Source organism: Podarcis gaigeae (assembly GCF_964106915.1).
Source record: "Podarcis gaigeae genome assembly, chromosome: 13".
Taxonomy (NCBI): domain Eukaryota; kingdom Metazoa; phylum Chordata; class Lepidosauria; order Squamata; family Lacertidae; genus Podarcis; species Podarcis gaigeae.
The window spans coordinates 25,097,137-25,217,154 of NC_139689.1; the positions used below are offsets into that span (position 1 = coordinate 25,097,137).

The window sequence follows — 120,018 nt, forward strand, 5'->3', positions numbered from 1 at the left end:
TCTGAAGCGCCCTCTCTGATTGCATGGAGCCGAGACATCTCCATGGTTTTCTCCAGAGCTGAGGGCAATGAAACAATTGCTGAGACGGCTAGAGCGCCGGTGGCAGAAAACTCATTCTGAATCTGACCGGACACAGGTTAGAGCTCAACGTTAAGCCTACCAAGCCTATTGTATCTGCAGAAAACAGCAGCAGGAGACTCTTTCAGGAGGTTCACAACCATCTTTGCCACCGGGGCCTGGTAAGGACCCCAAGATCTCCTGCAATGATTTTGCAATGATTTTTGCAAATAAAGTCACTTAGATTTGGAAAGAGGTACACCCCACCATGGGAACAGGGCCAGGGTGGAAGAGTCCTAGAGTTTTGTCTAGTCAAGTTGCATGGGATCAATTCCAATCTATTGCCTCCAAGAATGTGGGCTGCTCGCATGAGTGAAGCCGACCACCTGTCTCCTTGATCCTTGCCTATCCTGGCTCTTAAAAGCGAGCCAGGAAGGGCTGGGTGATAGGCTCCATGGGGTGGGGAATGCTTGCCTCTCCTCTGTGAGGCAGACTTCCCAGACCCACTGAAAGAGGCAGTCATTAAACCACTTCTTTAAAAAACATCTTTGGACCTGGCCAATATGGCCAACTATCGCCCAGTCTCATATCTTCCATTCTTGGGCAAGCCATGCCTGGAGGATGCAGACCATTTGGATCCCTTCCAATCAGGATTTGGGCCTCATCAGTGGACTGAAACTACCTTGGTCACACTGGTTGATAATCTCTGGCAGCCTAGGGACAAAGGCAAAGGCTGTTTCCTAATTCTGCATGTCTCTCTCAGCAGCCTTTGATACCATTAATCATAACATCCTTCTGGACCACCTGGGGGAGCTGGGGGCACCGTTATACAGTGGTTCTGCTCCTTCAGCACAATGCAAGAATAAGGCCTTGTATGATGAAAAATGCTTCAAAGGAGTGCATGTAAGAGTGACACTGTTTTGTCTCTAGGGCTTTGCTGCAGAGTTGCACAGAACCTTCAGGTAGTTAATCCCTAGGAACTATTCTTACACTTCTTATCCCTTTGCTCACACTCCTTAGCACTACTAGTTCTGCTTGTACCTAGCAAGGCACACAGCTTATGCTTGCACAACGACAGGTAGCTTCCTTCAAACGTCAAAGAAATAGGAATTTAATGTAAGTACATGAAGTAAATATGGACATTCTGTTTGCTGCCCTGAATGATGAATGGTAGATAAAAGGATGATTGAAGGAGTGGATGGATGGAAAAAGTGATAAATATCATGTTATATGGCAAGTTAAGATTCAGGGAGAATTTCCAGCATCCAGCTGGAAAATATTTGTAGGGAAAGACAGATTTAAAACTGTTATCAAACCTCTCTCTTTCTTTCTCTATGGTTTCCTTTGCCTCAGTATTTAATTTTACTTTTGCATTTCTGTACATGTCTATTTCAGATCCCCCGCAAACCTCCTTCACTTCTAATCAATCCAGATCCACTCTATACATCAATGTATTGTGTGAATCTAATCCCTTAGTGATCCCCTGTCATGCACTTTGATCTTCTTCTGACATAAGTGCATTTAGCTGACATTGTATTTTCACTCCTTTGTGAGTGCCTGTTCTCAGAAGGCATGTTATTTGTGGGGTTTGCAAACTGCAGCCAAGCAGACATCATGCTCCATGTGACATTTACCATGCAATTTCCTTTCATGCCTCAGCATGGCCTCATGGATAGTAATGGATAGCAATACATATTTCTGCTAAGCATGTTTTCCTTTCTTAGGCATCCTGAGCTATTTCTGTCCAGCTCTCCAAGGTGCGATATTTGCCAATTGACTATAGGCGAGAGTTCTGATACAGCAAGAACTAGTCATTTACGTCTATTGAAATCACAAGGTTTAAAACACAGTTAAACAGGACTGTTGATTACAGTGAAACTTGAGTGCAATTATTTTGTGAAATTTTGGTTCATCTAAGGCAGTGGTTCTCAACCTGTGGGTCCCCAGATGTTGTTGGACTACAACTCCCATCATCCCTAAGCTCTGGCCTTGCTAGCTAGGGGTGATGGGAGTTGTAGTTCAACAACATCTGGGGACCCACAGGTTGAGAAAGGCTGATTACCACAGGCTGAGAAAGGTATTACCCTGGTGGTTCCCTCACTGCGAGAAGCAAAGTTACAGGAAACCTAGGACCCTTGTACCTATGGGACCGCCTCTCCTGGTATGCCCTGCAGAGGACCTTAAGGTCCATAAATAACAACACTTTGGTAGTCCTGAGCCCCAAGGAGGTTAAATTGGCCTCAACCAGCGCTAGGGCCTTTTCAGCTCTGGCCCCAGCCTGGTGGAACGCCCTACCACAGGAGATCAGGGCCCTGCAGGATTTGACATATTTCCGCAGGGCCTGCAAGACGGAGCTGTTCCGCCTGGCCTTTGAGCTGAATTCAGTCTAACCCCCCCTCCTCATTTATTTATTTTTGATGTAACCCCTTATATGGGATTTTTATATAAATTTTCCCTCGCTCTTTTTGCTGGCCCATGTAGGCCCAGCATGGATAGTTTGGCCCCGGTGAATAGTTGATTTTTTTCTCCTCTTATGACAGTGATATATAAGCTACCACTGAAATGAGGCTGCATTTTAAGCTGCATTTAAAACTATATCCTAACTTATATTTTAATCAACTTTTTTTGTTTTTGTTTTTAAAATGTTTTTACTGTATTTTACTCAGTGTTAGCTGCCCTGAGCCCAGTCTTGGCCGGGGAGGGTGGGGTATAAATAAAATATTATTATTATTATTATTATTATTATTATTATTATTATTATTATTAACCAAGCAGAGGGCCTTCTCAGTAGTGGTGCCTGCCCTGTGGAACACCCTCCCATCAGATGTCAAAGAAATAAATATCTGACTTTTAGAAGACATCTGAAGGCAGCCCTGTTTAGGGAAGCTTTTAATGTTTAACAGACCATTGTATTTTAATATTTTGCTTGAAGCCACCCGGAGTGGCTGGGGAGACCCAGTCAGATGGGTGGGGTATAAATAAATTATTATTATTATTATTATTATTATTATTATTATTATTATTATTATTATTATTATTATTATTATTATTATATTACCCTAGTATGGTTTTTTCTCATGGTTAACTATTGCTACTTTTGCTTATTGTATAACTGTAGTTGGATCTGGCTATAGTCTCTTTCATCCCAAACTGCACCCGAGTGAAGCAGAAACAATGGGTATTATTCAATGTTTGTTAGGCTGACCATATGTCTGGGAATTCCTGGACATGTTCTCTTTTGGGGGTCCTACATGCCCCAAGGTAATTTTGCATTTTAAAGCAAATGTCCCAGATTTTTTTTTTGGGGGGGGGGGTTGTGTGTGCTTGGGCAGCTCTGGTTCAGGCAGGGACTCTGGTGCAGGCAATCCGGCTCTGGTTCTGGTTCTGGCATGGTGTCCAGATTTTTACCTCTGGAAATATGGCAAGCCTAAATTAGTCCTCCTCAGATTAGACCTGTTGAAATGCGTGGGGTGACTAAATTAGGTGAATTAATTTCAGTGAGTCTGCTTTGAGTAATCCTTAGCTGAATATTTCCCACGTGAATTTAAACAAATGCTGATATGCAGCCTTTCATAGATTTCCCTGATTCAATGACATATTAGATTGAATCAGTGTTTAATAGTATAAACATTAAATCAGAGGCAGATAGAAGGAAAGAGAGATAGACTGCAGGTGCATATGAACAATGATGGTGGGTCAGAGCAGTGATGGCTGCAGCTCAGCATAGTGTCTCTCTTCTGCCCCAAACAAGCTTGATGCAGATGAGAAATGCACACAGACACTATGAAAGGCATGGATATTCCCTCTTGTTTAACTCTGACAGTCAGATCTATACTGCTTCTGAATATAAAGCAAATCATTCCTAGCTTTCAGGAAATAACCCCACTTAGCAGGGAATAAGCCCTATTGTCTTAATTCTGAGTAGATGTGGTGAGGTTTTTCAAACTGCTCTACAGAAAGTGGAGATTTTAGGAAGAGGCGGTATGTGAAAATTGGGGGTCAAACTGTTTGTTATTTAGCTGTGCTGTTCAGTTTAGAGATTTTTATTTATTTTTTACACAAATGGTGAGCATGCTGCAACCTCTACCTTACAGTTGTCCCTAAAAATATCACTAAGTTAGAATATGTCTCTAGACCCTCCATGTGCCCATATTTTCCAGCGACAGTCCTGGATTTAGAGAAGCTGTCCCAGTTTCTGATTTGATCCTGAAATGTCCTGCTTTTCCTTAGGTAAAGGGAAAGGGACCCCTTACCATTAGGTCCAGTCGTGACTGACTCTGGGATTGCAGTGTTCATCTTGCTTTATTGGCCGAGGGAGCCGGCGTAAAGCTTCCGGGTCATGTGGCCAGCATGACTAAGCTGCTTCTGGAGAAGTCCTAGGCTCTGTGGTTTAACCCACAGCGCCACCCACGTCGAACCTGCTTTTCCTTAGGATGTCCCTATTTTCATTGGAGAAATGTTGTGGGGTATGGAATTATGTGACCGCCAAGTCATGGAGATAATGAACTATACAACTTTTAGAAGAGATCTGAAGGCAGTCCTGTAAAGGGAAGTCATTTTTATGTTTACTGGTTTATTATGTTTTTATATATGTGGGAAGCTGCCCAGAGTGGTTGGGGCACCGCAGTCAGAGGCGCGGAGTATACATAACAAAATAACACAATAATAATAATAATAATAATAATAATAATAATAATAATAATAATAATAATAATAGAAGTCACTATTTTAAATGGAAAATGTTGGAAGATATGTGTCTCTGAATACCAGTTGTGGAAGAACATGAGTGGTAGAATGTTATGGTGCTTTTGATTTCCAATAGGTATTGAGTTGGCCATTGCTAGATACTGGATGGAACCATATTCTTGCACAAGCAACATTTATAATGGTCTCTCTTATTCCCCCAATAGACTGAGAAGACATGTCTAATGTAACCATCGTAAGAGATTTCCTGCTTCTGGGATTTTCAGAGCAAAGGGAACTCCAGATCTTACGCCTTGCGGTCTTCACAGCAATGTACATGGCAATTCTCATTGGAAACTTCCTCATCATCATTCTGGTAGCTAGAACTACCCACCTTCAGACCCCAATGTATTTCTTCCTTGTCAACTTATCGGTTGTTGACCTTGGATCCACAACCGTCACCATTCCCAGATCAATAGCTAATGCCCTGATGAACACAACACATATTTCTTATTCTGAATGTGTTGCACAAATGCTATTGTTCCTCTTCTTCATGTCATCAGACATTTTCCTCCTCGCTGTCATGGCCTATGACCGGTATGTGGCCATCTGTCACCCACTGCACTATACCGCTGTGATGAAGTGGGGAAGGTGTGTTCAGCTGGCAGGTGGGGCATGGGCAGCAGGCTTCCTTAATGCTGCTCTGCACACAGGTACCATTTTTTCACTGCCCTTCTGCTCCAACATCATCACTCAGTTCTTCTGTGAAATCCCACACCTGATGAAGATATCCTGCTCTGATCCATACTTCAGTGAAATGTGGGCCCTTCTCTTTAGCTCAGCCTTAGGTCTTGGCTGCTTTGTGCTCATTGTCACATCCTACGTGCAGATCTTTACAGCAGTGCTGAGAATGTCCTCCAAGGCAAGCAGGCAGAAAGCCTTCTCTACTTGCATTCCTCACCTCACTGTTGTCTCTCTCTTACTTAGTACAGGTATCTTCTCCTATGTCATGCCAACCTCCAGCCCTTCATATAATCTGGATGAAGTGCTTGCTGTGATATACTCAGTGGTTCCTCCAATGATGAATCCGTTGATTTACAGCATGAGGAATAAAGATGTCAAAACTGCCCTGTGGAAGCTGTTTTACCAGACACTTCCAAACAATAAATCAGTTCCATAGTTTAAAAACTACTGCTGCCACCACCACATGTGATTTGAGGTGTATGTCATTTCTACACCTGCTTAAAATATCAAGGAAATGGGTGGTTAAGGCACTTTATTGTTCACACCCCTTAAACAGGGAACACTTTCTCAAGGGTTGCCTATTATGCTTGCTTACAAACTTGGTACCATGCACCCATGCTTTGTCCTGGCTTTTGGGACGGGGGAGGAGACATGTATCCAGAAAAAATACAACCACAGGTGCAGCAGCTTCCTCAGTCACATGCTTCGTATAGCCATGATGAATCCCTGACTGAACATATCTGTTTAAGGCACTTTGCTTCCCTGCTGCAATCACAATTGTATAAAATCTCCAGGCAAGAATTCTACAGGTTAGCCACTTTCCCAATCCCTTGCTACAGATGTAGATGATGAATTTCTGCCTTTAACATCCATAAAAGGCACCCTGATTCCGGCACATTCCACCTATTATAGTAAGTGTGGCAACCCTACGTGACAACATTTAAGTGCAATGGTAGTGACCATCCCCTGCTTGCACCCACATTTCACCTGCATGCTGTCCAAAGCATATTTTTCTAATGTACCGCCTCAGTGCCTCATTCATTCATACATACATATAGTGGTTCTTATTGGCATGCAGTCTCCTGTTTGACAGAATTGAAAAAGACTGTGCCATTGAAACAGATTTTTTTCAACTGGTGTTCAACCTTCAGGTTTATATTTCTATTTTCTAACATTGTTTACTTGGGCCTCATTTTATCTTTATTAGTGTGGTTTATGCTCTATATATTTACAATATAGTACCTTTATATAGTCAAAATGTAGTTTTTAAACCAGCTATATCCTCTTCTGACTTCTGGTGTGCTAGAAATCTAGCTGCATGACTTTCTTATATCAGACCTGCTCTTCACACAATTTGTGGCCTATGAAACTGCCCACCAGCCAGGGATGTGAGGAACCTCCATTTTATCCTGGGTCTTAGACAATGGTGGGGAATGACATGACACAACATATGGCTAGTTGGCTGGATTTGTCTTGGGGGTTTCAGGGCTGCCTTTGGCTGCATCTGTAACAGGATTGCACTTCTGTATAAGTGTGCATGCACATGAAAGCTCATACCAAGAACAAACTTAGTTGGTCTCTAAGGTGCTACTGGACAATTTTTATTTTTTTTAAAAATAGATATTTCTACTGTGTCAGACCAACACGGCTACCTACCTGAATCTAGAACCAAGGATTACAGTGTACCTGTGTGAGGTCAAGATGTGCCCCTATATCTTTAAAAAAAATCACAATGCTCTGCTGAAGGAAAGAACATTGACAGACATGTGCAGTGCCTAAAGCTGAACCAAAACGGAGTTAGTGTGAGTTTTTTATTGTCTTTTTAAAGAGGTTAATCTATCATTTACATAATAAACACAAGAAAGGGAAAAAAAGAGCCTTCCACTGAGCACAGTCCCAGTGCTTTTTAAATAACACTAATGTCTCAACAAATGAAACTGATCTGTAGAAAATGTAACTTGAAAAAGAGACATTGCACATACCTTTGCAAACCAAGAAATCTCTAATTAAAAATATATATGAATATTTCTCTTTCAAATACAAATACCTTTCAAAATGTTATCATGACTGGTGGACTATAGCCATGTTCTCTTGATGTTGAATTGGAAATAAAGCTGAAACATGTTTTACAAAACTTTTATGATTTTGTGTACTTTCCTGGGTTTTCAACGTTGTGAGTGATTCCCCCCCCATTAATATCAAGTCCCACACCCGTATAATGGTGTATAATTTTCATTGTCAAAGAACATCTCATTCACCCACACACCTACAAAAATCTCTTGGTACTTTTAACATTCAGAAATTTATTGTGGCATATATCTCTGTGGGGAGATACATACTGTAGGATGGGTGGAAACTGCTTTTAAGCGGTACTCTTCCATATGCTGGACATGTAGTGTATGCATGCTGCAATTCTATGGTTATCTGCAATTTGAGGGATCCTGCCTACAGCGGTGGTGTTTTGCAGGCCTATGATTGCTTCCCTAATGATGAAGGGATTTCCCCAAAGCCTAGCAGGGATGCTGAAGAGCTGACATTGCATCAGCCTCTGTAACAATGTTACTGTTGAATTAATTACTTAAGCATTGCAGTTCCCCCGCTCCAATTCCATATGTGTATGATAAGAAACAGAAGAGGAATCCTTGCCTGGGTCTCACTGTATGTGCAGCATGAGAAAGATAGCCTGAGAAAGGTAGACAGCAGCAATTCATGATGAGAAATAGGCTAATACTGAAAACTTAGAAGGCGGTCTACTGCTGTCGGAAAAGTGACCTATTTTGGCAGTGGCTCTGGGCTGTTAGTGCTGTGCTATTCGGGGAAAGAAGGAGGTACTCTTTAGCGACCAATAGAATATTCTTCCACATAAGTCTCCCCTCTTAGTGCTTTTTAAAAGAAGCTTTTCCTCTAACATGCACCTGTGAAGCAAAAGGAGCTGTGAATCCAACAGAGAAGAAACTGCGATGGATCTCTCATACTGGCGTGAAATGTGAGGAGACAGCATCAAGGAGCCACAGGTGAGAGCTGAGTGCATGGTGGGGACCAAAGGAGGATAAACTACCTCAGAAAGGGGCATGATGTGTCCCCCACCAGACACACTCTCCCTCTCCAAACAGCCCATACACACCACACAACTTCTACTACTTTTGTTTTAAACCCAGTACATAGTATGGAATTTCTACTATTTCTTTCCAAATGTGAGACAGTGGTACCTCGGCTTAAGAACTTAATTCATTTTGGAGGTCCGTTCTTAACATGAAACTGTTTTTAACCTGAGGTACCACTTTAGCTAATGGGGCCTCCCGCAGCAAAGGGTGCCCCCCGTTTTAAGCGGGGAGCAGTCATTATCATGTCCTATGTTCAGATATTTACTGCAGTGTTAAGAATGCTCATTGTCACATCCTACGTGCAGATCTTTACAGCAGTGCTGAGAATGCCCTCAATGGCAAACAGGCAGAAAGCCTTCTCCACTTGCATTCCCCACATCACTGTTATCTCCATATTAGTCAGTACTGCCATTTTTACCCATCTTATTCCAACCTCTGACTCAGAATATAATTTAGATCAAGTGCTTGTTTTGTTGTATACTGTGGTGCATCCACTACTGAACCCAATAATTTACAGTATGAGGAACAAAGATGTCAAAACTGGCTTGTGGAATTTGTTGGGTTTTATTCTTGCTAAAAAAAATAACAATGTGGCTCTGATTCTCCTATGAGTTTTCTTCTTCCAACTTGTCTTGTGATGCAGTTTAAGATTATTGTGTTGTAACATTTTTTTTTTGTTATGCAAAAATACATTGTGCTTCCTATGTATGTATATCTTTCCCTTCCATAGTCTAAAGAAGTGAATGGAATGAGAAACTTGTATAATAAGTAAATAACAAATACCGTAAATACTATATAGTATTTACTTTCCTTCTGTACTGAAGAAAATTGAATATGATGTTGAAAGTGTATGCTGGACTCTATATGAAAACAGTGAGCTTCTTTATCCATACACATTCTTCATTTCATTAGCTGTCCAGGTGCTTAAAGGAATGTGCAAGTGGACTGGGACACCCCCCCCCCCCGATTTACAAGAAAGCCTTAAAAGTGAGAAGTAACATATCTATAGGCTGCAACGTGTTTGTTTCCCTGATGAGCTTAGACTATTTTGTCACGTAATGTAGTAACCTTGCTTGCCCCCCCACCTAATATCCTTTTTATTGCACATTCCTGATCATTTCTGCTCATGTTGCTATTGAGAGGATCATGTGTGATTTCTCACTCAATACTGTTTGTAGCTGAAAATGCTTTGGAGTGATTATGCTGCTTCATTTCTTGTTAGTGCTTCTGCTGAAACCCCATAATTTTTCATATCACACATTTTGTGGTTTATTTTTGTTTTACTGTGACCCCTCTGGACAACAATAATGTGGCAGCATCGGAAAAGCATTGCAGAGCAAACTAAAGCTGAACAAATTACCACTTCTGCACTATTATTGTGTCAATATATTTGCAGAATACACACTTAATAAACCACCAGTCTTGGGAGAGGACCTTTGTAAAGTAACATTTGTTCTACAATTATGCCGTTGATCTGAAATTTGTATCCCAGAATAGAATGTACCACATTCAATGTTCCTGAACCCAATATTATATCCACATTCCTATGCTAGATAGCTCTGTCTGACATCTAGCTGTCACCAGTGAACTGTATACCCACTACACCATTTGTGGAAAGTGTGGTGGGACATAGCTCTCAGCTGACCTCCCAGCAACTGAGTTCCTGCTGTTTACCAGGAAGGAGAGGAGGAAAGGTGAGGAGATGATGAGGTTGACAAGAGCAGAAATACCTGAAATTATGAGATTCTCCTTCACTGGAATGTTAGGAGAGCACGACTCCTTCAACACACCACCTACAGCTTCACTGCACTACCCAGAACTCTTTAAGATACATTTAGGAATGGACTGAAGGAACTTTAAAGCCTTTGAGAATAGCCCAGTACAAGAAGCAAAGATGGCAAACATCCACAACAGGTAATATGTTTCCTTGGCACCTAGGTACACTGGTATAATGGAGACCCAGACACTGAAAAACATCAGTGTACTGAAGATGATGAAGTCAACTAGGAAAGCCATGGTGAAATTGATGATGGCTACAAAAATTGATTGGCAGAATAAATTACTAGAATTTGCCATAATGTCACATATGACTAACAGGCTGAGAGGCAATACAAATCAAAGCTTTATTCAAAAATGGGACATGTTCAAGAAATATTTAAAGAAATACGACAGCGGTGTGGCATCTATGGTAGCATTTGAATGGTTTCTGTGTTTATCAACAACAACAAAAAAGCAAATGGTTGTAAAAGGTGTAAGAAATAATAGGATTACATAAATAGAACAAAGTAATAATTATTTGTATAACTGAATAAGTAGAATTTGTAAATACATTGGGAGGTGACGAACAGTCTTATGTAGTCAAGCAAGAAGGTATGGTGATTTGTATTGTATAGGAATGAACTGACTTCTATTTGTAACTTCTGAAATACTACATATATGTTATGTTATCAACTAAATTTAATAAAGCAGAAAACACTGGGGGGAAAGGGGGGGGGGAGAGAAATTGATGATGGCCACAGTAGAAAATGGTGTTGGAGCCTTCATTGCACTCCTGAATAACTGCCATGAGTGTGTGCACATTGCAGCTATAAGGGTATGAGTTCCTTGCTGGATCCTGCCTACAATGTTTGATGTTTCATGGCTGTATATTTGCTTCCCTAATGTTGAAGGGAAATTCGCTTTTCAGTCTACAATTGACTGCCCTCTGAACTGCAAACAGGTATCCCAATTGTCTAACTTTCTTCTGCTGTATACTCAATGAGACCCAGAGAGACCTTCCTCTTCTGTTTCTAATCATTCTCATATGCAACAGGAAGGTAATGTTTAAGTCATTGACCCAAGAGAATGAATGCAATAGTGAAATGGTTGCAGAGGCTGATGCAGTGAGAACTCTTAAGAATCATTACCGGGAACAGAACATTTAATTGACACTGGCGTTGGACCATTAGTGCTGTGCTATTCAGGGAAAGTGGGAGTTGGACTTCCGGTGGAGCGCGATCTGGTCGCAAGCAGGGATTTTACCGTGAGGGAAATCCTGAGCTATTTCGGAGAAATAGGGTGCCACAGGGTGCAGTGGCCCCCTAAAATACCTCTGGTGGGTGTCCAGAAGGTCAGGTTCCTGGCGGTACCAGAAGCGAAGAGAACGGTGGAGCGGATCAGCGGGTCGAGGGAAGCCATTATCTATCTCCGAATAGCGAAGCTCCAAGGTTGCAGAGGAAGCGCTACGCTCTCAAATTAAAGAAATCCAGCTCTAGACTAATCACAAATTTGAAGTTCGAAACAACAAGGAGGTCCCGGAGAGAAAGGAGAAACTTTGTGGAGTTCAGCTGACAGCTGAAATCAGCTTAGATGCAGCACTGCTCGCAGAGCCGGAAAAAGGAAAGTGAGTTGCCCCAGCAGCTATTGTTTCTTCTCCCCTATTAATTCTTCTAAAAAGTAACTTTTTATGAAGATACATTATACTAAAAAAAATACTAAAGTAAAAGAGGAAACAGAAGAGTAACTTTTTGTTTAAAATTGAAGTCCTTGGTGTATCGGAGGGGGTAAATAGAAGAAGCAAGTACTTCTCCACTTTCACTTATAAAGAACAAAGGATAGTGAAATGGAAGAGAAAGCTTCGACGCCATTGAGAACGTTTAAGCATAGTAAAACAGACAGAGGACGTATTAAAGAACGAGAACATTTTGGCACAGTCTGACTGGTTGCTTTAAACTATTTTTATTTTTTGTCTTTTGGAATCTTTGACATACATGTAAGAGACTTCAATTAACTGAGATATCTTCATAACTTCTCCCCCCCCCCCGTAACAACACCACACTAACACGGTTTTAGGACCTCTAGTGGTTGGATTGAGATGCTACAACTTGTTTTTCTTTCCTTTGTGATTTGTTCTTTACTTCTTCATTGATGGATATTGAAAGATGGATATAAAATTGGACATAAATTTGACACTAAAGATGTTACGGATTTATAACTGCAGTGTCTTCTGCTACACGTGAAAGTGGAATTTGGATTATTTTCATGATTTCTATATTTTTTATTATATATACTCCTCGCGAATTTGGAGATAAAAAGCTGGAAATAAAAGTGGATATAAAATTGGATATTAATTTGATAACAAGGATTTAAAAATTTTGTCTTCTTTTTTTGGACGGATTTCATCAGAGAAATAAATCATAAAGAGGATTAGCCTGAGTGGAGGCAAGAAGACGACATTGTGTTGACCCTGCATTGATATTTGGTGACATATGCAATTTAATGACTGTTAATATTGAAAGGTTACAAATTAGAAAATTGAGTAATTGTAAAATTGATAAATTCTGAGGGATCGGTAAAAGGTTTCTTTTGTATTTCTTGGGTTAATTAGAGTAAAATGTCGAATCCACCAAAGAGAGGGACTGATGGGGGGACTCCAACAGAAAGGAAAGGGTCCAAACAAGAAACAGACTTTAAGGCAGATATTCTAAGAATGTTTGCTGAAATTAAACAGAGTGAAAAGAATTTAGAGTCAAAATTAGAGCAGGTGGACAACAAGATTGGAAAAATGGATAAAAAAATTGATGAAACTATTAATGAATTGAAAGGGCAAATAAAAAAGGTGTTTAGGAGAATGCAATCTGTAGAAGAGGGACTGAAGAAGACAAGATTGGAAATGAAAGACGTCAAACGGGAGGAGGAAAAGGTTAAAGTAGAGATGATGGAATTGAGTAAAGCGCAAGAAGAAATGAAGGGTGTAATAGCCATGAATGAACTGCGACAGAGAGAGGTGAATTTGAGGCTTAGAGCTGTGCCAGAGACACAAGGAGAAAATATTAAAGAGAATTGATAGCAGAATTAGCGCAATGGATGGAACTACTAACAGAAGAAATGGCAAAAACAGTGCAAAATGCATTTAGAATGCGAGTAAGAACAACTAAAGCAAAAAGATTTACAGGAGACTGCTTGATCACATTTAAAGATAGAGAAATGAGAAATATGATTCTACAAAAGAATAGAGAAAAGAGATTGAGTATAGACGGGAACTTCATAATCATCTTTAAAGATATACCAATCAGATTACTCAAACGAAGAGACCCTTATAAATCATTGGTACAAATGCTGAAGAAAAATAACATTGAATTTAGATGGGAGTTCCCGGAAGGAATCTCATTCATGTATAGAAGCAAGAGGCACAGATTGACAAGTCCAGAGGAAACTGGGAAATTTTTGAGAAAATACAAGGAATTAAGATCAGAAAGGGATGAAACCAAAGGAGCAGACAGAGGAGTACTAGGAGGATCAGGATCAGAGGAAGAAGAGGGAGAGAATGGAAAGAAAATAGATGAGGAAGAAGAGGAGGAAGAAGAAAAAACAGCTAAATTATAGAAATATAAATAAAATTTATTTAAAATCAGGACATCATGGCGTTAAAAATTTGGAATTGGAACATTAATGGGATGAATGAGAAAAAAAGAGGAACAAAATTGAACAATTTTTAAAAAAGAAAAATCTAGACATCATTTGTCTACAAGAGACACACGTGGCAAGAAGACACAAAAAAATACTGATTAACAAAAGATTAGGAAATGAATTTATATCTTCAGACAAGGAGAAAAAAAGAGGAGTGGTAATATATATAAAAAACAAAATTGAAGCTCAACAAATCTTTCAAGATGAAGAAGGAAGGATAATTGCGGTTCGAATCAAATGGCAAGGAGAAAATTTGATTATAGTCGGGATCTATGCACCAAATGGCAATAAGACTGAGTTCTACAAAACGTTGTAAGAAAAACTATTTGAATATATGGATCAGAAAAGTATAATAATGGGTGATATGAATGGTGTGGTTTCATTGGAAATGGATAGACTCAGAGAGGGAACAAGTAAAGAAGGGAAACTACCCAAATCTTTTTTCTCAATGATAAAAAACTGTAATTTGATAGATATTTGATGACTTAGACACCCATTGGACAAACAGTTCACTTATCATTCCGAACCGAACCAGTCAATGTCAAGGATTGATCAGATTTGGATCTCGAGTGAATTGACTCCAAGAAGCCAACAAATAGAAATCCAACCGAAAGTGATTTCCGATCATAGTCCAATAAAATTTGAATTAAAAGGTTCTGAGGAAAGAATTTTCAGATGGAGAATGAAAGATTATCTCTTAGACGACCAGAAAATTGTTGAAAAAGCACAAAAGAGGCTAACAGAATACTTTGTTGACAACTGTAACAAGGGTATAAAGATAAAAGTGGTCTGGGATGCAAGCAAGGCAGTGATGAGAGGATTCTTCATTCAGCAGAATTCAATCAAGAATCAAAACAGGGAAAAAAGTAAAAAAGAAATTTTGAAGCAGATAATGGACAATGAACAAAAATTAATCAAGAAACCAAACAGTCGGAAAATAAAAGAAAATATCAAAGTCTTACAAACTCAGTTTGCAATTATAATAAATAGAGAAGTGGAATGGAATATTAAAAAAAAAACTGAGACAAAGAAACTTCGAGTTTGCGAATAAATCAGGAAAATGGCTTGCATGGCAAATCAAAAAAAGAAAGGAACAGAATACAATAAACAAGATTATAGTGGAAGGAGAAGAAATAACCAATCTGAAGGAAATCAGAAAGGGATTCTTGGACTATTACAGAAGATTATACAAAAATAGAGAAAGAAACAATTTGAGGAAAATAGAGAGATTTTTGAAGGAGAAAAAGGTGCAGAAGATCCCAACAGATAAAAAAGAACAATAGAATACCCCAATATAAATAGAAGAGATAAAAAAAGCAATAAAAGATTTTAAAAGGGGAAAGGCCTCAGGGCCAGATGGATTCACCGCAAGTTACTATAAAGAAATGAAATCTATTTTGATGATGCCATTGAAGGAAGTGATGAACAATATTTTAAGAGAAAGAGAAATTCCGGAAACATGGAAAGAAGCATATATTACATTTATCCCAAAACAGGATTCAGACCTAACTCAAGTTAAAAATTACAGGCCGATCTCACTGCTAAACACAGATTATAAAACATTTGCAGGAATCCTTGCGAAAAGGTTGAAAAATACACTATTAGAAATCATCCATAAGGATCAGGCGGGTTTTCTTCCAGGCAGGCAGATGAAAGATAATATAAGAAATATAATCAATATTGTGGAATATCTGTCTGCCAGGAATGAGAAACAAGCCATAATGATGTTTGTGGATGTGGAGAAGGCTTTCGACAATATAGCATGGGATTTTATGTTGAGAAACCTGGAATATATGGAGGTTGGTAAAGAATTCTTTAATGGAATAAGGGCAATTTATACAGAACAAAAAGCCAAATTGATTATAAACAATGTGGTCACAGATTTTTTTTGGAGATTTTTTCTTCAACCCCCCATTTCTCCTTCATTGACACCATTTAAATCACTCAACTTAATTCCATTCATTCATTCTCCCCCCTGTTAAAATATTACTATTGTTATTATCTATTAGTTATTACTTTCTTTTTCTAACTTATTATTCCTTCAGGTATACAATCTGCTTTCCCAGTATTCTCTATCCCACAAAAACTGTGGCTTAATGATGTATGCTCTGTTATTTCCACTTCTTTCCTGACAACATTATAGTTTTATTCACTCCCCCACCCCATAGTTTTCCATCACAGAGAGAAGAGCATAAAATGGAAGATAGTATAAATAAACAACTACGACATTAACACAGAACAGAATTGTTATACGGACGAGGGCTGTCTTCAAAGGGAATCCAAAATATAATGTCAAAAGAAATTAAATTGGGTTCAAATAACAAAGAGAATGAGACATAGGAGAATGCTAGGTGCGTTTTTCTTCATTGGCATAAGGCAGGCTTCCTCAACCTTGGCCCTGAAGATGTTTTTGGCCTACAACTCCCATGACCCCTAGCTAACAGGACCAGTGGTCAGGGATGATGGGAATTGTAGTCTCAAAACATCTGGAGGGCCGAGGTTGAGAAAGCCTGGCATAAGGCGAGTGCAGCAGGTGGTGGAGATCACTAGAATTTGAGGGTGTGGTTAAGTGGAATGTTTTTGTTTGTTTTGTTTTTGCTGCTGTAACGTGTGTATAGGTCCAAGCCAAGGAAGGAAAACAATTCAATGGGAAAGCTAAAATTGTGGTATCATATATTTAACAAAAAAGTAATAGAAAGAAATCCTACATGAAAGTTTATAGAATTCTGAAATTGATGGAAAAAATCAAGAATGTGCAAAGAATGTGCAATGAATTGATAATTTTTTTCTGCTCTCCAATAGTCAAAATATGATGGAGGCTGTGCCCAACATAACTGTCATTGAAAATTTTCAACTTCTGGGATTTTTGGGGGACCGAGAATGGCAAATTTTGCAATCTTTGATCTCCTTAGCAATGTACCTGGCTATCCTGATGGGAAATATTCTGATCATTATCCTGATAGCTGTCAACAGGCACCGGCACACACCAATGTATTTCTTTCTTCTCAACTTGTCAATTCTGGACCTTGGATCAACCTCTACCATCATTCCCAAATCTCTGGCTAATTCCATCATGAACCTAAGGCTGATTTCATATTCACAATGTGTCGCACAAGTGTTTTTCTTCGTGTTTTTTGTGTCATCAGACCTCCTCCTCCTCACTGTCATGGCCTATGACCAATATGTGGCCATCTGTCACCCTTTGCACTATGCATCCGTGATGAAATGGAGTAGTTGCATCCAGATGGCAGGTGGAACATTAATGTGTGGTTTGCTCAATGCTGCTTTGCACACTGGTACTGTTTTTTCAATGCCCTTCTGCTCCAATGTCATCCACCAGTTCTTCTGTGAGACACCACGCCTACTTAAGATCTCCTGCTCTGATTCATACCTCAATGAAATATGGGCCCCTCTTTTCAGTACAGCAATTTGTCTTGGTTGCTTTGTGTTCATTGTCATGTCCTATGTTCAGATCTTTACTGCAGTGTTTAGAATGCCCTCCATGGCAAACGGGCAGAAAGCCTTCTCCACTTGCATTCCCCACATCACAGTTGTCTGCATATTATTATTCACTTCTGTCTTCACCTGCTTAATGCCAACCTCTAATTCTCCATACCATCTGGATGAAGTGCTTGCTGTGTTATATACTGTGGTGCCTCCACTGATGAACCCAATAATCTACAGCATGAGGAACAAAGATGTCAAAACTGCCTTGTGGAAGTTGCTGTTTTAATTTTGGTAAGAAAACTAAAAAGATGCCTCCCATTTGCCTTTAATCCTGTTCCTCTTTCATCTTATCTTGTAATGCAGATTAATAATAATAATAATAATAATACAATATTATTATTACTATAGAAGCTTATCTCTGTCACAACAGTTTTCTGCAGTAATAAATTATATTGCCATTTTGCAAACAGAAACCTGAGAGAGATCCTTCTTTCTGTATTTCGTGTCCTGGAAAGCATTATAACTTATACATGTTTTAGCTACCTCTATATGTAGACAACCCCAGTTTTTTTACATGATTTTTGTGTCAAAAAAGCATCGTCCAATACACGGAAAAATACGGTAACTACTCTACACATGACTATGGCTGCAATCATAACCTCATTTACCTCAGAGCAGGCCAACTGATTATAACAGGGCTTACTCCCACCCCCTTTTAGTCTTTCTGGATGCAGAAGATGTCCCTTCTTATTCCTTATCTTCTCATGTAATAGCCTATTTATTGCTTGCTAGGCACCCCACTTTTCAGCCTTCTGAAGCAAGCTTGCTCTATCCAGCGTTTCTACCCAGCATATCTGCTGCTGCACTTCTCTGGAATATAGACCTTTCATTCATAGAGGGCTGTGTTTCATGATGTAACCCTCCTTGCTACTATATCTAAACATAATTTTGTTGCCATGAGATGTGGTGAATTTAACACACATTTATAAATGATTAGGCAATTCAGAGAAGAAATGATCTCTCAATAGCTACTAGTAATGATGTCCATCACAACTTGCAAGTTCAGATACATTCAAGTACCAGTTGCATGAATGGGTTCTGCTTATGGTTTTCCAAAAACATCTGGTTGTCTGCTTTGGAAAATAGGATGTTGGCCTAAACAGACTTTTGGTTGCATCCACATAAAATCTTCTTTTGCTCTTATATTCTCTTGAGGGGAAGGATATTTCTGATGCTATTACCCCAAATTACTCTAATGCATGTGTGTGTGTATTGCAACTAAATTAAGGTTACCAGATTTTTTTCAATGAATCTGGGGACACTTTTCAACTTCAGTAGGAATGATAGGATTTTGTCAGGGGACTGATTTGTAAATCCGGGGACTGTTCCCGTGAAATGAGGACACCTGCTAACCTTAAACTAAATGGTTATCAGAATTTTTCTTGGTGTTCCCTAGTATCTTTGATTATTTGTGGGTGTACAACAATTTATCTAATGATGAAGGAAATCTTCCAATCCTTAGAATGATGCTAAAGAGCTGGCATTGCCTCAGCCTCTGCTACAATTCAGCTATTACATTTGTTCCCTTGGGTGGATGACTTAAACATTGCCTCCCTATTCCATGTGGGGATGTTTGGAAATTCAAAAGAGGAGCTCTCTGGGTCTCACTGGATATTGACAACTGGAAAATGCAATGCAACATAGCCTTAGATTGCAAAGTAGGCTGTTGTAGTCAGAAAAGTCAGCATTGTAGCCACTCTGTGCCATTAATGCTGAGCTATTCAGGGAAACGGGGAGTAAATCTTTAGAGAACAAAATGATTCAGGTAGATATGTCTCCTATCACATAAGCCTGCCTCTTTTACTGCTGTTTGAAACAAGTACTTTCTCCAAGACACACCTGTCAACCTAAGATGAGTTGCTGTGATCTGAGAGAAGAAAAAGAGAGGAATCACTCGCAATTGCATGGGATGTGAAAGAATTATGGCAAATTTGAGGGAAAAATGGAAAATATACACCTGATTTGTTCACACTTTACTGAGTGAAAGATTAAAAGGTGTCAGAAAAAGGGAGAGACACCTAGACCAATGAAGGTAAATAGAAACCATTTTGCTGATAAATCATTTGAAGCAGAATTGCCAAAGAAATATATAGAAAAATACAGTACCCATTTTATCTGTGTCCTTCAATCTTGTGTCTTCAGATCTCCTTTGCTGATATTCCTTTAATTTCTTCCGCTTAATTCTATTCCACTTTTTTTTTGCTTTTCCCCCATCTTTATTTTTTAAAATATCATTGGTATTACATTGTTATTATGTTGTTGCTGCTGTTGTTGTTTTCTTTTTCTAGGTGATTATCCCCTCATTTGTATGTTCAGTATCCCCAATCCTGCTCTATCCCACTAGAATAGTGGCTTAATCATGCACCTTCTCTTATTTTCAATCTATTTCTTCTGAGATGGATAAATAAATTGAAGTTCAGAGAAGCAGCATCTATCCTTCTATCGTCCCCAATGTATACACCTGCAATCCCTGAAATGCCTCTCTGGAAGTTTGGGGAGGAGGCTGCTAACAAATTGATGGCTGCTAGGGAGAGGTAGGGATGGGAAAATTCATCTGGCAAAATGAAGTTATCATAGGATCCAAGGCATTATAATTTTATTTCTGACCTGTATGCTCCAGATTTGTCCCCAAAGATCTCAGAGTGGTTATGGTTCCTTGACACTCTTCCATCCTGATAACTTTCATGACCAAACCTGATTAGCCTCAGGCATGGAGCTGTATCACACACATTTAGGCTATTTTCTAAGCAGAAGAACACAGAGTTAGAATTACACAAATCTGGACTGTGAGTTTTGCCTTAAAGAGTTTTGACCCAGAGAATTGGGAATGAAACACTGGTTGCATAGTGGGGCTTCTTCTCCCCATGGCAAACCCCTGACATTTCAGGATGAAGGACAGTTAAGTAATGACATTAGGTGGGTTGGGGAACAAGTGTGCTACAGCTGTTTGGAGGAATCACTAGAATCTGAGGGTGCTGTTTGTTGGAAGTGCCTTTTTGATGGTGCAAAATACAAACAAATGAACAAAAACAAATGAACTACAACCAGGAAATGGGGGTGGGGTAAGTAGCAAATTACAGGGAGATATTTCAGAATTTATAATAAAGACACCTTCTTCTATGTGCAAATGAATTAATCAATACTGTTTCTATTCTTCCAACAGTCAAAATATGATTCATGCCTTTCTCAACATAACAATGATTGAAAATTTCGTACTTCTAGGATTTTCTGGGGGTCGAGATCTGCAGATTTTACACTTTGTGATCTTCTTTGCAATGTACCTGACTGCCCTGGTGGGAAATCTTCTGATCATTACCCTGGTTGCTGTCAACAGTCATCTGCACACCCCAATGTATTTTTTTCTTGTCAATTTATCAATCCTTGATGTTGGCTCAATCTCCGTCATCATTCCCAAATCCATGGCAAATTCTCTCATGAACATAAGATTGATTTCATATTCACAGTGCGTTACTCAAACGTTTCTCTTCATCCTTTTTGCATCATCAGACTTCTTCCTCCTCACTGCCATGGCATATGACCGATACATAGCCATCTGTCACCCTTTGCACTATGCATCTATGATGAAATGGAGTAGCTGCATTCAAATGGCAGGTGGAGCATGGATGTTTGGTTTGTTCAATGCTGCTTTGCACACTGGTACTGTCTTTTCACTTCCTTTCTGCTCCAATGTCATCCACCAGTTCTTCTGCGAAATCCCAGGCCTGGTGAAAATCTCCTGCTCTGATTCATACTTCAATGAAATTTGGGCTCTTCTATTTACTGCTGTGTTAAGTCTTGGTTGCTTTGTGTTCATTGTCATGTCATATGTTCAGATCTTTACTGCAGTGTTGAGAATGCCCTCCATGGCAAACAGGCAGAAAGCCTTCTCCACTTGCATTCCCCACATCACAGTTGTCTCCATATTATTCATCACTTCTGTCTTCACCTACTTAATGCCAACCTCTAATTCTCCATGCCATTTGGATGAAGTGCTTGCTGTGTTATATACTGTGGTGCCTCCACTGATGAACCCAATAATCTATAGCATGAGGAACAAAGATGTCAGAACTGCCTTGTGGAAATTGCTGGGTTTTATTTTTGGTAGGAATAATAAAAAGAGGCCTCCCGTTCACCTATAAGCCTGTTTTTGTTTCATCTCTTCTTGCAATACAGCTTTTTTTTAAAAAAAGCACTGAGCTCACCTTACATAGCTTTTTCCTGTAATAATAGTTTTCTGTAACAATAAACTTTGCTACCTTTCTACAATAGTTTAGTTTACAATAGTTTATGCGTTCCTTGTCCAGGGAGGCCTAGCTATTTTAATCTCTGATGACCTTCTTGGCATCTTAAAGCATTTTAATTAGATGCTTACCAATATTTTAACTAACTTGCTTTATGGCTTTATTTTGCTTTGCATTTTATTACTGTTCTGCCATCTTTTATTATATTTTACTGTATTTGCATTATTGATCATAGAATCATAGAATCATAGAGATGGAAGAGACCACAAGGGCCATCGAGTCCAACCCCCTGCCAAGCAGGAAACACCATCAGAGCACTCCTGACATATGGTTGTCAAGCCTCTGCTTAAAGACCTCCAAAGAAGGAGACTCCACCACACTCCTTGGCAGCAAATTCCACTGTTGAACAGCTCTTACTGTCAGGAAGTTCTTCCTAATGTTTAGGCGGAATCTTTTTTCTTGTAGTTTGGAACCATTGCTCCGTGTTCGCTTCTCTATGAAAGCTGCTAAGAAATCTTACTTTGCAGCTTCCATTGCATCCGCTAGCTCTCACCCGGCACAACTTTTTAAAATAATTAGGTCAATAACGTCCTTAGGAGGACAACCAAATTTAAGCACAAATTCGACCCACAGCTGTGAGGCATTCGCGAGTTTTTTTGCGGAGAAAGTCCTGTTGCTCCGCCGTGACCTCCCTGCCAATCTAGATACAGTGGCTGAACTGGAGGCCCCTCGACTGACTTCAGGTCCAGTGTTGGACCATTTCGATCGGATACTCCCTACTGATGTGGATAGATCCCTCCAAGTTGGTAGGCCCACCACCTGCCTCCTTGATCTGTGCCCGTCTTGGCTGATTAGGGAGTGTCCAGATGTTGTGCGGACCCCCCTGGTTGAAATTATCAATTTGTCCCTTGACACGGGGACATTCCCAGGGGAATTGAAGGAAGCAGTGGTATGTCCACTCTTAAAAAAAACTTCATTAGATCCCTTAGACCTATCCAATTACCGCCCAGTTTCAAATCTTCCATACCTGGGTAAGGTAATTGAGAGAGCAGTTGCTGAACAGCTTGGTAGGTTTCTGGAGGAAACATCGGCATTAGATCCATTTCAGTCTGGTTTCCGTCCTGGTTTTGGGACGGAGACGGCTCTGGATGATCTCCGTAGACAACTGGATTGAGGCGGGTCAGGACTGCTGATCCTTTTAGATTTGTCAGCAGCCTTTGACATGGTCGATCATGATCTTCTGGACCACCGCCTTGCAGACGTGGGGATACAGGGCATAGCCCGTAACTGGTTGTGCTCTTTTATCTCTGGTCGGGGACAGAGGGTGGCACTAGGGAGGGAAATGTCGTCGCGCCACTCCTTGGTGTGTGGAGTGCCGCAGGGCGCAATTCTCTCCCCGATGCTTTTTAACATCTTTATGCGCCCCCTTGCCCAGATTATCTGGAGCTTTGGGCTGGGCTGTCACCAATATGCTGATGACACTCAGCTCTATCTGCTGATGGATGGCCACACTGACTCGGCCCCGAACACACTGACCAGATGCTTGGAAGCTGTGGCTGGATGGTTTCGTGGGAGCCGATTGAAACTAAATCCTTCGAAGACAGAGGTCCTATGGCTAGGTCGGGATGGCATGGGGATGAGGGACCAACTCCCTTCTCTTGCGGGGGCCCAATTAGTGCCATTGCCTTCCGTTAAGAGTTTGGGTGTAATCCTTGATGCCTCCCTTTCCATGGAGGCGCAAGTTACAGCAACAGCCAAGGCGACATTTTTCCACCTTCGCCGCATCAAGCAATTGGTCCCTTACCTTTCCCGCCCCGACCTGGCCACAGTGATCCATGCGACGGTCATCTCCAGGCTTGACTACTGTAATTCGCTCTATGCGGGGCGGCCCTTGAAGCTGTCCCAGAAACTCCAGCGGGTACAGAATGCTGCAGCGAGGCTCCTCACGGGGTCTCTGCCATGGGAGCATATTCACCCAGTGCTTTTCAAGCTGCACTGGCTCCCGGTGGAGTACAGGGTCAGATTTAAGGTGCTGCTTTTGACCTTTAAAGCCCTTCACGGCCTAGGACCCTCGTACCTACGGGACCGCCTCTCCTGGTATGCCCCACGGAGAGCCTCAAGGTCCATAAATAATAACACCCTAGTGGTCCCAGGCCCTAAAGAAGTTAGATTGGCTTCAACCAGAGCCAGGGCCTTTTCAACTCTGGCTCCGGCCTGGTGGAACGCTCTGCCTCATGAGACCAGGGCCCTGCAGGATCTGATTTCTTTCCGCAGGGCCTGTAAGACAGAGTTGTTCCGCCTGGCCTTTGGCTTGGAGCCAATTTGATTCCCTCCCTCTCTCTCTCTTTCCCCGCCTTTCTTTTCCTTCTCCTCCTGCGATGAGGCTACATTTTAATATTTTAGTGTTCCATTATTTTAATGTATTTTATTTTTGTTTTTAAGTTGTAACCATTCATCTTGTTTTTATTATTGCTTGTAAGCCGCTCTGAGCCCGGCCTTGGCTGGGGAGGGCGGGGTATAAATAAAAAATTATTATTATTATTATTATTATTATTATTATTATTATTATTATTCTCTGGAGCAGCAGAAAACAACCTTTCTTCCTCCTCTATGTGACATCCTTTTATATATTTGAACATGGCTGTCATATCACCCCTGATGACATCTACTTAATTTATATTTGGTGGAAAGTTAGAATACAAACATAAGAAGAAATAAATAAAGATTTTGTTTATTCAGAATATTCAGAATATTTCACCTTCCTTCCATCAACACAGGCACATACTTTCAGGTCTCAGCCACACCTCTGTTTGCCCTGCCACATTCTCCCAGGAAAATCCAATCTTTAGAGCTGAATTGGAACAAACAGAAACTGTGCCTTCTGCAGATGGCTGTTTGTTCTTGTTTTTGTTCTTGTCTATTGTTAAAGAAAGGGTTTTCTGGGGAAAGCAACATGGCATGGCAAAATTGCTTGGACCTGTACCTCGAAAGCATGGGACAAGTGGAAATCCACTCTGACCTGCACTTATGAGGCAGGAGACAAGCCGATGTATGGATGAGCCCTTGCTTCAATTTGTTTTGTTTTTTGCAGTGTGATAGTGGATATATCTCAGTGAATGTTGTTTGTTATTCATTCCATACATTATTATTTGTCACATATGTGGCACATGAGACGTACTGAGCATTCTTGAATGCAGCAGGTTGGTGGAACTTAAGCCTGTATAAATTCACACCCTGTAAATGTCCAGCACTAGCCTAGTCGAGCTAAAAGAAAGCACCACAACACAGAGAACCAGCTTACCTGGCATTACCTACCAGGGAATGGGGTACACTTGTGACACACAAGGAAAGTTTCCAAGTCCCCTGATCAGGTGTGTATGAACTGTAGAGATAGCTCACCGAAAATGGCTCATAATTGCCAGCATAGGAATACAAACAAACTGGGCACAGAGTGCACACAGAGTCTCTAGCAGTGTTCATTGGGGCAGGCAATCAGCACAATGTGTGTGCCACACATCAGCACATGCTCTTATCACACAGGTATGTGCACCAACAGCATGGGACAGCGTGGCCAGGTAAGCAAGCACACGGGAGCACACCAGAACACCCATGTTGCACCCACATTGCACCCACTGCACAGACCCCAAACACCCACCTTATCCAGCATTGCAATCCCACTCCACAAGAATGCACAGCACACACAGAGAAATCATAAAGATAGTTTATTGAATGCACCCTATAAGTTGCACATGACTACAGGCACTAAGCAGACAGTGAGCAGGTAGGAAACTTGGGCACAAGCTGCCCCAGAGTCGTCAAGGGCTGCTGCAGAGGGCATGGCCCCAACGATAGGCACGAGGCACATCGTCCTCCAATGTCTCTTCTTCCTCTGTGGTGGTGGCAGAAGTTTTTGACTGCAACTTGCTTAATGTCTTACCTGATGGGTCATTCCTCGACCTTTTGCAGAACACATAACGGTCTACAAACCTCTAAAAACAGGAAGATTTGCTTTTTCCTCACACATTTGTAATTAGGCATATTCCTTTTATGTGTAAAGGGACTATCAGGGATAGATTTACATATGCCCCTTGCATAAAGCTTAGATATAGAACCTCAATGTGATATTAGGCAAGAATTCAGGATTCCCACACAATGTCACTCCACAACAGGTTTTGCTTTCTGAAATATAATGAGAAAAACTAGTTTAATTAATGACCTCTTTATTTCCACTCAACCTTTGTTCATTCCCATACCCATTATAGGCCTCTCCTGTCTGCTGCATACTTTGTTTGGAAGTGGGAGACAAGCAGAACAGCTCTACCTCTGGCTCCTTCTCCCCATGTAGGAGCCAGTGTGGTGTAGTGGTTAAGAGCAGTGGACTAGTAATCTGGTCAACCAGATTTGATTCCCTGCTCCTCCACATGCATCTGTTGGGTGACCTTGGGCCAGTCACACTTCTCTGAAATCTCTCAGCCTCACTCACCTCATAGAGTGTTTGTTGTGGGGGAGGAAGGGAAAGGAGATTGTTAGCCACTTTGAGACTCCTTAGGGTAGTGATAAAGTGGGATATCAAATCCAAACTTCTTCTTCTTCTTCTTCTTCTTCTTCTTCTTCTTCTTCTTCTTCTTCTTCTTCTTCTTCTTCTTTCAATTTGGAAAAATGAATCAAGATTCCATCTCTCCAAGTATGCTTCAACAATCACAGGCCTCACTTTGCAAAATGGCCTGCAGTCTTCTCAATGCATCTCTCAGTGTTTCCTTCACGGTCTTGTTCCTGAAGCTGTAAATAATAGGGTTTAGCAATGGGGTCACTACTGTGTTGAATACTGTGGCTATTTTGTTGAATTCCATTGAAGAGCTGCCAGCTGGCTTGATATAGATGAAGATGGAACTGCCATAATAAAGTGATGCCACAGTGATATGTGATGTGCATGTGCTAAAGGCTTTCTTTCTGCCTTTAGCAGAGGGTATCCTAATCACAGTGACAATGATGCAGATATAAGAGATGGTTGTTACAGATACAGAGCTGAGAAGCATGAAGCAGGAAACTGCCAAATCTAAGGCCTGGAGAAAGCGGACATCAGCACAGATCATTTCCAAAAGAGGGCCGCTGTCACAGAAAAAGTGGTCAATAACATTGGAGCCACAGAAAGGCAGTCCTGCCTTCAATACCATGGAGGAAGAGATGGAAAAGAAACTGCACAACCAACAAGACAGGACCATTAGCACGCAGACACGGGAGTTCATGATAGCAGTATACCGCAGAGGGTTGCAGATCGCCACATAGCGATCCACTGACATAGCAGCCAAAAGGAGGACTTCAGTGGAACCAGCAACAAAGTAGATATATCCTTGCAAGGCACAGGCAACAAAAGATATGGTGTTTTCCTTTGAGATAAGTAGGGTGAGCATCTTTGGAGTGACAGTTGTGGTGATGATGATCTCTAACCAGGAGAGGTTCTTGAGTAAATAGTACATTGGTGTATGCAAACGGTGGTCCACATGGATCATGACGATGACTAAAGTGTTCCCAATCAAAGTCAGTATGTACATGACAAGGAAGAGGAAGAAGAGTGGTTTTTGAAACTGGTGGAGATTAGAGAAGCCAAGTAGGACAACCTCAGTGACAATGGTTTTGGAGATGTTTCTGAAGGTCATCTTACCAACATATGTTCCTTCTGAAAGAAAGTAGAATATTTAGTATATAATTAAAATAAATTAAGAAAAATCATTCTAGAAAAATCAGTGATATGTTTCCTTAGTGACTAATTTGTTCATTTTAGAAAGAGCTCCTGTAGGTAAAGACCTAGGTTTCTAGGAAAAGTCAAAGCTCAGTAGTGGAATAACTGTTTTCCATGGAAAAGCTCCCAGATTCAGTCCCTGGCATCACCATGTAGGGCTGGGGAGGTCTTCCCACCAAAAAAATCTTGGACAACTACTGACAGTAAATGTATATAACACTGAGCTAGATGAACTAGTGGTTTGACTCAACATATTTTTTTTCTTTCAAATATTTTTTATTAGTTTTCACAATATTATAAACAAACAAACAAACAAACAAACAAGACAAACAAACATAAATCATAGCCTTATTGAAAATTACACTTATTAACTTTGTTAAGTGACTTCCTCGTTTCCCCTTGGTTGAATTTCATTGCATGTCCTTTTAACAGTTTTCCAAATCCCAATTCTTATGAAATTTAACTTAAACATTAACATCCTTAAATCTTCACATTATGGAATTAAACATATTAATTCATCACTTAACATAAATAAAGTCCTAAACCAATTAAGTATCTGCAAGCTATTTTCAGTTAATTTAACTTAACAAATTTAACTAGATAATCATTAAATTTATTCCACTCTTCCTGATACTTTGACTCAAAATAAGGCAACTTCTCACATCCTTCCTATACTCCTAAGCATATAACTAATGCTATAAACTCCCTAATTTCAGTTTTCCTTTGTAGCATGAAGAAATAGTTGCAGTTTGGGGAAAGAGTTTAATGATGATAAGTCCACAGCAAAATATACTAGTTTAGTTGATTTTCCTTTTACTCATTATATTTTATATTATTACTGCAGTTATATCCCACCTTTCCTCTAGGGAACTCCAGGTGGCATACATGGTTCCCATCTTATCCACACAACAACCGCATGAGACAGGTGAGGCTAAGAGACTGTGGGTGGCTTAAGGTCACTCAGTCAGCTTCACGGGTGAGTGGAGATTTTAATCCTGCTATCCAAGGATCAGTCCAACACTATGTCAGTCTAACTATGACACCACATTGGCTTTTAGAACAGTAGCAATGACTGACTATGGTGTCAGACTGCTAAACACATGTGCTGCTAGAACAGCTGAAACATTTCCAAATCTTGAAATATTCATTCAGGAGCTAGATGGAAATGGGAAGCTTTTCAGTTGTTTTCAAATGGTTTATTTTACTATATCTACTCCAATTATGGCTTCCAAGTTGGTCTGTTGCGACATTCTCCAGAAACATTATTGTGATCTTTTATCTGATTTGATGAAACGAAAATGCCCCCTTTTTAACAGAGCCCTCTTCCTTCTAACTCTCACCAGATCATTGCTTATACATATCAGCACCCCAGTCATTACCTACAATAGAATTTCTGAGCTCAGCTCCCAAAGGTAGATGACCCTGTTCTGCTTGTCACAGATTGCAGTGCAATAAACGAGGTCAGTTTTTGATTTTGATGGAAAAATTGATGGGTGAAAAATATACCATTGTAAATGTGTACACTCCCAACAATAGGTAACCAAGAATTTTCAAAGAACTCTTAATTTTTGGAAGTATGCATTACGCATGCAGATGATCTTAATTGAGTTAGTCTTCATGGAGTAATGCCTCAAGGTTTTATTATTTTTAAATAGATAGTTGCAGGCACAGGTAATCAGAGGGCAATGATATGCTTTCTAATTCAAAGCACACTTTTATTCAATCATTGGTTATTATTATTTTTCAGATTTGTACAATATATTAATAGTGCACTCTGAATAATATAAGAACAATAGATTAGCCCTGGTTAATCATGCCAAAGCCAAAGGCTCACCAGTCCACCATCCTTTTCTCCTATGTTCTCTCAAACAGAACCTGAGTTTCTCCCCACTTTTGAACCCTAGCAACTGGTATCCAGAGGCAAACTCAGTGCTATTTTTTCTAGAAAAAGAGGTGCCGAAATTCACTATGAATGCCTCCTTTGTTCTATAGTGGCAATGGCACCCACCTGAGAAGTACTAGAACTGAGTTCCGGTGCGTTCCAGCTTTAAAAAAAGCCTCTGACGCTGGAGCTAGATCCTAGCAATCACAGCTCGTGGCCCCTGATAACCTTATACTTTGTGAACATAATAATTTTGTGGTTATTCTTTAGCTTTAATAGTTCATACTTATTTTTATTCCTTCTTTTAACATATTTTCACAACACTCATACCCATTACAGTCATGTTTTCCCCTCACCATATCATAATCCTCACTCATTAAAGTCTTAATTCTGCAATGCCCCTTTTGCCTTCCAAAGGATTCTCCCCAGTGCCATATTGTGTGTCCATGGTAGCATTTCCTATTCTACTTACACTTTTCCTTCATTATGGTGAGTCCCAGGTCAAAGGCAAATGATGTGTTTCTGTAGTTACTTGCTTTGCCAGACATGGGACAGCTGATTTTTTATCCCTGAAATGGATCCCATCTTTTTGTCAATGCTGGAGAAATTTCAGTCAATCAGTCAGGTCAGCTGCTGTGCTAAATGATGTAGATGGATCACATAACTTTTACGGAAGAACCAGTCTCCCTCTGTTTAACTTCAATAATAATAATTCAGCCATCTTCCCATGACATGCTCACTCAGGCTTGTAATTGGTGAAGCTAAATGGACATTAAATTGAAAGCAACCTGAGCAAATATGGTATATATCCTGTGAAATATGTAGGACTATATGCACCTAACGTGCTATGTATTTTATTTAGCAGTCATCCTGGTATGTTAGTACCCTCATTTAGTTTACAGAAGCAATTCCAATTAAAGTTGGGAGATCAGGAAACTTGTGCACTGGCATCATGGCCCTATGGGAGAAACCCACTTGAGACTCATTAAACATAGGTATCTCCCAACTTTCTGGGGGAAAAAGAACAACAATAGCAGACACACACCCCAAGCTGCTATTTTGGATCTGATACAGTGAAGTGGATAGGGTTAGGATGTTGGACTTTGACTTGGGTTCAAACCCATCACTGTCAAGGGCCCATACTGTGATTCCAATTTGTAGCAGCTGTAAAATGGGGCTTATTGTGAAGGAAAAGAATAACATTTGTAAAGCCCTTTAGGCATCCAAAATAATGCAGAAAATATTGTTTCGACTTTTCCCTTCTAAAGTTCAGTTTTGCACAGCTCCTTGCTTTGACCACATTCTACAAAGGTGGTGACTTGAAGTGCAACTTTCTCATAACCGTTAGGTGGATTTGTAGCTAGCTGATTGACTAAACCCAAAACTAATGACTGGAGAAAAACTAGTTACATAAATGTAAATGTATCTTATTACCTATAAGAAAATCAAATTAATAAAATGCATGTGGCTGGATGTGATTGACCCTAAGTCTGAATATTCTTACCTAGTGGTATAGAGTAAAAAACAATTTGAATTAAATAAATGAATGACCAAGCCTGTTAGATTCTATTCATTTATACATATTTCTGCAGCATGGGCCTCCTTTTAATATAAGTTTTAGATCTTTTAACATAAGTTGTAGATCCTCATGTCTACCATATAATCCCACCTAGTATTTATTGCACTTCATATCCATTTATTCTATGCAACTGAAATATCACCATAAAGAGACAGCCTAACTAATCCTAATATGGTAGTACTGGGGGAGCATTGCAGAACCAACTAAAGCATAATAGCTCTATCACTAATGCACAATTATTGTGTTAAGAATATGTTGCAGAATTATTGTGTTAAGAATATGTTGCAGAATATGCCTGCAATAAAAGACCATTCTGGAGGGCCCCTTAGTCTGGATGCAACCCAAAGCAGATTTAAGCATGCTTAAGCCCACTGAGATCAACAGCCTTTGTCACATTTGTCTTGGACTGTGGTTATTGATTTTTAAATTAATGACCTATAACCTATCAGGAAGGCTCAGGTGGGCAAAAATTAAAATTAAAATAAGAGTCACTATGATAGCAAAATAGGGGGGGGGATTAAATCACTTGTAATGCACCATGTTTGGGATTTATGTTTAGAGTACTCAGATGCAAAATATTAAGGTGAAGGGAGTTGAAGGCAGCATGGAATGGTACTTGGGACGGGAGCATCATTTAAAAATTAGAAGAACTTGCTCCCTACTTGAAAAATATTGCAGACACCCATGGTCACAAGTTCCTATGCCTAATATGAACTTGCTTGTTGCTCCTCTGAATGCTGCTCTTTCAAAGTTCTGCTAAGACCACAAGGGGAACATTTACTTCACCCTTGTAATGTAACATGTAAAGTAGTAAAAGAATTCTGGAAGATGATATATAATGAACTGAAAAAAATGTTTAAAATAACTTTTTCTAAAAAACCCGAAACTTTTCTTTTAGGAGTTCTAGGTGCTGAAATTCCAGCGGATCAGAAAAGACTATTTAAGTATGTGACCACTGCTGCTGGGATGTTACTAGCCCAGAGTTGGAAAGAAGACCCTACCAGAGAAGAATGGCAGATTACATTGATGGACTATGCCGAAATGGCAAAAATGACCAGAAGAATCAGAATTCAGGAAGACCAAATTATTAATAAGGAATGGGGAAAATATATAATTTACCTTAAAAACCATGGTAAACAATTCAAATTATTAGTACGATTGGAGTACCACTTATAGTTTAATGTTGAATTTTGGTTATAATGGAGATTTAATAGATTTGGATTAATAGGCAAGATGAGGGAGGAAAGGTTAATATAAGGACCCACAAAAGGGAGGAGGAAAGCCCAGGAGATTCTTCGGAATTCTCTTTCTATGTTTGTTGTTTGATAATTGTTTGTAAATTTTAAAATCTGAAAAAAGAATTTTAAAAAAAGGAAAATAAAATTTACTCCACCCTTTCTGGATATAGATAGATAAAGATATAGATATGGATGATATAGATATAGATAGATGCATGCGATGTGAAATCACATGTTATACATAGGCCCTGATAGTGATCTTAGCTGTCTACTCCCCTACTCCCCACACCTTAGTAAGATAACTCTAAGATAGGGTTTGTTATTTATTGGCTGAGTTTTTATTTTTTCATCTTTCCCTTGCTAGCCACAGCAAGGAATGGTTGACACTTTGGTAAGAGTTATGGGAGTACAGGAATATAATAATATTGCTCCTCTCCCTCTGTCTTCACTCATTCTTTGAATATTTAACAATATCTGCAGATCTCAGTTTTGGGGTGTTACTAATATTATAGTCACTACTGTATAGTGGTTCAGGAGAATTTAGCATTTTTTACTTTGGAAAGTGAGCTAAATAATAGATGGAAAATCTCCTTTATTAACTGATTATTTGATGTTTCGTAATTTAGCACAATCCCCAACTTGTCTGTGGAGAGAAAAATCTGAGCTTTCAGAATGCAATGTGTTATTTCTTTCCAAGAACATTCAGAAATGCAAGTTGCATTTCCCTGTTTCTGAAGCTGTAGATGAGGGGATTCAGAAAAGGAGTGATGATGGTGTATAACACAGAGATCAAGCGCTCCTGTTCCATGGAGCGGCTGGAGGAAGGAGACATGTAGGTGAAGATGGCTGTGCTGTAGAAAATGCTCACCACAGTAAGATGGGAAGCACAGGTTGAGAATGTCTTGATCCTACCCTGTGCTGAATGAATTTTGAGTACAGCTGAGACAATGAGGATGTAGGAGAGTACAATCAAGGAGACTGTTGTTATCATTATGCTTCCAGAGATTATGAAAGTCACCAACTCAGCAAGGGAGGTATCCGAGCAGGAGAGGTGCAGGAGAGGTGGGATGTCACAAAAGAAATGCATAATCTTATTGGAGCCACAGAAGTTCAGGGAGAATATAAAAGATGTGTTGACAATGGCATTGATATTTCCAATGGTCCATGAAGCAGCCAAAAGCCACCTGAGGATTGGCTGGCTCATGAGCAAAGTGTAGCGCAGTGGGTGGCAGATGGCGGCATAGCGATCATATGCCATGACAGAAAGGAGGGCGCCTTCTGTGGCAGCTGTGGTTAGAAAAAAATACATCTGGATCACACAGCCTGCAAAGGAGATGGTCTTGTCCTTGGACAGAAGGTCCCACAACATCTTTGGCACGGTGGTGGTGATGTAGCAGATCTCTGTAAATGACAGGTTGCTCAGCAAGAAGTACATAGGAGTGTGGAGGTGCTGGTCAGCCTGTATTAAAATAATGATGGTTAGATTCCCTGTTAAGGTGATTACGTAGATCATCAGTCCAATAGCAAAGAGGAGGCTCTGGAGTTTAGGGTCATCTGACAGTCCCAAAAAGATGAATTCTTTCAGAGTGGTTTGGTTTTTCCTTTCCATTTTGCCATGGATTTCTATCTTCAGAAGACATCAGGACTCCTCAGAGGGCTTCCTTCACTGTACAAAGAGCTGCACATTCAGGAGGGGGGGGGGACATAATAAGAGGGGTTAAGTATTGACAACTGTTTAATGGGGCTTTAAAGTCTGACACAGCTACTGATAAAATGTTAGGTAGCACTGATTGCACTTCATAAAAATGGCTATTGGGAAGACTCCATGGATGGTTTTCAATCGTGCTGAGTGATTGATTGTTGGGGCTAGATATATTTCCCTCCAAAGCAGAATGAATAGCAACTTCTCAAACATCCTTGTCCTGTAACAAGTGATGTGGCTTAATTGTTTGTGTCATGTGAACAATTTGTTCTCCAGGCATTGTGCTGTCTTGCACCTGTGTCTCTCTATGTTTGTGTTTCATCATTATGTGTTGATCTATGAGGTTCTGAAAGAAAGAAATAGGAAGCCAAATCTCTCTGATTAAGTTCATTTCCTCTATGCCTGTCAATTATGTGGAGACAAACTACTGTGCTACTGGAGCTAAAGAAGGATTAGTGTGAGCATAACACAGAAGGAGATGTCACTTCCCTCCTTCCAACTGAGAAGACCTACGGATTCAAAAGTTTAGTGTCAGAGACCTCCTGGTGAGCCCTTACTCTTTGAGCTTCAGACTTTTGCTATCATTAGATCTCATCCTGTTTTGTTTATTTGCTGTACTGTTACATCCAGCCTAGCGCTATGCATTTCTCCCTTCTCCCTGTAAGTCACCACTGAGGTAATTAGCCTCAGACCTTCTCCAGCTTTTTCTCGGTCTTCTTATTTTCCCTCCATTGCAATGGCTGCCAACTCTGCTTCTCCCAGTCTCCTCTTGTTCCTTCCCTCTCTTCTACCATATCATGGCCTCCGACTTCTGGTCTATCCTGACTGACCGGTTGAGACCAAGATTTAAAAAGAAGCAGACCATTTGCCTCAGCACTACCTCTCTATGTTTGGATTAAATAGAACAAATGTGTATTGATATATTGGTTATCCCTTCTGTATTCTATTTTCCCACATATCATATAAATTCCTCTAATGACCCCTTTGTTCGTTTGTCTTTGGTCTAACAACTGCTACTGAATGAAAGCAAAGGACTTTGCAGCTACACAAGCCAACCACTATTGTTAAAATCTGTGTTATTCTACAGTTATCAGGGATTCACTCAACACTATATTGAGTTATTAATGAGCCTACTATTCCATGTGTTGTAATATTCTTGATTTACCAGTTACACTGATGTACTTCAAATTATGACAGTGGCAACTCATCTACACATATTTGAAAGCTACACATTTTGCAGCTACAGCATCTCAGATCAAGTTAATCCACACTCATTCCAGTTTCATGAGCATCCCAGGAGCCCTTACTACACATCAAGCACATATTGGGATAAAGCACTGAATCTACTGTTCAAAGGGGGAGGGGGAGGAGAAGCCAGCATTTCCTTTAGTGTGCCCAAGTTCTTGAGCATGCCTAAATAACCCTGTTGGACCCTAGCCATAAACTCTTCAGGCTCAAACTAGACATGAAGGCACCAGATCCATCCCTTTCAGTTGGGGGAGGGTCTGTCTAAAATCATATGAAGCAGGGGAAGGAAGTCCAATTGTGAGAGTTAAAAGAGAAAGAGAAACAAACCTCATTCCATTGCTAAGATGTCAATTCTGAAGAAATACAGTAAATGAATCAACATTTCATTTTGGGTGCCTTTTTATCTGCTGTCCAGCATCTCTTCTTGTTGACAACTGCATAGTAAGATGCTTGTGTTATGCTAACTTCAGATTATTTCACAGTGGGGCTGTTGAAATTAGTCCCTTTGAGGAATGTAAAGAATCTACTTGAGTCATTAAAATATTCTCAAGTGGGAGCAGCTCAAAGAGCTGAGGGAATAAGTACAGTGGATATCTATCGGAAAGGCCATGAGACAATTTTGTGTTTTTACATTTCCTAATCTTAATTTAAAGCATTCCAAAATTCTAATAGAAACATACAAAAATGTGGTTTATGACCAGTTCAGAAATCCTTAATGATATGTTTGAAGAGCAAATATGTCATGCCATGTATTTTTATACTTTTTGTCCCTAAATTGTTTTTGTTTTTAAAAAGCGGAAATGTTTTTATAAAACGGAATTGGAATGCTGTAATGTAAGTGGAGTAGCAACAATGCTTTCTCCCTCCTACCATTTCTTGCCATGGCAGAAGTTTGGGTGGAGGACACTGAGAAGAAAATTGTGGTTTTAAACAATTGCAAAAGGTATGAATAAAGGAGAGATGAAGGGACATTGAGAGGTTGTATTTTTTTTAAAGAAAAAACCCAAACATAACAGTTTTTAACAATGAGAAGTATAACACAGATGATAACACCAAAAAGTGAAAACAACTGAGCCTTTCCAAACACCCTTCTTACTGTACTGAAATGTTGTTTTAAACAATCACTTCCCCTCTCAGTGTCATCCCCTGCAAACTCCACACAAACCTCTGCCATTATTTAAAATGGCTACTTTTTTCCTTTCAGAGTCCCTTCCTTCTTGCTGTACTCAAACTTCTCCTTCTTCCATTTATCAGCTGCCTCATGTGAGATAGATAAAGGATGTGGAGCCCTCAAATATTCCATAGTACTTTACTCAAACCTCTGCCATTGCTTAAAACTGACACTTTGCTCTAAGTTCTCTACATTCCTGCTTTAAATTCTTCTGCTGTTTTAAACCACAACTTCCCCCCTCTCAGTGATTTTTCATTCTCGCTCCTGTACCACAGCCACTGCTGTTGTACAATCTGCCTTCATTTTTGCTCCCCTATCCTACTCTGCCTTCATGAAAATTCAGGACTGTGAAGAGGTACTACAAATCCTCCAATAGGGGTGAATGATGACAGCCTTACATTTTTATTATATAGAGAGAAATATGTAACAAAACAAATTTCTTTAGTACATTGTACATTAAGGTGTGTAATAAACAAGAGAGATTTCTGAAAGAAATTAGAAATTTTATCAATTTCTAATCTCCAATATCTAATGCTTTCAACCACCATTTCATCAGTGTAGGTGAAAAAGATTTCTATCCACGAGCTAATACAATTTTAGCTGCTACAAAGGAATTCACAGTTCAAATGCCCCATAAAAATAAGCATCCCAAGAGCTGAATATATTATTTTCTTGGTGTTTTGAGAGCTTGCCCACAATCTTTGAGGATATCCAGCCAGGTCTCAGTCAGCACAGACCCATTGAAATCAATTAAGCCCAAAGGCTCAGTTCCACATATGACGAACATTGGATGCACCTCTTCATTTGTAGGTCTAAATTGAAAAGTTTCAGCAAAATCCTTCCTTTTGAGATGGTAGGGGAAGCTCATTTAATTCTTCTGAAACACCCACTCCAATTTCAGGGTGATAACCAGCAACTCTTCAATGCCTGTATCTAGTGGTTCAGGATGGATTCTGTTGGGTCTACATACTAAAGCCAATGTTCAAACCTGTCCACATTCTAATAGCTCTCCAGCTTTTTCAACCATAGAGGATGGTGGGCTGACTCCCACTTCACAAAGCCACTGATTATACATGCAAAGCACTCTATTATCTGGTTTTCCTCCTCAAAAATGAGAAGGTTGTTGGACTTGTTGGGAGTGTTGTTGGAGGAGTGGGAGAACCCATGAAACACAGAAAAGGAAAACTGCCTCATGTTTCCATGGACAATGATCCTGGACCTTAAGGCTGTATTGCAGGGGTGGGGAGCCTTTGACCCTCCAGATGTTACTGGACTCCAACTTCCATCAGTCCCAGATAGAATGATCAAAGGGCTATAGGATTTGTAGTCCAGAAACAACTGTAGCGCCACAGGTTGCCCACTTCTGCTGGGTTGGGTTATCTATTTTTGTTACTGATCAGAATAAAAAAGAGCATTAATGATGACAAATAAATATAACAAAATGTGTAAACGTTCACATGGATAAAACATTTGAAATATTTTTCAACTTGTGTTACTGATTTTCTTTTGCTGAATTGTTTAAGATTCCAGGCCCATTTTCTCTATGTGTGTGTTCCAAACAGTCTACGAAGAGCACTTTGCACATCCTTGTTTCTGAAGCTGTAGATTAGAGGGTTCAGCAGAGAGGTGATGATGGCATAGAGCACAGAGATCAGCTGCTCCCGTTCAGTGGAATGGCTGGAGGATGGAGTTAGGTAAGTGAAGATGACGGTTCCATAGAAGATGCTCACCACAGTGAGGTGGGATGCACAGGTGGAGAAAGCTTTGATCCGACCCCGAGATGTACGTATTTTGAGCACAGTGAAGACAATGAAGATGTAGGAGAGTAGAGTTAGGAAGAAGGACATGGTAATGCCAACATCCAGAGACTGTAAAGGTCACCAGCTTGCTCAGTCTTGTGTCAGAGCAGGAGAGGTGCAAAAGGGGAGGAATGTCACAGAAAAAGTGCTCTATTTGGTTTGAATTACAGAAGTCAAGTGAGAAAACCAAGGCTGTGTTGATGATAGAGTTGAAGTTGCCAACAGTCCATGAAACTGTTAGCAATCCTTTACAGGTTGGCTGGCTCATCAGCACGGTGTAGCGCAACGGGTGGCAGATGGCTGCATAACGGTCATACGCCATGGCTGAGAGGAGTACACACTCTGTGCCTCCTAAAGTGAAATACATCTGGAGAGCACAGCCAGTGAAGGAGATGGTCCAGTCTCCTGACATGAGGTTCCAGAGCATCTTTGGGACAGTGGAAGAGGTGTAGCATGTTATGTAGTGTGGTTTCACCCTGGGCCAGCAGGGGGATACTGTATATACTTTTCACTCAGGTCTGCTCAGCTCATCGCGGTCTCCCCACAGCAGACAGCCGCGATGAGCTGAGAGTTCATGTTGTCTGGTTGCGAAGGGCTGGAACTCCGATGCAAAAGGCCCTTGTGGCCACCCCCTCCACACCCAGTTGAGCACCCGGCTGATGGTGCGATCCTGGGCAGACGCGGAGGCCACAGTGGCAGCTGATACAGGCGCTGCCGGAAGATCCTCAATCAGAAGGAGCGATGAAGCTGGAGCCGGGTCTTCCTCAAATGCTGGAAGAGGGCAACGGCTGAGGGCGTCGGCATGGCCCATCGATTTCCCCGGGCGATGGATGAGCCGGTAGTGGTAGGCAGCCAGGAAAACAGTCCATCGCAGCATGCGTGGCGAGAGGACCGGTGGAGTTGGACGATCACCGGCAAGGAGGCCCAGGAGTGGCTTGTGGTCAGTGATGAGGTCAAAAGTCCTGCCATAGAGGTATTCATGGAACCTCTTCACTCCAGCCACAAGTGCCAGTGCCTCCTTGTCGAGCTGGCTGTAATTCCGTTCCGTCGGAGATAGCGTCCTGGAAAAGTAGGCGAGCGGTGCTTCTCTTCCGTCTGGAAAACGGTGACTAAGGACAGCACCGATGCCAAAAGGTGAGGCGTCGCAGGCAAGGACCAGTGGCCTGGATTCACTGTACTGTACCAGCACACTGTCTGATGAAAGGAGAGCCTTGACCGCGTTGAAGGCCGCCGTCTCCCGATGACCCCAGGCCCAAGGCGTCTTAGAGCTAAGGAGTCGGTGAAGAGGCTCAGCCACTGTGGCTTTGTGGGGCAGGAACATGTTATAAAAGTTCAGCAGCACGCTTATCCAGTTCCTGTTGTCCAACACCTGCTGCATTCCCTGGGTGAGGGTAAGGTCTTTGCTAAGCTGGACCTTGCCCAAGCCTATCAACAACTGCCCGTCGATGATGCCACTGCTGAAGCCCAGACGATCGTCACCCACCGGGGGGCATTCCGTTGCCGCCGGTTGCAGTTCGGGGTGAGTGTGGCTCCTGGCATCTTCCAAAGCCTTATGGAGCGTCTCCTGCAAGGGCTTCTGGGCGTGGTACCATATTTTGATGACGTCTTGGTGTCTGCAGACTCACACCAGCAGCTGTTCGAGCGCCTCCGTGCCGTGCTGACCAGGTTCCAAGAGGCCGGGCTCAAGGTAAAGAGGGAAAAGTGCCAGATCGCCGTTCCACAGGTAGAGTTCCTGGGCTATCTTATCGATGCCTCCGGCCTTCACCCGACCACATCCAAGATCCGCGCTATCCAGCAGGCCCCCACCCCAAAGAACAAGACGGAGTTGCAGGCGTTCCTGGGTCTGCTGAACTTTTATAACATGTTCCTGCCCCACAAAGCCACAGTGGCTGAGCCTCTTCACCGACTCCTTAGCACTAAGACGCCTTGGGCCTGGGGTCATCGGGAGACGGCGGCCTTCAACGCGGTCAAGGCTCTCCTTTCATCAGACAGTTTGCTGGTACAGTACAGTGAATCCAGGCCGCTGGTCCTTGCCTGCGACGTCTCACCTTTTGGCATCGGTGCTGTCCTTAGTCACCGTTTTCCAGACGGAAGAGAAGCACCGCTCGCCTACTTTTCCAGGACGCTATCTCCGACGGAACGGAATTACAGCCAGCTCGACAAGGAGGCACTGGCACTTGTGGCTGGAGTGAAGAGGTTCCATGAATACCTCTATGGCAGGACTTTTGACCTCATCACTGACCACAAGCCACTCCTGGGCCTCCTTGCCGGTGATCGTCCAACTCCACCGGTCCTCTCGCCACGCATGCTGCGATGGACTGTTTTCCTGGCTGCCTACCACTACCGGCTCATCCATCGCCCGGGGAAATCGATGGGCCATGCCGACGCCCTCAGCCGTTGCCCTCTTCCAGCATTTGTGGAAGACCCGGCTCCAGCTTCATCGCTCCTTCTGATTGAGGATCTTCTGGCAGCGCCTGTATCAGCTGCCACTGTGGCCTCCGCGTCTGCCCAGGATCGCACCATCAGCCGGGTGCTCAACTGGGTGTGGAGGGGGTGGCCACAAGGGCCTTTTGCATCAGAGTTCCAGCCCTTCGCAACCAGACAACATGAACTCTCAGCTCATCGCGGCTGTCTGCTGTGGGGAGACCGCGTCGTGATTCCCTAGGGACTCCGTCAGCGCGTCCTGAAGGCTCTGCACGTTGGCCACCCGGGAATTGTCAAAATGAAGGCGTTGGCTCGGTGTTACGTCTGGTGGCCTAATATGGATGATGCCATCACTGCCTGGGTGTCTACCTGTCAAGCGTGCCAAGAGTCGAGGCCTGCACCACCGGCAGCTAAGGGACACACCTGGGAGACGCCAAAGACACCCTGGTCGAGGGTGCACATTGATCTGGCTGGCCCCTTTCATGGCCGGACCTTTATGGTAGTGGTGGACGCCTATTCCAAATGGCTGGAGGTCGCCCTGATGCCCTCCACCACTACCGAAGCTGTCATCCGGGTGCTGCGAGGCCTGTTTGCAACGCATGGGTGTCCTGATGTCCTTGCCTCTGACAACGGACCGCAATTCACGTCAGGCACGTTTGAGCGGTATCTTTTGGGTCTGGGCATCCGCCATGCCCTAACGGCACCCTTTCATCCATCCAGCAACGGGCAAGCGGAAAGAATGGTGCGCTCGGCAAAAGAGGCACTGGCGCGCCTGGACCGGGGAGACTGGCATGAGCGGGTTGCCGAATACTTGTTCATGCAACACATCACCCCTCATGCGGCCACAGGGCGGAGTCCTGCTGAACTGCTTATGGGCCGCCGCCTCAGGTCACCGCTCGACCGGCTACACCCGGACTTTGCCGTGGCTGAACCCCCAGGCTGTGCCAACGCGCCACGGTCATTTGTCCCAGGAAACCAGGTCTTTGCCCGGAACTATGTGGGGGACATTCCTTGGGTGCCAGCCACAGTAGTGGGAGTCACTGGACCTCGCTCGTACCAGGTGGCACTTGAAGACGGACGCTTGTGGTGACGGCACATTGACCAGCTTAGGTGCAGGGTTGGGGACTTGGACACTACCGAGGTGCCCTCAACTGCGCTTGCGGCTCCAGAAGAGACACGTACAGATGGCGAGGCCCCACCTACACCTCCCTCGCAAACTGCCAGTGTGGAGCCGAACCAAGCCGCTTCAGAGGGTCTGCCAGACTTACCACAGACTCAGACCACTCCACTTGCGGAGGCTCCACCCACAGCAGCGGATCCAGGGGAGTTGGTTCCAACGCCACCTAGGGTCGCACCACAGCCTCAGCAAGAACTGTGTGGCCCTCCGGACTTGGCTACCAGTCCCCGGCGGTCTGGCAGAGTTCCCAACCTCCCAACTTATTTAAAGGACTATGTTGTTGGACATGTATCACTGTTGGTCTAAGTATGGGAAATGTAACCGATATGCTTTTGTGCCTAATTGAACCATTATGCGTAGTGCTGTATATAAGGAAACCATTACGATTGTAACTAACGCCTTATCTCGGTGGGGAGGGGTGTTATGTAGTGAAGTTTCACCCTGGGCCAGCAGGGGGATACTGTATATAGTTTTCACTCAGGTCTGTAGATAGTTTTCACTCAGGTCCACGTCAGTTATTTTAGGCGGGAACTCTGGGCTGTTGTTGCTACAATGTTGACAGCCGGCTGCCTATAAAAGCAGGGCGGCTGAGCTGTTTGCAGTCAGTTCTATTCCAGCTTACAAAATAAAGAGCTACTTGGAGAAATCGCTGTGCCATCTGCTATGTCAACCCACAACTTAACATAGCAGATTTCAATGAATGAAAGGTTGCCGAGGAGGAAGTACATTGGTTCCTGGAGGCACCGGTCCACACAAATCAAAGTCATGATTGCTAGATTTCCTACTAAAGTTAGCAGATAGATTAAAAGTACTAAGGAAAAAAGAAGTTTCTGTTGGGCTGGATCACTGGATAAGCCCAGGAGGATGAACTCTGTGACAACCGTGTGGTTCACCTTCATTCTGCTCATCTTTGACCATCTTTCATGATAGGGCTATAAGACTTCTTGTACCTGAAGCACAACAGCAGATGTTATAAATGTACACTATTAGTGAGAAACAACATCGAGAAGTTAATTTAGAATTTTCTAGGTTTCACCAAATAAATTTCTGGAGAATTATGGAACTGATTGTAGCCAGCAGGTGCATTGTTAGGTACTTAAAGCACTTAGGACAGAGAGACCTGTGACACCATAATCTCATTCCAGAAAAAGATGTTGATAAAGATAGTATTTTCTTAAATCTCACATACCAGTTTCAGTAGCTTGCTGGTCTACTTCTGTCTCCTCCACGATGCAGCTGCAAACTACATTACACCAAGTGTAGTAAATAACGCAGCGATTTGTTCCTAGGGGATTGTGTGAATGTCTACTACTTGATCTCTACAGGCAGAATTAGTAGTTACTCATGAAAGGTTTCCTCTAAGGACAGCTTAATATACTGTACAATCAGCACTGAGGATCTTATCAGACCTTTTGCTAACCACTGAAACACAAAATTGACATTGGGATTTTCCATCAGCCTGTATTGTCATGATAACTTTGTTGTTGTAGAAACAACTGGAAGATATATAGCTGGATATCCTGTACATATAACTTCAGTAGCATTAGGCTAATTTGTCCAACAAGGCTCATGGCAAAAGGAATTCTGTACACTGCGTTGAATTTTTAGATCTACCTTCTGATTTGTAAATGTTATTAACTATTCTGCATGTCACACTTGGCATATCTAATAAAAATATCTTGTTCCTTGATTTCAGTAGGACTTGGTACTGGAGTAGTCAAAGTGTTGTCATCATGGTGTTGTTGGAATCCAACTCCCAAAATCCACAGTCATCATGGTCAACAGCCAGAGATGAGACTTGTACTCCAACAATATCTGGAGAGCACCATGTTGGCCACTCCTGACTTAGGATATCACCCAATGTCTTTTAAACTAATCTGATGAATTTTGTGGTGGATCTTAACTTTTCAATTTACTGGTCCCATATCTATTATCTGTTCTTCCCTAGTGCTCTCTGAAGTGCTCCCTGCACTTCCTTGTTCCTGAAGCTATAGATCAGGGGGTTGAGCATGGGTGTGATGATGGCATACAGCACAGAAACTAGGCGGTCCTGTTCCATAGAATGAGTGGAGGAGGGCCGTATGTAGGTGTAAATGATAGTACCAAAGAAGATGCTCACCACAGTGAGGTGGGAAGCACAGGTGGAGAATGCCTTGATTCTACCATGAGCTGTGCGGATTTTGAGCACCGAGGAGACAATCAAGGCATAGGAGAGAAGGGTCAGGCAGAATGGCATAATGATAACACACCCAGAGATGGTGAAGGTTATGAGCTGGCTGACAAATGTGTCAGAACAAGAGATGTGCAGAAGGGGAGGTATGTCACAGAAGAAGTGGTCAATCTCATGGGACTGGCAGAAATTTAAGGAAAAGACCATTGCTGTGTTGACCAAGGAATTGAAGTTGCCAACAGCCCATGAAACTGCCAGCAGACTCCTACGTACTGGTGGGCTCATGAGCAGAGTGTAGTGCAATGGGTGGCAGATAGCTGCATAGCGGTCATATGCCATGGCTGAGAGGAGCACACATTCTGTGCCCCCCAACGTGACAAAGAAATACATCTGCAGTGCACATCCTACAAAGGAGATTTTCTTGTCTCCCAACAAGAGATCCCACAGCATCTTAGGGACTGTGGTGGAAGTGTAGCAGATCTCAATAAAAGAGAGGTTTCCCAGGAGGAAGTACATGGGTGTGTGGAGGCTCTGGTCCACCCGAATTAATACAATGATGGCCAGATTCCCCGACAAAGTCAATAGATAGGCTGAAAGTCCTAAGGCAAAGAGAAGCACCTGATTCTTCACATCAATAGAGAATCCCATGAGGATAAACTCTGTGACACGTGTTGTATTCTGTCTCCCCATAGATTTGAGGGAGTCCATCTTTGGTCAGGATAGTGAGCCTTCCTAAGTGGGAGGGGAGGTCACAGCAGTTTGATCTGTTAATGCTGGTAGTTCTGTAAATAAGAAGCAGTGAGTCAGTTAGACTGTTTGCAAATAAGCTTTTATTGTTCACCTACAGTTGTCATTGTAATTTCACAGAATGTCTAGGCCAGGGCAGAAGGCATCCTGTGGAAAACTGCAGTCAAATATAACTAGCTAGCTTAGGGCTAATTAATGCATGAATGCGCTAAGACCATAGAATTGTATTCTTAGGATCAGTTAGGTCACACCCCCTCACCTCTGGTGAAGTGAAACTTCCTTCTTCACTTGCTTTCACCATGTGAATTCATCAAGATAGGATGTGATTGAACTTGCTCTCTAAAAACTCAGACCATGTGCTTAGAACTATTTCACTATTTTTGTATACTATTCTGGTGTTATTTGCTTCCAGAAAAAAATCTGTTTGCAAATAACATAAAATATGTGTTAAATCTGCAATATATTCCACCATATTTCCAGAAGCGGATGTTATGTTGTATGAAATGTCCAATACAATGTGGCAGTTAATAGTGAAGCAATGGGAAAATAAAATAAACTGCTGTATCAATGTAGAGTAGACTACTTGAAATCAATGACATTAAGTAACTTCAATCCCTTGATCTTAATGTATCTATTCTGGGTCTGCTTATGTACTGATGGGTATGCCTATGGCAATGTACTGATGGGAGCATTAAAATGCAGTTTCCCCATAGGATAAAAAGTATTAATGCTAAATAAATCAGGAAACATGATTACAGGATAATTCTGTAAAATTACTTTAGAAATCTATGCACATTATAAAGCAAACCTAAAACATTTACAAATCTTTAAACTAGAAATACAAGGAAACATTTAAAATGTAAAAAATAATCAATAAACAATTCATGATTCCAAGGCTATTAAGAAAATCTTAAGTGCCAGAAAGCCATATTTGAACAACTCCCCTTTCTCTGCTACATAGGATGCTAAAAGGGCACTTGTAGAGGCAGGTTTCATTCCTAGTCATGGGTTGGTATGCAGCTAAAATGTTCAGAACAAGTTCTGCATGGTTCCTACCCACTTCTACAAATGCACAACTGGTTATTACCAAGAACAAAAAGGCATTCCATATTTCTGACACAGATGCCCTATGTCTCTCTCCAGGAACCCAAAGACACTTCCACAATTACATGAATATGCTGTCATGAACAGGGTTTGGGGAGGGGGACAGGACTGGAGAGGAGCAGTTCCCTGGATAAGTGCATATGAGACCTATAAGCTATTCTGGTATGAACTCCAAAACTTTTATTTAGAGCACAATGCTACCTCCCTCCGTCCAATGTTAATGGGTGGTGTGGTGTCCGGATGCTGTCAGCAGCTCCCGGCTGGTTGCCCAGGAAATTATAAAGACAAGGAAAGGTTTCCTACCATCCTTTCTTATTTCAATATTCACAGAGAGAGGCTATAGAACCCAGCCTCTTGGATAATGGCATTGTCCTGAGTGAATCTCCACCCTCCGTCTCTCTCACTTCACCATTCGGCACTTCTACGGGTGTTGCTATGTGCCTTCTGTCTTTGAGCTCTTTGCTCTCTTACTTTCAAGGCTCACCGGGTCCTGGGAGATGGATGGTCTGGGATGCTTTCTAATGAAACAGTGTCAGCCAGCCACTGTTCCCCTTCTGCCTCCTCCTCCTCCTCCTCTCCCATTATTTCCCAACTTTCCCCCTCATCCGCCTCTGAGCTGTGACCTCCCGCAAATGACTGTTGTAAATCTATATTGTCTTTCTCTTCCTCCTCCCTGGAAGGGACAGGAAGGGGAGGCAGTCTCCACCATTCCTCCTCTGCCCAGTCCCTGACAGGTGAGTATGTCTACTTGGTGAAAACACTGAAGTTAAGAAGAAGGAAGGGTTAGTTAGCTTGCCTCTCCCCTTCCTTTTCATGGTGCAGGCAGTGCTGGATTACCAAATAGGCAGAGTAGGTGCCGGCCTGTGGGCGCCATGCCTGTTAGGGGCTCAGCGACAACAGATCAAAATAATATTGATTTGATCTTGAAATTGGTTTATTAAAATTGTTGGTTGGTAAAATCAAAAACATAATAGGAGATGATTTGTGAGGGGCCCCTGAGATTTTGACTGCCCAGGGACCTCCACAGGGTTTAATCTGGCACTGGACTCAGGTTATAGCCTATATGTGCTGCCCTAGTCAGGGTGATGGGAGTTGTGGTCCAGCAGTCTCCAGAGGGCCACAGGTTTCCCATCTCTGGAGTAGAACTTTATTTCCTTTGCCCACAAAGGACTGTAAACACTACAAGAAGTCTGTCTCCAACTATTAAAACACCTGTTATATTGGCCATTAGTTAAAGAAGAAGTATGTTTATTAATAAAACAAAAGGTGGCATTTGATGAAGAGTGAAAATAGAAAGAGACACCTTAAACAGGATCACATTTTGTATCTCAGAACAATCCCTGAAGCTGCCCACTGAGCTGTTTTCACAGTCCAGAAAACATGAGAAGAGCCATAGTTGAACAGGTAAGAGCCTCATTTCTTACCTGTTACTATGTATGCTGCTTCAGAATGTAAAAGAGATACTACTGTTACCAGCCATTGCCAATGGGTGCTTCTTTCTTGGCACTGGAATTATCTAACAACAACAACAACAACAACAACAACAACAACAACAACAATAATAATTTTATTTATACCCCACCCTTCCCGGTTCAGAAAACCGGGCTTAGGGTGGCTAACAACAAATTTAAAACACTTAATTGTAAAAGCAGGATCAAATACAGTATAAAAACATGAATAACAATAAAATTCTCATCACCTTGAGAAGTCAAAATTCTTCCTGCCCTAGGCCCCAGTTGTTCTGGGGTGGCTTTTATCTATTATCTGAGATCCTTCATCTCTTCATTGAATATCTACTACAGCCATCCTTTTGCTGTTTTTCTTTTTTAAAACCAAGACTATTTCCTCTGGGGCTGCAAGGTATAATGGGCATGAAGAAAAAGAGAGCACATGGATGATCATTAGCACTGCCTCTTGGGAGAGGGAGAAATAAGTTGATCCAGAAATAATAATAAATAATGCTTGTGGTCTTGGAAGTAAAGTAGACTTGGGGCTGCTGAGTTTGTCAATAATTGCTCCCGGGGGATACTGTGAATCAAAGAGGACTACATCTTCCTTTAAAAGTGTGGCTGCTGCTCACTGATTTCTCCCATGGTGTCACAGTAAGTAAAGGTAAAGGTACCCCTGCCCGTACGGGCCAGTCTTGACAGACTCTGGGGTTGTGCGCCCATCTCACTCAAGAGGCCAGGGGCCAGCGCTGTCCGGAGACACTTCCGGGTCACGTGGCCAGCGTGACATCGCTGCTCTGGCGAGCCAGAGCCGCACACGGAAACGCCGTTTACCTTCCCGCTAGAAAGCGGTCCCTATTTATCTACTTGCACCCGGAGGTGCTTTCGAACTGCTAGGTTGGCAGGTGCTGGGACCGAGCAGCGGGAGCGCACCCCGCCGCAGGGATTCGAACCGCCGACCTTTCGATCGGCAAGTCCTAGGCGCTGAGGCTTTAACCCACAGCGCCACCTGCGTCCCAGTAGTATGTATGGTGTCACGGTAGTATGTACTTAAATCAGCACTGCCTTATGATGTCATTTTGCTCAATGGCTCTCAATCCCATCTCCGTGTATTGGGGACAGCTTGTGCACAGGAGAGGGGCATACAGTTTTGGAGAAACTCCAAACACAGTGGTGTCACATGGATTTTATGATACACTACCAGGAGTAGCCATACAGTCAAGGCCCTGACAAGGACCTGCGGTCCACCAGGTGTTGCTTTCCTGATCATTAGGGCTGATGGGAGTTGGAGTCCAATGACATTTGGAGATCACAGATTCTTGCCCCTTCATTATAAATTCTTGTACGGCTATTTTTATTTTATTTTACCAGAAATCAGAACACAGTTTACACTTACGAATTTAATGGATTTATTATCCACCCTTCACCATAAGATCCCAGGATAAGTTTACAGCCATATAATAATAAACCATTAAAATAAACTTAAAAGTTTACATTCTGATATTAAATACAGTGGTACCTCGGGATGCGAACAGGATCCGTTCTGGAGCCCTGTTCACATCCCAAATGGAATGCAAGACATGACAGCGCGTCTGCGCGTGCGCGGGTCACATTTTGGCGCTTCTGCGCATGTGCATGATGTCATTTTGACAGTCTGCGCATGCGTGCACGGCGAAACCCGGAAGTAACACACTCCATTACTTCCGGGTCACCGCGGAGCGCAACCCAAATTTGCCTAACCCGAAGCGTATTCATCCCAAGGTATGACTGTATTAAAATAAATTATTTTAACACTGCATTAGTAGCCAACAGTTTTACTAGCATAAAGCAAGTCAGTGTAATGAAGCTGGCATAAAGTTACACCAGAGCTAAACCCCTTTCAGCATCAGGGATGTTGTCGCTGCTGCTCTGCCAAAGGTTGGCAGAGGGGAAAACAACCTTTTCAAATAGTGTCCTATGCCAGCTTGTCAGGTCATGTAACTGAGCTGCATGGGCTTAGAAAACAGACCCCAAGCCTCTGGTTCCACTCCAGGAAATGGCAACTGAAGCATAATTTAGCAGTGTCTATTATTCTGGATAGTATTTCAGGTATAGTGGTACCTCGGGTTACAGACGCTTCAGGTTACAGATGCTTCAGGTTACAGACTCCACTAACCCAGAAATAGTACCCCGGGTTAAGAACTTTGCTTCAGGATGAGAACAGAAATCATGCGGTGGTTGCACGGCGATAGCAGGAGGCCCCATTAGCTAAAGTGGTACCTCAGGTTAAGATCAGTTTCAGGTTAAGAATGGACCTCCAGAACAAATTAAGTTCTTAACCCGAGGTACCACTGTACTCAAGTGGTTAACACTAAGAGGGGTGATACAGCTGCTGGGATAAAAACTTGCAAAAGGCATTTGGATTTGAAAGCAAGCATTCTCACTATGCCTGGATGAGAGAGTTGTTTAAATTAAAGCTTGAATCTAAGCATGTTTTTGTTGCAGAAAATCCATTTGATTTCCCATTATATTCTGAGAACATATAAAAAAGAAAGCTGGCAAAATATTTCAGGAATGCTCTAGGGAGCTCTTCAGGGGCCCTTTACAAAGACATTTAGAATTTTGGAGGAGCATGCAAATTATATTGATTTCAAAGGGGAAAAGTTAAGCGAGAGATCTGAGTTTCCTATTCACAGCCGTGAGATGTTAAAGTAGCTAACTTTGGCTGGGACATACCCATTCACATCTGCTTAAAATGGATAACTATCTTTTAAAAAAATCCTTATGGCATGATTCATCTTTCCACATTCTCTTTCTCTTTTGTTTATACTCGATGTAAATTGCATGGGTGCACATACCTGTCTACACACTAGCCATTATTCACAAAGGGAGGCTAGTGTGCATTTCGTATGGAATGATCCAAGAGCAAAATAGACTTTCCCACTTTTAGGTGGCTACTCTGCTTTAGTCAATGACGACAATAGATACGAACACTGTAAATATTGCTTAATATTTTAATGTGCCCACTCACTGGCATTCCAAGCAAAACAGAGCTTCTCAGTTTTTTCGTCGTGAGGTGTAACCAAGGCCTGTCTAAAGAAAAAAGCATGGGAAACTGACATTCACGTGGGTTCTGAAAATTCAGCGCCTTCTTCTATCAAGTCCTTTGCATGACTTTTCGGAAAGCCCCTTGCACATCCTTGTTTCTTAAGCTGTAGATGATTGGATTAAGCATTGGGGTGAGGATCCCATAGAGCACAGGCAATGCCCGGTCCTGCTCCTGGGAGTAAGTGGAGTTGGGACGAATGTATGTGAAGATGATGGTACCAAAATAAATGTTGACTACAGTCAAGTGTGAAGCACAGGTGGAAAATGCCTTGAGCCGCCCTTCTTTGGTGCGGATCCTTAGGATGGTCAAGACTATGTAGACATAAGACACCAGAGTAACCAGGAAAGAACCCATGATCACACCTCCACCCACCACAAAAGTAGCAATCTGATTGACCTGAGTGTCAGAACAGGAGAGCTGGAATAGGGGTGGGATGTCACAGAAAAAGTGCTGGATGACATTGTCCCGACAGAAGGACAAATGCGACATCAGGCCTGAGTGCACACCTGAGTTAGACAAGCCAAGGATCCAAGCAGCTGCTGCGAGCCAGGCACACACTTTTCGGCTCATGAGCACACTATAGTGCAGTGGGTGGCAAATTGCTGCGTAGCGGTCATATGCCATGACACCCAGCAGAAGGCACTCGATGCCACCAAAGGAGATGAAGAAGTACATCTGAGAGAAGCAGCCAGCTAGGGAAATACTCTTGTCTTGAGAGAGGTAATTTATCAGCATCTTAGGGACTGTGGAGGTTGTGTACCCAATGTCCACTACAGAAAGATTGGCCAGAAAGAAATACATGGGGTTGTGAAGTCTGTTGTCCAAACTGATTATGAGAAAAATTAAAATGTTTCCAATAAGAGCCACCAGATAAATTACAAGAAAGAAACCAAAGAGAAGGACCTGGATCTCAGGATTGTCAGAGAGTCCTAGGAGGATAAATTCTGTGATGGCTGTTTCATTCAGGATCATTTGTAGTGGCAGTGTCATCTGTGAAGAAACATGGATGTAGCGTTTTTCAGCTATTTTGTTTTTCCTTCCAAATTTGAGATCTGAAATGTAAGACTTAGCCACACAATTACATGTACAAGTACAGGCACTTTCAGTGCACTACAGCTCTGATTAGTTAATACACAGGAGCCTTGAGGCTGATTTCAATTCTCTTTCACTTTTCCCAACTCTGCCGCATCTCCCCATCCTAAACTCTTAGCTCTTTTATTTCTTTAGTGTTCCATGAATAAATGGAACACTTCCTTCCAGAAGCCTCAAATAAATCTCAGTACCATAGGAATATCTGATCCAGTCTGAGGGTTTGTGGAAGGAAGGGGCTATATTTGTTCTTGGGGAATTAAAGGTCATTTAAGGAGTAGAAGTTCAGAAGGGGGACAGGAACAGTCACAGATGGAAGAGTTTGCCTCACATCTCCTCAAAGAGATATTTCTTAATGAGAAAATTTATGAGAACAATATTTTTTTTCATTTTCTCTTCCCAAAAAATATTTTGGAAAATGTTCATTGAATGTTCTCCCACTTTCTGCAATGGCTGCCATCCCACCACGCTTGACCTGTTGCATCCCCTAGAAGGCTTCATTGCAGAATTTCTTTAAATATTCTATACCACTTTTTGTGGCATGCACTACCCTTTTATCCAACAGCACTAGCATAATATTCTGTTGCAACATAATAACAATAATAATAAATTTTATTTATATCCCGCCCTCCCAGCCGAAGCTGGGTTCAGGGCGGCTAACAACAATAAAATAAATGACCTCTTATCAATAAAACATGACCTCTTATCCCACTTTCCCGAGCAGCTTGACTTTCCAAGGATGACTTCATTAAGCAGTCTGTCTCCTCTCTCTGATTTAAAAATGAAGCATTGTGAAGTTTGCTGCTAAGACTACTGCATGTTTGTCAAAAGCAAATTAACTGCAGCTTTCTTTGAATACCCAAGTTAACAAACAAAAAAAAGAAAGAAAAAGAAAGAAAGAAAGAAGAAAGAAGACCTATAATTTCAGTGTCTATATGTATGCTGCTGTCTAATTTCATGCAAATAGATCATGACTAGCAATGATCCACAACTCAGTTAAATTCAACTTCTTGAATTTAAAACAGGGGTAGGGAACCTGTGACCCTGCAAATGTTATTGGACTCCAACTCACATTAGCCCCAGTTATGATGGTCAAAGTTCAGGAATGATGAAAGTTGTAGTTCAGCAACATCTGCAGTGTTGCAGCTCCCCTTCTGCCGATAGAAAACAATTTGGGGGTGACATTGTAAATGGTATTACCTTTTGTGTGAAAGACCAATATATAGCAGTAATGAATCCCTTTTTACAAAAATGGAGCACAGGCAAGCATTCCAAAGTCTCCTTGGATTTTGAAAGCAGCAAGACAAAAAGTTGAGTTAGTTGTGCTTTCGTTCAACATTAAGTCTCCCACAGTTCCCAGCCAGCCAGATGTTCATAAACAGGATTTGATACAGCTGGTGCTCTATGCTACCAGTATTTGTTATTAAGCAGTAAACTGCCCATACATCTGGAGGTTCAATGGTTCTGTTTCTAGTGTTTGAATTGTGACTTATTTCTTTAACAATGCACACACATGCACGTGACACACACACACACACTGCTTAATTGTAAACAAAACCTCTAAACACTTGCAAAGAATAATTTTAATAAAATACATTGAAACTGTCAGTAAAAACCAAAGCTTTAAAACAAGTTTGTTTGTTTTTTAAAAATCAGAATATGGCAAGTCAGTGCTTGATAGTGGAATCATTTAGAGAAAAATGCATGTCTGAAGTAAACATTTCGCTTGGACTGAGGAGAAGCCAAATTCAGTCTTGAGCTTAAAGACTCACACAGTGGCTATGGGGAAACTCACTATCTGTCAACCTCAGATGCCTCATCTTCAAAACTGGAATGTGACTCAATTGTGTCTTTTTGACAACTGAGAAATGTATGAAATAATATTATGTGCTAGAAAAAATGAATCAAGCTCTTTATACACCATGCATTCATTGTAATCTTACTGTTCAGTGTTGCTTGCTATATTTCACTGCAGACTGTAATCCGTTCTGAATCCCCATCCTGGAAAATGATCTTGATACAGAAGAATATTGTTAAATTGCTCACAAAGTTGGCCCTGCGTGGCTACTCTGCTTCTGCCTCCTTCAAGTCACAGTCCCCAATCATTTGTACACCAGGCTAGGTAAATATTCCAGCAAAGCATGCCCAAGGGGAATTGTGTGCAACAAAGATAGCTTAATTTCAATAGTCAGGAGCACACATTACTTCTGATAATTTAAACTGGAAATACTATCTTAAAAGACAGTAGTAGATGGGCAACTTCTGAAGTAAAACACATGTGCAACTATATATATATATATATATTGTTTTTTATGGGGGATGCAAATTTTCTTTTCTTTTTCTTTTTTTTTAAATGATATTTATTTAAAATTTCCAATACAAACATACAAATACCAATACAGACAACAACAATAAAAACAAAACAAATAAACAAAGACAAAACAACAGGTATAATTTCAAATCTTATTTTCCCAACCTATTTTCCCCGACTTCCTCCCCGTTTTGTATTCTAATTTCATTATCCAATCAGCAAATCCATTCCCTTATTTCCCAGGAGTTTTTTACTAATTCCATTCCTTTTCTTAGTCAAGGTCTCTGAAAACCACATTATTTTTAAACCCCTGTCTATCTAGCATTCATTAATCTTATAGTATTTATTAAGATAGTCTTTAAATTTCTTCCAATCTTCTTCCACTGTCTCCTTCTCCTGGTCACGGATTCTGCCCGTCATCTCCGCCAGTCCCATATAGTCTGTCATTTTCATCTGCCATTCTTCCAAAGTGGGTAGATCTGGTGTCTTCCAATACTTTGCAATAAGGATCCTTGCTGCTGTTGTGGCATACAAAAACAAAGTTCTATCCTTCTTTAACACCACATGGCTAACCATACCCAGGAGAAAGGCCTCTGGTTTCTTCAAGAAGGTATACTTAAATACCTTTTTCATTTCATTATATATCATTTCCCAGAAAGCCTTGATCCTTGGGCATGTCCACCAGAGGTGAAAGAATGTACCTTCATTTTCTTTACATTTCCAACATTTATTATCTGGTAAGTGATAAATTTTTGCAAGCTTGACTGGGGTCATGTACCACCTATATATCATTTTCATAATATTCTCTCTCAAGGCATTACATGCCGTAAATTTCATACCAGTGGTCCACAACCTTTCCCAGTCCGCAAACATGATGTTATGACCAATATCTTGCGCCCAATTAATCATAGCTGATTTAACCATTTCATCTTGCGTATTCCATTTCAACAGCAAGTTATACATTTTTGACAAATTCTTAGTATTGGATTCTAGCAATTCTGTTTCCAATTTTGACTTCTCCACCTGGAAACCAATTTTCCTATCCTGCTTGTAGACCTCCATTATTTGGTAATAGTGAAGCCAATCTCGCACTTTATCTTTTAGATTCTCAAAACTCTGCAATTTCCACTTGTCACCCTCCTGCTCTAGGATTTCACAATATATATTTTTTTAATAATATTTATTGAACATTTTCAAATATAACAGAAAAAAGAAAGGAAATAAAACATCCATTTTATAAGCTTGTTTTCATTAGCATCTTTCCAGGACTTCCCCACCCCACCCCTCTTGTATTCCAATTCCTTCAAATAGATTCAACAAGTTCTTACCCCAAATTTTAAACTTATTATAATTAACCCAATGTTAAAAATGTTTTTCCATCCCCTAAAATCGACCCCGCTCCCTTCCACGACTTCCCCTCTTTAATATGCAGAACAGATTAAAATGAAAGAAAATAGAAAAATGAATAAAATATAATTTAACACCCTTTGGATTCCAAATTTCCCTCCCCCCTTTCCCGGTTACGTTCCCCAATGTCCATCAATGCCTGTTGTTATCCTGGAGATCCCACATTTAGGCCGAAATCCTTCACAAGTCCACTTTGCCGTCTTTTTAATAGTCTTTGTCGTCTTTTTGATCATCTTTAGTTTCGAGCGTCCAATCTTAGAAAAACTCTATCTCAAAAAGGTCCATTTCTTCCATCCAGATCTCTGTATTTAAAAATAAAAACTCCAATTTTGTTTCTTTAGACCTTTCAAATCTGGATGACCCAATTGTTCCCACTCCCAACTTTGTCCGATTCTTGTTGTTCATGTTGTTTTTATTGTTCTCTCTCCTCACTTTCCTCTAGTTTCTTTTCCTGCTCTCCTGCAAAAATGTTCCAATTCCAAAAGCTTCTAAATCCCCTACAGAGGCTTTGTTATTCAGGAACAAAACTTTACGTCAAGTCCCTTCCATTCTTCAATAGATAAGTCTATTGTCTCCTTTAGTGTAGAGACCTCTGTAGACAAAATAGTGTTCCATTTCTGCAGTTTCCCAGGAGATAAAAAGTCCAATCCGAATTCCATGCCAGCAATACTTGTAGTGTCCCACAGCCCCTCTAGAGGGATTATAGTAACTCAGTTTCCTTCCAGATCACACCCAACAGTCAAAGTAACTTGTTATTCCTTGTTTTATACAATTTATATCTAATTTGTAACAAATGTAACCGGCAAAGTCCTCATAACACAGTTCTCTTTTTATTCTTCAGCTTTGACAGCTCCTTTGACAGCTGTCAAAGCCTCTGTTTCTCCTCTCCCGGCGCTCTCGCGGATCACTCCCGGTTCCGGGGGGGGGGGGGGTGTTGCATTTTAGCTCACATTCTACTTTTCTCCTCCAGCCCAGTCTTATAATTTTCCATCGTGAAATTAGTAACTTTGTCAAACTTAGGTAGCACTCGATCTTAGCTGTTAAATCCTTTGCTTTAAATCCTCTACAACAGGGGGGAGGCTGACTTCCTTTTTGCACCTCCCCCGCTCGCTCCGAATTTAAAATTTAAACTTTTTTCCCTTTTTAAGTCCAGTCTCCAATTACTCACGGGTTGTTCTTTTAATCCGAATTTTCAATGGAAGAAGTCAGCGCTCTCCACCAAATGGCATGCGGCTTCGCTCGGTAGGGGAAGCGGAGGACTCATAGCACCACACACCCCCGGGGGGGGGCTCCTTCGCGGGTCGGGGGCGCAAACGGTGCCCGCTGAGTCACCATGCCCATGGGTTTCAGCGCCCATGGTTTTTGAGGGTCCCCGCGACGCCGACGCAGTAGAACCCAGCCCCTGCCGAGCAGGCTCCCTCCGGAGCTCGGAGGGAGTCCGCCATTCGGCGATGGCGCCAACCCGGAACAGGATTTCACAATATTTTGGCCATTTAGACTCCATGTTAAGTTTTTTCAATGCCTTTGCCTCCATTGGTGACAGCCACCTTGGAGTTTTGTTCTCCAACAAATCTTTATATTTAATCCAAACATTATACAATGCTTTCCTGACAATATGGTTTTTAAAGCCTTTATGAACCTTAACCTTGTCATACCACAGATATGCATGCCACCCAAAAAGATTATTAAAACCTTCCAAATCTAAAATGTCTGTGTTCTCAAGAAGCAGCCAGTCCTTCAATCAGCAGAAAGCTGCTGATTCATAATAAAGTTTCAAGTCTGGCAGGGCAAATCCCCCCCTTTCTTTTGCGTCAGTTAAAATCTTAAATTTTATTCTGGGTTTTTTGCCCTGCCAGATAAATTTGGAAATATCTTGCTGCCATCTCTTAAAACACTCCATCTTGTCAACAATTTGCAATGTTTGGAACAAAAATAACATTCTAGGCAATACATTCATTTTGACAGCTGCGATTCGACCCAACAAGGAAAGCTTCAAATTTGACCAAATTTCTAAATCCTTTTTCACTTGATTCCAACATTTCTCATAATTATCTTTAAATAAGTTCATATTTTTAGCTGTCATATTAATCCCCAAGTATTTTACATTCTTAACCACAGTTAAACCTGTTTCATTCTGAAACCTCTCCTTCTCCCCAACTGTTAAATTTTTCTCTAATACCTTAGTCTGCAACTATATGCTCTGATCTATTGCAGGAAACAGGGTGACATGGGTCATTTGGGAATAGGCCATAAGAGTTGCTAGAATCAGAAATCACATAGTGATCTCCATATAACTTTTGTGGTACTGTAATCCACTGCTTTAGGATGGGGGTGGGAATCGAAGGGACTGCACTGATTGGACTTTGGAGGGATTTCCTGATTTCTTTGCATCTTTCATATATAGTTTATATATTATATCTATGAAGCCTATGTTGGCTCCTAATCTGCCTTACTCCATAAGAGTAGGTGTATAACAACAGCAGTTTAAGCCAATCCCTGAAGCCCTTTGTATTGCTGACCTGTTTCTAGTGTTTGTAAAAGGAATCCCATGACTCCACAAAATTTTAGCCTATGAAGGAACGTGTGACCCTCATATGACTTAGTTATTTCTCCTTGTTAACTGCTCCTTGCAGTTCAATTCAGGCCTTAGAGCAATGATATAACATTTGGGGAAGAAGATACAACCCAACAATCCAACACTTGAGGCCAAGATGGAGAAGATCTCAACCACCACCGTGTATTTTCCCTTTGTGCTCAGGTAAGTTGGCACAAAAGAGACCCACACACTGCAAAACACCAACATGCTGAAAGTGATGAACTTGGCCTCATTAAAAGTGCTGGGCAATGTCCTAGCAAAGAAAGCCACAATGAAGCTGACAAGAGCCAGGAATCCCATGTATCCCAGAACACAGTAAAACATAGAGGCAGACCCTTCATTACATTCAGCTACAATTTCTTTAGACAAGGAGTCCATGTCCAAATCTGGGAAAGGAGGAGCAGTACAGAGCCATACAGTACAAATAGCTCCTTGCATGAGAGAACAGGAGAGAACAATTGAAGTTGCCAGTTTTTTCCCCACCCAGTTCCTTACTCTGGACCCTGGCCTTGTAGCCATGAATGCCAAAACCACAGTGGTCGTTTTTGCCAACACAGAAGAAACAGCCACAGAGAAGATGATGCCAAAGGTTGTTTGTCGTAGAAGGCAGGTTGCTATCTGAGGTCTCCCAATGAACAGCAATGAACAGAGGAAGCAGAGCAGGAGAGCGACCAGCAGAGTGTAGGTGAGACTTCGATTGTTGGCTTTGACGATGGGGGTGTTTTTGTATTTAATGAATATGCCGAGTACCAAAGCTGTGATCACAGAAAATGAAAGTGCCAAGAAAACTAAAATGATGCTCAAAGCTTCCTCGTAAGACAGAAAGTTTAAAATCTTGGGAAGGCATCCATCTTGGTGTTTATTTGGATACTGATCTGGTGGGCATCTGATGCACTTGCCGCTGTCTGAAAAAGGAAACGATGATACCTCCCTCTCCCAAACAAGTGAGGGACTATCTATCTATCTATCTATTTATCTATCTGCCATTAGAGGACATATAATGTGACCTAATGCAAGGGCATGTAGGTGCTGTTTGCTATCCTGAAAGCATGAACATGAAAGCACAATAAATAAATGCTAACTCCTCTTGGTTTTCTTGCAAAGAATCTCTGAAATAATTTATATTGCTTTGGAAGTGATGATGCTGTCTGAACCATGCCTACTTTATGTGTTAATGTTTTAACATGATCATGTGCTGTGTCACCTACCCAAGGCCACAGAAATCATCTCTTCTGGACATGGATCGCAATCATAGCAACAGAATGGTTCCCCATCTTTCTTTTTCCTAATAGAACCTGGGCTGCATTTGTCATTGCACACTGAAGCGGGTGACATCTATTCATAAAGATAAGGAGGAAAAGCTGAATACATGTTCCCAAGGGAAGATTCAGATTTAACTGAATAACATCAAATACCTGGGAAAGAGCACTGTGCATGCAGGACAGGTTCATAATTTCTGGGAAATGACTTCTCTGATTTACATGGCTCAAAGAGGAGGCCTTCACAGTCCTGATATTAATTCCACTCATGTCTTTTTATAGGCCATCAAAATATATCATTGTAATAATAATAATAATAATAATATAAACTTCTCAGATGTACATGAATAGTTAGGGGTTATCCAGTGATAACCATTAATCAGAGCATACCTGCTTAAACTTGCTGTGCCATGTGATGATCTCCTCACTAATCATGAACTCTCTGCCTGAAAAAGCCCATGGGTCCATCCTTCCCACTTTCACCCTTGAAAAGGATTTGTTAGGGAAAGTAACCCAATTTATAATATCAAATCCACTTTCTAATTCACCTTTCCCATCCAAAGACAAGTGGTCCCCAGCACTGTTGTTAAATGAGATTCTCTTCAGGAAAGGATGAATCTACAGTTGAAGAGGCAAAAACATCTTTACAAAATTATGGGAGGTAGAGCAGTATATCATTTTACAAATTTCACTCTAGCCTATTTCAGTATTAGATGAGAAATGTGAGAAAGAGAGCAGGGAAGTGCTTGCTGGTTCCACCACCTCTATGATTTATAGCCTGAGTGCTTTCACCCCTGTCGGACTGACAACCCTATTTGATCAGCATTCTAAATAGCATGCACTAAGTCTGACAATTATGAGCATGGTGTTATACGAACATAAAACAACAGATAAAACATAATTAACATGAAAGTCAATTTTAAACAAAAGTAGCCAGAAAACAGCAAGAGTCTCAAATGTAATAAGTCATCCCAAATGCCACCAGAAGCAGGATCATTTTAAATTGTCAACTGAACCACAGAAATGAGAGAGGTAGAAGAGAGTTCCAAGGTCGAGGGTTTGTCCTATGAAGTTGCTCAGTTGCTGTTGGTGCATGGTTATGAGACATGGCACAGTTTGTGGACATACAGAGGAAGGACTCCATTGTTGACATGCATGAACAAATAAGTTTGTATTGGAGAAGGGAGTGTTTGAGACATCATGGTTCTGGACCATAGGGCTGGGCAAGAAATTTTGACACATGAGGCATACCCCCGAATAGGGCCCCTCCCCGCTTGAGAAGAGGATGAAGATGGAAGATCTACGTTAGGAGCAAGGGTGAAGATAGAAAGATCTACACCAGGATCTGCTACACTGGGTGGACCCTTCCTCCTGATGCGGTTGCCTCACTTTACCTCATGTGCAGGATGGCCATAGAAACGTTTTCAAGTAAAAAGCCAGCTCTTTGATTAGACCCAGAAACTCAAGATATTAACGCGAGTCTGTCATTAATCATTTTTGAGTACAGGTATGTTCAGTTGATGTGCAATTGCTGATGCATGGAAGGTGGAACAGGAGCGGAAAGGGGCTCAACGGGGTGAGGTGGAATGTGGCAGAATGATGCAGGGTGCACTTATATACATTCTGTGGATGCATGCGGGGCCAGGAACTGAGCTTATAATACAAGTAACAACCATTTCATATGGGTCACCACCTGTATTATTACCTCTAGTCAGTGCAAAGTGCTAGTCCAAGACATTTTGCTGCATGAGGCAGAGGACATCATGACTTCCACTAGACTACACTGGAAGTTGATGGGTGATGGGGTATTGTCCTCTTAAGGAAGCTAGCAGTGAGGGGGGTGGGGGCAGGAGAACCATGCCTATGTAGCATAATCTAGAACACCACCTTTCTTTCTACTCATGTCCCTCAAAATATTTTGGTTAAAGAGGTAGTACCTGCCATGCTTGTGGGTTTGGTCTGGGCTTGGACTTCATTGAGTACATGGTGTGTAAAGCATGTGCTATGACATAAACAGCATTGTATATACTGTAGCTTTGGGGAGTCATGCTCATTTCAAAAAATGGTCCAGAAAGACTCTCCAGCTTCTCCTTCCCAGTGCAGGTTCCATCGTTCTCCCCATCCACAGGGGAATCTAAAAATACACAGTCAAAAGCTTGTGCCCAGAAATCTTGGATGAAATTATCTCCAGTGGGTGAGTGGGGATTTAAGGTCAGAAGGAATTTTTTGAATTCCCATATCTCAGTGGAGTGAACCGCAAAAGACAACGCTCCTTGGAAGACTTCTAAGTCCCAGTTCCTATGAAACTGCAGTGCTGGGAAGTCCCACTGCGCTGTCAGAATCCAAACTCTGCCTAGAGACTCTGCCGTATCGTCCGCTTGTACTAGCATGTATTTCAAACCCAATGTGGAGTGAGTTTCTGCATATACAACAATTGTATTGACTGAGTTGTTCTTGAAAAAATGAGAAATATTCTCTGCCTTCATGTACACTTCATGCATTTCAGAGAAGTCTGTCAAGGGAGGCATCTTGTCAGTGAATGCTGTACAGATGCCACTCTGTGAAAGTCTTGGCATCAACCTTCCCACAAAATTTTCTCCTTTATCATCATCCAGTGTAATGATCCCAACCCATGTCCACTCGAAATGCAGAAGTAATTGAACGATTCCAATGTACTGATACTCTTCGTTGGGGACCACCCGGTAGATGAAAGGGAACTGGATCTTAGAACTCAGAGAAGGACCAAATAAATAGTAAGAGACCTATGCAAGAGAAAATTTATTTTCAAAATTGGAAAATATTCTAACAGTGAAAGTCTGCATACTGAAAAACAGTAAAAGATTTGCCTTTGAAATTTCAAGGAAGGATTATGGTTGCAGTGGTAAAGACTTGATGCTGTTATGCCAAAAAAGTGGAGGAGTGAATTTCTGCTGCGGATGGCAAAGTATATGACTATGCATTTATGTTGAAAATAACTTTGTTTGAATGGTGGAGAAAAAAAAATGAAACGATTTCATAATAGATTGGGTACCATTTCTTGAATATTGCCAGAAAATGGCACATGCACAACATTTATTTGATATATTATAAACACTCCTATCATTGGATATAAGTTTTTTATATATTACTGATACGGTGTTTAATTTCATCCTTTTCTGTCATATTGATGGTTCATTTTTTTGTATGTTGCTTGAATGCAACAAAGAACAAATGAGGAGGTTGTAGGCAGCCCAAGTGTGCTTTTAGAATGGAGTAGTAAAGATATGCTCCATTTGTCCTCTGTTCTTCTCTTTTCTCATTAATTTTGCTTTGCTTTTTATCTGTTTTGTCCACAATACATGGAGCTGTATTCATTCATTCATTCATTCATTCATTCATTCATTCATTCATTCAGCCTTTATTGGCATAATACATTGAGTTATATGTTAACATGATATAATGGGAATTTTCACGAGATTCTCCATCGTGTGCTGTAGGAGAAGGACTTGAGTGTTGCTGCTTATGGCCCCAATCATTCCTTCCAAGTGCATACTACTGATTTTTATTATTATCATTTTTAGGTGGAAGGGCAATTGTTGAATGGTAGAACACATGTTTGGCATGGGAAATGTTCCAGGTTCAATTCCTGGAATCTTGCAGTAGGGCTTGGAGAGATCCTTGTATGAAGTACTGCAGAAAAACCTCTGGTCATTTTTGACAAAATTGAGTTGATAGACTGATTCAGTATATAACAACTTTCTGTGTTGTTTTATGTACTATTTGGAACTTGGCAAGATACTCCACAAGACATCTCTTCCATCTCTCCCCTTTAACTTTATGCACCATTTCTGCTTATACCATTACATATTTCAGTGCAACTTTCTGATTATAATTTATACGTTGATTAAAGAGGTCCCCTCCTCCCATTTCCAGACAGACAACTGCTGCAGAGATGTTCATGATCATTAAGCAAGTTAAACCCTTAAAGAGAATATATGCTTTTCTCTTTTTTTAAGAGATTTATTAAAAAGCAGATTTGCTCCAAAATGAAGCAAGGTGTTCTATTGTCATCACATTCATGTCTTCTCTATCTTTCTCCTTCACATATTGATATATGTGTGTGCCAGTTCTGAGCATACAAGGGAGGTTTTGAAACCCATGTGCCTCACATATACACCCTACCTGAGGAATCTTATAGGTGCCTAAGATGGTAGCCATGTAAAGTGAGGTTTCAGCATCAAGTCCTCCGATGGCAGCTATCAGATTCTTCTGTGTGCCACACTTGTAGTTGGGGACTGTCCCTTTCTGGCTAAAAAGAAGGTTCAGAGTGGTTTGAAATGTCAACTTTTCATTGAAGTAGCTGTCATAGATGTGGAATCCCAATGTAACATTTGGTAAAATCCTGGGATCCTCATTGATCTCCTTAACTGCATACACGAAGGCCAGGACATACTGGTAGTATTTTATCACTACACTGAAATGAGAGTGCAGGTTATAACATAAACTTGCTAGACCTCATGATCTACTTGTTGAGTTCACATGGTTGTTACAGAGAACTCTGCAGGCATTAATGACATAGGAAACATGGTACTGTGGGAACCTGCAAGACTGTCTGTTTTGACTCGTACCCAATGACCCAATTAAGGAAATAACACAAGGTAATGACTGTTTTATCCCTTCTCATCACGAGAGTGATTTTCTTTAGCAGGGAGCCTTTTGTATTTGTGCAATCCTCATGTAACTGAGAACACAGATATTCCAGGGTTCTGAATCACCAGTAGAGCATCCATGGACTTAAAAGGCTCCCTGCTGGGGCCAGGAGAATTTGAGGGGCCTTGAGGATTGGGTTAAATGTGAAACCTCACTGTACCTGCATTGCCACTACAAGGCTGTAATGCTTGAAAAGGCCTGTTCTACACATTATCATTATTACATCTTTAAATGCTTCAAAACCATATGAAATTTACACACACCCAACCCCAGGCAGTGAGGTTTCAGATCAGGGGACTATAGATAAAGCAGGGGCGGGAAAGGCAAAATGCAAAGGGGAACAAGGGTGTGCACATATATTTTCTAACTCCCATATACACACATGAATCATGGAAAACATATTTTGTTAATATAAAAATGTATTTTAAAAACACAGTGACTTATTTCTGAACATTGTGCTGTATGCAATGCTAGTCCAGTCAAACTTAATGAACGTTACTGAATTAGGTTCATTAATTTCAGAGGGTCTACTTCAGGTAGGACTTGCTTTGGATACAACCCATTTATCTATCATTTGGAATCATAACAAAAACTCCCAACAATCTCCTTATGGACATCTCATGGAAGAAAGATACTTACAGAGAATCTCCAACAAACATTGCATTGGGGTGTACATCAAAGGTTATAGTGTTAAAGAAAGAGAAGAACTGAGAAGAGATACCACCAATGATGAGGTCACCCTGCTCATAATACTCATGTGGGATCTGTAGGGGATCGTTCACACTGCAAGTAGGTGGATGTGCCTTGCTCTCAATCTGGGGAAGAAATGTCAATGTTAACATCAGTAGCCACAGCAGCAACAACAACAGCATTGCACATAAAAGCGAACTCTTTTCTACTGAAGCAAACCCACTCTTCCAAGCTAATTCATTATTATCTAGTATCAGCTGGTTCAGAACAGATTTGTTTCTACGCTCTCCTGAAGCCACTATGTGACCTGTAAAATTGCTCTTCCTGTCCACAATCCACACCCCCAAGCTCTGAAAAGCACATAAATAGGGTTTTATATGTATTTTCATCTTGATTACTTATTATGAGTCTAGTCTCTGAAAATCCATGTTGTCATTGTGAAGAAAGAATTACTGTAATTTGACATAATTATAAAGTAATTATAAATCAGCTTCCCAGAGTGCTCTGCTCATAGAGAGCAGGACAGCAGAAGAAAACATGTTGGCTAGGTATTATCTCAGGGCTGTTTCTTTCTGGGATCAAGATCAACAACTGGGCATAGAATGACACTGAGTAAGAAAATACATTCAGAAAACTAAAGCCTTGGGATGAAGCCATAGGAATAGGGAATTTATGCTTGTCCAGGTGTTATTGGACTCCAGCTGCCATCATCCCTGACTACTAATCATGTAGGGCTATATGTCAGCATCAAGTATCTTGAGCTGGGCTCACAAATGGATTCACAAGCAGTGCCATTCCCATTACATCAGTGCTATATATGCATGATCAGTTATGATAATCAGTACTCTGGGAGGTGCATTCTGCATTAGTTGCAACCTCTAGACCATCTTCAAGGGCAGCTTCTTGTAAAGTTTATTACAATAGTTCAGTATGGAGATTGCTAGAGCACAGGTCACTGTAGCTACTGTATATGCAGAAACACTGTCTTCATTGGATTTTATAGTGTTGCTGCGTGAAGTAGAAACAAAAGCAGGCTTTCAGCTGTTTATCTCCAGACCCTTCTGTGGTTGGAAAGAGCAATGAAACTTGCACAGGGAAGGAGAAACTATGCCATACCCCCTACTTTACACACAGTCTTTAGCTGAAGAAACTGTGGTTGAATGTAATGAAAGACCCATCCCTACATTTTATTCTGTGCTTAGATAATTAGAGATTCCTGGCTCTGGTCAGCTTGGCTGTCATTTTCTTTGCTAGAACATCACCCAACATTTTTAATGAAGCCAAGTTCATCATTTTCAGCATTTTGGTGTTGTGCAGTGTGTTTGTGTGTGTGTGTGGGGAGGGGGGTATCTTTTGTTACCTGAGCAGATATCTAACTGTTCAGTACAGTTGACAAACCTTTTTAAAGAATGATTCTCCCCTCATAGTTCATCCTCACAGAAAGAAAGCTTTTTATAATGACACAATCCTATAGCAAGATCTGCTGGGATTAGTGGGGTAAGGAAACAGTGGGCTTCTAGGTGAACTTGGAGGTTACTGGTACAGATGTGCTACATCAGCATATCTTCCCATCCTGATGGAGCCAGGACCTAGCTGGCTGAGATGAGCCCAATGGAACTTCAGACAGCATAATCCCCCTAAAAGAGGAATTCTGGGGGTGTTGTGAGAGATGGATCAGAGAGGGGGACTTAGGCTGTATCCTAACCCTGATCTACTCAGCCATGTGACATGGCAGCCTGTCAAAAGAGTCATGTGACTGAAACATTGTTTTAAACACTTGTTTTACCTCTGCCAAACTGAGGCTGACTCAGCCAGCAACAGTCTGGTTCTGAAGAGAGTTTGGAGTAAAACCCCATCTAGGGTCAGGAATTGGCCAATTTCTCAGACACAGGAGCTGCTTAACCACACTCCTCGTGTCTTGCCAGGATTCAAATTTGTTCAGCTTGTTCTCCTTCATTCATCTTACAACTGCATGCAGGCAGTGGCTCAGTAATTGCACAACTACTCCTGATTCAGATGATATGGAGAAGTAGACCTGGGTGTCATCATCATCATCATACTGATGGTACGTTGCCCTGAATCTCCTAATGACCACTCCATGTGGCTTTGTGTAGATATTAAATAGCACTGGAGATAAGAAGGTCCCGTGCAGCACCTCATAATATAGCTGCCAAACAAACCACTGATTATCTGGCCAGAGAGACTAGCGGAGAGAAAAGCAAAGGACACAGAGAGCATAAGGAGAGTGGGGGATTATATCTCTTCCTCCATCGCCCTAGGCTCCATATTGCGTATTCATTTTACTCCTCCGACAGAGGAAAAATAAATTAATTAGGAAGAGGGAACCACATCATTATCTGGATAGGTCATTTCCTGGTCTACACTGAGAATTTACTTCTAAATGATCCCAAGAATAGTTCCTATAGTAGCTGCTTGTGTAACCACAGACATCATCATAAAAGGGTATATGCACTATGCAAAAGAGGACACACAATGGTATAAAAGGTGTATATCTTCATTCATATTTACTTGTGCAAACTTTGAAATAATTTTCAGAATTAAATTTTACAGAAGTCAATTAAATTCCCATACAGATCCCCACAAATTTATTCAATTAAATTTCACATGACTTCCAGATTACCCCAAATCAGTTAATCCCTCTGCAGTAAATTTACCAACAATTAATTTCCAAGCAGATGCTGTTCAAAAAGGATTTCCCTTCAATTAATCATCTCCATTCCATTATTATCATTACCCTTGATATTAAAATTTTAAAATAACTGGGAGTGCAATTGTGTTTCTAGTAGAGAGGGTCTTAATACCAGATGAGGTGTATTCACAGTACAATCCCCCTGGAAATGGAACAGAAGCTATGATATTATCAAGGGATATTTGAAGTTTCATTTTAAGACTTCCAGCATGGTAGAAATAGCTCACAGTACAAACCAAATTATGACTACTCAGAAGTAACTTCAATTAAATCCCATGGATATTTGTCTCAGGTAAGTGGGATTGGGACTGCAGGTTTAGGTTGCTGATTAATGAAGTTGAACAAACCAAGACGCTTTCCAGAATCTTACTGGATGTACATGGGGAAAGGACACTGGTTTGTACTGGAAATACTGGAGTGCCTAGTATGAGAGGGAGTATCTGGTGCTGGAAATATATTGGGAATTGGGATACTAATGCTCCCGAATCCCCTGTTTAGCTCTGGTTTAAAAGCTCGCTTTGTAATTCCAATCATCACTGCCTTTTACTAGCCAGCAGAGATCAGTAGGTGTTCCTGCAGATCAGGAGTTTTCAAAAGACAGAAGGAGAAAGGATTGGTGCCACCAACTGCAAAGCCTATGATTGCTCCTAATCTGCCTTACGCCATAAGAGGAGGCGTATAACAGCAGCAATTTAACCCAATTCCTGAAGCCCTTTGTATTGCTGACTTGTTTCTAGTGTTTGTGAAAGGAATCCCATGACTCCACAAAATTTTAGCCTATGAAGGAACATGTGACTCTCAAATGACTTAGTTACTTCTCCTTGTTAAGTGCTCCTTGCTGTTCAACTCAGGCCTTAGAGCAATGATATAACATTTGGGGAAGAAGATACAACCCAACAATCCAACACTTGAGGCCAAGATGGAGAAGATCTCAACCACCACCATGTATTTTCCCTTTGTGCTCAGGTAAGTTGGCACAAAAGAGACCCACACACTGCAAAACACCAACATGCTGAAAGTGATGAACTTGGCCTCATTAAAAGTGCTGGGCAATGTCCTAGCAAAGAAAGCCACAATGAAGCTGACAAGAGCCAGGAATCCCATGTATCCCAGAACACAGTAAAACATAGAGGCAGACCCTTCATTACATTCAGCTACAATTACTTTAGACAAGGAGTCCATGTCCAAATCTGGGAAAGGAGGAGCAGTACAGAGCCATACAGTACAAATAGCTCCTTGCATGAGAGAACAGGAGAGAACAATTGAAGTTGCCAGTTTTTTCCCCACCCAGTTCCTTACTCTGGACCCTGGCCTTGTAGCCATGAATGCCAAAACCACAGTGGTTGTTTTTGCCAACACAGAAGAAACAGCCACAGAGAAGATGATGCCAAAGGTTGTTTGTCGTAGAAGGCAGGTTGCTATCTGAGGTCTCCCAATGAACAGCAATGAACAGAGGAAGCAGAGCAGGAGAGCGACCAGCAGAGTGTAGGTAAGACTTCGATTGTTGGCTTTGACGATGGGGGTGTCTTTGTATTTAATGAATATCCCGAGTACCAAAGCTGTGATCACAGAAAATGAAAGTGCCAAGAAAACTAAAATGATGCTCAAAGCTTCCTCATAAGACAGAAAGTTTAAAATCTTGGGAAGGCATCCATCTTGGTGTTTATTTGGATACTGATCTGCTGGGCATCTGATGCACTTGTCGCTGTCTGAAAAAAGAAAGAAAATGATGATAACTCCATATTCCAAACAAGTGAGGGACAAAAACATATAGTGCCTTCATATATATTTCTACTCAGAAGTAAGTCCCATTAAATTCAATAGAGTATATTTATCAGTAGGTGGTTTTAGGATTGCTGTGTGTAGCATGTAAACATTGGAAGAACAGAAGCCTGCAGGGAGCTATCAGGCACAATGGTTCAATATAAACTCCTGTTGTTTCAACAGCTAATAAGCAATTTCTTGTTTTAGGATCTATACATAATTGGAGATGCTTAATGCTGAAAGGGATTGTTATATCTAGGCTAAGGTTTGGTGATTAGCTTCAAAATGGATGTGTTCATTGGTTGAGCTTTATTCTTCATGCAGAAGGACGTAACTTCATTCCTTGGTATCACCTGCTGAAACTATCAGGTAGAAAGTGATATCAGAAATCTCTCCTTATGATTGCAATTCTTAGCATGCCTGCTCAGAAATAAGTCCCCTTGAATTACTTCTGTGTGGGAGCCACCACTTCCCAGAATGAATAATACCAGCTAGTAAAGGGACAAATAATCCATCCTAGCATAAGGCCCTAAGATGGAACTGTAGATGCCGCTTTGCTATCCTTAAAGCACAAGAAATAAATGCTAATTCCTCTTGGTTTTCTTGCAAAGAATCTCTGAAATAAATTAGATTTCTTTGGAAGGGATGATGTAGTCTGAACCATGCCTACTCATGTGTTAATGTTTTAAGATGATCATGTGCGAGGTCACCTACCCATGACAACAGAAATCATTTCTTCTGGACATGCATCACAGTCGTAGCAACAGAATGGTTCACCATCTTTCTTTTTCCTAATAGATCCTGGGCTGCATTTATCATTGCACACTGAAGAGGGTGACATCTATTCATAAAGACAAGGGAAGAAAAGCTTGATGCATGCTGCTCTCAATGAATGATTCAAATTTAACTGAATGGCATCACAGACCTGGGAGAGAACACTGCTAATTTTTTTCTAGGAAATGATTTCACAGGCCTTCACAGCCCTGGTATTAATTCCACCCATGTCTTTTTAAAGGCAATCAAAATACAAAATACAAAATTATTATTATTATTATTATTATTATTATTATTATTATTATTATTATTATCATTATTATTATTTTCATTATTAACTTCATTGATGTACATGAGTGATTAAGGGAGGAAAGATCACTATACCACTGGCTTATTCCGTTTACTCTACTGTATAATTTTGCTGGAGTAGAAAAGTTGTAGCACATGATTTGCATGCAAAAGGCCCAAACCTCAGTCCTTGGCATCTCCAGGCAACGCTGAGAAAAGGCTTCTTTCTGAATCCCCAGTCAATCATGTAGACAACCATGAGTTAGATGACCTAGGGGCCTGACTCAGTATGACAGATTTCCATGTTTCTAAGGGGTAGATCATTGTCCAAAATGCTCCTTTAGAATATATTAACAAAAGCTCTTGTGATAGGGTCACAATATTGGCAGCTGTGTACTTTCTAAGGAGATTTACCTTATTATGGCAAGGTAAAGGTAAAGGACCCCTGGGCAGTTAAGTCCAGTCAAAGGCAACTATGGGGTGTGGCACCCATCTCACTTTTCAGGCTGAGGGAGCCGGCATTTGTCTGCAGAAAGCTTTCCAGGTCATTTGGCGAGCATGGCTAAACTGCTTCTGGCCCAAAGGGACACGTGATTGGTGCCAGAGTGCATGGAAATGCAGTTTATGTTCCCATTGCAGTGGTACCTATTTATATACGTGCACTGTTATGCTTTTGAACTGCCAGGTTGGCAGAAGCTGTGATAGAGCAATGGGAGCTCACCACCATTGCATGGATTCAAACCACCAACCTTCTGATTGGCAAACCCAAGAGGCTCAATGGTTTAGACCACAGTGCCACCCATGTCCCTTTGTTTTGGTAAAAATGGTCCATCTACAACTGATATCACAACATTCAACCACTGATAACCATTAACCAGAGCATACCTGCATAAACTTGCTGTGCCATGTGATGATCTCCTCACTAATCATGAACTTTCTGCCTGAAAAAGCCCATGGATCCATCCTTCCCACTTTCACCCTTGAAAAGGATTTGTTAGGAAAAGTAACCCAATTTATAATATCAAATCCGCTTTCTAATTCACCTTTCCCATCTAAAGACAACTGGTCCCCAGCACTGTTGTTTAATGAGATTCTCTTCAGGAAAGGATGAATCTACAGTTGAAGAGGCAAAAACACCTTTACAAAATTATAGGAGGTAGAGCAGTATATCATTTTACAAATTTCACTCTAGTCTTTTTTTAGTAATAGATTAGAAATGTGTGTGAGAGAGCAAGGAAATGCTTGCTGGTTCTACCACCTCTGTGATCTAGAACCTGAGTGCTTTCACCCCCTTCCTGAATTACAGTCCTATTTGTTTAGGGTTCTAAATTGCATAGCAATCTATGTGAATACATCAAGGTCCATGTTTCAGAAGCTACCCACTTCATGCATTAAGTGTGACAGTGATGGTCGTGGTCATGTGACAGAGGGGGGAGAACTAAATAGGGCATCCTGATTCTCCATAATTACATGACAGAAACTCACCCCTAAAAGTGCATCTGAGTTTGATTGGTTTACCCTTTTTTAAACAAGACTTCAACCCTGACTTCCACCCCTTACGATCTACAAGGTGTTAATGTGAATATAAAACAACAGATAAAACATAATTAACATGAAAGTCAATTTTAAACAAAAATAGCCAGAAAACAGCAGGAGTCTCAAAGGCAATAAGTCATCCTAATTGCCATCAGAAGTAGCATCATTTTAAATTGTCAACGGAACCACAGAAGTGAGGGAAGCAGATGAGAGTTCCACAGCCAAGGGCCCGTTCTGTGAAGTTGCTCAGTGGACTTAATATGTTGATAGTGACCGTATAGCAGCTGATGGTGCTTGGTGCAGGGACATGGCACAGTTTGGGGACACACAGAGGAAGGACACCATTGTTGACATGCATGAACAAATAAGTTTGTATTGGAGAGTCTTTGAGGCATCATGGTTCTAGACTGCAGGGCCACCCAAAACATTTTGGTACCTGTGGCAGACCCCAAAATGGGTCTTTTCCCCACTTGGGAAGGAGGGAATCAGGGAAGGTCTACATTAGTAAAAGGAGTGGAGAGAAACAAAGATCTGTTCCCTCCTGAGGTGGTTGCCTCACCTTGCCTCTTGTGCTGACTGGCCCTGCCAGACCATAGAAAACTTTTCAAGTCAAAACCAGCTCTTTGATTAGACCCATAAACCAACTGTTCCTGAAACAGGAGACTAAATACATCAACACAAATCTTTTGAGTATTATAAGCTCTGGTCAATGCACAGCTCCAGTACAATACATTTTCCTGCATGAAGCAAAGGACACAATGACATACTCCCCATTCCACTAGACTAGACTGGAAGTTGATGGGTCATGGGGTAGCGTTCTCTTCCTAAGGAAGCTAGCAGTGAGGGGGTGGGACAGAAAAGCCATGCTTATGTAGCATAATCTAGAAAGCCATAGTCCCCCATTCCTTGTCTAATGGTAGGGCAGGCACTGGAGGTACAAGGCGTTTTTCCTTTTAAAATGTTAGATGCTTCAGCTTCTGCAGCTGACAATGAATATGGGTTACTTTTCTTCATTGCTCTCTTCATTCTCTTTGAGAAAGCAAGATGAAGCAGCCATGCAAGCTGCATCTGCTTACAGTGGCTGCTAGTAAATGTGATTCTCCTCTCCTCTACATTCCATAATGAATGGTGGGGATTTAAATTATTGTGCTCCCTCTATCTTGTTTGTGTCTTGTTATGGTTGGTGATCAGTTTTGTTGTTAGTACTGGCTCTGGTGTAATCGCTTGAATAGTTGAACAGGAAGGAGCTCCTGGTTAGTGTTAAACATATAGACACAGCAGTTAATTATGACTGAGATATAGAAGGGAAGTGAATGTTACGTGGGATGCAGAAGGATGCAGAGAGGGGAAATGGGGACCAAAGGTTCCAAATGCTGGTTCCTAACTTGTAAAGTATGCTTTTGGGGGCTCAAACATTATATCTGCACCAGATCCAAGTGAGGGGAGTAGGAAGTTGCAACGTGATAAAAGAAATGTGAGAATCCATTTTATTTCCAGAAGCAGGATAAGATTGGTCATGTGAAAATGAAGAAAGAGTCCTATCATACATGGTGTAAATATCCCTAATGTCTGACAAGATGGGGAAAAGATGGACTTCTATAGTTAGTAGTGTAAAAAGCTGACAAGGTAGAAGTAGAAATGCTACTGGATAGCAGATAGTCAGTTATCACAATCTTTAAACATGAGGGTATGATATGGATTTTCTATTCACGTCCATCAAGATGTTTTGGTTAAAGAGCTAGTACCTGCCATGGTTGAAGGTTTGGAAGTGTTGCGACTACTCTGGGCTTGGACTTCAATGAGTACATGGTGTTTAAAGCATGTGCTATGATGTAAACAGCATTGTATATACTGTAGCTTTGGGGAGTCATGCTCATTTCAAAAAATGGTCCAGAAAGGCTCTCCAGCTTCTCTTCCCCCGTGCAGGTCCCATCGTTCTCTCCATCCATAGGGGAATCTAAAAATACACAGTCAAAAGCTTGTGCCCAGAATTCTTGGATGAACTTGTCTCCATTGGCTGAGTAGGGATTTATGGTCAGAAGGAAATTTTTGAATTCCTGTACCTCAGTGGAGTGGACTGCAAAAGACAAGGCTCCCTGGAAGACTTGTATATCCCAATTCCTTTGAAACTGCACTGCTGGGAAGTCCCATTGGGCTGTCAGAATCCACATTCTTCCTTGAGCATCTGCCATATCTCCTGCTTGCACTAGAAAATATTTCAAAATCATTGTAGAATGAGTTTCTGCAAATACAACAAGTGCTTTGACTGTGTTGTTCTTGAAAAGATGAAGCATGCTCTCTGCCTTCATGTACCCTTCAAATATTTCAGAGAAGTCTGACAGAGCAGGCATCTTGTCAGTGAATGCCGCACAGATGCCGCTTTGTGAAAGTCTTGGCATCAAGCTTCCCACAAAATTTTCTCCTTTATCATTATCCTCTGTTATGATCCCAACCCACGTCCACTCAAAATGCAGAAGTAATTGAACAATTCCAATGTACTGATACTCTTCATTGGGGACCACGCGGTACATGAAAGGGAACTGGGTCTTAGAACTCAGAGAAGGACCAAATAAATAATAAGAGACCTATGCAAGAGCAAAGAGTTTGTCAAACATTGAACAGAGATTTACAGTACAAGATATACAGTCAAATGTACTCATGCAAGAGATTTGCCTTTAAAATTTCAAGACATGATTATGTATGTAGTGGTAAAGACTAGAATTTATTATGCCAAAAAATAGAGGAAAACAAATTCTATTGCAGGAATTCCACCCTCGCTATTGCAGGAGACAAAGTATATGAATGTGCAGGTTTCTTATAATGGATGGCCATTGCCCGAAGCTCAGTTCCATCCACATTCCCATCTTATTATATGCCAATGGCACAGTTACCTTGTCTCCCACAAGTGTTGGCTTGAAGCAGCTCTTGTGCTGCTGCTAGGAATATTGTATAGCCAACAGACTGGAATTGAACTTTGCAAAATCTAAAGCGCTTTTGTTCTCAAGAACTTGGAAGCCTCATAGATGGGAGATCAGCAGAAACCCATTAGAACAGGTTTAAAACTTTAAATAACTAGGCATCCACTTCCTGGAAATACCATTGTAAGCTTGCACTTAACGGAGTGGATACTCCAGCTCTATCACCTGTTTCTTCTTTAACAGAGAGAATCAGTTCGTCCCACCTGCACTAAAGGTCTTTAATGCCAAAGTAGTCCCAAAACTCCTGTATGGCATTCCATTATGCATTGGTGCAGTTAACCAATCTAAATTTATGTGCAAAATCCAGGTGCTGCCAAATTGTGTGTCATATGCAGCCATGTGTCTGGAAACTGGACAAAGGCTGCTGGAAACCAAAGCGTGGCTCACCACTATAAAATTCTGGCTCCGTCTACATTTCATGTCCTATCTGTCTTTTTCAACTTTCCACATGCTGGCAGAATCCTACCACTCCAAATGCCTATCTTGCAGTGTGAGCAAAATCAGAACCTGGGCCTATCGCTTGAGTCACTGCTTATGCAGAATCCTAGAGATTGAATTCCAAACCCTTTGCAGTGCAGCCAACAAAACCTGTTCCCCACTGGGGTTGGGAATTCCACCCTCGCTTTGCCAGGACACTCCATTTTTACACCAGCTTTACAATCCCCAGGTATGCAGAGCTCTTTCCCTCACAAGATTTAACATCTTACTGTCTGCAGTTTTGCAAGGTCGATCCTTGAAAATCCCATACTCATACTGACCTTGTGGCACAAAACAGGTTGAATCCATCACACACGTTTTATTTTATTTCCCATTTTATGCAAAAATATATGATAAATATTTGCCCCCCTTATTGAAGGAAGGAATTTATTGCACCCACTCTTCCAGGGTGTCTTATCTGCTAAACAATTGTAGTGATGATGTTGTGGAGAATGTAGCAAGATTTTTGAGTGACTCTGTGAAATTACACTTGTCTTTAGATCCATCTTTGAATCTCATGATGTCTGGACAGTTTTATCTGAAAGTATCTCCTGTTATGTTTTGTTAACTGTGTTGTGCTCTGATCCATGTATATGATGCACTTTTTTATGCCAATAAAGGAGATTGAAAATTCATGAGGACAAGAGCGATTGTTAATATTATTTTTAAAAAGTAGGTTTTTCTCCACAAAGAAGCATTCACAGCTTCTCTACCTTTCTCCTTCACATACTCAAATATGTTTGCTCCAGTTCTAAGAATACAAGAAAGGGATGCATGTCAGGTGTTTGAAACCCACATGTCTCATAGAAATATCCTACCTGCGGGATCTTATAGATGCCTAAGATGGTAGCCATGTAAAAGGAGGTTTCAGCATCGAGTCCCCCAATGGCAGCTATCAGATTGTTCTTTGTGCCACACTTATAGTTGGGGACTGTCCTTTTCTGGCTAAAAAGAAGGTTCAGAGTGGTTTGATATGTCAACTTTTCGTTGAAGTAGCTGTCATAGATGTGGAATCCCAATGTAGCATTTGGTAAAATCCTGGGATTCTCGTTGATCTCCTTAACTGCATACACGAAGGCCTGTAAATACTGGTAGTATTTCGTCACTACACTGAAATAAGAGTTCAGGTTATATAACCCATAAATTTTCTAGACCTCATGAACTACTTGTCAACTCCACATTGTTCTTATAGAGAAGTCTGCAGGCATTAATGACTTGAACAGGAAGCATGGCAAGGAAGAAACCTGTAGGGCAGTCTGTTTTGTCTTGTCCCAAATGTTCCACTGAAGAAAATGATGCTAGTGAATTTCTGTGGTGGGCAGCTAGTTGTATCTTTGCAAATCCCATGTGATTGAGAACCCAGATCTTCTAGGGATCTGAATCACCCATGGAACCTCAGTGTATACAAAAGGCTTCCTGCTGCAGAAGTTCATTGTCATCACATGTAGGAGCAAGATAATTTGCAGCCCCCTGAGGGACTAAATGTGTGGGTCCCATCTGCTTGCACTGCCACTTCAAGGCCGTAATGTCTGAAATGGCACTTACTGTACATTATCACATCATTAAATGCTTCAAAATCATATGGAAATAATCAGACACACAATCTTGCATGGGGAGGTATTCAAGTGACAGATCAGGTGGAAAGGCAAAATGTAGGGTAGATCAAGGGTGTGCAAATACATTTTCTATTAACATCAAAGAATAATGGCATACATTGAGCTCTATCCAGGGCTAGTCCCACTGAAATTAAGGAATATGACTTAGGTTCATTGATTTCAGTGGGTCTGCTTCAAGAAGGACTAGCATTGGATACAACCCATTATTACCGTTAGGAATTGTAAATTTTAAAAAATTCATCACGACCTGCTTATGGACATCTTATGGAAAAAGATACTTACAGAGATTCTCCAACAAACATGGCATTGGGGTGTTCATCAAAGGTTATAGTATTAAAGAAAGAGAAGAACTGAGAAAAAATACTGCCAATGATGAGGTCACCTTGCTCATAATACTCATGCGGGATCTGTAGGGGATCGTTCACACTGCAAGTAGCTGGTTGTGACTTGCTCTCAATTTGGGGAAGAAACGCCAGGGTTAACATCAGTAGCCACAGCAACAATAACAGCATTGCACATAAGGGTGAATTCTTTTCTACCAAAGCAAACCCACTCTTCCAAGCTAATTCATTATTATATAATAGCAGCTGGTTCAGAACAGATTTGTTTCTACACTCTTGATGCTGCAAGTCGATAGTGATACTATGTGGCCTGTGAAATAGCTCTTCCTGTCCACAATCCACACCCCCAACTCTGAAAAGCACAGACATAAGTTTTATATGTATTTTCATATTGATTACTTTTAATGAGTGTAGTCAATGAAAATCCATGTTGTCGTCAGCCAGAAAGGATTACTGTAATTTGACATAATTATAAGGTAATTATAAATCAGCTCCTTAAATGTTCTCCTCATAGGGAACAGAACAGCAGAAGAAAACATGTTGGTTAGGTGTTATCTCAGGGCTGTTCCTTTCTGGGTTCAAGATCAACACCTGGACATACTATGACACTGAGTAAGAAAATACATACAGAAAACCGAAGTCTTGGGACAAAGACATAGGAATAGGGAACTTGTGCCTGTCCATATGTTGCTGGACTCCAGCCTCCATCTTCCCTGATTACTGACCATGCCTGCTAGGACTGAAGGGAATTGGAGTCCTACAACAACTGGAGAATTTCAAGTTTCCTATTCTAGCTTGTTAAGTGGATATAAAGGAGAATAGTATTAATCTCATCCCTCTGCAACCTTGCATAGGATTACAGTGGTTGAATGCATTCTACACCGGGCTGCTTTAGTACATTAATGTAAACATTTAATGATACTATGGTGGTGGTGGTGACAGTGATTAACCATATTGTAGTCATCCTTTTACATAAGGTTCTAGGGTTGAAATGCATGGCATAAAAATAATAGAATAAAAAAATATATAACATTTCAATATAATTGACATAAAAGTTCCCTTTAAAAAATCAAAATAATAAAAGAGCAGGTGATAATTTTTTTCTCATTACAGTGGTACCTCTGGATATGAACGGGATCTGTTCCAGATCCCTGTTCGCATCCTGAAGCAAATGTAACCCGCACCTGCACGTCTACGCGTGTGCGGGTCGTGATTCGCAGCTTCCACGCATGCTCATGACCTCATTTTGACCGTCTGCACATGCGTGAGTGGTGAAACCCAGAAGTAACGCGTTCTGTTACTTCCGGGTCGCCGTGGAGTGCAACCCGAAAGCCCTCAACCTGAAGCATATTTAACCCGAGGTATGACTGTAGTTCTGAATACCAACCCCTCCCAAAGACCTGGATAAAGAGGTGCATTGTCAGCTGCTGCTGAAAACTTAATTATGTTGCCACTTGATGCACCTCTGAGGGAAGGTCACTTCAGAGGCAGGTTGTAACCACAAAGAGGGTGTCCCAAACTTTTCCAGGAGGTGGCATCACCAGCAAGGCCTCCTCTGCAGATCATAACTCACAAGCAAGTTGGGATGAAGTACTCTTTCAGATAGTTGCTCTCAAGGTTTTGAGGGCCTTATATAAGCTTCAGTACCTTGGAATAGGTTCATAAGTGGGCTGACAAACAGTGCTACTCCTTGACTTTCCTTTTTATGTTCTCAATCAGCCATGATCATCAGCACTCTGATCACTGCTTTCTGCATTAGTTGCTGTTTCTGGACTATCTTCAAGGGCAGCTTCCTTTATAGGACATTATAATAGTTCAGTTACCAGAGCATGGGTTGCTGTAGCTATTGTATATGCAGAAACACCGTCTTCATTGGATTTCATATTGTTGCTGCATGAAGTAGAAACAGTTGATATGACAGAGATGGCTCTCAGAAGCAGGCTTTCAGCTGTTTATCTTCAGACTCCTCTGTGATTGGGAGAGCAATGCAACTAGCATTGGGAAGAATAAGCTGTGCCATAGCCCATGCTTTTACATGTAGTCTTTGGCTGACAAAATTGTGGATGGATGTAATGAAGCATCTGTCCCTATGTTTTATTCTGTACTGACACATATGGGATTCCAGGCTATCAGCTTTGCCTTAGCCAGGATGCTTTTTGCAATGTGGGAGTCTCTTTTGATACCTGAGCACTGTCATGGATTTCTGGGGAGGAAGATGGCGGACTAAACCTCTTTCTTGTTGACACTCTGTCGAAAGAGATAATTATGTGGTGATCAGTGATGTAGCCAACTCACAAATCTTGGTTATCACATTCACTCTGGAAAAACAGGGAACTAGGGATAAAACTCTGATGCTCTGAAAAAGCTGTTCCATGCTGGGAGACTGAGAAGCTTTGCGGGACTCAGGTGGGGGTGACTTAGAGCGTAGGAACTTCCATCATGCCCAAACACTACATAATAACCCTTAGGGTCAATCCTGAAGGCACAGCCCATTGACGGTGCTCCATCAGCACAGCCAGTGCCGGTGAACAGCATTCACATAGCAAGTGAATTGATGGAGCTGCTTAAAAAGTTTTGCCAGCAGCCATGTGAATCTCTATAGGCTTGGATGCTGTGTTTGTGGGATGGGGGTGATGATGGCTCGAGGAGGTGGAGAATATGAGGAGTGTGGCAATGCATTTAGCTTTACAGCAGAGACTATATGGAGTTGAGGAAGGCAAAGGAATCATTCTTTGCTTGATTGGTTAATGCTTGCCATGATGCTTGGGGATGGGGGATAGCTGTGATGGAGATTGGCATATTTGCAAGGGCCCCAGTGGAAGGGTCCTTTGCTATCAAACTTGTGACTGCTGGGGGGAGAAGTAAGGTTAGCCTATCTGACACAGATCAGATTGATATAGAGAAAAGTGGCAAGGAAAAGAAAGTTCTGAGCTGTGCCAGGGAAGGGGGCATGGGGACAGGAGTCTTCAGTGGCTGCCCTGAATAAATAAACCTCGGCCATGAGAGCATCTGTTTTGTAGAATAGGCTTGCATTAGATATGATTACAGCTGTTCAGGGAGGGGGTTGCACTCTTCTAAAGCAGGAATGTTGCACATATATTCCAGTTAAGTCTAACTTTTTGCATAAGGCTGTGCATGCTTTATATCAAGACAGTGTCAAGATAGCCAACTTGGAACAGGAATTATGGTGGGTTATGGTCAAGGGATGGTTCCAAGGACTTGGAAAGTAGTGGCACCACTTATTGATACTTTTTGTTACCATTATAGCAATTGGATTACTTCCTCTCACTAGCTAGCATACACCCATAGACTGGAGAAACCTACAGGAAAATAACAAGCCATAGACAATAGTTCAGAAACATTAGAAGGAAAGAGCAACATGAAACTTTGTGGGAGTCCTGATCTGATTCAGGTTTTCTTTATTGACAGCTTGCACCATGGGGATATTTTCACAACCACACATACAGCCACAGTGATGCAGTTGTGATGATGTCTAACAATGGTGGAAGGGTGCTTCAGTGTATGCCCTAGCTATGCTGCTTCTGCACAGAAGCCTCCATATGTAACAGGGAATGCTAATGTAATCCACAGAGTATAAGATTTGATATATTAAATTCTCATACAATATAAACTCTCTGAGAAGGTTCACATTACCAGAATAAAATTCTGAACAAATACAGCTATCAGCCTATCATAGAACATTGTACACAGTTCTACATTCATACATGGACCAGTTGGACAAATGTTGCAGAATTGTAGATCTCATCATCCCAAATATTGGCCATGATGGCTGAGGTTGATGGGAGTCCAATAACACCAGGAGGGCCACAGGTTCTCCACAACTGCCCTGTGGCCTCATCCCAAGGCCTAGCTCTTCTGGATATATCTTCTTGTTCAGTATTATACTAAACCCAGGTGTTGCTCCTGACTCCTGATACTAAGGATCCTGTGAGAGATGCCACTTGATAAACATGTTTTCTTCAGGCGTTCTGCCTGAGAGCAGAATACTCTCAGGAGTTAATTGTGAACTCTATAATTATCTTAAATTATGGTGAGCCTGTTTCTTGCCAAAGATAACATGGGTTTTCAGTGACCACCATTACAATAAGTAATCAAAATAAAAAATGGATATAAAATGTTCTTGTGGCATTCAGGGCTTGGGGGGGAAAGACTGTGTTGAAGCAGAACAGCTGCATTTTAAAGGTCATAATCATAAGCATCACCATTGACCAGCAGAGTCAGAAAAGACTGGGACTGGGTTGCTCTAAATGGGCTGATGTCATATAGTGATGAATTAGATTGGAACAGTGGATTTTGATTCAGTCTGAAAGGGTTCATCTGTACAGTTGCAATGCTGTTTTTGTTTCTGGCGCTACTGTGGTTGTGGTTGGTTCATCTTTCCTTTCATGAGTGCAAAGCACACTCCATTCCTTGCAGCATGAGTGATCCCGTCCAGATCCCACATGAGTATTACCAGCAAGGTGACCTCACCATTGGTGGCATCTCTTCTCAGTTCTTCTCCTTCTTTGACTTTATAGACTTCAAGCAACACCCTAATTTAATGTTTATTGGGGATCCTGTGTAAGGAACTTCTTTGCATGTTACTTATTAAATGTCTATGGGGCAGGGTAAAATAATATTATAGGTAGATAATGAAAATGATGACATTTGGTGAGATCTAATTATTTCAAAAGGTCTGCTCTGAGTATGACTAATTTTGAATATCACCCAGATTTTTGTTTTGCTGCCCATGTGAGTTGAGAGAATTTCAATATTGTCCACTTACCATAAATTCGCTGACATCCCTAGGCAAAAGAAAGGCGTCTATAAAGTATAGGATAGAAACACAGATTCTGTTATTTCAATAAGAAATTCTGGAGTTAGTAAACAGGTCTCTTATACCTAACCAGCATCACAGTCCCCTGTTTGTCTATGTAGTGATTTCATTTTCACATAGAAAATAATGCAATTATCCATAATATTTCTTTTAAAAACCCCAGAGTTTACAAGGTATTTACTCAAGAAGACACACATTGCTCTTTACTGCCCATAGAAGCAACCACTGTTGCTCTCTGTTTGCTTCCTTTCATCCAAGCAGCTCACAGTATTCAGGGATAATTAAAATCTCCCAGCTATTTCTGGCTCAGTGTCTTCACATTTTTGAAGCTGAGTGGGCATGATGTACTGGATGTCAGGACAAAAGCAAGTGGACTGAACAAGTAGTTTATGAGGTCTAGAATATTGATGTAACATAGCTTACCAGTATGTTCTGATTGCAGTGTAGTGACAAAAAACTACCAGCATGTCCTGGCCTTGGTATTTGCAATGAAGGAGATCAATGAGAATCCCAGGATTTTGCCAAATGTTACATTGGGATTTCATATCTATGACAGCTACTTCAATGAAAAGTTGACATTTCAAACAACTCTGAACCTTCTTTTTAGCCAGAAAAGGACAATCCCCAACTACAAGTGTGGCACACAGAAGAATCTGATAGCAGTCATTGGGGGACTTGACTCTAAAACCACTCTTTACATGGCCACCAGCTTAAGCATCTACAAGATTCCTCAGGTAGCATATGCATGTGAGGCAGGTGGATTTTTACAGAAATTGCATAAAGAAAAAGTGCTTTAGAGAAAAGGTGAGATGCATCTGTTGTGCATTCTGATGAGCTAGAAACTGCAAGTGGCGAGAGTGGGGAATAGCAGCAACCATGCCTATGCTTGCTCAGTCCCTATGATGTAACATACGGAGTCAAGTGTGAGTACCCATCATATCATGTTTTGGAATAACATCAAGTAATGGTGATAAAACAGTTCTAAAATAAACTTCTTAATAAGTATTTCTGCATTATATTATCTCTCAAAGTACACTTAATTTCAGTAATGCATTTGCTTATGCTTAGATCTCTTATTACTTGTTTGGTCCTTCAAGTGCTGAAACCCACTTCCCGTTCCTATACCGAATTGTTCCAAATGAAGAGAATCAGTACCAAGGAATCGTTCACCTCCTTTTGCATTTCCAGTGGACATGGGTTGGGATTGTCATGCTGGAGGATGATCGAGGAGAGAATTTTCTGCAGATCTTGATGCCAATGCTTTCAGAGAGTGGCATCTGTACTGCATTCATTGACAGAATGCCATTGCTGACAGACTTCTCTGAAATAATTCCTGAGCATGAAAAGACAGTAAATAAACTACAACTTGTTAACAACAACACAGTAAAAACACTTATTCTATTTGCAGAGACGCAGTTCTCATTGTTTTTTATATTCTTGATGTACCAAGTAGAGACAGATGATAAGACAAATGTGACTATAGGCAAAGTGTGGATTATGACAGCCCAATGGGATTTCCCAGCCATAGAGTTTCACAAAAGATTTGACAGAGAAGTCTTCCAGGGAGCTCTGTCTTTTGCAGTTCACACCAATGTGGTGCAGGAATTTGACAGTTTCCTTCTGACAGTAAATCCTTACTCACAGCATGGCGACAATTTTATCAGGGACTTTTGGGAGCAGGCTTTCAGCTGTTTATTTATAGATCCATCTGTGGTTGGAGAGAGCACTGGCGCCTGCACTGGGAAGGAGAAGCTGGAGAGCCTTCCTGGGCCATTTTTTGAAATGAGCATGACTCCGCAAAGCTACAGTATATACAATGCTGTCTATGCCATAGCTCATGCTTTAGATGCCATGGACTCCTGGAATCAAGTGCACACAGCAGTGACAGCTGTTCGAAATCCACATCCATACCAGGTACAACTTCAGAATCCAAACGTCTCTACAGACATGAGCATAATGTTTCTACTAACAGTATGTTCAACTATGTGAGAAGTAACCATTGTAGAGAACATTTTACACCTCTAGTGCAAATTTCACAGCTAGTTTTCTCTTCCTTAGAAATCTATCCACTTTCCTTCTTGTCAAGGAGTTCAATACTGTATCTACACCAATTTCTACCTAGCCAAACTTTTCTTAATTCTGGAGACTAGGGGTCATAGGCACCAACTCCTTAGGGATGAGGTGTTTTCAGCTCACTCAATAGTGTTTAGCAGAAGTCTTAGCACCCACCAATATTGGCCAGGTCATTTTGCATAGGCTTGCCCAGGAATTCCTCTGCAGCTTGTATTCCCTTCATATCCCAAGTGATCAATATCCTATCATTTGTTTTTTCCTAGGGCTTAGGGCAGTTCCCACACCAGTCTTATAAAATATGCTCCCTATATCCAGTCCTGGTCAGCAATCTGGCTGCAGCTCTTTGTACTAGTTAAAGTTTCTGAGCACTTTTCAAAATCAGCTTTATTGCATTTAGGTGGAAAGGAAAAATAGACCTTGGTGTCATCAGGACAGTGATGTTTTGTAAAGAAAAAAAGAGCTTTTATCTCTTTGATTATAGCTTCACCATTTCTTGAGGAGAATCTCATTTAACAACAGTGCTGGGGACCTGGTGTCTTTGAATGAGAAAGGTGAACTGGAAAGTGGACTTGATATTATAAATTGGGTTACTTTCCCTAACAAATCCTTTTCAAGGGTAAAAGTGGGAAGGATGGATCCATGGACCTTAACTGACAGAGAGTTCACAATCAATGAAGATGTCATCACATGGCACAGCATGTTTAATCAGGTAGATTTTGATTGGGATTGCGCATGTTGGATCTACGTACAAAAACATCAGTCATGGTGGTTCCAGTATGAATGCTAGATTATTTCTTTAGTTGATAGATCTTTGTCTTCAAGGCAGTTGACAAATCTCTTTTAAACAGGTAATCCATATATTAAATCTCCACTTCTTAGAACAAAGAAAGCTCCTGCCTCAGAGTTCACCCTCACAGACAGAAAGCTACTCATATGGACATAATACTATAGCAAAATCTTCTAGGATTACTGGAGTTATGATACAGTGGAGGTTAACTGAGGTGAGAGGTTAACTGAGTCACTGGAGACAAGAAGGAAATTGTAAGAATACTCATTTTAATATGAGAATGTGATAGACAATCTGATGCCTGATTAGTCAATCAAAAGGGTCATGTGACTCAAATATATTGTAATTTTTTCCCCTCCTCTGCCAAGCTCAGGCTGACTCATCCAGCAACAGGTCTGCTCTTGAATGGAGTTTGGATCTGGGAGCCCACTGCACCCGGCCCAGTGGGGCTTGAGAATGGGAGCAGAGCTGCGACTAGGAGTAGGCAGCTCCCTTGTGGGCCAGAGCCAGGCTTCAATGAAGGCGTCTGTCATGGGGGTGCCTGGTCACACCCCCTCCAAAAAATGTGCCTGCCCCCACTGTCACGCCACGCCACTGGTTGAAGAGTTACAGTGCAGTATGCCTCTGGATCCTGCTTGCAGGATTCTCATGGACACCTGGTTGGCCAGTGTGAGAACAAGATGTTGGATTTGATCCAGCAAGGTTCTTCTTCTGTTCCTATGCCCCATTGTCATTGATTCTATTCATATTGATCCAGAGCAGTCCCCAACATACAGTTAGCAGAGTAAAATCTTAAACATGTTGCAAGGTTCCTCAGAAACAGACCAGAGGCAATTAGCTTCCTCCAGCAGAACTTTACTACTACTGAAGGCAAATGAGCATAATGGTCACAAATGGTCTATACGCGACAACAGCGGCAAGAATTTTGATTGCTAGCTATTGGAAAGAGGAAAGCATCCCAAACAAAAAGAGAATGGTTGGGGAAACCTTGCGAGTACCTCAGATATAATAAGGAGAAAATCCAAAACTATGGTTATGAAGCAATGGGAGTGCTTAAATGATTATTTACAAAACCAGGGCTCAACTACAAAAATCTGGTTGTGTTTAGAATAATCTTGTGCATAATATAAAAAATATAAAGTGAGACATTAAGGAAATCCAAAGGGAAAATATGAAGAATAGAGGCTCTGAAGAACAGATTATTAAAAATGTGTGAGGTAAACGGTGGAAGTCTTTTTTTCTTTCTTTTCTTTCCCCCCCTTTTTCTGTTTTTTATTTTCTTGCAAAAGAAACAATTTATTTAAGGTAGATAAGGACAAGATGAAATTATACAATTGAAGATAAATATAGATGGGAAACGGCTATGTATTGTGAGTACTTATCTACTTTTAAAATTTTTCACATATGATTTTTTCTTTTACTTCTTTATTCTTTCTTTGTTCCTTTTTTCTTTTTTTCCGACATCTTACATTTCATTTCACTGTGTTATCATGAATAGCATTTTATAGAGGTATAAATAACTGTAAATATGAAAAGAGACAAAATATTCTCTCATTCCTTTTCCTTGGATAGATGTATTTTATTTTTCTTTTGTATTTTCTTTTGTTGTGAATATGTATGTATTTTAATTTGTACTGAATAAAAAAAATTTAAAAAATTATTTAAAAAGGTCACAAATCTGATATCTTCAGGATCGGCACAGTCCATAAGAAATCCAGTTATAGTAAAAAAAACAAAACAAAATTAGCTTGAACTCACAATAACTCACAATAAATCTAAAACCTTAGCACTTAAACTTACTATGTACAGAACACCACACCAGAAGGAAAGAGAGGCAGAAAGTGGAAACCAGGCTCCTCCTGGCCTATTATTATAGTCAGCATTACCTTGAGTGAAAGAGATAACAGAACCAGTTTAAACCAGCTGTTCAGCTTCTCTAAAGGAATAACCCAAGGAACCTTCTGCTTGTTTCTAGGCAGAATAGAAACTTGCTTGTTAGCTAGAAACTTCCAGCTTGCACCAGCTTGTATCACACAGAGAAGCTTCCAGAACCCTCTTGAATTAATTAGAATAGAAAAGATATTTACACATTAGATCAAGACTTTTTGCATCAAAAAAATGCAAACTGACACATAGAAAGTATGCAAACTGACACATAGAAATATGAAAATATTTTATATACAGAATGTTCCTTTTTTCTGATGCCATTAGTTTTTGTGGGAATAGCATTTACAAAGCATGGAGTAAACATTTCCTGCCTTGTATTTGTGGACAGATGCATCCCCGCTCTGTGTGTAATGACAACTGCCGTCCAGGTTCTGTTAGGAAAAAGAAGGAGGGGGAGCCATTCTGTTGCTATGATTGCGACGCATGTCCCAAAGGAAAGATTTCTAAACAAACAGGTAGGTGTCTACCATCAGATTGACTCAGTTAAGTTTGTAGAGTAGAAAGTTTCCTATATGGTAATATTAACCATTGTGTTTAAAGATGGGACTATTATATGCATAAAAGGACATATTGTCATAAACTATTCAATTGATGTGGAGATAGCAGCGGATCAGAAAAAAACTTTTTGTGTATGCAACAACTGCTGCCAGGATGCTGCTAGCCCAGAGATGGAAAGAAGATACAGTTCCAACCAAGAAAGAGTGGCAGATAAAACTAATAGACTATGCCGAAATGGCAAAACTCACAGGAAGAATTAGAAACAAGGAAGAGCTAACTTTTAATAAAGAATGGGGAAAGTATATGTTATTTGAAAAATTATTGTAAACAACTAAATTCATTAGTAGGATTGATGTAAAACTTGTAGCTTAAAAAATGAAATAAGAAATAATCAAGGATTAGTAAAAACCGAAATTATAAAGGAGATACAGGGGGAATAGTTATAACATAAGCATCCACAAATGGGAAGGGGGGGGGAGTCAACAGGATATGTGTTTTGCCTTGTTTTCTTTTTTCTTATTTGATGTTTGTAAAATTAGCAAAACCCTTTCTGTGGGATTGTGCAAATTGCTTTCCCATAATTCCAGCGAGGAAAGTCAGATTCATACGTATTTGTTTGGGAGATGGATAAATCACTGTTCCTTTTTGCTCCAGAAATGGACAATTGTATCAAATGTCCAGAAGATCAGTATCCAAATGGAGACCAAGATGGATGCCTTCCCAAGGTTTTGCATTTTCTGTCATATGATGATGCTTTAAGCATCAATTTAATTTTCATGGCACTTGCATTTTCTGTCATCACTGCTTTGGTATTAGGGATATTCATTAAACACCACAACAGTCCCATTGTCAAAGCCAATAATCGGGGTCTAACCTACACTCTGCTTATTGCCCTCCTGCTGTGCTTCCTCTGCTCCTTGCTCTTCATTGGCCAGCCTCAAAAAATAACTTGCCTTCTACGACAAACTGTTTTCGGTCTCATCTTCACCATGGCTGTTTCTTCCGTGTTGGCAAAAACCATCACAGTGATTTTGGCGTTCATGGCCACACAACCAGGATCCAGGATGAGGAACTGGGTGGGGAAAAGATTGGCAGCTTCAATTGTTTTCTCCTGCACTGCCATTCAAGGAGCTCTTTGCACTGTGTGGCTCCTTACTGCTCCTCCATTCCCACATTTGGACATGGACTCTTTGGCTAAAGAAATCGTGGTTGAATGTAATGAAGGGTCTGTCCCTATGTTTTATTCTGTTCTTGTATACCTGGGATTTCTAGCTCTTGTCAGCTTTCTTGTAGCTTTCCTTGCTAGGGCATTGCCCAGTACTTTTAATGAAGCCAAGTTCATCACTTTCAGCATGTTGGTGTTTTGCAGTGTGTGGGTCTCTTTTGTGCCAACTTACCTGAGCACAAAGGGAAAATACACGGTGGCTGTGGAGATCTTCTCTATCTTAGCCTCTAGTGCTGGTTTACTGGGTTGTATATTTGCCCCAAAATGTTATATAATTGCCCTGAGGCCTGAGCTAAACTGCAAGGAACATATAACAAGGAGAAATAACTAAGGATTCAAAACTTAGATAGTGTTCTTCACTGTTGTTGCCTTTATGATGTCATTTGATTGTTGGAAATAAAATGGTGAAAAAGAGATGAGCATACATTTGCTTCAAATAGTCAGAGATGGCCTCATGTATAATATTGGCAGACTACCTTTGTGTGAGGTGGGACGCGGATGGCACTGTGGGTAAAACCTCAGTGCCTAGGACTTGCCGATCGTATGGTCGGTGGTTCGAATCCCCGCGGCGGGGTGAGCTCCCGTCGTTTGGTCCTAGCTCCTGCCCACCTAGCAGTTCAAAAGCACTCTTAAGTGCAAGTAGATAAATAGGTACCAGATATATGGAGAAACGTGACACAAAGATGTAGGAAGCCCAGGGTTCGCTCTGATTGTTTAGAAATACACAATAGCTTTGAGGTCCTCTCCCCTAGCATGGAAGACGAAGAGCAGACTCCATTTGAGGATCTCTCCCTCATTACAGTCGATCAGGTATATGAAGACGAGCAGCAAAGTCAGTCCTCAGGGAATGTGCAGGCGACCTTGGAACGGACAGCTCACGGAAGAACCCTGACCAAACCTAAGAGGAGGCATGTAGTGGTGATAGGGGATTCCCTACTGAGGGGAACAGAAGCAGTGATCTGTGGGCCTGACAAGATGTCTCGGGAAGTGTGCTGTCTCCCCGGGGCTAAGATCCAAGATGTAACTGAACGACTGCAAGGAATCATAAAACCCACTGACAAATACCCCTTCCTCTTGGTTCATGTGGGAACCAATGACACTGCAAGCAATAGCCTCCAGAAGATCAAAAAAGACTATGAGGCTCTGGGCAGGAAATTGAAGCAATTAAATGCACAAATTGTCATCTCATCTGTCCTCCCAGTTGAACGACGTGGCCCAGGGAGAGAGAGAAAAATAGTGGAAGTGAACAGCTGGCTTCACAAATGGTGTAAACAGGAACGGTTTGGATTCTTAGATCACGGACTGCAGTTTCTTGAAGATGGACTTCTGGCAAGCGATGGGCTGCACCTCACAACGGTTGGGAGGAATGTTTTTGCCAAAAATCTCAGAAACCTCATCAGGAGGGCTTTAAACTGACTAATGTGGGGGAGGGAGACAGTGCTCCTGAAGGTAGGAGTCTATCAATTGAAGATGATCATCCAAATTTCATAGACCAATGGAGCAAACAGCACGCAGACCTAGTGGTGGGAGGAAAAAATCCTTAAATAAGAGACACGGGGGAATGATTAATGGACTTCAATGTCTGTACACTAATGCACAAAGCATGGGAAATAAGCAAGATGAGCTTGAGCTCTTGGTACAGCAAACTAAATATGACATAATAGGCATCACTGAAACCTGGTGGGATAAGTCCCATGACTGGAATGTAATAATGGAGGGATACAATCTATTTCAGAGAAACAGACCAGACAAGAAAGGAGGAGGAGTGGCGTTATATGTCAGGGATGTGTATACCTGTGAAGAGATCCAAGATTTAGAACCTCAAAGCCAAAGTGAGAGCATTTGGGTCAAAATTAAGGAAGAGAATAATAATAGGGACCTCATTGTGGGAGTTTACTATAGATCCCCAAGCCAAACGGAGGACATAGATGATGCCTTCCTGGAACAGATGGCCAAGCATGCAAAAGGAAGGGAGATAGTAGTAATGAGGGACTTCAATTACCCGGATATTTGCTGGATGTCAAACTCAGCCAAGAGCATAAGGTCAAACAGATTCCTCACTGGCCTTGCAGACAACTTCGTTGTCCAGAAAGTGGGAGAAGCAACAAGAGGAACAGCCATTTTAGATCTGGTCCTAACCAATGTTGATGACCTGGTTAGTGGGGTAGAAGTGGAAGGATCATTAGGCGCGAGTGATCATGCTCTTCTGAAGTTTACTATACAGCGGAAAGGAGCAGCCAAGCATTGTTGTTGTTGTTGTTTAGTCGTTTAGTCGTGTCCGACTCTTCGTGACCCCATGGACCAGAGAACGCCAGGCACCTCTGTCCTCCACTGCCTCCCGCAGTTTGCTCAAACTCATGCTGGTAACCTCGAAAACACTATCCAACCATCTCGTCCTCTGCCGTCCCCTTCTCCTTGTGCCCTCCATCTTTCCCAACATCAGGGTCTTCTCCAGGGAGTCTTCTCTTCTCATGAGGTGGCCAAAGTACTGGAGCCTCAGCTTCACAATCTGTCCTTCCAGTGAGCACTCAGGGTTGATTTCCTTCAGTATGGAGAGGTTTGATCTTCTTGCAGTCCATGGGACTCTCAAGAGTCTCCTCCAGCACCATAATTCAAAAGCATCAATTCTTCGGCGATCAGCCTTCTTTATGGTCCAGCTCTCACTTCCATACATCACTACTGGGAAAACCATAGCTTTAACTATACGAACCTTTGTTGGCAAGGTGATGTCTCTACTTCTCAAGATGCTGTCTAGGCCTGTCATTGCCCTTCTCCCAAGAAGCAGGCGTCTTTTAATTTCGTGGCTGCTGTCACCATCTGCAGTGATCATTGAGCCCAAGAAAGTAAAATCTCTCACTACCTCCATTTCTTCCCCTTCTATTTGCCAGGAGGTGATGGGACCAGTGGCCATGATCTTCGTTTTTTTGATGTTGAGCTTCAGACCATATTTTGCGCTCTCCTCTTTCACCCTCATTAAAAGGTTCTTTAATTCCTCCTCACTTTCTGCCATCAAGGTTGTGTCATCTGCATATCTGAGGTTGTTGATATTTCTTCCGGCAATCTTAATTCCGGCTAGGGATTCATCCAGCCCAGCCTTTCGCATGATGAATTCTGCATATAAGTTAAATAAGCAGGGAGACAAAATACAGCCTTGTCGTACTCCTTTCCCAATTTTGAACCAATCAGTTGTTCCATATCCAGTTCTAACTGTAGCTTCTTGTCCCACATAGAGATTTCTCAGGAGACAGATGAGGTGATCTGGCACTCCCATTTCTTTAAGAACTTGCCATAGTTTGCCGTGGTCGACACAGTCAAAAGCTTTTGCATAGTCAATGAAGCAGAACTCTCTAGCTTTCTCCATAATCCAGCGCATGTTTGCAATTTGGTCTCTGGTTCCTCTGCCTCTTCTAAATCCAGCTTGCACTTCTGGGAGTTCTCGGTCCACATACTGCTTGAGCCTTCCTTGTAGAATTTGAAGCATAACCTTGCTAGCGTGTGAAATGAGTGCAATTGTGCGGTAGTTGGAGCATTCTTTGGCACTGCCCTTCTTTGGGATTGGGATGTAGACTGATCTTCTCCAATCCTCTGGCCACTGCTGAGTTTTCCAAACTTGCTGGCATATTGAGTGTAGCACCTTAACAGCATCATCTTTTAAAATTTTAAATAGTTCAGCTGGAATGCCATCACTTCCACTGGCCTTGTTATTTGCAGTGTTTTCTAAGGCCCATTTGACTTCACTTTCCAGGATGTCTGGCTCAAGGTCAGCAACCACACTACCTGGGGTATACGAGACATCCATTTCTTTCTGGTATAATTCCTCTGTGTATTCTTGCCACCTCTTCTTGATGTCTTCTGCTTCTGTTAGGTCCTTTCCACTTTTGTCCTTTATTGTGGAAATCTTTGTACGAAATGTTCCTTTCATATCTCCAATTTTCTTGAACAGATCTCTGGTTCTTCCCATTCTATTGCTTTCCTCTATTTCTTTGCATTGCTCGTTTAAGAAGGTCTTCTTGTCTCTCCTTGCTATTCTTTGGAAATCTGCATTCAATTTCCTGTATCTTTCACCATCTCCCTCGCATTTTGCTTGCCTTCTCTCCCCCGCTATTTGTAAGGCCTCATTGGACAGCCACTTTGCTTTCTTGCATTTCCTTTTCATTGGGATGGTTTTCGTTGCTGCCTCCTGTATAATGTTACGAGCCTCCATCCATAGTTCTTCAGGCATTCTGTCCACCAAATCTAAATCCTTAAACCTGTTCCTCACTTCCACTGTGTATTCATAAGGGATTTGACTTAGATTGTATCTTACCGGCCCAGTGGTTTTTCCTACTTTCTTCAGTTTAAGCTTGAATTTTGCTATAAGAAGCTGATGATCTGAGCCACAGTCAGCTCCAGGTCTTGTTTTTGCTGACTGTATAGAGCTTCTCCATCTTTGGCTGCAGAGAATATAATCAATCTGATTTCGATGCTGCCCATCTGGTGATGTCCATGTGTAGAGTCGTCTCTTGTGTTGTTGGAAAAGCGTGTTTGTGATGACCAGCTTGTTCTCTTGACAGAACTCTATTAGCCTTTGCCCTGCTTCGTTTTGATCTCCAAGGCCAAACTTGCCAGTTGTTCCTTTTATCTCTTGACTCCCTACTTTAGCATTCCAATCCCCTATAATGAGAAGAACATCCTTCTTTGGTGTCACTTCTATAAGGTCTTGTAAGTCTTCATAGAATTGGTCAATTTCAGTTTCTTCAGCACAAGTAGTTGGTGCATAAACTTGGATTACTGTGATGTTAAAAGGTCTGCCTTGGATTCGTATCGAGATCATTCTATCATTTTTGAGATTGCATCCCAGTACAGCTTTCGCCACTCTTTTGTTGACTATGAGGGCCACTCCATTTCTTTTATGGGTTTCTTGCCCACAGTAGTAGATATGATGGTCATCCGAACTGAATTCACCCATTCCCGTCCATTTTAGTTCACTGATGCCCAGGATGTCAATATTTATTCTTGCCATCTCATTTTTGACCACCTCCAACTTACCCAGGTTCATGGTTCTTACATTCCAGGTTCCTATGCAATATTTTTCTTTACAGCATTGGACTTTCCTTTCGCTTCCAGGCATATCCGCAACTGAGCGTCCTTTCGGCTTTGGCCCAGCCGCTTCATCAGCTCTGGATCTATTTGTACTTGCCCTCCGCTCTTCCCCAGTAGCATGTTGGACGCCTTCCGACCTGAGGGGCTCATCTTCCAGCGTCATATCTTTTATATGCCTGTTGTCTTTGTCCATGGAGTTTTCTTGGCAGGGATACTGGAGTGGCTTGCCGGTTCCTCCTCCAGGTGGATCACGTTTGGTCAAAACTCTCCACTATGACCTGTTCATCTTGGGTGCCCTGCTCGGCATAGTTCATAGCTTCTCTGAGTTCTTCAAGCCCCTTCGCCACGGCAAGGCAGTGATCCATGAAGGGGCAGCCAAGCATACTAGGACTCAATTTCTTGACTTTAAGAAAGCCGACTTCATAAAACTTAGGGAAGTGCTGGGTGAGATCCCATGGACAGTAATACTAAAGGGAAAGGGAGTTCATGATGGCTGGGAGTTTGTTAAGAGGGAGATAGTAAAAACACAACTTCAGGCAATACCAATGAGACGGAAACATGGAAGGTGCCTAAAGAAGCCAGGGTGGCTATCTAAAGAACTTTTAACTGAGTTAAGATTAAAAAAGGATGTGTACAAAAAATGGAAAAGGGGGGAAACCACCAAAGAGGAATTCAAACAAATAGCCAGCACGTGTAGACACAAAGTCAGAAAAGCTAAAGCACAGAATGAACTCAGGCTTGCTAGAGAGGTTAAAAGCAACAAAAAAGGCTTTTATGGGTATGTTCGTAGCAAAAGGAAGAACAAAGAAACAGTGGGGTCACTCAGAGGAGAAGATGGTGAAATGCAAACAGGGGACACAGAAAGGGCTGAACTCCTCAATGCCTTCTTTGCCTCAGTCTTCTCCGATAAAGAAAATAATGCCCGACCTGAAGAATTTGGAGCAAATGATTCAGCAGAGGAAACACAGCCCAGAATAACTAAGGAGATAGTACAAGAATACTTGGCTAGTTTAGATGTATTCAAGTCTCCAGGGCCAGATGAACTGCATCCAAGAGTATTAAAAGAACTGGCAGATGTGATCTCAGAACCACTGGCAGTCATCTTTGAGAATTCCTGGAGAACAGGCGAAGTCCCGGCAGACTGGAGGAGGGCAAATGTTGTCCCTATTTTCAAAAAGGGGAAAAGAGAGGACCCAAATAATTACCGCCCAGTCAGTCTGACATCAATACCAGGGAAGATTCTGGAGCAGATCATTAAGCAAACAGTCTGTGAGCACCTAGAAAGGAATGCTGTGATCACCAATAGTCAGCATGGATTTCTGAAAAATAAGTCATGTCAGACTAACCTGATCTTGTTTTTTGACAGAATTACAAGCCTGGTAGATGAAGGGAACGCAGTGGATGTAGCCTACCTTGATTTCAGCAAGGCATTTGACAAGGTGCCCCATGATATTCTTGTAAAGAAGCTGGTAAAATGCGGTCTTGACTATGCTACTACTCAGTGGATTTGTAACTGGCTGACTGACTGAACCCAAAGGGTGCTCATCAATGGTTCCTCTTCATCCTGGAGAAGAGTGACTAGTGGGGTGCCACAGGGTTCTGTCTTGGGCCCGGTCTTATTCAACATCTTTATCAACGACTTGGATGATGGACTCAAGGGCATCCTGATCAAATTTGCAGATGACACCAAACTGGGAGGGGTGGCTAACACCCCAGAGGACAGGATCACACTTCAAAACGACCTTGACAGATTAGAGAACTGGGCCAAAACAAACAAGATGAATTTTAACAGGGAGAAATGTAAAGTATTGCACTTGGGCAAAAAAAATGAGAGGCACAAATACAAGATGGGTGACACCTGGTTTGAGAGCAGTACATGTGAAAAGGATCTAGGAGTCTTGGTTGACCACAAACTTGACATGAGCCAACAGTGTGACGCGGCAGCTAAAAAAGCCAATGCAATTCTGGGCTGCATCAATAGGAGTATTGCATCTAGATCAAGGGAAGTAATAGTGCCACTGTATTCTGCTCTGGTCAGACCTCACCTGGAGTACTGTGTCCAGTTCTGGGCACCACAGTTCAAGAAAGACACTGACAAACTGGAACGTGTCCAGAGGAGGGCAACCAAAATGGTCAAAGGCCTGAAAACAATGCCTTATGAGGAACGGCTAAGGGAGCTGGGCATGTTTAGCCTGGAGAAGAGGAGGTTAAGGGGTGATATGATAGCCATGTTCAAATATATAAAAGGATGTCACATAGAGGAGGGAGAAAGGTTGTTTTCTGCTGCTCCAGAGAAGCGGACACGGAGCAATGGTTCCAAACTACAAGAAAAAAGATTCCACCTAAACATTAGGAAGAACTTCCTGACAGTAAGAGCTGTTCGACAGTGGAATTTGCTGCCAAGGAGTGTGGTGGAGTCTCCTTCTTTGGAGGTCTTTAAGCAGAGGCTTGACAACCATATGTCAGGAGTGCTCTGATGGTGTTTCCTGCTTGGCAGGGGGTTGGACTCGATGATTGGAAGAGACTCCTCAGCCTCACAACCAGGAATCTTTACTATCCTTTGCAGCGGTACAGAGCACTGAAGCTGGTATCTTTTGCTTGCAAGCTTGGTATCATCTTTTAATCTATAACCCCATTTCCATAAAAAATTTTGGGAAGTGAACCCAGATGTCCAACACCAAAGCTGATCATGTTACTGCAAGACCAACAAGCTAGACATGTTTACTGAATTCTTGGCTGCAGTACAAAAAATGTTGATTTCTGGAATGATATCTGCAACTCCTCATGGGTGCAACCTATGGGGATCGGGCCAATAACCCATCTAGTCCAGCAACACCAAATGCTTGTGGGAAGCATACATACAGGAACTGAGTGCAACAGCATTATCCCCAATTACAACATCAAGCTACTGCCTTGAGAAACATATAAATGGTGGTAAATCATAGCCCTTAAAGTTAGAAGCCATTCATAGCCATATATTTGAATTTGTCTATTCCTCTTTTAAAGCTATGCAAGTTGGTGGCTATCAAGATAGGAATGAAAATTGTGAGGGAGACAACTAGAAATGTAAAAAGATTAAAATAATTAAGAAGATAGGCCATCAAGAAAAGTTAAACGGTGTTTCAAAGCCTCTGTGCCTTATAACAGGCTGTTTACACTCAACTTCTTTGCTTACATTTCCATGACTTCTGTTAACATTGCATGGACCACAATCCAATAAGCAATTAGACCCACTTATATAAAATATCTAGGCAGTGAACAATATATACATGTACACAATTGCAATGCTTTGCATGAGAGCAGAGGAAATGCATTAATGATTCTAGCATTTCTGTTCCAAGCATGAGCTGACCAGTTACCGGGATAGGGAATCTCTGGTCTATTGGACTACATCTCTCATAATCCCTGACCATTGCCTATAGTGGCTGAGCAAGGCCAGGCCAAGACATTTTGGCACCTGAGGAATACCACAACATGGTGTTCCCTCTCTGACAAGAAGGAAGGGGTGAAGATCTACATCAGGAACAATGGAGGAATAAAGCTCTGTTCTCCCTTTGGATCCTGATGCCTGAGGCAGTTCCATGATAGAAACTTTATTGCATTAGCAACAATAGCAACAATAAAACATTACAATATACACAGAAAAAATGAAAATTAGTATAAAAACACAGTTTAGGGTCCTGAATCAACAGTCAGATAGTGGCCCTTATTCTGATTGCCCCTGCTAAGAACCTAGCAACCTTTGCTGTTATCTGCTCCTTTTGGTCTGACAGTAGAAAGGACACTGTGGCAGTGGTTGTGCACCCTGGGATGGTCAGTACGAGTGGGGTGGTCAGTACAAGTGGGGTGATTCGTTCCTCAGGTCTTTGTAGAGAGTGCAAGACAGGAGGATGTGTGCCGCTGTTTTGGTGCTACCGTCTCCACAGGAGCAAAGGCGTTTCTCATGCGGGATCTTTTGGAATCGGCCCTAAAGTAAAGCAGATGGCAAAAGGTTCAGTCTTGTGAGTGTGAAAGCACGTCTGTATTTTGGGATAGCTAGTTTGTGCAGGTATGGAGCCAGAGAATCAAAATGGGAAGATGGAAAATGATCATACCATGAGCAGAATTTCCTTATAGTGTCCAGATTGTTCTGATGCTCGATATCTTTTAGACATTGCACCGAGGGCCTTTTAGACATTGCACCAAGGGCCTTCTGCTGGTTCCCTCACTGTGAGAAGCCAAGTTACAGGGAACCAGGCAGAGGGCCTTCTCGGTAGTGGCGCCCTCCCTGTGGAACGCCCTCCCACCGGATGTCAAAGAGAACAACAACTACCAGACTTTTAGAAGACATCTGAAGGCAGCCCTGTTTAGGGAAGCTTTTAATGTTTGATGTATCACAGTATTTTAATCTTTTGGAAGCCACCCAGAGTGGCTGGGGAAGCCCAGCCAGATGGGCGGGGTATAAATAAATTATTATTATTATTATTATTATTATTATTATTATTATTATTATTATCATTGACAAATTAGACTGTTTGCTTTGGTAAGGCCCATAGTGAGTAGGTGTTGTGTGGATAGGCCACAAGAGTGGAGTTTTTGGTAGACAGTTTTAAGCCAGGCACTTTTGTGGTAGTCTTGAAGTACTAGGGATAGTAGTGTATGGGATCTGTTCTCCCTATTGATCCTGATGCCTGAGACAGTTGCCTCCCCTTGTTTGATAGGTTGGCTGGCCCTGTGGCTGGGGTTGATAGAATTTGGGGTTCCATAACATATGTAAGGGCCACAGGTTCCTTATCACTGTTCTATGGCTTCATTCCAAATCTTGTCTATTCTGGATGATTTTCCCTGCTCTTGATTCAATAGGGAAACAGATATGAGACACCACCCAGTAAACAAGTTTTCTTCAGCTATTCTGCTGCCCATGAGCAGAATGCCTTGGGGATGCAGCTGTGAACCTTGCAATTATCTCAAATTATGGTTATCTGCTTTCTTGCCCAAAGCAACACGGATTTTCAATGACTACTTGCAGAATCAAGATGAAAATACATATACTGTAAAATATGCTTGTTCCTTTCAGAGCTCTTGAGGACAGACTGTGAACATGAAAGGCAGCTGAAAGTTTTAGAGAAAGTATCACTGTTGACCAACAGTGTCCGGAGACAACTGATATTAGGATTTTGCTCAAGGGGGGAAAAAGGATTCTCGGTTATGTTTGCAATGCTGTTTTTGTTGCTGTGGCTACTGATTTTGCGGTTGGTGTTTCACCCTCTGACTGAGTGCAGGACGCACCCAATTATTTGCAGGAGGAGTGATCCCTTCCAGATCCCACATGAGTATTATCATCCAGGTGACATTATCATTGGTGGTATTTCTTCACAGTTTTTCATATTTTTTGGCACCATAGAATTCAATCAACACCCCAATACAATGCTTATTCGGGATCCTGTGTAAGGAACTTCCTGTCTCTCATAAAATACTAACATACAGTTTATACTACTCCCATTGATATGGAGTGGGGGGGGAAATATCAGCTCAGGTGCCATGTTCCCTTATGAAACATCTTCCCATTGGCTGTATTACAGTGATGGGTAGGGCCAAAGGGCACTGAGTCCATGGACTTTGCCAGAGCTAAAATTGGGTGGAACAGTAGAAATTATACTTGCCTCTGTAGAGTAGGCTACCTTCCAGTCAAGCAAATGTCAAGATGTTTCTACACACCCACTCCTCACACACATCCATCCATGTTCATACAGCAAAAAATACAACATCCAGAGTCCAAGGACACATCCCATGAAGGCAAAAGCAGAGGGTGTTATCTAGGGAAGCCATATACACTTGTCAAAGAGGCGTTTTCAGAGTGGTATGACCAGTGTAGAAACACTGGGCACAGCACTTCAGGGCACACCAAAATAATACTGTAGAATGGAATATGAGTGGAGGCAGCTGGAGGGGAGAGGAATTTCAGCATTGTATAGTGTGCTGCTGAAATTTGAAAGCCAAAGTCTGCCACAGCTTGTCAGGTCTATCAATTCCTGCTGCCCAACAGTTATTTAAGGTTTACATAATATCCATTGAATTTTATCTTCAGTTATTCTCTATCTTTTGTAATGCATTCATCATCTTTCTGCTTTCCCCTGCCAATCACTGTAGTTTCTTCTTTATCCCATTTTTGCCTGTAGCCGGGGTGGCAAATAATGCAGCATTATTGTACTTTTGTTGTACAACAGAAATCTCAATTTCTGGTATTTTTCATAAGTCCTTCCTTTGATTACCCCTTTCACTATGAATTGCATTCTCTATTTTAAAATGAACACATTGTGATTTAATTATAAATATCCACAGCTGGTGAGAGAGTATTTAGAATCTTGATTTCATGACTGAATGTTTTCGGCAGTGCTTTGAGAAGGTGCTGGTCAGGATGATGAAATTTATAACGTAACTATTTATCTACCACTATATTGTAGCCTGGCAAATTATGGGCAGTCCTGGAATTCAATATTCCACTGAGGCACAATGGGGTCTATTGTGTGCACAATGTAAATGTGAGTTACATTTTAATTAAGCAGCATCATGGTTCCCTGATTTCCTATAAAGTAATTTCATTTTTTCACAAACAAAATTATACAACTTTTCATTTTATTGAAGATTTTATTGAAGCACACACTAGCTGATGTTCTTTGCTGCCACTAGAACCCACACTGTTCAAACATGTTTTCAATTTATATTCCTCTTAATGGTAAGTTTTCTGGTTAATTTTTTCTTAGTAAGAAAAATAAGTTGAAATAATCGTTGCAGCAAAGGTTCATAGTTTAAAGTAGATTTTGAGAGAGCATGACACCCATTCATAGATTATTTCAACAGCAGATATAACAATATTGGTTGAATGCAGAATCAATTGAAGTTTGTTTGGATACAAAATTCTCCCTTGCTTGCTTTATTATCAACAGAACTCCAGAAATATGAATAGTATAAAATGTTTAAGAACAGTATCAAACCATCTCCCCAGTGGCGTAGCGTGGGTTGTCAGCACCCGGGGCAAGGCAAGTAATTTGCACCCCCTAACCCGTGGATTTGCGCCCCCTAACCCTAACCCCCAGATGTTGCGCCCGGTGTGGCAGGCCCCCCTGTACCCCCCACGCTACGCCACTGCATCTCCCTCTCTCTTTTCAAAGTCAAAAAGTTTGCTTAAATTAATAAGAAGGCAAGCAGCTCACAGACATAAAAGAGCCATCCTCTTAAAGCGATCCCATCTATTTTTGTTTCAGTTATTTGTAGTTTGAAGTCATATACACATTGCTTTGGAAGATACATATGGCAGTACTGATGAAAAGGATGTCAGACCCAAAAACAGATGTCTTTGCAAGAACAGTTATTCATGAGGTCTAAAATATTGGTTTAATGTGGTATATATTTTTATTGCAGTGTAGTGACAAAAAACTTCCAGCATGTACTGTCCTTGGTATTTGCACTGAAGGAGATAAATGAGAATCCCAGGATCTTACCAAATGTTTCATTGGGATTTCACATCTATGACAGCTACTTCAATGCCAAGATGACGTATCAGACTACTCTGAATCTTCTCTTTAGCTTTAAATTGACTGTCCCTAACTATAAGTGTGACACACAGAAGAATCTGATAGCTGCCATTGGGGGACTTGACTCTGAAGTCTCTCAATACATGGCCACATTCTTAAATGCGTACAAGATTCCTCAGGTAGGATATGCATGTAAGACACTGCAGTTTTACAGATATGCTGCCCCTTGTCCATATAATGGGGGGAAATCTGCCGTATTCAATGGAGTAGAAAGTCTCAAGGGACTTCCTCTAAAATGGAGGGTGACAGTGAGAATTCATGGAGCCCAGTGTTGGGTTGGTACTTAACTTTCTAAGGGCTGGACCCATCCCAGAAACCTCTGTGTTCAGCACAACATGCTGCCTGCCCACCCTGAGTACTGTGGGATTAGTCAGTCACTGTCTAACATTTATGGGTACTCCTTATTTGGCTTCTGAGTCTCTCCCCCCTTTATCTTTCTTTTTTGCTAATTCCACATTGCCTTGCAATTGGAATATTTGGAGCTGAGTGTTTATGATTTAGCTAAATGGCTTCTGATCTCACAATTGGCATTACATGTGGGCAGGATGAAAGTAAGCCTAGCTAAGCATACTGAGCTACTCCTCTGCAAGGCAATTTTTATCACATTTCTCTGGCTGCTAGCATGGGGAGGTGGTTGGTTTGGTCTGATGCTCTTGAGACCTTAAATGTTTGCCCAGTGGAATGGCAGATAGCAGGAGTGACATGCATAAATTATGTACCACACACTCACTGGTAATCACAGGACCATATCACTCAATTTAATTATGATGAACACCAAGCCAGGACACTCTTTCCTAGGTTGGGTGAAAGAGAATATTTCTCTTTCTTTCCCCATAAGTTCCCACATGTCGTTTCTTTGACAGTTTATGGTACTGCTGCATACCCTCAAACTAATGAATTATAATCTTTCACCACAGTTATGTCTCTTGAGCCTTCATTCTGAGGTTAACAGCAGAAAAATAGAGTTAAAATATGTCCACACTATATCTGAAAGCACACAATCACTAATATACTTATATCTGTGTATACTGTTTCTCAGGTCTCTTATTATTTATTTGGTTCTTCTCTGGATGCTAAAATCCAATACCCTTTCATATACCGAGTGGTCCCCAATGAAGAAAATCAGTACACTGGAATTATCCAACTACTTTTGCATTTCCAGTGGACGTGGGCTGGGATTATCACACTGGCTGATGATAAAGGAGAGGATTTTGTGCAGATCTTGATGCCAAAGCTTTCCCATAATGGCATCTGCTTGGCTTTCACAGACAGAATGCCACCATTGACAGATGTCTCTGAATTACTCGATGGCTACCAAGAGGCATGGGAGACGACCAGCCTTGACAAAGACAGGAAAGCAAAGGCAGTTATTGTATATGCAGAAACATTGTCTATGGTGGGTTTAATATTCTTGCTGTACCAAGTAGAAAGTGAAGATATGTCTGGGGCATCTCTAGGCAGAGTGTGGATTATGACCGCTGCATGGGACTTCCCAGCATTACAGTATCAAAGGGACTGGAATATAACACTCTTCCAAGGAGCTTTGTCCTTTGCAGTGCACTCTACTGAGGTCTGGGAATTTTACAATTTCCTTCACATCTTTAAACCATGCAGTGGGGACAATTTCATAAGAGACTTCTGGGAACAAGCATTTCACTGTGTATTGTTAGATTCCCCTGGAGAGAACGATGGGGCCTGCACTGGGAAGGAAAGGTTGGAGAGCCTTGCTACACCAGTTTTTGAAATGAGCATGACCCCCCAAAGCTACAGTGTATACAATGCTGCCTATGTCATAGCACATGCTTTGCATGCCATGTACTCACTGAACTCCAAGCACAGAGCTGTGACAATACTTCCAAATGTGCGGCCGTGGCAGGTACTAACTCGTTGCCAAGGCAACTCTACAGATATGATTAGAAAATGCAGAATACTATTATGTTCAACTAATCTGACAACTGACAAAATGCCTTATAGGGTTGTACCCAACTAAGTTCAACTCAGAAAAGATCCATTGAAATAAGTGGACTTAAGTTAGTCCTATTAATTTCCATGGATCTACTCTGTGTTGGATAAACATTGGATACAACCCATAATATTGCAAGTGAAATTTCTCAGTTTCTTTTTTCATGAAATACATATAGCACAGGATACATTCCCCTTCTTCTCAGGCAGTTGGGATAGTAAGTCCTGACTAAAGGCAATCAAGGGAAGAGAATGAGATTTTTGTGTTCTATAAATAATGCAGGAGCAGGAGGGAGGGAAAGCACAATTAAATACTTGCCTCTGGAATTTATGGATTGCCAACATCAAGCATTATGTCTGTACCAGATCCAGATGAGTGAAAACGGGCAAGAGAGATTGTTTGAAAATGAACAAATAAACATTTATTCTGAAATATTAGAGAAGTGAGAAATCTCCTTTCTGCTAGTAGCTTGCCAAAAAAAAAAAAAAAAGGAAGGAAGGAAGGAAGGAAGGGAACATGTCTTCATCCTCAATGCTATAGAATAGCACACATGCTTGAAAAAATGCAATGTCTCAAATTGACAACAGATTTGAATATGGAGGAAATGAGTGATTAGAGTTACACACATATACTGAGTGCTCAAATTTATTTATTTATTTAGTCCATTTTTATCTTGCCTTTCTTCCCTCATGGAACAAATGGAAACTTTCATTACATAGGTTTACACTCCAACTAAACCCAGGCCTGATTAACTTCAGCAATGTTGCTGCATCTTGGGCCCTTAGACCATGGCCTTGGTAACCTTGGTAACCAGATGGTTTTTAGGACCCAGTTCATTTAGCAGCTTGTATTGTTTGGGCCAAGATTATCTCAATGGCCCCCTACTACCTATTAATTCAGATCATCATTGTAACTACCCTCCATACCCTCCCCCAATCTGAAATGCAGTGGGAGGATAAACAAAGTAGGGCCTTCTAAGTTGTCTTGGTGAAGTCCTTTTTGATGTGGACCTGTTGCTGATGAGTTTTAGAGTACAACTTTTACACATAATTTAAGAAAACTGCAAATTACTTATAGTCATTGATAACTCTCTTATTTTATTGCTACTGTTCTGGATTGATTTCTTTTTTACGGTTTTTATTGTGTAATTATGTCTTAAGTAGTCTTCTTTATTTCACTGTTCAGTTGCCTTGTAGGTCCTGGTGAGACAGGTTATCAATATTCTATATTCTATGGATAATAAAGAAAGTTGGATGCAGAACAAAAATATTTATATTGTTTCCCATTCTATAACTTTTTAAAGCTGCTTTTACCTCTTTGATTGTAGCTCCATCCTTTCTTGAGGAGAATCTCTTTCAACAACAGTGCTGGGGACCAAGTGTCATTGGATGAGAAAGGTGAATTAGAAAGTGGATTTGATGTTATAAACTGGGTAACTTTCCAAAATAGTTCTTTCTCAAGGGTGAAAGTAGGAAGGCTGGATCCATGGGCAGGCAGAGGGCTGACCGTTCATGATGAGATGATCACATGGCATAGCATGTTTAACCAGGTAGAGTCTGAATTTTAGTTCTAAGTACAAAATATTAATGTTGAGTACAATATTCACTACTCATCCAGTTATCACACATCTCATTGTACTTTCATACATCCATTTTTAAATAAAAAAATCTGAGCATAAGCAAATATACTGTAAGCAAAAAAGAAAACAACCCCCTTGTTTTTTTTTAAACCCTCATTTTGCTGAATGTTTCTTTTTCATGAAATGAAAGAATAAATTCAGTGAGACAAAACTATGTATTTCACTAGCAGTATGCATTCCATTATTGTTCCACAAAGAGATCTAGAGATGACTCAAAGAAAGCAGGTATTGCGAAACTTATGTGAAATAGAGACCATAAATGGATAGGCTATGTCTTTTATTGAGTTCAAAGTCAACTTCTAGGCTCATTCATCTTGTACATCCATAAACTCGCCATCCACCCAATCACTCCACACAGTCACCAAACTGCTATAACAAATCACCCCTTCTGCTCTACCAAAAATGTACTGTAACACCAGAAAACGAAGCTGTTCACTAACAGAACTGTATAAGGTATCAAAACAAATTGCCACCCATCATACAGATGTACTGTCCCCAAAATCAATCTGGCTTTCAACTAGTTGTACAGAACTAAGGCAAAAAGCATTTCTAACAAAAGTCAATTTTGGGAGTAATTGTTATAGCTCACAGAAAGGATCAACATGTACTGCATACAAAATTATCTCTCTGATGGAATTGTTTTCTGTGCGAATCATTCATTGAGATAAGCATGCACTAAGTATGTTTTCCTCCTTTCTGTTTATGGACAGAAGGCCCCCTCTTCAGTGTGTAATGACAAGTGCCATCCAGGCTATGTTAGCAAAAAGAAGGAAGGGGAGCCATTCTGTTGCTACGATTGTGACCCATGTCCAGAAGGGAGGATTTCTAATAAAAAAGGTAGGTGTCTACCATATTGTAGCAGTGGTTCCCGTGCTGTGGGCAGTAGACCCCTTGCTTGAATCAAGCGTCCAGTATCTGTTCCCATATCCAGAACTATTTACGGTGGCTTTCATGTGGCCCATTTGCCAAAAAGCAAGGCAGCCTCCTCTGGCTTTCTGCCTGGGCTGGGGTGGACTAACTGTGCTTCAACTTGAATTTGCATCCCATAACTCCTGAGAGGAGGCTCCTCCAGTACTGAGTCACTAAAGGGCACCCACAGCTGCTCATTCTGTATTGTGGTAGCTGAGAAGCCAACTTGTGAGCCACCTCAGAGCTTCCACTGACCATGCCCACTGATTCTGGGGAGGAGGTGGAGGGTTCCCAGTGGCAGCAGGAGCACAAGAGTGCTCCTCCTGAAGGCTCGCTCAAACAAATCCAGGCAAACATCCAAGAGGTTCACTCAGATGGCTGTCCAGGCAAACACTCAAGAAGTGCCTATCTAAGCAACAAGCCTGGGGAAAGCCTGCTAGAGTGTCAGTTCCCTTCATACACAGTTATGTCCACTGTCACTCTCTTGCACTCTCTACTGATACAAAATTGTGATCAGCATTTTCACTTCCCACTCTGTGGTGTCTCCACCATTGCCCAGGTAGGGGAAACCTCAGCAAGCATCAACAGCTTCCCCCTCCAGCAGAGGACCTCTGCATTTGATGGTTGCTTGACAAACAAGAGCCTGACAGGACAGGGACAATTTACACGGGTGAAATTTTCAAAGCTTGAAAAATTTTACCTGTGGGTGGGTGTGAACTGGTAGCCCACAGTGGTAATGTCTTCTACATATGTTGATACAAAATGAAGCCCCATTTCATTTCAATAAGAAAAGGCTCTGATTCTGGATCAGGCCCAATGCTCAGATGCTGTTTTAAAATCACCTCTGGCTGTGAGGAAAATGGGGTCCATGAAAAAAAAACTGGTTAAAAAGGAGTCCTCCTATTCATAAAGACTGGGAATTACTAAATTGGAGCATTCTTTTCTTATTCTCATTTCTTGTATCACTTATGTCAAGACTAGAAAATTCATAATGTAGGAATTTTATTTTTTGTACTTTAAGGAAAGGAATCTTAGAGGCCTATAAACTCACATTGTAATGAGCTAGGTGATTCTGAATGTTCCTTTGCCAGGATTACTGAGTGTCCAAAGAGGCCATTTTGTACATGTTTCCTTGATTGAGGTGTTGTTATATCTTTTTTATCCTTTCTGAAATAGACAAATGTATAAAATGCCCAGAAGATGAGTATCCAAATGGAGACCAAGATGGATGTCTACCAAAGAGTTTAAACTTTCTGTCTTATGATGAAATGTTGAGTATCACTTTAGCTTTTATGACATTTGCATTTTCTGTGACCACAGCTTTCCTGCTAAAAATATTCATTAAATACCAGAAAACTCCCATTGTCAAAGCCAACAATCGTGGCCTCACGTTTACTCTGCTCATCGCCCTCTTGCTTTGCTTCCTCTGCTCTTTGCTGTTCTTTGGGAGGCCTCAGAGAGTGACCTGCCTCCTAAGGCAAACAGCTTTTGGCATCGTCTTCACTGTGGCTGTTTCTGCTGTGTTGGCAAAAACCATCACTGTGATTTTGGCATTCATGGCCACACGACCGGGATCCAGGATGAGGAACTGGGTGGGGAAAAGACTGGCAACTTCTATTGTTTTCTCCTGTTCCCTCATTCAAGGAGCTCTTTGTACTGTGTGGCTCCTTACTGCTCCTCCATTCCCACATTTGGACATGAATACTTTGGCTAAAGAGATCGTGGTTGAATGTAATGAAGGGTCTGTCCCTATGTTTTATTCTGTTCTTGGGTACCTGGGATTTCTGGCTCTTGTCAGCTTTGTTGTGGCTTTTCTTGCTAGGGCATTGCCCAGTACTTTTAATGAAGCCAAGTTCATCACTTTCAGCATGTTGGTGTTTTGCAGTGTGTGGGTCTCTTTTGTGCCAACTTACCTGAGCACAAAGGGAAAATACATGGTGGCTGTGGAGATCTTCTCCATCTTAGCCTCTAGTGCTGGATTGTTGGGCTGTATCTTTGCTCCTAAATGCTATATAATTTTACTGAGGCCTGAGCTGAACAACAAGTTGCACTTAACAAGGAGAAATAAGTAGCAGTTAGAAACCTGGGTGTGGTTGTCCAGTGCACTTTTATTTTAAATATGAGCTGCTTAATAGAAATAAGGTAGCCTAAGTCACATGTCTTTATTTGTCAGGAAGCCTAAGTGTTTGGACATGGGTTTCATGCACAAAAACATGTTTTACATCATGCAAGTTCTTTGTTTTAGTGTCTACAAAATGTCTTAAAGATTCTTGCCTTAAAGACAGACAGTTTAGAACTACTGCCAAAATGGATCTGCTCTCTTGTCAGATGTGAGAACAGTATGTAACAGAGTATAATTTATTGAGAGGTAATAATGTATAATTTTATTGTTATGTTATTCATTCATTCTTAAATCTATTATTATTATACTTATATCCCATCTTTTTTCCAAGGAGCTGAAGGTGGCATATATTCCCCTCTTCATTTTATTTTCACAACCACCCTGTGAGTTAGGTTAGGCAGTGACCCTGTGACAGGACCAAGGTGACACTGGAATGGTGATGAGGGGATGAGTGGGGACTGAAGTTCTGATCTTGCACAACCCATTCGAACACTCCAGTCACTACAACACAAGTGGCTAACTATTAAATTATATAATATCCTGTCACTATATTTCAGCCTAACTATATTTGTGTTGGCTATTGCCTTAGTCTGCTTACTGTAAAGATGATATTGTGTGGCTGTCACTCCCACTGGCAAATGTGTGACTGGTTCTTTATTTGTATTTTTTAAATAAATAAATAAATAGGTATAAAATGGGCCTGTGAAACCGCCTACTTAATGATAGGCCACAATTAATTCAGAATGCAGCTGGATTATTTTATATGCATCCAGTTTACTTTAGATACATAAATACTAAACCTGGATGAAATATCCTTGGATGAAGGAATTGAGGGGCTGCTCATGGGATGGGTAGCTACAACCCCTGAAGATACAATTAGGTTTCAAGACAACCTTAACAGGTAGGAGAACTGGGCCATAATTGACAAAATGAAATTCAGTAGGGAGAAATGAAAAATTCAGTGCACTTAGGCAGGAACAGTCAGATCCACAAATATAGGATTGAGGATACCTGGCTTGACAGATGTATATGTGTAAGTTTCTAGGAGTCTCATTGACTACAAATTTAACATGCGATGCAGCAGCAAAAATTCTAGGCAACCTCAACAGAAGTATAGTGTCCAGTCCGAGGGAAGCAATAGCACCACTCTATTCTGTTTTGATCAGCAGGCCCATCTCCTCAATGACAGGGATGGGGAACCTGTAGCCCTCCAAATATTACTGGATGGAAGCACCCATCATACTTTACCATTGGCCATACTGGTTGGGGATAATAGGAATGAGAGTCCAACAACATCTGCAGAGTTATAAGTTTCCCATCCATGCTTTATGGATTCATCCCCAGACTGAATGCTTCAGTATACATTTTCTTTCTCAATGTCACACTAAGCCCAAGTTCCCCAGCTGACTCAATAAGGAAAAAGATATGAGATTACATCTAATAAACGTGTTTTCTTCTGCTGTTCTGTTCTCCATGAACCCTGTAATTATTTAAAATTATGGTGATCCTCTTCCTTGCGTGTATTTCCAGTGACCACTCTAAAAAAGAGCAATCATAATGAAAACAGGTATAAAATGGGCCTGTGCTTTTCAGAATGCAGGGTGACATTCTGGAGAAGCAGTGCCGCTCAGAATTTTAGAGTCTGTAAGGTACCACCATTGACTGGCAGAATCTAGAGAAACTGTGATCGCTTGCTCTTAATGGGCAGATACTTTATGCAGTAAAATTAGACCGAATCAGTAGATTTTGTAACATAAGAAGTATTCACCCTTATGTTTACAAGGCTGATTTTGTTGCTGTGCCTATTGATCGTAAGGTTGGTGTTTCTTCCCCTAACTGACTGCAAGGCTCTTCCCTTTATTTGCAACATGAGAGATCCTCTCCGGATCCCACATGAATATTATCAGCAAGGTGACCTCATCATTGCCAGTATTTCTTCTCAGTTCTTCTCCTTTTTTGACACCATATCCTTCAAGCAACACCCCAATTTAATGTTTATTGAAGATGTCCTGTAAGGAATTTTTTGTTTACCATAAAAATAATATTATGGGCAAGTTATAATAATGTCATAGTTAGATAATAGAAATACAGGGGATATCCACATTGGGTCATACTCAGTTAGACCCATTGGAATAAATAGATTTAAAAAACATATGTCCAATGACTTCAAGTGTGTGATTTCTGAGTATGAGCAATCCTTTTTCACATCTAAAGTCCACCAGTTTCTATGCTGCTCTACATTTTTCTATGGCTTTCACAAAGTCTGTCTGACCTCTACATCTCATGCCATACGCTCTTCTCCTTTCTTTATTTTGCTCCACATATATTTTAGCACTTGTATAGAAACTATACAAAATTAATTCTTAATACTGTTATTTTCCTCAAGTCTTTCTTTTATGATTCCTTTCACTATCTTATGTACATTCCCAATATTAAAAATGAACAAACTGAAGAAGTGATGGTTCGTTTGACACAATTCTGCCTTCACAAAATATGGCAAACTCTATCATATTTATTGTGAATAGAGCTCCAGAAACACGAACAGTTTATAAATATATTTAAATGGTGGCAAACTCTGTCTCTTCTTGTTCCACAGTTCAAACATGCACTACCTTTAGTTAGTGAATCAATGAATAACAAAAATAAGTTTAAAATAAGTTATAAAAATAAGTTTTAAATCCTCTATTTTTAATTACATTTTCCATTGAAGATGTGTATATTGTAAAGGTGTGTGTTGTACTGTGTAGCTATGATGATGCACATGCCAAAAATGAAATCGCTGTGCAAGACCAATGTGGACATGGAAAGCAATGCCTGACTTCTAGGATATTAATGAGAATGGGATTGTGACCCATGCTTTCATTACAGTGTAGTGACAAAATACTACCAGCATGTCCTGGCCTTGGTGTTTGCAGTGAAGGAGATTAATGAGAATCCCAGGATCTTACCAAATGTTACATTGGGATTCCATATATATGACAGCTACTTCAATGAAAAGATGACTTATCAGTCTACCCTGAGCCTTCTCTTTAAAGTGAAAAGGATGGTCCTCAACTACAGGTGTGATACACCAAATAATGTAATAGCTGTCATTGGGGGTCTTGGCTCTGAAACTTCACTTTACATGGCCAGCATCTTAAGCATCTACAAGATTCCTCAGGTATGTATGTGAGGCATGCAGGGTTTTGCAAAACAAAATGAAAGTAGTGTATTTATTGTGGCATATTCTGCCTAATGATAACTGTAAAGCACAAGCGGAAAATTTGTTTTTTCATTTAGCAGTGTTTTCATAGTATATTGAACCAGGATTTAGCAAAACATAAAATAAATAGAAATATTCATATAAAGCAAAGCAGATAGATATGAACACATACAAACATAGCAATAACTGAAATATAATAGATACAGGTAGCCGTCTTGGTCTGCTGTAGTCAAAACAAAATAAAAAAATTCCTTCCAGTAGCACCTTAGGGACCAACTAAGTTCGTTATTGGTATGAGCTTTTGTGTGTATGCACACTTCTTCAGATATAATATAATAATAATCAATGATGGTATTTAACTAAATTTGACTCAGAGTAGCTCCATTGAAATTAACTCAGCTGGGAGCAGTAATTTCAGTGGGTCCGCTCAGAGTAAAACCTAGCTGTATTCAGCCCCTAAATTATTTGCCAGTTTAGTAGAAATATGAAGACAAGCATGTTTATTCCTAAATTCCCAGCTCTATCACCATTCAATGCAATGACTGAGGAAAGTGGAAGTATAACTATGAGTATAACATGCTGAATTTCAAAGCAATGACAGAGACTTTCTTGTTCCAGCAAGAAGGGGAATATTATACATCGTATACATGGATCAGAACATAACACAGTTAACGAAACTTAGTAGGAGATACTTTAGGATAAAACTGTCTAGACATCATGAGGTACGAAGATGGTTCTAAGGATGTATGGTGACGTAATTTCATAGTGTCACTCAAAAATCTTGCCACATTCTCTACAATTGTTCAGCAAATAAGAGTCAGTGCACTAAATCCCCTCCTTCAATAAGGGAAGCAAATACTTATCATATATTTTTGCATAAAATGGGCAATAAAACAAAACATGTGTGATGGATTCAACCTGTTTTGTGCCACAAGGGCCATATCTTTCGGAGTATGGGATTTCTGACAATCTACCTCGCAAAACTAACAGCCCCATACAAAGTTGGTGGGCATTCCCATTTAAATGGTGTGTGTGCACTGCATCATGTGATTGGTTATGCAGGGCTGGGCTTACTTGGGCGCCCACAATATTTTATTCAGGTTGGTACTCAAGCTTTGTTTGCACTTACTGGCTGTGGCTCTATAGCAGGGGTTGGCAAACTTTTTCAGCAGGGGGCTGGTCCACTGTCCCTCAGACCTTGTGGGGAGCCCGGACTATATTTTGGAAAAACAGAAGAATGAATTCCTACGCCCCACAAATAATCCAGAGATGCATTTTAAATAAAAGCACACATTCTACTCATGTGAAAACACCAGGCAGGCCCCACAAATAACCCAGAGATGCATTTTAAATAAAAGGACACATTCTACTCTTGTAAAAACACACTGATTCCTGGATTGTCTGCGGGCGGGATTGTCTGTGGGCTGGATCTGGCCCCCGGGCCTTAGTTTGCCTACCCATGGTCTATGGTGACATCCCCAGTCTGACTTCAAACTGAAGAAGTCAGAGAATGATAGGCAGAGAAATAACACATGCATGCAGAAGGAATTATTAGGACTTGAGACCTGTTTGGGTACAGGGAAACAGTATTTTTAACTGCTTTTAATGTTGTATTTTAAAATTATTTTAATCTGCTCTGGAATCTTACAGTGAAGGGGAGGTAAGAAAGCCAGTAATTCAATCAATGGTTGCCCAGTGCTGCTAATTACAAGAAGGCACAAATCTTTTACTCTAGTGTATTGTTTTTCTGTTTTCACATTCCAGGCAGAGATATTTCTGCCTTGATAAATACATTGAGGGCTGCTTAAAACGTGAGCTTTAGAATCACGTCCGATGTTTGTTTTAATTCCTCTCCATAGTTCTGGGGCAAACATTTTCAGGATCTCCAACATTGCAAAATGGAGAATCTGCTATTAATTGGTATCGTATTTTGGAATACCATGTAGACCAACCAGTTCCAGATCCGAGAAACAATGCGATAGATGGGTGCAGGGAGGACAAAATAAATATTTCTCAAATATATCCTCTCTGAAAACACAGTTAACCTGTGATCTGGTTTCAGCAATACTTTTTCATCTTTATTTAAGATCTCCTACTTCTTATTTGGTCCTTCTCTGAATACAAAAGCCCAGTTCCCTTTCATCTATCGTGTGGTCCCTAATGAGGTGAATCAGTATCATGGAACCATTCAATTACTTCTGCATTTCCAGTGGACATGGGTTGGAATAATCACATCAGGCAATGATGAAGGAGAGAATTTTGTGCAGACCTTGGTACCAAAGCTTTCCAAGAATGACATCTGTCTGGCTTTCACAGAAACAATGTTTGCCCTGACAGACTTTTCTAAATTACTTGATGATTACCAAAGTACGTGGAGTATGACACGCCTTGTTAACAACCACAAAGCAAAAGCAGTTATGGTATTTGCAGAAACTTTATCTATACTGCATATGATATATTTGCTGCATCAAATACAAACAGTAAATATGGCAGGGTCATCTCTAGGAAGAGTGTGGATCTTGACAGCTGGATGGGACTTCCCAGCACTACAGTTTCACAGAAGCTGGAGTATAGAAGTCTTTCAGGGAGCCTTGTCCTTTGCTGTCCACAGCAATCCAGTAGACAAATTTCCAAAATTCCTTCAGTCTTTGAATCCTTATTCACCAAATGGAGACAGTTTTATTATGGACTTCTGGCAGCAGGCTTTTGTGTGCTTACTTTCAGAAGAGAGTGGTGATGGTTGCACAGGCCGGGAAAAGCTGGAAAGTCTTCCTGGACCAGTTTTTGAAATGAGCATGATTTCCCAAAGCTACAGTATATACAATGCTGTCTATGTCTTAGCTCATGCTTTACATGCAATGTACTTGTTGACTCTGAAGCACAGAGAAGTGGAAATGCTTTCAAATCCACAACCATGGCAGGTAATAACTAATAACTCATTAACCAAAGCATCTCATCTCGAGAGTCATGAAAAGAAAAGAAGATGTGCAACACTATTATGTTTGAGCATTGTGTGACAACATAACTTTGTAGATCCAGATTTTACTTCTCTGTTCTCTTTGTCACTATATCTTTATAGTGAATTCATGCATTCTGCTTTATCCCAAGCAGTTAAGAATAAAAAAGTAGGATGAAGAACACACACACAAAAATATTGCTTCCCATTCTATCATTTTTAAAGCTGCTTTTACCTCTTTGATTACAGCTCCATCCTTTCTTGAGGAGAATCTCTTTTAACAACAGTGCTGGGGACCAGGTGTCTTTGGATGACAAAGGTGAATTAGAAAGTGGATTTGATATTATGAACTGGCTTACTTTCCCAAATAGATCCTTCCTCAGGGTGAAGGTAGGGAGGATAGATCCATGGGCAAGCAGAGAGTTCACTGTTAATGAGGAGATCATCACATGGCACAACGTGTTTAACCAGGTAGGACCTGACTTTTGATTTAAGGTTATGAAACCCTACTGATTTATTTTCTAGAATCAATCCTTAATTTATACATTTATACATCCCCACAGGGGTGGATGCAGAGGGAGACACTATATCTAGGCCATAGCACTAATGTTTGTTTATTCTGCCGGGTTTACACATTAATCTACAGTAGTATAAAGCTCCATGCACACATTTAGATGTATATAGTTAAGCACATTTTCTCTTAAAATAAAAATTTGAAAATGTAGTTTAAGATTTCTATTCATAACACAAAACTTAGTCTTTAGCATGTTGTGTAATGAACATTGTAGGACCACTTCTCTTGACCCAGAAAGGATGATCTTATTTTGCATGCAAAATATGCTTCCCCGCTTTCTCTCATATCATTCCTTTCCTTATGATTGATAAATCAAGATCATCATATACATGTACCAGTTACAAGATTTATCGTGCCTCTGTAGGTTAGTGAAGAAACTTACTGTATCTGTTTCAGAGATGCTCAACTCAACACCCTTTCACAATTCAAGCATTTGTGAAGGCATTGTTTTAAAAATGGCATACCTTTTCAGCACCTGAGTGACACAGGAAATTGGAGGTTATAATCCAACTCCATGCACCTTCAGTTTGGGCATGTGAGAACTTTATCCAAATGACCCTCTTTGCCCTGCAATTCAGTCTAGTACAAATCTGCTGCTAACCCCTACAATGTACTAGCCTTTCACTTCCTCTCATTTATAAATAGGTGCTGCCTTTTTCCATGTGTAATAACATGTGCCAGCCAGGATCTGTTAGAAAAAAGAGGGAGGGGGAGCCATTTTGTTGCTATGATTGTGAACCATGTCCAGAAGGGAAGACTTCGAATCCAAAAGGCAAGTATCTGCCAAATTGTCAAATTGTATCCCTCTGACTTCCAATGGCTTAGTTAGCTTCTAAGTTCTAAGTTCTTAAAAGGTAAAGGTACTCCTGCTCGGACGGGCCAGTCTTGACAGACTCTAGGGTTGTGCGCCCATCTCACTTAAGAGGCCGGGGGCCAGCGCTGTCCGGAGGCACTTCCAGGTCATGTGGGCAGCATGACAAAGCTGCATCTGGCGAGCCAGCGCAGCACACGGAAACACCGTTTACCTTCCTGCCAGTAAGCGGTCCCTATTTATCTACTTGCACCCGGGGGTGCTTTCGAACTGCTAGGTTGGCAGGCGCTGGGACCGAGCAACGGGAGCGCACCCCGCCGCGGGGATTCGAACTGCCGACCTTTCGATCAGCAAGCCCTAGGCGCTGAGGCTTTTACCCCCAGCGCCACCCGCGTCCCATAACTAAGTTCTTAGTTACATTCTAATAATATATTTCTACTTCGCCCATCTGGCTGGGCTTCCCCAACCACTCTGGGCGGCTTCCAACAAAAGATTAAAAATGCAATAAAACACCTGTCATTAAAAACTTCCTTAAACAGGTCTGCCTTCAGATGTCTTCTGAATGTCAGATAGTTGTTTATTTCTTTGACATCTGATGGGAGGGCGTTCCACAGGGCGGGCTACTGAGATGGCCTTCTGCCTGGTTCCCTGTAACCTAGTGAGGGAACCGCCAGAAGGCTCTTGGAGCTGGATCTCACTGTCCGGGCTGAACAATGGAGGTGGAGAGACTGCTGAGATACTGGGCTAAGATTAGGGCTTTAAAGGTCAGTTCCACAGGGCGGGCTACTGAGATGGCCTTCTGCCTGGTTCCCTGTAACCTAGTGAGGGAACCGCCAGAAGGCTCTTGGAGCTGGATCTCACTGTCCGGGCTGAACAATGGAGGTGGAGAGACTGCTGAGATACTGGGCTGAGATTAGGGCTTTAAAGGTCAGTACCAACATTTGAATATTGCTTGGAAACATATTGGGAGCCAATGCATGTCTTTCAGGACCAGTGTTATATGGTCTCAATAGTCTAGCTGCCGCATTCTGGATTAATTGTTGTTTCTGGGTCACCTTCAAAGGTAGCCACACCCAGAGTGCATTGCAGTAGTCCAAGCGGGAGAAAACTAGAGCATGCACCCCTCTGGCGAGACAGTCCACAGGCAGGTAGGGTCTCAGCCTGCATACCAGATGGAGCTGGTAGACAGCTGCCCTGAACACAGAATTGACCTGTGCCTCCATGGACAGCTGTGAGTCCAAAATGGCTCCCAGGCTGCGCACCTGCTCCTTCCAGGGTACAGTGGCCCAATTCAGGACCAGGGAGTCCCCCACCCCCACCCACCCCCTTGTCAGGACTGGTCGTTGTCCTCTTCAGATCACCACACAAACGCTTCTTGTTCTTTTATAACTTTTTATTGTGTATTAACAAAACAATCTTATAAATGGTTCTTAACTATTATTCCTCAGAGTCACTTATTTCAGATACCTTCTGAGCTCTGCTTCTCCATGACCAGCCACTCTCAAAATGTTGAACACGCCCTTCCTTTCACTTTCCCACTCTTTTTTCTAACCTCCTGGCTAGAGCTGGCTTGTATCTCCCCTCCTCCGAATCTGAGCTAGAACTTAACCCTTGCCTTTCCTGGGAACATCCTGTCCCTCCCTGTTGTTCCTGTTGCTCTCTTCTATTAGATTCATTGCTCTCCTCCCCCCCTTGGGGAAAGCTTTCTACCTCTGGGAAACTGGAAACTCTTTCCCAGCAGCTTCATGTAGATGTTAAAAAGCATGGGGGAGAGGATGGAACCCTGAGGCACCCCACAAGTGAGAGGCCAGGGGTCTGAACACCCCAAAACCACTTTCTGGACACAGCCCAGGAGGAAGGAGTGGAAACAGCTTTCACCTTTGTCCCTAGCCCGCTGGAGATCATTGAATAGCGCGACCAAGGCAGTTTCAGTCCCATGATGAGTCCTGAATCCTGATTGGAAGGGATCCAAATGGTCTGCATCCTCCAGGCATGCTTGGAGTTGTTCAGCAACCACCTGCTCAGTCGCCTTGCCCAAGAATGGAAGATTTGAGACTGGGCGATAGTTGGACATATTGGCCGGGTCTAAAGATTTTTTTTTTAAAGCAGTTTAATGACTGCCTCTTTCAGCGGGTCTGGGAAGGCTTCCTCACAGAGAGAAGCAGAGCCCATCGCTAAGCCCTTCCCAGCTCACTTTTATTAGCCAGGATGGGCAAGGATAAAGGAGACAGGTGTTCGGTTTCACTCCTCCAAGCAACCTGACCACATCCTCGGAAGTAGCAGATTGGAATTGATTCTATGCAACTCAACCACACAGGACTATTAATAGAAGAGTATTCTAGGCCTAACACCACAAATGATATAAAAAAACCAATTGACTGAATTATTTCATAACCCCTATTTATGTAGGGGTGCAGATTTTCAAAAAGAAGCATCACACATGTTGTCTTTCTCACAGTCTCTAAGAAATAAAGCTATGGCTGACATGTTTTTTCCAGGATTATGTTCAGATTGTTGTGCTAAATTAATTGTCTGAGGTGTCAACATGACTTTTCCTTCCTAGAAATGGACAATTGTATAAATTGTCCAGAAGATCAGTATCCAAATGAAGAGCAAGATGGATGTCTCCCAAAGAAATTACACTTTCTGTCTTACGGTGAAAGTTTGAGTATCACTTTAGCTTTCATGGCATTTACATTTTCTGTGATCACAGCTTTGGTGCTAAAAATATTCATTAAATACCAGAAAACTCCCATTGTCAAAGCCAACAATCGTGGCCTCACGTTTACTCTTCTCATCGCCCTCTTGCTTTGCTTCCTCTGCTCCTTGCTTTTCTTTGGAAGGCCTCAGACAGTGACCTGCCTCCTAAGGCAAACAGCTTTTGGCATCATCTTCACCGTGGCTGTTTCTGCTGTGTTGGCAAAAACCATTACAGTGATTTTGGCATTCATGGCCACACGACCAGGATCCAGGATGAGGAACTGGGTGGGGAAAAGACTGGCATCTTCTATTGTTTTCTCTTGTTGCCTCCCTCAAGGAGCTCTTTGTACTGTGTGGCTCCTTACTGTTCCTCCGTTCCCATGTTTGGACATGGACACTTTGGCTAAAGAAATTGTGGTTGAATGTAATGAAGGGTCTGTCCCTATGTTTTATTCTGTTCTTGGGTACCTGGGATTTCTGGCTCTTGTCAGCTTTGTTGTGGCTTTTCTTGCTAGGGCATTGCCCAGTACTTTTAATGAAGCCAAGTTCATCACTTTCAGCATGTTGGTGTTTTGCAGTGTGTGGGTCTCTTTTGTGCCAACTTATCTGAGCACAAAGGGAAAATACATGGTGGCTGTGGAGATCTTCTCCATCTTAGCCTCTAGTGCAGGATTATTGGGTTGTATCTTTGCTCCTAAATGCTATATAATTTTACTGAGGCCTGAGCTGAACAGCAAGGAGCACTTAACAAGGAGAAATAAGTAGGAGTTAGAATCTTGGATAATGTTGTCTAGTGTACTTTTCTTTTTAATATGAGCTCATTTATGGAAATAAGGTAGACTAAGTTATATATCTTCATTTGTCAGGACATCTAATTGGATGGACATGGATTTCATGCACAAGATCGCTTCTTTGTTTCTGTTTTTACAATATTACCGAAAGGAAGTTACTGGTCCTAAAGGCATAGAGTATAGCACTGCTTAAAAAATGGTTTTGCTCCTATGTCAGATGTGAGAACAATATGCAATAGTTCTTTTACTTATTTTTTTTACTTAGTTTTTTACCTACCATAATTTTTGTTCTATAAGACTGACTTTTTCCCTCCCAAAAAGTAAGGGGAAATGTGTGTGCGTCTTATGGAGTGAATATAGGCTGCGCAGCTCTCCCTGAAGCTAGAACAGCAAGAGGGATCACTGCGCAATGATCCCTCTTGCTGTTCTGGCTTCTGAGATTCAGATTATTATTTTTTCTTGTTTCCCTCCTCCAAAAACTAGGTTCGTCTTATTGTCTGGTGCGTCTTTTAGAGCGAAAAATATGATATTTCTTATTATATTTCTTTGTATTTCTTCTCCCTGCCTCCATTTTAGCTGCACAATAATCTGGTGAGTTATTTTAGACCGACTGTGTGTGAGGTGGCCAAGGTCACCACAAAAGCTTCATCGCTGAGTAGGGACTGAAACTCTGATCTCCCGTGTCCTAGTGCCTCACTCTAAGCACTATGGCACATTAAATTAACAAACTAATTTGTATAATTTCCCATCAATATTTGGCAGCCTACATGCATTTGTGTAGGCTGTTGCATTAGTCTTCATACTATGAAGTCCGCATTGTGTGGTTGCTACTTTCATTGTCATATGTGTGTTTTTATTTTTTTGCTTGAAATGTATTTTTTAAATAAATAACTAACATGTATCAACAGTGTAGAACAGCTGCAAAAAAGCTAACCAATTCTAGGCAGCATCAACAGAAATATAGTGTTCAGATCAACGTAATTAATAGCTCCACTGTATTCTGCATTGGTCAACCTTCACATGGAGTAGTGTGTCCAGTTCTGAACACCACCATTTCATAAGAGATTGAGAAGCTGAAACATGTGCAGAGAAAGGAGGTCGATATAGTACGCCACAACAGCAGCAAGAATACTCATTGCAAAGTATTGGAAAACACAAGATTTACCCACCCGGGAAGAATGGCTGATGAAGCTGATGGACTATATGGAACTGGCTGAGATGACTGGCAGAATCCGAGACCAAGGAGAAGAGTCGGTAGAAGAAGAGTGGAAGAAATTTAAAGTTTATCTTCAGAAATATTGCAAAATTGAGGAATGTTAGAAAGATGTTGGGGAAAAAAATTATGTGGTTTTAGCAGAAAGGATATAAAGGATTAAGTAAAAATGAATTGGTGGAAGAGAGAAAGTAAAATTATAATATGTTAAGATAAATTATTAGGATAAAAACAAAGTTGGAAGGATTTGCTGGAATACTTAATTGAATTAGAATACAAAAACGGGAGG

General features: G+C 41.3%; 9 protein-coding genes and 1 pseudogene across 10 annotated transcripts; 4 read left to right on the plus strand and 6 right to left on the minus strand.

Moving 5' to 3' along the window:
- Positions 1-17,025: 17,025 nt before the first annotated feature.
- LOC310830796 (olfactory receptor 14C36-like) lies at positions 17,026-17,769 on the plus strand (the record flags this gene model as incomplete). The annotated part of the gene is made up of 1 exon (XM_083710635.1): positions 17,026-17,769. The coding sequence occupies one exon, from the start codon at positions 17,026-17,028 to the stop codon at positions 17,767-17,769; it is 744 nt and encodes a 247-aa protein (XP_083566761.1).
- Positions 17,770-20,740: 2,971 nt separating this feature from the next.
- LOC310830797 (olfactory receptor 14A16-like) lies at positions 20,741-21,682 on the plus strand (the record flags this gene model as incomplete). The annotated part of the gene is made up of 1 exon (XM_083710636.1): positions 20,741-21,682. One exon carries the CDS (start codon positions 20,741-20,743, stop codon positions 21,680-21,682), a length of 942 nt encoding a protein of 313 aa, XP_083566762.1.
- Positions 21,683-32,905: 11,223 nt separating this feature from the next.
- On the minus strand, positions 32,906-33,832 carry LOC310830584 (olfactory receptor 5F1-like; the record flags this gene model as incomplete). Its single annotated transcript, XM_083710364.1, has 1 exon — positions 32,906-33,832. One exon carries the CDS (start codon positions 33,830-33,832, stop codon positions 32,906-32,908), a length of 927 nt encoding a protein of 308 aa, XP_083566490.1.
- A 4,053-nt stretch (positions 33,833-37,885) lies between these two features.
- On the minus strand, positions 37,886-38,570 carry LOC310830798 (olfactory receptor 5V1-like; annotated as a pseudogene). Its single transcript has one exon. The product of its transcript is annotated as an olfactory receptor 5V1-like (transcript).
- Positions 38,571-43,585: 5,015 nt separating this feature from the next.
- Positions 43,586-47,832, minus strand: LOC310829624 (olfactory receptor 5F1-like). The gene is made up of 2 exons (XM_083708330.1): positions 47,465-47,832; positions 43,586-44,696 (listed from the first exon to the last, which is right to left on the minus strand). Exon 2 carries the CDS (start codon positions 44,620-44,622, stop codon positions 43,675-43,677), a length of 948 nt encoding a protein of 315 aa, XP_083564456.1. The 5' UTR covers positions 44,623-44,696; positions 47,465-47,832; the 3' UTR covers positions 43,586-43,674.
- Positions 47,833-50,349: 2,517 nt separating this feature from the next.
- On the minus strand, positions 50,350-51,291 carry LOC310829631 (olfactory receptor 5AP2-like; the record flags this gene model as incomplete). Its single annotated transcript, XM_083708342.1, has 1 exon — positions 50,350-51,291. The coding sequence occupies one exon, from the start codon at positions 51,289-51,291 to the stop codon at positions 50,350-50,352; it is 942 nt and encodes a 313-aa protein (XP_083564468.1).
- Positions 51,292-57,707: 6,416 nt separating this feature from the next.
- LOC310830799 (vomeronasal type-2 receptor 26-like) lies at positions 57,708-65,767 on the minus strand (the record flags this gene model as incomplete). The annotated part of the gene is made up of 7 exons (XM_083710637.1): positions 57,708-58,609; positions 58,913-59,039; positions 59,354-59,581; positions 60,901-61,725; positions 63,125-63,416; positions 64,292-64,467; positions 65,741-65,767. The coding sequence occupies 7 exons, from the start codon at positions 65,765-65,767 to the stop codon at positions 57,708-57,710; spliced, it is 2,577 nt and encodes an 858-aa protein (XP_083566763.1).
- A 2,092-nt stretch (positions 65,768-67,859) lies between these two features.
- On the minus strand, positions 67,860-76,970 carry LOC310830800 (vomeronasal type-2 receptor 26-like; the record flags this gene model as incomplete). Its single annotated transcript, XM_083710638.1, has 6 exons — positions 67,860-68,761; positions 69,531-69,657; positions 70,764-70,991; positions 73,160-73,999; positions 75,688-75,979; positions 76,768-76,970. 6 exons carry the CDS (start codon positions 76,968-76,970, stop codon positions 67,860-67,862), a joined length of 2,592 nt encoding a protein of 863 aa, XP_083566764.1.
- Positions 76,971-81,264: 4,294 nt separating this feature from the next.
- LOC310830801 (vomeronasal type-2 receptor 26-like) lies at positions 81,265-88,524 on the plus strand (the record flags this gene model as incomplete). The annotated part of the gene is made up of 6 exons (XM_083710639.1): positions 81,265-81,407; positions 82,106-82,397; positions 82,732-83,577; positions 84,218-84,445; positions 86,799-86,925; positions 87,623-88,524. The coding sequence occupies 6 exons, from the start codon at positions 81,265-81,267 to the stop codon at positions 88,522-88,524; spliced, it is 2,538 nt and encodes an 845-aa protein (XP_083566765.1).
- Positions 88,525-100,806: 12,282 nt separating this feature from the next.
- Positions 100,807-107,432, plus strand: LOC310830802 (vomeronasal type-2 receptor 26-like; the record flags this gene model as incomplete). Its single annotated transcript, XM_083710640.1, has 5 exons — positions 100,807-100,968; positions 101,889-102,725; positions 104,140-104,361; positions 105,162-105,288; positions 106,537-107,432. 5 exons carry the CDS (start codon positions 100,807-100,809, stop codon positions 107,430-107,432), a joined length of 2,244 nt encoding a protein of 747 aa, XP_083566766.1.
- Between the last annotated feature and the right edge of the window lie 12,586 nt (positions 107,433-120,018).

Coding starts and splice junctions, on each gene's coding strand:
- LOC310829624 (XM_083708330.1), bottom strand. CDS start 44,622: ATGGACTCCCTCAAATCTATGGGGAGACAGAATACAACACGTGTCACA.